Here is a 125,237-nt window from a genome sequence, read left to right as displayed (position 1 = left end):
TAACAAGTTAGACTATTGACTAATTTTTCATAGCTTTTTGGAATCATTTCATACAGGGACGTAATATTTTCCAAAAAATACCTATGTATGTCAAGAAAAAATGGATAGAAATTTAAAAAATTTACATTTCCCAAAACGTGCAAGTATAGATAGTGCTAACACAAGGCAATTTCGCAAATTTCTGAAATTTCTAATGCTATTTCACAAATTTCTGAGCTAAGTAGCTTTTAAATTGCTTACTTCTTAGAATTCTTTTAAATTTTACTTCCTATTAATAAAAGCTTCATATTAAACTCATACGTGTCTAGAAACATTTATAGGAAATTTTAAAATGAATAAAAAAAAAATATTTAGTTTAAGAAGTCATTTACAGTGCAGACAGAAGGATTCGCAAATTGAGAATTTTTCTTAATTCTTTGCTTAGCGTGATCCATTTTAAATTAGTTTCATATTAAAATAATGATAATTTATGAAAATACTTACGTAGTATGTTTTCAAATAGTATAAAGCATTTTAAGTTCAGAGTATTTATTGCGCTTACTTGAAGCGCAAACTTAATAAATTTTTTATTGGTTTTTTTGTTGTTGCTGTTTTGCTGAATTAATTTCAAATTATTTTTGTCTTTTTACACTCTAAAAATTTTTAGTGATCTTGACTCTAAAAATAATCGCAACTACTTAACAATAAATTAGGTGTTAAACAACCAAAAAAAATTGTAATGAAACAATACAACGAGTACAACGCTCAAATACACTGTGAAAACTGGTGTAATAAATATCCGAAGGGTCCCGTTCATTTCGGTGACAATCACTTCATCTATGGGCCTTATCATCGACGACACTTCACCGTCAAATCATTTCCTCTACAGCAGTGTTTCCCAACGTGGGGCCCACGCCCCACCGGGGGGCAATTTGATAGTAAAGGGGGGCAATTCAAAAATGGACTCGACATGAGTTTAAACCTTTTGCTCTGGGCCATTTAAATGCAATGCGAGATTTCGGTGACAAAATCGAAAGAAAAAAGCGAATTCCTAAATAATTGCGGTCAATAAATATTATGTGACTTAGGGATTTTTTAAGCGACAAACCTGAAATGAAGTATCTGTTTACAGTCGATGGTAAAGCATTTGTGAGTTATTTAGCCAATATCTTTGAAAAACTGAATATATTAAATAAGAAACTTCAAGAAACAAATAAAATTCTTGTTGATGCAAAAGCGAAGATATTTGGCTTCATTACCCTTGTTGAGTTAGGTCTGAAATATATTAACAACAAAAACTTTGAACAGTTTCATTGGCTCCAAAAATGTGAAGTAAATGACACCGCTTTACTTGTTATTGTCTATCATCTGAAAATTCTATCGGCTGATTTAAAAGAAAGAATTTATTTTCCAACATGGATGTTGCAGTCCATGTTAGTGGATTTGTCTGATGTATCAAATATATCAAGAAAAACTTGCAGAAATGCAAAATGATGGGTCAGTTAAAATTTTATTTAATATGAAAGGAGTGATGGCATGGCTTCGTGAGGAAACAGAAAACAAATACCCAAATTCAATCAAATGTGCAAGAAAACTATTGTTACCGATTCCATCTTCATATTTAGATGAATGTGGATTTAGTGCTGTAAATGATTTTATTGGTTAAAAAAAAAGAAATCGTCTGGATATAACACGATGGGGAGACTGAAGCTAACCAAATTGGAACCTAAGATAAAATCTACGGGCAGCAAGGTCAAGAATCTCACTAAATTAAAATATTTATTTATTATAGAAAAATCTTTATAAAGACTTAATCTGTATAAAGAATCCTAAAATTATTTCGAATTTGAAATTTAGTTTTTCATTATATGTTCTGAAAATTTACTTACTTTGTTTCGTTAACAACTTCCTAAGTTTCTTAAGTAAACAATTCGATTTTTTAATATTAAAAATTATGTATATGTTACATAGGGGGGCATAAGAATTTTAGAAAGGCTTAGGTGGGGCATGGTACAAAAAAGGTTGGGAAACACTGCTCTACAGAGTTAGTCCTTTGACTGACTCAATTCTCAGTTTGCGACAGACTGTACTTTAAGAGCCAGTTTCTTCCATGGATTGCATGGATATTTACAGGAAAAGAGGGCAATTAATGTATAGTCTAGCGAATGAAGCAGCATGGGTCCTTACATGTACAGCAGAACATTTTTCATATTGTTGCTATCCGTTTCAGCAAAAAGAACCCCTCATCAGCAGCAGCCGACTTAACCTAATTGGGGCCCCCTCTACTTTATTACTTCAGTAATGAATGAGGAACTTTATGGAGGTATTATATAACAAGAAATTTGACTCTAAAATAGCTTTAAAGTCCCCCTCCAATGGTCCGGTGAAATATCGTTCTGTCCATTTTACTGATATTCTGACAATTCCAGGATTTTCGGACAATTCTGTCCATTTTACTGATATTCTGTCTTCGGATCATCCTCATCCTCACGGATGTTTCCCAGACAGTAGACAGTCGCCAATAGCCCATTGTGCAGCTCTAGTGCGACGTAAATGAACAACAACAACTGACAATTCTATGTTCATCACGCTGAATGCAGTTTTTTGATTGTTAACTTTGTCATCTAGCTGCGAAAAATTCATTGCTGTCATTAGAGCGGAATTTTTGCAATTATGGGGGCTGAATTAAGCCAATCAGAAGCCTGTATTTTTGTAAACATATCACATTTTGCGATATGTAAAAATACAGGCTTTTGATTGGCCAAATTTATTCATCGTAATTGCGAAAATTTAGCTGAATTCCGCACTAGAAAGTCATGGATTTACGAAATATGCATTTTTTGTGTTCATACGATAGATTACTGAAGAAGCTAACATAAAACTGACGGATTTTACACTGTACTGATATTTTGTTTAAAAAAGTTCATTAAGGAAGGGAACCTAAAGAAAACTTTCTATAAAATAATCTGCCCCGAATGCCATTTAAGGCCTGTTTAGACGATCCAATTTCTTGGACAGAGATTGATTGATATTGGTGGAAACTTCTTTTGCTTTGATCGTGTAGTGTAGACAAACATCCTAGAACTTCGTCCTACTTCTTGGACGATTGGCGATCGAAATGGGCTGCAGGTGGCGTAGAGCAGAACTCTTTTCCTATGGCAACACTTCACATGCTTTCCCCATTAGCGTGTGGAAAGTCATAGAGGAAGGAAGTACGTTAGTTTCTCTCTTGATTTTCATATAGATTAAAATCTTTTAACTTGAAAAACTATATGGAACTGAAAATTACATTAAACATAGTTCTGAAGAAAAGTATCACGGAAATTCTTAAAAATATTTTGATTAAGGCCTCACATACCTTTTAATAGGTAAAAAATGAGAGAAAACGAGCAATTTTCAATCATCTGCCAATTTTATAATAATTATTCTAAAAATACCAAATTTTGAAATATGACACTATACGCAGTCTACATTTTGAAAACAATGCAAATTTTTTTTTCAAAAATTAAGAAATTTCTTAATTAATTGAAATTTTAATTCAATAAAATTTTTCTGTTTTTATTTGCGCGCAAGCTTCTGGAAAAAGTTTACATAATATTTGCTTGATTTTTTTTGTGAGTATAGAAATATATGGTAAAACTAAAATGACGAAGAATGAACAAATAATTTTACTTTTTTCCCTATGCAAAAATTTTTTTAAAATTTATTAAAAAATTTTAACAAAAAAAATTGCTATTTCATTTTTTTAAATGTCAATACATTAATCCCACCTTCAAATGGCTTCGTTAATTTATAGAAACAGGTATTTGAGACCTGCTGTAAAAATTTTGTGCAATTCTAATCAAAAGTTTTCGAGATATTGTGCGCGCAAGGTGTAAAAATAGCATTTTGAGATAAATGAGTTTAAACACAAAACAGGACATATTTTATTAAAGAAAATGTATGACTTATTTTTTCGATAACTTTTGATCTAATGCGAATTTTTTTATGCTTTTTTTTTTCCAAATTTTCAGAAAGATCCATAGAATAGAATAAAATATTATTAAAAAAAATTGATTTTTTGAAGCATTAAAAGGTATGTGAGGCCTTAAGTAAAAAGGAAAAATATTAAAAAAAGGGAAAATATCGTAGTACATTCCTATATAACTGAAAAGAGGAGGAGAGGGAAGGGAGAAGGGCTAAAGGCATGAAACCGGTCTCTCCCCAGATGGCGTATTCGAGTGTTGCGATCGCGAATAGTAGAGCATGTTCTACTTTCCATCCAAGTTTTTTCTCCCTTAACCAATCAGCGTCTTAGGTTTTGTGACGTCAACAATCAGACAGCAAATTATGTCATCTTCTTGTCTGTTTTCATATATTTTAGTCCAAATAAATTGATCTGATGCGGTTTATTTATGTTATTATGATTTTATTTGAATTTATTTAGTAATTTTAAACTTATGTAAGTATTATTTTATAATGCTGAATATGAACAATGCGCATGCGCAAGGTTTTCTTTCAACGAATCAGCGACATTCAAGAACTTGGATAGTGTCAACGAATCATCCAATTTCTTGGACAGAGAAATCCGTCCAATTTCTTGGATTCAAGAACTTGAACCGTGTAAACAGGCCTTTAGTCGGGCCCTGTTTATCAGCGCGCTTTAGATGCTGAATTCCCAGGACAATGGATTGGTGGACCCACACCTTGGCTAACACGCTTTTTAGTGTGGAGCCAATCGAATGGAAGTCCTACGCTTACGTCACCAACTGTCCAATAGTAAGAAGAAAGCGAAGTTTAACATGGCGTTTCCTATCGAAACTGAAGTGACATATGTTGTTTGTTGAATTTTAATAACAAAATAGTTTGTTTAAATATAATAAAGGGTCTGACTTGGATAGAAAATAATCGGTTAGTTTAAAAACACCATTGATTTTTAGTGCAAGGCTTGTTATAAATTGTAAAAAAGGAGATATTAATTATGAGTTTCACTTCGTTTTGTGTTCGGTTACGAAATATGGTTACGTGTCTTAATGCATTCTTTGACATCTTATGAAACTGAAACTTCTCACTCGCTTTTCGTCAAATGTATTATTGCCTCGTCAAATGTCAAATTGTTAATGAGCCAAATTGTTAAATTTAGTAAAATGTATATCTCTCATATTTCGTTAAAAATATCCTATTTCGTCGAAATTCGTTCGAAAATCTCATATTTCATCAAGGGTGGCGCCAGACTCTGCCCGACAAGGGGTCAAGTCTCCCCCGACAGAGGGGCTCAAGCAAATTAATTCAAAATATTTAAATTAAGACGAATTTTGTACTTTACATTTTTTCTCACATCATTTTTTTCAAGTGTGAAGAATTTAAAATCACGAATATTGATACCATAATGTGCAGATTCCTTTTAATGTAAATTTAAATATAATTTTTTTTTCGTTATTGATGTATTTTGTACTGTATGGTGCAATTTACCATACATTGTAAGCGTCAAAATTACTTCTGTAATTAAGGAAAATAATTGTAGCAGTAACCGCTATTTCAAAATATTTCTACGCTTCTAACTCTCATAACGCAAAATTTATTCGTTAATAAAAATTTGAAATTTCATGCACATTTAACAAAACATTTAAAGAACATTTTGATATGAAATGTTATTTTTACATGAATCGATTGGCTTTTGAATCATCTAAATGTTTTGCAAATGAAGTTTCAAGTACATTTTTTGCGCCCACGTATTCCATTTAAAGATATCATGCCCCGTTTTGAACGAACTTCGAAATGGTTATGGCCATAAAATTGTAAAATTCGAATTTTTTTTAAATGTTACATGCTATAATTTTACGGACAAAAAAGGGGCTATTTTAATCAGGGGACTCGATGGTAATATATATTGTAAATAAATACGAAGAGACTTTTAAAATTTCTCCTCGCGATTCCTTTTTCTTTTCAAAGAAGCTTTTAAAGTGAACATCTATGTCCTGTAAAATTTGAGAAAAAGAGTAAGTTCATAAAGAGTAAAATCACCATTTGAGAAAAAGAGTAAGTCCATCGACTTGAAATATAAGATTTCAAGCAATATAGCTTAAATTTGTAATTATTTTTCAATTTAAAAATTTTAAATTTGCGTCCGAAAAGCGAATATTAACTAACTTACATTTAAAAAAAAAAAATTCCTCACATGATTGCTGTTTATCTGCCTATGTTTTCGTTTCTCTGCAAAGCTGAAAGCACACTTTCTACCAAGATTTCTGTTACACTCTGATGAAGCTTTTTACATATTGACATACGCCTGCAACGAATAACCTTTCATACAGTTAATTAATTATTGTTTACCACATACCAACGCGAAACATTCTTTAATCTACGATTTAAATTTGCGTTTGCTTTCATAGTTACGAATTGCAAGTCGCAAAAAATGGACACTAAAAATTAAGAAGTTAGGGGACCAAATTTCGAAAAATACAAGTTTTTATTTCTCAGGACTTATTTGACCGATTTTGCTTAAATTTTGTATTTTGAAATTTAAAATTGCAATTGATGAAAAAATTGTATACCTTACATTTCTTAAGTTTCTCGACTTCCCTTAAATAAAATAATAATAAATGTTTACTAAAAACTTTATTTTGCATGAAATTATCTTTAGAAAAGCGAATAGGAATTGATTGATCTGATTGGAATTGTATGCAAAACTTTTTCAATTCGCTTAAAAAAAAATGGATATAGTGAAATGCACAAACTAAAGTTAACATTAAAGGGTCCTAACTTTCAAGCGCGCTCCTGAAAAAACTGCTAAAACAATATTTCTAGATTGAAACTACTATATTTTGGGGATCACAAATCCGACGAAAAAAGGTATGTTTAATCGGAGTACGTTTTTATGCCTAATTTCCTAACTTAAAATATCGTTTGGACTAATTAATTAGTGCATAGTAATAGCTTCGAAATAATAACTCAATCATAATATCTCAATCTCGTCATATCTCAAGAACGTTTTGCGCTTTGATTGAATCGAATTTTTTTTTCATACAATAGTAAAAATTCGTTTTTCCAAAGGTAATACCATGCAAAAGATATAGTTTTAAATAGTTATAAAATGTTTAATATTTTTATTAATAATATGCGTTGGAAAAATTCTGAATCCCGATTTTTGAAATCCCCGTTTAGTAAATGGCGACTGGTGCACGTTAAATCTGTCGATTCGCAAAGTCCTCCATGTTCCGATAGTAAATCAATACCTCTGGGGGGTACTTATCCAGGAGTTTCCTTGTCTTCTGGATTGGTTAAAATTACAAGGCTACTGACGGAGTTGAACATTAGTAGTCGTAAACCCGAAAATTGGGTCGGTTATTCAACGACGAATAAAATGAAATAAAATAAAATAGCAAGATATAAAATTTTTTATATAATTTTACGGAAGGTAATTTTAAATTGTAAAATACAAAATTTGAATGAAATCGGTTGAATAATTCGAGATAAATAAAATTTTAAGCAAACTGACTTTTTTAAAATTTGATTACTTAAGAACTAATTGATCGATTACTCTGAAAGTTTGTATTTTGAAATTAAAAGGATGTAAAAATATGTAGAACATACAATTCAATATATTTTACTATTATTTAATAAACTAATAAAAAATAACAAGTTATTATTTAAAATTATTTTTGCTTAAAAATTTGTGTATAAAATGTTTTTTGTAATTTTATGCAAACATTTTTCAATACACTCAAAAAGTTCTCGAGATAATGGGCTATAATCGAAGAGTGAAGTTAAAATTAAAGGACCCAAACTTTCCAACTCCCTCTTGGTCATAATTTCAGACCATATCTTCCAGATTGCGGCTGTTTCCGCATTTTGAAAATTAAAAACCTAAAACTATAGATTGTATGTTCATCCTGCACAGAATGCGCTCTTCTGTTCATTTTCGTAACTTAAAATATGATATAGACTCTTTAAACGTGAAGATATGATTAAATCAAAAGTTAATCAAAGTGCTCCCTTTTTCCATTTCATACACTGTACATAAAATAAGTCAATGAGAATCTGTTATGTTGATTAATATATATTTTAAGATATTGAATACGAACAGTTTGTTTTTCTGGATCAATGAACAATCTTTTTACTACTAAGAAAATGATGAAAAAAATAATAAATTAAAAATATTTTGTTACTGTTTGTTTTGCTTTTTTTTCCGACTGAATATTTATTGCATTCATTAAAATATAAGCCTTGAATCCGAATAAGTAAATGATTTTCCTCATTTAAAAATATTTAAAAAAAAAATAGGATGAAAAAATTAAAAAATTTTTATTTTATTCTTTTACTTTCATTTTGCTTGAAAATTTCAAAAAGCAATTATGTGATCCCATAAACCATTGATAAACACATTACATAAAAAAGATTTTGTAAAGAAGAGGACCTGCGTCTCCCAGCGAAGAGGCGTGATTACATTATCCCCTCCTCAGTTCTCCAGAAGAAGGAATAGCAGTTTCAAAGATGTGTTTCCAAGAAAATGAAGATGTGTTTGCGGGAAAGGATTTCTATGGAACTTCGAAAAGTCGGCAATTTCTACCATGTATAATTGCATCCGGTCTCTAGTTTAACAATGTATGGGCAAAGTTACAAGTAGTGCAAAGAGACCACGATTACATAGAATTTACAATATATTTTACAAATTTTTATTATTAATTCTTAAAAATAAATAAATAAAAAATCAACTACAAAAATTATTATTTTATTTAATTTTTATTTTATAGTAAATGAATTTTTGACATTATTTAGAAAAAAAATTGATCAGACTATTTTCCCGACGAGACTCTAAATTTTTCCCGATGGGGGGGGGGCTGGCCATGCCCGACGGGGGTGCAATTGCCCCCCCCTGACCCCTTACTGCCGCCGCCCTTGTATTTCATCAAATTGTTAATGAACCAAAATTAATTAGATGAGATAGAAAGGCTTTTGAAGCTATTTATGTGGGTTTGTAGCACAGAAAATAATTAAAAATGCAAATACAAAATAATAGTGAAGGAGATTTTTCTTTGAAAAAAAAAGTTCTTTAACAAGTAAAGACCGTTATTTTTGCGCTCCTTTTTTGTAGTATATTTTTTTTACTAATATAATATAAATTTTTCAAAATTTAAAAAAAAAAGAAGTGGAAAAATATCAGAGGTTGCAAGCTAAAATAAATATGAACTCATTATAGAGAATACAAAAACACGCTCGATTTAGCTCTCAATTTAAAATAAAAACATTATCAGTAAAAATAACAGAGAGTCTTATGCGATAGAAAGTTGGAGGAATAGTTTCGAGAATTTATAAAAGATATTCATTATTATAGTAACGATTAGATGTTTTTAAAAATTTTCTATTCATGTAATATCTTGAGAGTCTATTATTGCTAATTTAGCTTTATTCTTATTATTACAGTTTAGTGAATTGTTGCAACAAAGTGAACTTTATATAAATATTAAGTATAATAGAACACTCTGTTTATGTTTGAAAATTGATTATTTAGTAACGCCCAATATATTTGGGACAAATACAATGGACTGTATGTATTACTGGGAATTCATAATAGCCCTAGATGAATTCTAACGAAGTATCCAATCATTTATATAAACAAAAAAAATCTCATATATTGTACATTTGAACTTCTATTTAACGGGGCTAATTTTGGGGCATTTTTTGCATTTTCTAAGGTTTTGGGGTATTATTTTTCGTAATTCCCGGAAATCTCTAATATATTAACAGGTGAAGCAAAACTTTTCACACTGCGGAAAAATTATTGGTAAGCGAGACACCCTTTTTCAAGTATGCACCAATCATATCAGTAGACTTAGCAAGAAGCTTTCTCTAGGTTTAAAAATTTACTTTCAGACAAGAGACATTTTAAAAGATGGAAAAACATTTATTAATTTAATGTAATTCTGATGTCCAATAATTTTGGAAGTTTTTATGTTCATTAAAGTTTGTGGATGAAAAGAGAATGTTCAGGAGTCAATATATATATATATATATATATATATATATATATATATATATATATATATATATATATATATATATATATATATATATATATATATATATAATAAATAAATAAATAAATACAAGTAAACACTAAGAAAGTTAAAAAAAGTATATACGTGTTTCACCGTAACATATATATATGTATATATATACATGTTACGGTGAAACACCGGAATCAGGAGAATGTCGACATTCACGTAGTCGCTTGGTGTATATCAGAAATATTTGCTAAATACCCTTATTTCTGACTCTCACGTGAATGTCAACAATCACATAGTCGCTTTGGTGAATATCCGAAATATTTGTTATATCCAATTTTATATTAATTTTATATTAATTTATTCGTTAATTGATATATTTATATTTATTCTATATTTTAATACTTGCTGACGATAGATTGGAAGAAACAGCAGTGTTTGGAGTATCGGGCAAATATATACCGGGCAATGGCACTTGACCTTAAAAAAACATCAGTGTAGGGTATACCGGGCAAATGTATACCGGGCAGTGGCACTTGACCTTAAAAAAACATCAGTGTAGGGTATACCGGGCAAATGTATACCGGGCAGTGGCACTTAACCTTAAAAAAACATCAGTGTAGTGCTAAAATATCGAATAAATGTAATTATATCCACGAATAAATTCATATCAAATCGAATGTAATAAATATTTCGGACATTCACCAAAGCATATCTGTGATTGTCGACATACACCGGTGAGGGTCCGAATGTACAAGAATGTAATGAAATATTCGATCTTTCACCGACGTATTTGGTGTTTGTCGACATTCACCGGTGAAAGTCAACAACCACCGATTTCGGTCTTTCGCCGTTATATATATAGGGTGTCCCAAAAGGTCGTTTACAAACTTAACATGCTGGTCTGTCATATGATGATGAACAAGATTTACATAGGAACTTGTGTCCGAAAATTAAAACTGCGACCGCTAGAGGGCGATAATTGCACGAAAACGGGAGAGTGGGAAAAACAATCATTTCAGGCGTGGACGTTGAAGGAGAAGGATGAATGAGTTTAGTAACGCAGAAATGGCCGACATGCATTACGTATACGGCGCCGCTGATGGAAATGGACGAGCCGCGGCACTGACGTACCTTGAGCGCTTCCCAAACAGACGTCAGCCAAGTCATGTTTTGTTTGGACGATTGCACCGCAGATTATGAGAATCAGGTGCTTTCGTAGCACGTAGCCAAATCGGTCGAGAACGTGCTACACGCACACCTGTCGTAGAGGAAACCGTGCTACAGGAGTATGCCATCAACCCGCAAAGAAGTCTCCGAGAAGGCGAACGTGTCTTGTGTGTAGCTCGTTCCACCATAATGCGCATACTGCACGATGACATGCAACACCCTTACCACTTCCAAAAAGTACAGGCATTGTGCGCTGACGATTATCCCAAACGCATTGCATTCTCACGCTGGTATTTGCAACAGCGGGTCGCACAGCCAGATTTTCCATCATGGATTTTGTTTTCTGATGAATCCTGCTTTACACGGGATGGTCGTGAACCTGCACAACATGCACGTATGGGCGCACGAAAACCAAAGATGTACACGTGCCCATGCACATCAACAACGTTTCAGCGTAAACGTTTGGGCTGGTATTATCGGTGACATGTTGATTGGCCCTTGCCTTCTACCTGAACGCCTCGACGGAAATACCCATCGCATTTTTTTAGAAAGAGTTTTGCCGGATCTGATGGGTGACGTTTCACCCGCTACACGCCGAAACATCTGGTTTCAGCATGATGGAGCGCCAGCCCACTTTAGCTACGCTGTTCGAGAATACCTCGATAGGATTTATCCTAATTGCTGGATCGGTAGTGGCGGACCAGTCCCATGGCCGCCGCGATCCCCCGACCTGACTCCCCTGGATTTCTACCTGTGGGGACACATGAAGTCCATAGTGTACGAGACACCTGTAACATCGGACATGGATCTTATCGCCAGGCTCGCGGAAGCGGCAGCACGTGTCCGTGACACTCCTGGACAATTTGAACAGGTTCGTGAATCCATGCGCTGACGCTGTGAAACGTGCATTGTGGCGAATGGAAGGAATTTTGAGCATTTGCTGTGATGGAATGATGTTTTATAATAAAAATCATATTAACACAGCTATCGATATCATTTTTTTCTCCTCATCCAAACCTGCACTTATCGCCCTCTAGCGGTCTCAGTTTTAATTTTCGGACACAAGTTCCTATGTAAATCTTGTTCATCATGATATGACAGACCAGCATGTTAAGTTTGTAAACGACCTTTTGGGACACCCTGTATATATATATATATATATATATATATATATATATATATATATATATATATATATATATATATATATATATATATATATATATATGTAGTCGGGCCTCTATTTAACTAAGTTGCTAAATCTCGATAATAAGTTCCTTATATGGAAAATTCGATAAATAGAAAATCTTTTTTTGAAATACTTAAATAATACAAAACAGGTTTTAAATTCATAAGCACTAGACATAATTAAAATAGCAATGGATGTACCCTTATCTTGTAAATTAGTATCTACTATTTATTTTGTAAATCTTAATCATTAAAGAAATCTGCGTGGAAAGCAAGGATAGAGCGAAACATAATCAAATGTTACACTACTGTCATGCTGCATGCATAATCAACTAAAAGAAGCTGAATTTATGTATAAAATTATAGCTGCATTTGTTACAAAAATAATTTTAAACATAAATTTAAACATGCGTTTTTAAGTTTAATTGCTACTGATAAAATCCGTTCATTTTGTCAGTGTTTTGTTTGAAATGCAAACAAAAAGGGATTTTTCTTCTCTCTGTAAAAGTTAAGTGACTTCGAAAATCAATTCAAGGTTATTTCCCCCATAAAATGGGTTAACAAGTTTGAAACATTCTGAAATATTTTGAGAAATAAGGAAAGTGAATCTCAAATAAAAGTTCGTTAAATAGAAAATTCACTTCGCTATTTGAAAGTCATTTCACGAAGAAATTTCCAAAATGCTCTTGGCACCTCGAAAAAAAATTGCAATATAGAAAAATTCGCAAAATGGAAGTTCGTTAAATAGAAGTCTGACATTAGACTCTTTTTAATTAATTAAGAGTTCTTTTTGTTTCCGCTTTACATATTATATATAAAACTTCTTTTTTACATATTAACCACAGTCAGACCGGTAAAATGTCTAGTTATAGCTTATTAAAATAACCAACATTTTGCAAAAATATATGTCTTTTTTTTTATTGTCTTCAGGTCATACGAAAATATCATGCAGTTTCATTTTGAGAATGTTTCAAAATTAGAATTTCAGAGAAGAAAAGATAATATGTTATGTTTTTTTAAACAAAAAATTTATTTTTCAAGGAACCCTTAAATAGGCATTATCGTAACGTTTCATAAAATTTTCCATGAGAAAAAAAAGAAGATTAATATCGTATTTTTTAAATATAAAATAATTATAATTAGTAAATATAATAATAAAACAAACAAATATATTACAATAAAAGTAATTAAAATTGTTTATTTTTAACTTTGGAAGTAATAAAGCTTTTAGTGAAAAACATTATTAATGTTTTATAAACGGTCGTTTAAAATAAGCTCGACGCATACATACATTTTCATTTTATTTTATTGTACCGACCAAATTTTTGGGTTTACGACTACAAATGTTCAACTACGTGACCTTGTAATTTTGAACCCAATCCAGAAGACAAGGGAAATTCTGGATCAACTACTAGGAGAAATTTGCCTACGTGGAGGACTTTTGGAGGAACTAACCCACATTTGCGTTACAAGGAGAGAGGAAAACCACGAAAACATTCCATGGTTAGCCTGGCGGCAAAGGGACTCTAACCCATGATCCGTCTATCATTGAGGATATTTTACGTCAGCACTGTGGTCGAGCCGGGTGCGAAGTTCAAATCGATTAACTATCACTGGGATCATCCCATTGGGAGGCAAGGGCTCTAGAAACAATACAAGTTTTATTTCAAGTGCGTTGAAATTGCAGTATTAGATACGGGCTCTAAAGCTTCACATTTTAATTTTTGCATTAAAAATTTTTTTTTATTTCAGATAGGTAAAAAATTTCTCCATAGTTAAATCAATTACGAAATAAACAAATAAAATATATATTTTAATTTATAAAAGTATTAAGAAGATATGCTAAGGTTTCGCCAATATCTTCTAATCGAATATTATTGATCGAATTATAATTTATAGAAAAATCTTACTTGTGTAAAAAGTCAATTTTCCGAACCAGCTCTTAACTTTTTTTTCTGACTTTCCTTAGACTAAAAATGAATGATGCTATTACATTAAAGCGATTATTTTCTATCTCAAACTAACACCTCAATATAATTAAATAGCCTATTAAGTTCGAAAAATTTGAAAAGCTTAATTGAATGGGCCGTATTCAGTTCAAAACCCTGTTTAGAACGTGGTCGACGTCATGACTTTTTAATAGTACCAGAAATGCCGACTGTGTGTGAAAGCAGTTTCTCTAATTTTGTATCTGTTCCATGCGACAGTAGCATGCATTGTACGGTTTTCTTGTTTAGATGTCCATGAGTTTACAAACCCCCGTGTATATCTAGAATTATTTATACACAATTTTAAAAAAAATAATCCGATTTAGTCCAAGTGTAAATTGCATTAACCTAAAAAATGACAATTTGCAAATTTCTTATATGCCTGGAAATATTTATAGAAAATGCTTAAAAAATGTCGTATTTAGTACAAAATACGCTAAGTCAAAAGTTTGATTAACGTAAAGTTAGGTAAATTTTGATTCTTTTAAAATTTTTGAGCCGCGTGATTCATTTTAAAACAAGCGTTTTTAAAAATAAAAAACCCATATATATGAAGAAATTGTTGTAGAAATTCTTTTAAAAATATTTATTTTGTCCTTAACATGTTGAGTTTAAAATATGCATCTTAATGTTTTGGGAATTCTTTTATAATTTTTTTTTGTCTGTAAATAATTCATTTCCGTAACAGCCTTATTTTCTGAGAACACCCATATTTGCTCGGAAAATTTTAAAACAAAAATATTATAAAGATTAAAATAAAGAAAAAAATTATAATAAAATTCAAAACAAATGTATATGGGTATTTTAAAAATGTATGACTCAAATATTTTAACATTAAACCAGTTTCAAATCAATCCCGAAATGTAAGAAATTATTAATAAAAAATTTTCGAATTGTCCATACCGATGTTAAAGTTACTTGAAATTTTATTTAATCCAAAAAATGTAAAAATCGGAGCTAATATATAAAGATTAACCATTGGTGAACTTTTTTTATGATTCTTTTCTACTTTTTTACATTCGTGTATCAATTGGTTAAAATAGTAATACAATATGTCAAAAATAAGTACAAATGGGAAGTAATAAAAAATCTTCTCTATAAAAAGCCATTAGATTTACGTTTAAATATAAGAATTATGCTCGTTCAAAACATGCAATTATTAAAACACTAGAGAGAGTGTAATAATTTGGTCTAATTATTATAATGTACTAATATAATAACTGATATAATTACTATTCTATATAGTCTATATTATATATCTATTCTATAGTATATATCGTCTCATTTCGCTAATTGATACACGAACATAAACAAGTACAAATTGGTATCAGTCGCGTAAAAAAAAATCTGTATAGTATGACCTGATAATTAAGATTTTACATAGAATCTTAGAGTGCGTCGAATAATTTGGTGCCAGGTACTGTATATATATAACAACAACATAAAAGAAGAGAGTGGAATGATAACCATAGCCAATCACAGAAGACTTCTGGTTAGTAACGCACAAAACAGCCAATCAAAATTGAGAACGCATGTATGTGAAAAGGTAATAATTTTTGTTAATGCTCTCAAAAAATACAAAATACAAAATTACCTCAAATAAAACTCAGAAGACTTCGAATCAAATAATTAAGTAAACTCTACCATTACGTTTATAAAAAGGAAGATTTATTAACTCAACAACAAAATTATAACACCGCCATTCCAAAAAAAAAAAAAAAAAAAAATCTCACACTTGTTACGTAAAGCTATAAAAAGATCGAACGATTATTTATGCAAAAGATTATAGATGATTATTATGAACAAAACTTTATGCAAACGATTGTTTATGAGGTCATTAGATAAAAGTGTCATTAACTCAATATTATTCAGTGTTTATTAATAATTTTGAGTGGCAATGTAAAAAGATAGTTGTTCTAAAGTTTTATGATAAAATGTTTGTTTTGATAGAACGCAGTTATATATTTTAGAATTCCAATATATTTTAATAGCTTTGATAAATCGGGTAGAGTTATTGGAAGCACGAATCAACTCTCTCTCAAAAAACTATTTACATTCCAAATTATCAAAATATATTGAACAAAGTTTACTTTAAAATACTTATATCTTCTATAAAAAATGGATCGCCGTGAATATCTTAGTCGATTTCAACAGCGGCATAGAGCTGAACATGATTTAGCTGCACAAAATTAACTGGAAAATAATCGTAGTTCTATCATTACGCGACGGCGGAATGCGCGGCGAAGAAACGTTGAAAAGTCAAGACGTTAAAATGAAAACGAATACCTTGGCGTAGTTACGAATACTTCTGATTGAAACTAAAATATTTTGTCAGTTGACAGAATTGAAGTTAATTGAACAATTGCTTGCAGTGGTATTTGCTTTTGAAATATTACTTAGAATCAACTTATTAATTTTAAATGTTTTAATTTGTATGTAATTTTTGTAAAGTTTTTTTTCATCAGATTTTAATTGTTTTTAGCTTAAAATTTAAATTACTGGGTGGGGGAGATAAAGCACCATATAGGGAGCGTCCGGAATCTTAGAGGAGTAAAAGTCCTCTAAGTCCGGCATCTTATAAGATCAACAATGATTTGAGTTAGGCTCTACCACGCGTGCTTCGGATACGGAGATTAATCTCCGGCTAATGCCCTATAGTAATGTGTTAAATAATGTTGCTTCCTCGTTTTATATAAGTTTATAATATTGTTTGTATTGAAATTGCTTTATATAAGTTTATAATGTTGATAATAAGTTCCTCTGACATTTTGCAATCCTATCATATTCTCTCTATGTGATGTTGGTGTAGAAAAATTGCCAGCTAATCTCCAGGAAAACGACTTTAAGTTTGTTCGCGAAGCGAACGAAAATGTAATTGCGCAGCAATTATCGGGGGTTGGCGAGCGGCAGTGAGCAGGGGGCGGAGCCCTCTCGTAATAATATAATATTATTATGATTGATAATGTATTGCTCTATCCTTGCTTTCCATGCAGATTGCTTTTAGGGCTAAGATTTATAAAATAAATAGTAGATACTAGTTTACAAGGTGTACCAATTGCTATTTTAATTACGTCTAGCGTTTATGAAATTAAAACCTGTTTTGTGTTGTTTAAGTATTTCCAAAATTGAGTTTTTACTTAGCGCATCTTCCAGATAACGAACTTATTATCGGATTTAGCGACTTCGTTTGATAGAGGTCCAGCACTCTAACTTGAATTTACAGGATTGATAGGTGGAGCAACATGTAATTTCTTTTTTGATAATATAGCTATTTAATTTTTTTAGTATCTGTTTGAAATTAGATACGACCTATTTCAATTTATTGCTTAATATTTTTTTTATGTGCTATTGTTAAATTTATTTCGTTAATGTTTCCTTTTTTTAAAGCGTGGGGAGTTTCTAATTGCCCGTTTTTTTGTATTGGATTGGAACTGTAATTTTAATCGATGTAGTTGTTTTAATGTTTCTTCTTCCAGGAAATTGCAATTCTTATAATAAAATTTCAAAATAAAATTTATTTTGGAACATTCTGGGGAGAGTCACAATGTCAACCTTCATCTATCTAAAGGTACCTCGAGATTGAATCGAGTTAACGCGTCTCATATACTAGTGAATTGGAATATTATACCCCCCCCACCAAAACTATATCCGTGATAGAATTCGATGAACGAATACCACTGGTTGATTCTCTGTTGTTTTGTGAGAAGTCGGGAGAGCCGTATTAAGATCATCGTACTTTTTAAATGCTGATCGTGAGAGCTCTATTAGGCTCACGGTGGCTCCTGTGTTACCATTGGCAGTTTAGTGCATACAGGCCGACGTTGTATGTGACCGAGACTGAGTAGCAACAGCATGAGGAGGTGTATAATGTCGCAGTTACAAGTATCAAGTCAACTATTCATTGGCGACAATCCATGGTAAGTAGGCGTGTTCAAATCGAAGTGAGAGTTTCTTTCAAGGTAGGCGGGGGTTCACATCACGCCCGAAGGTCGCAAATGTGTTATGGACAATGTCAACCTTCATCTATCTAAAAGTACCTCAAGATACAATCGAGTTAACACGTCTTATATACTAGTGAATTGGAATTGTACTTTTGTAGAGGTAGATACACTACAGCTTCAACCAAACTAATTTCCCCATGTTTTAATACTTAAAAAGAAAGTTTTATGTATTTAGACATGGGGAAAGTTTATTTATCGATTCCATTAAGATGCAGTCATGAAAAACAGAACACATAAAAGCTACACTCTGTTGCACGTAACGTTCTCTTTAGCCTTTCAAGCAGACAGGATACTGATGCTCATATTTTTATATTATATATATTTTTTTGACCCTCTAATTACAAGCAAAAATATATTTTCTAATTGTAAAAAAGTATCTAAAAAATCTGTTCGGTTATCGGAATTCTAGTTGTACTAAAATATGAAATCCCCCCCAAAAAAAATAGTATGAAAAAATTTATTAGTAATTGGTTTCGTAAATTAACGGCATTTCAATGACGAATAACAATTTTTCTTCGATCTAAATAACTATAAGTGCAAATTTTGAAAAATTATTGTTTGGAAATGAGCCATGTTTGGAAGATTTCACCTTTAATGCAGAAAAAGACATTGGGGAAGAGATCAGGCTGTATTTCATAACCATAAATTATGAAAACGCTAAATATAATATTTTTTACTGTTAATAACTATTACTCTTAGAATAACCGTTTCTCTTAGATCTAAATAATCGCAAATAAGTGTAAATTTTGAAAAAATATTGCTTGGAGATGAGCCGTGCTTAAGAAATATTTCCCTTAACGCAGAAAAAGACATTGGTGTTTCATGCTGTATTTCATAATCATAAATTATTAAAACGCTAATTATAATATTTTTTAATAGTTTGACCTAAATTAATACAAAAAAAATATGAAAATTGCGTTTATTAAAAATTCTGCATCAAAGGGTGATCATTTTATCATTTTATTGGCTTATAATTATACTTCCACATTTAATGCCACAAATGCTATAAGCAACTGTTTTGGGTTATAAATGATTTACTCATTAACTTAATCATTAATACTTAATAATTTGAAGGTGGAATGATTTAAAGAATAGGTGGTACAAATTAAACAACTGGTTTCCTAAATCGTAACACTTAATGACCTTTCACAATTTATAGTACTTATTGCGTAAATATTGTAACAAAAATATTATATAAGTAACTAAATAGCTGTATATTTTTAAATTAAAATCTTTCAAAATGTAATTGTTAGAGCCGTGGTGGCTCAGGGGATTGAGCACTCACCTCCCAATGAGGTGACCCGGGGTCGATCCCAGCGATAGCTGGTCGACTCGAATTCCTCACTCGGTTCGCAACGACCACAGTGCTGACGTAATATATCCTCAGTGGTAGACGGATCAGGGGTTAGAGTTCCCTTGCCATCAGGCTAACCGTGGGAGGTTCTCGTGGTTTCAATCACCATGTAACGCAAATGCGGGTTAGTTCCATTAAGAAGTCCTCCACGAAGGCAGATTTCTCCCAATACTTGATCCAGGAGTTCCCTTGTTTTCTGGATTGGGTTCAAAATTACATGGCTACGGAGTTGAACATTGGTAGTCGTAAACCCAAAATTAAATCGGCTGTTCAACGACGGTTATAAAATGTTATTGTTAGTAATCTGTAAATGATAAAAATTGAAATGTGAAAAGTAGTACAATTTGGGTAACTTTCGTCGATTAATTGAAAAATAGGGATTGCAAAAAAGATGTTGAAAAGATTGTAGAAGATTCTAAAATTTTAATTGTTTCTAAATGAGCTGATTATAGTGTCTGATAATTGAACTTTGGCTTAATAATTCGTTATTACAATCACATTCATTTTGAGATATAAATAATTTTCTCCCCTTTTTTATAAGTCTCCTGTGCTTAATATCAGATATTGAAACTAACTGATACTAAATGTTCTTATAATTTATCGACTAAAATTTACAATTGAATGTTTATCACAAATATCAATAATATGAATCTTTTGATATCGCAGAAAAATCTGAATCTTTTACGCGTTTGGAGTATATCTAATAGAAAAGAGATATTTCTGTGTGGTGTCACAAAATATATTTGATCACGCAAAAAATTCTTTTTGCTATTTTCTAAAGAATTTTGAAGTGACTTTTTGAATTCTTGAAAACTTTTCTTCAGCAATTTTATGAATCATTTATTGAAAACTTAATATGAAGAGATTGCCATGTCCGAAAATAAATTGTCAGAGTTAATTATTCCTTTCCAAAGAAGAAGGAATGTTAAATATGAGCATAAATAAGAATATCTTCTCATAAAATTGAAAAAAAAAAAAAAACTGAGAATTTAATGAAACAAAAAAGAACTTTATGGAAGTAGCTATTGCGGAGATTAATATTTCAATATGTACCGACCGAACTGTGTAAGGGTCAAGGAACTGATCTTGCATCGGAAAGGTTCTGGGTTCGAATCTCGGGCAAGGCATGGAAGTTCTTTCATTCTTTATACTAACTGTCCTTGCTGTAACGTTGGCCCACCTAATATGGTGCCCTTGAAAGAGATAGGTCAGCACTTTATTTACGCCGTACTAGAGCTGCACAATAAGCTATTGGCGACGGTCTGGGAAACATCCTTGAGGATGCTCCGAAGACACGCCCTCGCGATTTTTGATCCTTTGTAGAGAGGATGGCTCCCCTGCTTTGGTAGCCCGACGATCTGCACGCGAAGTCGAGCACTTAACGGTAGAACAGTTTAATGAGGACCGATACCACGCACCCTCGGTTCCTACTCAGGCTGATCAAAATGGTCACCAAGACGTTTACTGACCACAGCCAGTGAGGTTTGACTTTGGCGTTCTACTGGGAAGCGTGTAAATGCCTGAATTGATTGGGTATTGGAATAAAATGTTGGAAAGAATCAGAAATATTAGTCACCAAGAAAGTTATGACGGTGATCGTTTATAATTAATGAGTGGATTTGTGCAGCAGACTTTTTGGCCGATATAGCTTAATTTGGATGTAATAAATTGTCTCAGAGAAATCATCTAAGAAAAATTGATGTATTAATTATTGAAAATGGCCATAATTCAAAAATATAAACATAATGAAGAAAAGAAACCCCTTAAAGAGACATTCTTTTACATCGAGAATTTTAGTTAGCATTTTGTATTCAACGGATGGGACTGGGAGTGTCCTCGCCAAAAATTGGAGGTGAATGAATGTTTCCCAACGGACAGATAGGAGCATGAGAAGAGATCCAAGGCTGTAAAAATAAAGCCTCCATAATCAATATTAGGTTTGAAAATACATTGGCAATCGCGAATCGCCAACAAGACTGTGAGAATGAGTGGAACCATGTAACAGAAACATATTTTCGGTAAGAAATTAAGAATAAAAAATTATAAATAGATTTTTGCTGTCGATTTGGCGCGACAGTGAATTAATGAATCTAGATTAGTATTGAATTAAAAAGTTAGCCGTTGCATTGATCGATGAGAAAAGAATAAATTTTTTATGTTCGCTTTATATGAATTTTAATAAAAATTAACTAATTTATTTAATTTAATTATAATGCAATTAATAATGAGTGAAAAAATAAGTTTAAGAAATTAAAGAAATTTGAAAAGCTGGAAAATAAGTAATGCCTATTCACAGCTATATGAAAAGTGTCATGTGTATATATTTGATATATAACTTAAATTTTTCTTCAAGAAATGGAAAGCGATATTTCAAAGTTTTAATTCCTACGTTTTGAAAAAAAAATTTAAAAAGGAAAATATGAAATTTTAATTTAAAAAATTCATAAAAACCAATTACAAATTATGCTGGAAATAAGTTTAAGAGTGAAAAAATTTTTAAAAATAAAAAAAGTATTTTTTTTAAGGCATAATAATTTCAATTATAATAAGAATGGGAAATATAATCCAACACATATATATTCTTTTTCTTTTTTTACTCCAAATTTTACAGTAAACAATTTCAAAGAAGATGACATTTTTGCGGCGGCATTATTTCATAAAGTCAGAAAACACTTGGTGTTTAGGGTTAGGAATCCTTATCTATATAAAGTAATGTTATCCTTTCATCTCGCAAGAATTTATTCCTTGAAAACCTCCTCATTTCCCAAAAGTCTTTTCTAACAACACAGCTCACCATTTTTTATAGCATATTCTATTTCGAAGCTTTTCCTCAATGTTTGTCCTTCAATTCTTATACGAAATTTTCCTTCTCTAAAGAACATTTTCGTTAATATTTTAAACTTAATTTATTTTACGCATTTTGAAATTTTTTTAAAGCATTCGATATTACATATTTTAATTTTATTTCGAAACAAGGTTTTTATTATTATTCAATAATTATTTTTAAAAAAATATTGTTATAAGTGTGATATCGTCAAAGGTTATGCCAAAAAAACTCTGGACACTTTAAATAATCTAATTACATTTACCGACAAATATATATTGTGGGAATTACACGGGGTGAACAAAATAATGGAAACACTTATATACTAACACGTTTTTTCACATTTTTTATGAAATGAAGGAATCATTTTATAATATTTAAAAATCATTTATAATTTCATATTTTATGTCATAACAGAAGTGCTTATATTATGCTATTTTTACTATTTATTAATCAAATTTAAAGCTTATAGAGGCTTGAGTTGCCGACAACAAATTACAAAAGGAAAATAGTCCAGTTGAACCCCGGTTTAACGAACCCCTATTTACCGAATGTCGTTAGCAAATTTTATGAAGTAGATTTATGAATAGCGATGATAATGAATTTTATGTGCACGGTTTGGATGCAGTGAAAATTTATACCTAATGCAGTAAATGAAGAGTATTTTCTTCTCTTCATGACCTCGAAAAACTTTTAAACAAACCAAATGCTTTCAAAATTATCAGCGCGTAATCATTCGCAGTATTCCTGAATAAAAAGTGTAAAATTTCTATATATTTTGTGTATTTGCTTATTAAAGATATTCCAATATTTCATAAGGTTAGTCAATTTTTTTCAATTTTGCTCCCGTATTACGAATTATCCCCGATTTAGCAAATAATATTTTCAGTCCCTATGAATTCGTTAAATCGGGGTCCAACTGTACACCCTACACCAAAAAATGTAGCAAAAAATTTGTAACTTGTAAGAATTTTTTGGTTATTATATACAATAGTTGCACAAAATTACGTAAGCTCAGCTTAAATATTTATGGACATATGCAGGGGTCTGTCCTGACATTTTGTAAAAGGTCCTGTTTTTGTAAAATTGTGAAAAAACTACTCATAATTTGTGAATATAAAATAAGCGTTATGTCACATTCTTTCAACTAGGGTCCTGCTTTTGTGAATTTATGCAAATAGGGTCCAGTTATTACAAAAAATGCTAAAAACTTTTTAAAGAAGTTTTTAAATTGTAAATAGATACAAGATTCTGCTCAACAATTGCTGCTACTAAATTTGAGATGCAAGATACAAATATTTGGTATTTAGCCTACACTGATCAACGCAGAATATTCATTTCAGACGAATAACGGAAACAAAATCACTCACATTTTTAATAATTTCAATTGACATATTTTAAATAACACAACTTAGTTATGTATCACTTTTAATGTGTTACGCATAAAGTAAATTTAAATAATTCTTAAATTTATAAAATTTTATTTAAAAAATTGCCAGAAATTAATTTTTATTTACATAATATTCTATTAATTTTATGAATAAATATATATTGATCAATTATTTATTAAGTATTATCATTTAATATCAATAAGAATGTGCACACGATGTTTGTAAAAGTCGAAATATTTTCTTAGAATACTACATTTGGAATTTAAACTAAGGGAAACTTTGAAAACTTAGTTAGTTTCGAACCGTCTTTCTTTTTTTCACCCCCCCCCGAGAAGGGTTTATTCGATTAATAAAACAATAATGAAGATAAACAAATCTGTGAAGGGTCCGATTAAAAGATAAATTATTTTGTGAAGGGTCTGCTTTTATGAAAAGATACTTTGTGAAGGGTCTGCTTTTATGAAAAGATATTTTGCGAAGGGTCCGTTAACGAACCTAAATTTCTTCTAAACAGACCCCTGATATGGATATTTTTTTTAAAAAAAAACTAAATTTTTTGTCTGTTTTTTTGCTGCTATGGCTTTAAAAATATTCCATAAAACTAAAAAAAATTTCTAGACCAATTTTAAATTAATTACAAAATTTTTGCTTCAAAATTTGATGAAAATTCGTGGAAAACTGCGCAATATATAAGTAAATAAAGCAGTTTTTTTAATACTGCGTGGAAAAAAGTCCCTTTTTTTCTTCTTAATGTTGTAGTGAATCGTATTTAGCAATTAATGAAAAAAGTCCGTGTTGAATGTTTTAAACATTTCAAAAGTTTCAAGCAATTTTCAAAGTAGTTTTTTCCATTTTAAAAGAAACTCAAAATGATATGGAGTATTCTGCAAATATTATTTTGCATCATAAGACAAAATTTAATAGAAAATGATAATACCTTACAATAAACGTTCGTACACTGAAATATGATTGTATAAGGTAAGAAAACATGTGAAAGAAAAGATACTTTTATAGGGGATGATTCCAAACAATGCCGGTGTCCTTTTTAATAAATCTTGTTTAATAGTAAAAAAATACATTTTGTGGAAAACCCCTTATCATTTTGAACTTTCTTTTAAAAAATACGAAAATTACCTACGAAATTGCTTGAAACTTTCAAAAGTTTAAAAATATTTCAATAGGACTTTTTTTTATTAGTTGTCAAATACGATTCACTAAAAATGCAAGAAAAACAAATTTATATTTTTCCCGCCCATGCGCAGTATTAAAGAACTACTTCAATTGCTCATTTGCGCAGTTTGAAACAAATTTTCTCAAATTTTAAAGAAATAATTTTCTTATTAATTTTAATATGATCCAAAAAATTCGTTTAATTTTATTGAATAATGTAAGAGTTTAATGAAAAATTTATAATTAATGGTGCGAATTAGATAAGTTATTTATGTATTATTATTAAAATGGATGGGTTGTATAATTGGATGTATCTCTGGATATAGTCATGATTAAAAATAGTTAAATGATTGAAATGTCATGATAAATAAATTAAAGGCCAAAACATATAAAAGGTAATTAGATTAAGGGGGATGTAATCGTTAAGGATAGTGGTAGTACAATATTAATGCGAGATAACAATAACAATACAATAACAATAACAAATTGGATAATTTGGTATCACCAAATTTGGAAAAAGGGCGAAACTAAAATAAATTTAAGATTAAAGATAAAAACGATAAATGACATGCTATATCCAGATACAGACTTAACATTTAATACAGTAAGATGATGTTTCCAATGAGAAAATTGCATATTCCCTTAACAAATAAAAAGGTACTCACCACATACAGGAGGAAAAGGGGGTAACAACAATGAGAACATATAGACTAAAGAAAATCACACCAATTTTTCCATTCAGCTGAACATTTATTTTCGTTAAGCATTTTGAAAGGCATTATTATTGTAAAACACCTTATTTCGTTATTTCGTAAAAACAAACAATATGTTCCAACAAATTTCTGTGTCTCAAGAAATCTTTTTCTAAAAAAAAAGGAAATGGGTGACAAGAGAATTAAAACAAAAAAAGGCGTCATGCATAAAAAAAGGAAAGCTAAAAAAAAAACTTAACTATTGAAAACACATTTATAGAAAGAAAGCTTAATTTAAGAGAGTCTTTAATGCTTAAAAAAAAGATATAATATGTAGATGTATGGTTTACTGAATTTGACTAAAATTAAGGATTTAAACTTTTAAAGAAAAATAATGTTAGGAAAAAGAATGTAAAAAAATTGTCCCCTCGATACGGACAGAAGTCCGCATGGCGGAGAATAAAAAAAAGGAACTTGCAAGAAAGAAGCACAAAAAGAGAATGTATTAAAAGTGATTAAAAAAATTCCTTAACTGTGGTAGGATCAGAAAAGTTACGGTCAATTAAATTTAAAGAGGTGGAGAGTTTGAAATTTAAAGGAAAGAGATTGGTTAATTAGCCCCCCTAAAATTAAAGGAAGAAAAAGAAAGGCGTGAATAGAGGGGTTGGTTGACTTCCCCACTGGAAGTGTGATGACCGCAATGACCATGAGAAAGGTCAACAAGAAAGTTAAAAATAAAATTGCTAAATTGAAAAAAAGGAATAACGTTTAAAGAAAAATTAAAGGCTTAGGTAAAATTAGAAATTAAATTGTCACATTACATTTAGTGTACATGTGACAAATAATTTTAAAGAATATTGAATAATCAACAAAACGTAGGACACTGTTATAAAATTGTCCATATATTCATAAATATTTAAGTTGGCTTGCGAAATCTTGCACAATTATTGCATGTAACAAGCAAAATTCTTGCTATTAGTTACAAATTTATTGTTACATTTTTTGTCATAGGGTGTTCAAAAACACTATTTTCCGTTTGTAGTTTATTGTTGATCTCTCAAACCTCTAAAAGCTTTAAACTTTATTGACAAGTATAAGAAATCGCATAACCTAAACATTTATAAAAAGATTCTTTAAGTATTTTTTGAGAAATATCAAAAAATGTTTTTGTATAAAACTGTTTTATTTTGTTCAAATCCTGTATATTCAAGCAAGAAAGAGTTGTTTCTGACGTATTAATATGTCTAGTATTTTATTATTATGAAGCTCACATACAATTGTATCATATTATATTAGTCCGATATTAGTATATACAATATCAGTATCTCAGTAGTATTACTCTTTTTATAATGGATACCACAATGATAAAAAAAAACATTTTTGACCAAAAAAGTTAACTTATGGTTGAAAATAATACAATGGGTTGAATTTAATACGCTGCTAATGAAAGGAAATAAATTTATGCAGTTACTTATCTTCTCTCTCTTTTTTTTTTCTTTTTTTTTTTTTGCTTTTATCTATCAGTATAACATTAATTTTTAGTGCAATAATTGCATATAAAACTTTGAAGAAAAATAAAACTGCGTTCCTATATTTAGATAAAAAAATCCGATCTTTAAGTTCAAAAATATGGCTTGACAGTTACGAGCACTGACGGAGAAATTGTTTTTCCACTTTTGAATATAACATTTTGAAGTTTATATTTTTAACAACAAAAGTTATAAGTGTTTTAGAGTTAAATAATTTTATTTTTTTAAAAAATTACTTTAAATGAAGTTATTGGCGAGTACATTCAAAGAGATTTCTCCAAAATTGGCCGCTAATTTATACACCCAGCTCCCTTCTTTGACAAAAAAGTCCAGTGTCCGTATTCTAACGAACTTCGCTAAAATTAATAGACTTGAACTAATAATTTGTACTGCTCTGATGCAAAACTTCCTAACTTAATTTGGGGACTTTTCCGCGGTGGTTACATTATCAGACTTTGTATACAAAGGTCAAGGGTTCGAACTGCCCCCAAACACCTCTCTTTCATTTTGTCTATATTAGTAACAGGGCCTGATTAGTAACAGGGTCTATATTAGTAACCTAGGCCTAATAGGCATGGGCCTAGGGCCCACAATTTCTGAAGGACCTCAAAAATTAGTAAAAAATCTAATGAAAGGTTGACTAGCTATGTGTTGGTTTAAGTACTAAATAAAAAATAATTCCAGCTTGCAATAAAAAATAATTCCAACTAATCAGCGACTTTCAGCAAAAATCACTGATTTAAATTGTTTGTGGTCACCAAACTATTTTTATTTTGACATAACATTGTTTTGTTGCTTTATATTTTGCTTTAATTTATAGATACGTAAACTTTATCTTAGAAAAATAATCCTCAATTGTCTGCTTTCAATATTTCTTAGAATGTTTCTTTTGAAACATGCAGTTCAATGGATTATTTTTCATTACTAGGACTACTCTTTAATAATTTAATTTCAAAATATTTTGTAAGGGGCCCAGAAAATTTGTTGGGCCTGAATGTGTCTTGATCGGTCCCTGATTAGTAACCTCGGAAAACGCCTTACTCTTCGACAAATGGTAGCTATTTCACCAGGTTCAACGATATTCTTCTTAATTCACAAAATAATAGCCAGAGTTTCAACGTCAAGGCTCGAATTGACAATAACTTTTACGACGTTATAATTACGGTCACTGGTATAAAATGTTACCCTTTCTGTAGTACCAATTACACTTATTATTTTGTAATTTTTAAAGTTTTAAAATATATCGAGTAAAGATAAAAATCGAATGAAAATGAAAGCAGTTCTAAATCAATAAACAAAATATTATCAACATTTTTCTTGAACAAAACTTTGTATTTTAAGTATTGTAACCCTGGTGTCAGAAACCTTCAAGAACGGCATCCGCAGATTATTTCAGATTTACTAATGAGAAAAACAGCTGTTGTTGTCATAGGTCATTAATGCAAGGGAGCGATTGCTGTTTTCCAGTGGCGCCATCTATGGCCAAGAATTCAACTTCTGTCACACCTGTTTATAGGGCGACCCATTCATACATCCATTCATCCACAGATCGTAATTTTGACCTGAACCAGAGAATGATCAGTCACCCATTCAGTACCCCTAGAGGTATAATTTGCAATGGGAATATCGGGGACTTTGTGATCCGACAGATTTAGCGTGCACCAGTCACTATTCACTACTTACTAGTCTTCGGCCGGAAGAATTCGAACTCCCGTTCTCACGAAGGTTAGTCCAGCTCCATGCCAACCAGGCTATCCTCGGTCCCAGAATAACAGTTAAAAAATTGAAGAAGGTGAGTAAGAAAAAAATAAAGAGCAAAGAAAAAAAATTCTACTCTCTTTGACAGTTTTCTCCTTTTCAAATATAACACAGAATCTAAATTGCCGTAAGAGCTGTAAATTGGGATCATTTCCTTTCTATATAAAAAGATTTCCTGAGCTGTCTAAAAATTTTCATTATCTGAAACTAAAAAAGTACCGTGCGTATATTTAGCTAATTAATCATACTGATTATAATTAATTATAATAATTAATACTTATAATAATTGATAGTTATAATAATTAATACTTATAATAATCAATTAAATAGCTTTTAAATAATTTAACTAAAACCTACAGAGCTAGCACGAATTTGAACAAAAATTTACATTCTTAACAAGATTTAAGTTTTATAACAAAAAAAAAAGAAAAACATACTCTATTTAAATATGTTAGTTAATATACTAAGAGCATAAAACAAAAAACGGTGAGTTTTTATGATTTATAATTTACAACTTACGTATTAAATACTTTTGATATATGTTCCAAATAACTAAGTATAAATTAGTAAAATCATTAGTTAATTATAGCATTGAATTCAACCGTTGCGTCCACTCTATGAATTGGAGTAAATTTATCACAAGCAATATTTATAATTACTTAAAAGGAAGACAATTACTAACATTCACCATTCATATTGAACTGTAATTTTTCTTTACTGAATTTCCAGGGGGAGCCCTCTTCCGTTCCTTTTAAACAACACAAAACTCTACAAAATTGCTTCAGAAAATATCACCTTGTAAAAACATAGTACTCTGTTAAAGTGATTTGTAAACTTAAAAAATATCAAATCTTAACCAAAAATGAAATTTATGATAAATGTGATGCAGTTATTGAATAATGTATTGAATTATTAACAATTCTTGAATCATTTTTCAGCAAGATAATTAATCGAAAATAGAAGATCACAGACATGTTACTACAAACTTCTGTAATTTTGATAAATATGCCGTTTGATTCAGCTATCGAACAATGTATTGAAATTATAAATAATTTTTGAATCATTTTTCAGTAAGATAATTAATCGAAAAATAGAAGATCACAGACATGTTACTACAAACTTCTGTAATTTTGATAAATATGCAGTTTGATTCAGTTATTGAACAATGTATTGAATTATAAACAATTTTTGAATCATTTTTCAGCAAGATAATTAATTGAAAAATAGAAGATCACAGACATGTTACTACAAACTTCTATAAGTTTGATAAATATGCAGTTTGATTCAGTTATTGAGCAATGTATTGAATTATAAACAATTTTTGAATCATTTTTCAGCAAGATAATTAATCGAAAAATAGAAGATCACAGGCGTGTTACTACAAACTTCTATAAGTTTGATAAATATGCAGTTTGATTCAGTTATTGAGCAATGTATTAAATTATAAACAATTTCTGAATCATTTTTCAGCAAGATAATTAATCGAAAAATAGACCACAGACGCGTGACTACAAAATTCTGTAAGTTGGATAAATTAGTTGATGTATTTTATGAAATTAAATTCCAGATTGCGCATATTTAAATGTAATTTATTAGTTCCGAAAATCTAGTTTTTGGTGAGAGTGAAGTTTCTATTTTGAAAAGTAATTATGATGTAGGATGAAATGCAGATATTCAGTGTGAGAAATTTTTTTATGAAAAAGAACGTTATTTATAAAATATAAACATCACCAAAAATAATCTGAAGGCGACCTGATGGCATAATGCCATAAAATGAGGGCGGTATTAAATAAATCTCAACATTTCATTAGTTTTAAATTCAGGGCATATTCAGCGTCAAAGGAAATTACTAAGCGGATGATAAAAAAGCTCGAAAATATAGAATTGAATGAAGTTAATTTAAAGCATAAACACATTTATAACTCTCCCAAAAGAGCTTTTTTGTGATTAAAATCGAAATATGCTGTACGTACTGAATGATTTTGATAGTGAAGTCAGTTTGAATGCTGCATTTATTTTGATCCCTTCAGAGAACCCGTTTTCATAGGATGAAAATAAAATTATGCTCCATATATTTTATCACTGTCGTTGAACAGCTGACCCAATTTTTGGGTTTACGAATACTAATGCTCAACTCCGCAGCCTTGTAACTTTGAACCCAATCCGGAAGACAAGGGAACTCCTGTATCAAGTACGGGGAGAAATTTGCCTTCGTGGAGGACTTTTTTGATGGAACTAATCCTCATTTGCGTTACACGGGGAGGAAACCGTTAGCCTGACTGCAAGGGGACTCTAACCCATAATCCGTCTACCACTGAGGATATTTGCGTTAGCACTGTGGTCGGTGCAAGCTGGATGCGGAATTCGTATCGACCAGTCATCGCTGGGATTCAAACCCGGTTTACCTCATTGGAAGGCGAACGCTCTATTACGTCTCATTAGTTAAATTGATTAGTTCCTTTTTTAATTTTTTAAAAATTTTAATATTAAAACCCCATTGTTGATTGAATTTATGCAAAACAAATGTCTCTAATATTAAGTCAAATATCCTTTTTTATCAACGGTTCTAAAACACTTAATTAGCTTCATTTTTTGACAATAATTTGGAGATAATTTATTTTAAATTTTATTAAAATTAGAACTTATTCGACTAATACCTCTCGACCACTCTCTGTTCCACTGTTAAAAGGAGGTTCTTAGGGGTGACCTTTTTTGTCTTCAAAGGATTTTTTTTTCACTCATTTTCTTGATGCGAAAGAGGCCTCTTGAAATCTGGATTGATAAATAAAACATCAATAAAAATGTCCCCTTATTATGCGGAAAAACAAATTTACCAATTACTATTTTAAATTAATAAACAATTATGTTTTTTGTTTGTATTCAATTTTATATCAGAAAAATTAGCCTTAAAAAGAGAGAAAAAGTTTGCCTGCTTAAGATGCGTAGTTTTTTTTTTTCTTCTAATTTAACTTTTACTTTTAAAATTAAATCATTGATAGCATCGTCTTTCAATTTAGTGTCAATAAAAATGACCCCTTTTGATGTAATTGCGTAAATGATAGAACTATTTTAAATGAATAAACAATTATGTTTTTTGTATAAGTTTGCATTTAGTTTTATAACATTTACTGTAAAAAATGAGAGGTTTGTTTAAAATGCTTTTTTCTAAAAAGACTTATTTTTCTAATTTAAGTTCAAGTTTACTTTCACTTTCTAATTTAAGTTCAAATACAAATGGGAAGTATATAAAAAATCTCCTCTATAAAAACTCATTACGTTTATGTTTCAATATAAAAGTATTGCGTATAAACTCGTGCAAAACATGCAATTATTAAAACACTGCAGTGCGTCTAATAATTTTATCTAATTATTATAATATACTAATATGATACCCGATATAATAAATATTCTATATTTATATAATATATCGTCTAACTTATCCAATTGTCGAATTTATATCATATATTGTCTCATTTCACCAATTTATACACGAACGTAAACAAGTACAAACCGGTTTCAACCGCGTAAAAACAATAAAGCTGTATAGTATCACCTGATAATTAAGATTTTAAATAGAATTTTATACTGCGTCTAATAATTTGACCAGGGATTGTACTTTCTGGTTATTAAGTGATTATAAAAATAAAGTTACAATATTTTTTTACGGTGAAAATTTAATACTAAAATAAAATAAACTTTTAATAAATTCTCATAAAAGAATAAATACGTCAAAACTTTTATCGAATCATGGCAGAAAAAGAGCTACTGTATAATAAATTTCCTTACTTCATATGTACGATAAAAATACACGTTTATGTCGTACGTAATTTAAGTAACATAAAATAAAGATATTCATTGTTGAAGAAAGACGCATTTAATGTTTATCACATTTTGACAAAGATAGCTGTCACTATTTTGACAACACTATTTTTAAAATAAATGACTTGTCACTTCATTTAATATTTGGTGCATCTTCTAGTTTCAAGCGCAAGAAATGAGTTTCTTTCGAGTGGTTCTGTGAGAGGTTTTTGTGTCTGAGTTGAAACTGAATTCGTTCATAAATAATAGAGTCTGTTTTCACTTTTTTTTTCCTAATCCGCTTTAATTCTCGGTTATCACGTTTGTCATTTTCTTTGATTTTTTTCTTTTTCATATTGAAGTTTTTGTGTAACCTTCAGTTAAATATGCTTTATATATCTTTATGACGCTTCTGTTTGACATTATAAGTTGATTTGACACGTCAAATACGTTCATGACATTCGTAATCTTCAGTCTTTTAAACTCAGTATAATAGATTTTGTTGGCGATATCATAGAAAAAAATTTTGCTGAGTTCAAACAATATTAAATTTGAATAATTGAGTCGTTTACTTTAAAATAAACTCTTTGAAAGATATTATTTTCCATAATTGCAATTTTAGAAAAACAGAAGTGGTAGGTTAAGTACATACTACACTAATTTAAAACTTATAAATAGTTATAGACAGAACAATAAAATTGTTTTTAAGTAAATATTTTATAATTAGGTAGTTCATAACAAATTTATCTATCAAAAACTAATTTTCTTAAAAATGTGTTTCTAAATTTTTTCCTAAAACTGTATTTCTTCTCACAAAAATGTTCATTAAAAATGGTTCTTTCAAAAATGCTAAACGACAATACAAATATAATCTGTGATACGGGAATGGTTTAAAAAGTGTTGCATCTTTTTAATAGGTTCTCTCAAATGAATGCTAGGGGTTCAGTAACGATCACAATAAATATAGATCCAGACAAATATAATATGTTGTGGTGAGAGTTATCGACAATGTCAACCTTCGTCTATGTAAAGGTATCTCGCCATAGAATCGAGTTAACAAGTCTTATATACTAGTGAATTGGAATTTTACCTTTGTAGTGGTAGATACATTACGGTATTCCACCACCAGAATTTTATCAGTGATAGAATTTGATGAACGAATACCACTGATTGATTCGTTGCCGTTTCTTTGTGAGAAGCCTGGAGAGCTGTATTAAGATCACCGTACTTTTGAGTGCTGATCGTGAGAGCTGTATTAAGTTCATGGTTGTGGTCGCTCCTTTACCAGCCTATACGTTGTGTGTGTAAAGGTACCTCGCCATAGAATCGAGTTAACATGTCTTATATACAAGTGAATTGGAATTATATTTTTGTAGTGGTAGATACACTACAATGTGATTCTAGAATGGTTAAAGAAGATACGTTATGACTTATGAGAGTATTTCATTCTTTTTTTTTGTCAAATGAATACAGGAAGTTTAATAACGATCACCCTAAATATATGTTAAAATCCATTTAAAAATGAAATAGAAGAGATACACATGAAGGGCCGCAAATTAATATTTAAGTCAAGAAAAAATAAAACATTTTGATAGTGAATCAAACTAATCACTACCAAAGAAAGTGAGACTATGTAATTAGCGGAATAAAATAAATGAAGACAAAAGAGATTATAAGAAACGCATTCAAGTAACATCAAGCAATCAACTGGCTTTGATGTTTTTTATTTCGTCCTCCTCTCTACATTGTAACAAATTCTTGATAAAATTACAGTAAACAGTACCCACACTCAGGATGAAGTACTTTTTATTATAAACTTTTATGAAACAAAAAATTTGTTATACCGCAATTTTTACAGTAATATTTACTGTAAAAATTATGACATGAAATTTCACTGTCAAAATGGATTTTATGTTGAAATGGATCTTACAATCAAATGGATTGTACGATAAAATGGATTTTACGGATAATGAAAAAAGGGTACCATTGCTTTTTACTGTAATTTTGTCAAAATTTTTTATAGTGTAGTCATTTAACAGGTTTTGATAGACTTTTTCCTCTCTAACTTAATTAACTACCTTAATATATACATTTTTTTATTACTTTTCTTGTAACAAAGGCCACATGCTTCGAGTAAGTAACAGTTTGTAATATTTTTATATGTTATATTATTCGAGTTATTCATTTTTCATAGCAGTTGGGATTTTTTTTATTTTGCCAGGAGCTATCTACGAGTTTTACTCAATTTTTATTAGAATAATTGTAATTGCTCATGTAGGAAATGCAGACCAAATGTATACTCGGCAATGACAATTTAACTTAGTAACAGTGTAGGATATACTGAGTAAGCTCTACCGCCTTCTACCACAAAAAAAAAAAGAAAACAAGAATGTTGGAATTGTTAGAATAGAAAAGGTCACCCCTTTTGGGAGTAATTGAAGCTACAAGACGCTAAGACGTTAGTTTGACGCTTAGACATTAGTTTTTGTTGCCAATGAACATTACAAGAGTCTCTCCTACGAGCAAGAACCAAGTGTAGGAGACCTCAGGCATGACTTATAAAAATTTCAGAGGTTCCCGATATCTTTAATAGTGCAGACCACGAATTTTGTAACAAAAAAAAAAAACTATCTGGGACCCATTAATTACTAAATATATCAGTAAAAATTATGACGAGTAATACAGGGTGCTTAGCCAGATTTTTTTTTAACAAAAAAAGCACCTTTTAAATACTTTTTAAGTATTAAAAAAATATTTTTAATTACTTTTCAAAAAAAATCATAATTAGGATCTGTGCTGTAATAAAAATTATTTTTTTTCTATCGCTAAGCTCTTAAATTATCAGTAAAAATCAATAAAATTCAAAAGATTTTCAAAAACTTTACCTAGTCATGATAAAATAACTAGTTTCTGATAAATATTGCAGATTGTTGTTGTTGTTCATTTACGTCGCACTAAAGCTGCACAATGGGCTATTGGCGACGGTCTGGGAAACATCCCTGAGGATGATCCGAAGACATGCCATCACAATTTTGATCCTCTGCAGAGGGGATGGCACCCCCGCTTCGGAAGCCCGACGACCTGCACGCGAAGTCGAGCACTTTACGGTAGAACAGTTTAACGAGGACCAATACCGCACACCCTCGGTCCCTACGCAGACTGATCCAAGTGGTCACCCACCCGCAAACTGACCGCAGACAGTGATGCTTGACTTTGGTGATCTGCTGGGAACCGTGATAAATATTGCAGAGAAAATTGTGAAAATTATAAATTTTTTTTTGTAATTTAGAACAACAATCCACACGGCAAAGAAAAATTCTCTTTTTAAAAAATAGAAATTAAGCACTTTTTACAAACCCCGAATAAAAAAAAGCAACTTTAAGAGCTTTTAAAAAACCTCAATCAAAAATAAGTATCTTTAAGTACTTTTGAAAAACGCTATGCACCCTGCAATAAACACCTATTTAATCGCTCCAAAAAACAGGTATTTGATCACGGCTTACATTCTCGATCAGTTTCCGGTACTACGCTATCCTCGAGGCCCATGGATTGCGAGTGGCTGGTCGAGATTTTACCTGAGGTGAGATTTTTTTTTTCTTTTCACAATTTTTTCTCTTTTCGGATTTTTTTGAAGGAATTTAGACTGCTGATCTTAATCTAAGTTAAATATACTATTTAGGTAGGTACTTAATTTACGTCTCACTAGTCTACTAATCTAAGCTAAATATAATATTTTAGTAAGTATGCTGGTACTTTATTTACGTCTCACTAGTCTACTAATCTAAGTTAAATATAATAGAGAGTGTTTCATATTGAATGGGACAAAAAAAATAGCGCAGTGTGACTGCCATATAGGATTTATTCAGCCGAAACAAATTTATTCTGCAACTACAATTATACAAGTTTTATTTGGCAACAGGGAAAAATCCTCGAATGACGAACTCGCAGCTAGAGGCGCTGTCAAACAAAATGTCGTCCGTGCAGGAGAAAGCGTACTGTGTTTTCGAATCTGCCTCGGTAACTGTTGCGCAAAGACATTTTTGCACAAAATTTCGTAAAGAACAATCGCATCGGCATAACATGAGTAGGTGGGTCAAGCAGTTCCAGGATACCGGCTGAACGAACCGCCTGAACGTTATTATACCGGCTGAACGTTATTATTCTTGAACGAACATCTACCCCATTGCTGGATTGGCCGTGCTGGGCCACAGGATTTGACATGTCTTCTTTGGCCTCCGAGATCACCAGTTCTAACGCCCTGTGATTTTTTTCTCTGGGGTTTCGTTAAAGACAAGGTGTTTGTGCCTCCACTTCCTCAGGACTTAGAGGAACTAAAGCAGCGTTGAACTCCATCACAAGGGATATGCTATCACGAGTGTGGCAGGAGCTTGATTACCGTGTAGACATTTGTCGTGTCACCGGAGGGGCACATATTGAACACCTGTAGAAACTTGAATAAATGTAGTTTTGAGGTAAATTTGAATTTTCTAAATACATTAATTATAACGTTTACAATCATGTTTTCTTTTTGTCCCATTCAATATGAAACACCCTGTATTTGGTAGGCAGGTTGGTACTTTATTTACGTCTCACTAGTCTACTAATCTAAGTTAAATATAATATTTTGGTAGGTAGGTTGGTACTTTATTTACGTCTCACTAGTCTACTAATCTAAGTTAAATATAATATTTTGGTAGGTAGGTTGGTACTTTATTTACGTCTCACTAGTCTACTAATCTAAGTTAAATATAATATTTTGGTAGGTAGGTTGGTACTTTATTTACGTCTCACTAGTCTACTAATCTAAGTTAAATATAATATTTTGGTAGGTAGGTTGGTACTTTATTTACGTCTCACTAGTCTGCTAATCTAAGTTAAATATAATATTTTGGTAGGTAGGTACTATATTTAAGTTTCACTAGAATTACATAATGGTCTACCGGCGACGGTCTGGTAAACGGTCTGGCCTGAGGATGATCCGAAGACATGCCATCGCAATTTTGATCCTCTGCAGAGGGGATGACTCCCCTGCCTAGGTAGCACTTAACGATAGAACAGTTTAACGAGGATCGATACTTCTCACTGATCAAAGTGGTCACCCACCCGCATGCTGACAGCAACCAGTGATGCTTGACTTCGATGTTCTACTCGATCAGTCCACTGCGGTACAGACTAATTTGGAGATTAGTTACAATAACATTGAAAATGTCTCCTTCGGTTAATGAGTTCCTTTTCAATGGTTATTATTTAAGCAAGTTGTCAACAATTAGAAAGTACTTCTTTGAGGAATATTTTTCAGATAAAAAATAATAATTTTTTAATGAAAAAAAGGGAAAATACTTTTATTTTTACACTTAAAAAAGAAAATCGATTTAGCTGTTCATATTTAAAAAACTATAATTCAACTAAAGGACGAATTTTAAATTGCATACTATTATTCATGAAAAGGATCTAAAAACCAGAACTTTACAAACTTATTTTTATTACTTACAAAATAACAAACATTAAATTGCCTGAAATGGAATAATTTTTTTAATTTCATCCTTCATCTCGTTTACCTCGAAATTTTTTTAAAATATAATACTAAACAGTTTTTAAAAAAATGGCTTTTTAACTTTTTTTAAGTCAAGGACAGATCTCGTATAGATTTTAGATTTGGTGAAATTTTTGTGAAATGATAAAGTTTCAAATGATATAAAAATATGTATACCTTAAAATTCAAAATTGTTTCGAACATTATTAAATAAAGTAATAAACATTTATTCAAAACCATTTTTTAACTTTTTGGATAAAAAATTTTAGAATTGTGTGCAAAAAAGTTATGATTTGCATGAAAAGTTTCCGAAATATGGGGAAATACGCAAAAAGTGATTCTGATTGAAAACATATTATTGTGGCTATCATCCACGCTTCAAGAATCCACCATTCACGAAAAGTATATAGTCGGACTTTTATTTAACGAACTTCGAATTTTGGAATTTTTTTCGAAGAACGTTTTGGAAATATCTTCGTAGAATAACATCCAAATAGTGAAGTGAATTTCCTATTTAACGAACTTTTCATTGAAATTCCCTTTCCTTATTTTCCAAAATATTTCAGAACATTTCAAACTTTTTAACGCATTTTATGGGGGAAATTACCTTGAATTAATTTATGTAATGTTTCACTACTTTCTCTAAAAGTTATTTTAGAGCAAGCAGTAAAATCAGTAACAATTAAACTTAAGAACGCACGTGGCAGTGTATGTTTAAAATTACAGTGAAACTTCTCCTAAAGGCCACCTCTACTTAAGGGCCACCTCTATTAAGGGCCAATATTTTGAGGAACGAAAATTTTCCCCATAGACATAATGTTAATTTTCCTCCCATTAGAGGGCCACATTTTCCTGACTGCCTCCAATAAAGGCCATTTTTCCCCCGTCCCATGAGTCCCCCGCGCCATATTTATCAAACCAAGAAACACTAATAGAAGTAAATAAACTGATATCCCAATCCAAGGCATTAATAAATGACGCGAATTTGACTAATTTGTTTTATAGAGTTAAGGAATCATTAGAAACTAAAATTGTTTGCGAAAAAATTTTAAAAAGTAAACAAACTTAAATTGAAAATTTTTTTAAACATGTATAAAAACTTAAAATGTTAATAAACAGTTTTTTTCTACATAAATTTTGATTTCCTCATTTTATTTTTTGGTCACCCCCATTTAAGGGCCACCCCCCATGAGGGCCACTTTTCAATGGAACGACAGGTGGCCCTTACCGAGAGGTTTCACTGTACTTTTATAATAAATGCAGGCATAATTTAATACATAAATTTAGCTTTTTTTGTTGAAAATGTATGTAGTATGATAGTGTAACACTGGTTAATGTTTTGCTCTATTCTTGCTTTCCATGCAGATTTCTTTTAAGGTAAAGATTTATAAAATAAAAAGTTGATAATAGTTTACAAGATAAAGGTGCATCAATCGCTATTTTAATTATGCCTAGTGTTTATGAATTTAAAACCTGTTTTGTGTTGCTTAAGTATTTTAAAAGGTGATTTTCTATTTAACGAATTTTCCATATAACGAACTTATTATCGGGATCTAGCGACTTCGTTAAATTGAGGTCCGACTGCACATGTTTTCGCGTCATATGCATGCGTGAAAGTATATATATTGCGTAAAATATTGTCTGCATTAACACCTAAGTACGTAAAAATCCGATCATTAGAACAAAAGTTATTAAAAAGTTAATTTCAATTCTTTCAGGGGATAACTTTTTTTTCCACTATTTTGTTAGACGTATATAAACATGTATGAAAGAAACACTCTCACAACTTTCATTTTATTAACAAAAGTTTTGTTAACATTTTTGAAATACAAGTCTACGGTATCAACCATCATAATGCTTGCATTTAATATAGTTAAACTGAATTTTACTTTGATACAAATATCTCTATTTTGATTTCTTTCAAAATCTAGTTCACATTCAATAATTTTATTAACAAAAGTTTTGATAACATTTCTGAAATGTAAGTCTACAGGATGAACCGTCATACCCTCTACTGCTTTCGTGTAATATAATTTAAAAAATTTTACTTTGATACAAATATCTCCATTTTGATTTCTTTCAAAATCTAGTTCACATTAAACAATTTTATTAGCAGAAGTTTTGATAACATTTCTGAAATGTAAGTCTACAGGATGAACCGTCATACCCTCTACTGCTTTCGTGTAATATAATTTAAAAAATTTTACTTTGATACAAATATCTCCATTTTGATTTCTTTCAAAATCTAGTTCACATTAAACAATTTTATTAGCAGAAGTTTTGATAACATTTCTGAAATGTAAGTCTACAGGATGAACCGTCATACCCTCTACTGCTTTCGTGTAATATAATTTAAAAAAAATTTACTTTGATACAAATATCTCCATTTTGATTTCTTTCAAAATCTAGTTCACATTAAACAATTTTATTAACAAAAGTTTTGATAACATTTCTGTAATGTAAATCTACAGGATGAACCGTCATACCCTCTACTGCTTTCGTGTAATATAGTTAAAGCAAATTTTACTTTGACACAAATATCACTATTTTGATTTCCTTCAAAATCTAGTTTACATTCAATAATTTTATTAACAAAATTTGTTAACAAGTTTTGATAACATTTCTGAAATGTAAGTCTACAGGATGAACCGTACTGCTTTTATGTAAAATATTTAAAACAAATTTTACTTTGAAACAAATATTTCCATTTTGATTTCTTTCAAAATCAAGTTTACATCTAAAATTGTTAGATGTTATGTTTGGTTTTTTTATAAAATACAGTAATGAATGAAAAATGAATTTGTTTTTATATCTACTAACTTTTACAATTACAGCCAATAATAAAATTATAAAATTAGCCGCTTTTTAAAATCAAAGAACGGAATCGTTGCAATATCACAACAATGATAAATCAAAGTTTGTTTAAAATAATTGTTTCTTTTGTTTTTTGTTTGAATAATTAGAATTTTCTATTTTCTTAAGGTTTGAAGCAATATAAAAAACGAACAAAAAGTGCAAAGTTATAGCGTTTATGAGAAATTGAAGGGTGAGAAAAAAAATAATAAAATGAGAAGTAAAGAGGAATTCAAATGAAAACAGTTTAAGAATTAATAAAATTTATAGAATGCTTATTATCATTCCATGTCAATGATTATCACGCATTCAATAAGGCAAATCTATCTTCAATAGATGTCAGAAAAGCGTAGAATACTTTAAAATAAACAATTTTATAACAAAGAAATATTTTAAGTTGCAAAATCTTTTACAAGTATTCATTTCAAACTATGTTGAATTCTTAATTTTAAATTTTGTTAATCAAACAAATATGATAATATCTTCAAATCTTTCAGTAAATTAAAAAAAAAAAATTGGCAAATGTTTAGCAAAAATATCATATGTAGATTCAGCAAAAATAAAATGAATATATAGTTATCAATTTAGCTTAAAGTGCATTTGTAAATTTTAACTTTTTTCCTAAAAACAAGCATTCTGGTTTCAGCTACTTTATAAAATGAAATGCTCTCAGAACGTGATTTTAATTATATTTACTAATTAAGTAATAGATGCCAGAAAAGCGCATAATATTTTGAAATAAAATTTATAACTAAGAAAAAAGAATTAATACAAGTTACAAAAACTTTTATAAATATTCATTTTTAACTACTGTCCTTGCCTAAATTATTAGACGCACTATAAGATTCTTTGCAAAATCTTAATTATCAGGTAATACTATACAGCTTAATTATTTTTACGGGACTGAACCGGTTTGCACTTGTTTACGTTCGTGTATCAGTTGATTAAATTAGGCGATATATAATATAAATCCGACGAATGGATAAACTAGACGACATATTATCTAAATATAGAATATTCATTACATCAGATATTATATTATTATATTGTAATAATTAGATCAAATTATGAGACTCACTGAAGTTTTTTAATAATTACATGTTTTCCACGAGTTTATAAGCAATACTTTTATATTTAAGCATATATGTATTCGGGAGATTTTTATATACTTCCTATTTGTATTTATTTTGAACGAATTGTATTACAATGTTAACCAACTGATACACGAATAAGTGCAAACTGGCAATGTCAAAAGAATAAAGCTGTATAGTATCACCTGGTAATTAAGATTTTACATAGAATCTTATGTTTCGCCTACTAATTTGGCCTGGAAATGTATGTTGAATTTTTAGTTTTAAATTTTGCTAATCAAACAAATGTGATAATATGTTAAAAACTTATCGGCTAATGTTGAAAAATGAAATGAAAATGTAGTTTTTCCGAAATGCAAACACTTTATAAAATGATTTTAATAGAGAAAAAAGATTTGAAAGTGATGATAAATTTAAAAGAGCAGTCACTTCCTTTCTTGGGAGTCAGTGAAATGAAATAAATAAAAGGGGTGGTTAAATATAACTTCTCTTTCCTCCTCAACGGTCAGTCTTTCTAGAGACTTCAACTGCTGGGTCAAAGTTTTCCCTTCCTTCTTACACGGTATGTACCTTCATATTTATTTAATCATTTCAATGCCTATTTCTTAAAAATGTTTATTTAAATGTTTGCTTCTTTTGTTAAAGCAAAGTCTTGTTAAAATTTCAAAGCAGTAATCTGAAATTAAAATTTGCTAAGATTACAAAAAAAGTGGCTCGCTTATTTTTCAAAAAACTTTTTTTTTTATTGTGTTTCCAAGTAATAAGATCAAATAAAAGGAAAACGATACTAAACATTTGGGTATGTTGAACATTTTGCTTAAAAATCCCAGAGGATATTAGACTACATCCGTGATTAAATATCATTTTTTGAAGATCTTGTATTTTCCATCTTTAATATTCTTTATTTTTCAAGCATTTTTTTACTGCACAGAATGTTTAACACTAGATTGCCCAAGGAAGTAATTTTGACTGCTTTTTCATTTACAAAAAATGTACAAACAATAATGCATAAATTATTTTTTTCCAAGTGAAGTAATTTTTTTTATTATTAATATTTACTTATAACTTGCTACATAACTGTAAAAAATATAAAAAATAATAAAAACTAATTAAGCAAATTTCTTTATACATTAGTTATTCTTTCACAATGCAGTCATTTTGACTGCTTTTGGGAAATATAGGTATATACTAAGTTAGTCTAGTGTTAATAATTTCTGTTCGCTTTTATTCTCCGTATCTTTTACTAATTATGCACAATTTTCTTATATAGAGTTCTATACAAATTCCAATTAAAACAGTTTTTCCATCCCTAAAAAATAATTGAGGCAAAATTTTACAGTAGCTGTACACTACTAGTTCTTTAAATAACACGGAGAAAATTGGAGTTTTGGTGCAGGGACTAATATTTTAAGGGTTAAATTATTTTTTTCTCGTATCTAATCTACCAGAGTATGAGCCGAAGCACGACATGCATATCGGGACACAAAACAAGAATTTTGCTTTGACATATTAGGTGGCAAATATTTGTAAAACAGAAAAAAAAGATAATTTACACACACGCCTATTTACTTAAGGTAAGAGAAGGTTGCACGAAATAGTGACTCCATTTAATTAAATTATAATAGGACAAAAGTTGGGAGCCTAACACCGACTAACATCAAACCGAGTGTACTTTTTCATTTCATAACGTTTGAGCTAATTTTTGTAAAAATTGTAATCTGCATCATAGTTCATGCATAATCACAAAACTATTACAGATATTCCAAGAATATAAGCATTAGTGTTTCTGATATAAAACATGACATATAAGTTAAGTTAGAGATAAAAAGAATTTTTTTTCTATAATATACAGTATTTCTGAAAATATTTATGATATGCGCAATAATAATAATCTAATAAAAATCAAATCGTAATTTTTTTACTATAATAAATATTAAAAAGATGACCGTTGCACAGTAGTCATAAAAATAAATGCTTCACCCATTTTCGGCCAAACGTCCGTAAATGCACCACTTAAATAAATATTTTTTATTAACACTGCGACGCATATTTTTCACTAATTTTATTTTTCTGCTACTGTTAAGGGTTCTGAAGAGATCTTTAAAATATTAGTAATTCAATTATAGTAAGCACTTTCTGTTGACAAATTTTTTAACAACGCTAGTGTCTTAATTTGAGACGATTATTGACAAATTTGACTTTTTGAAAATGTATAATTTATCCATTTGAGATTAATCATATGTTTTTATGACGGATAAAAGTTGAATAAAATAAAAAACAAACTTTATATGTATAAAAAACTAATGTTAAACTAAATGGTTTGTCCATTCATTTGAACAATGGTGCTACCATTTTATTTCTTAAATAAAATATTATTTACGTAACTTTTTTTTGTGTTTTAATGAATGCATTTCAATGAAAATTATTCGATAATTTCTATGCTTGGCCTAAAATGCGCTAAAATGTCAATGTTTACAAAAAGAAATTTCTTATCTTTCATTTACCTTTCTTTTTCAAAATAGATTTAATGTCAATGTTCAAAATATTTCTTGTACATAACCAATGTATTTCAAAATTAAAATCCATTCGAGATAGAGTGATGTTTCGAAAAGTGTAAAAGAAGAGGAAACGAGAAAGAATATTTCTTAAAATCTCTACTTGACCCTTCAAGTCTTGCACCATCCTCACACGCAGCTGTGGGGGTTATCCAAAACTGATCGAGAATGTCACGAGGATAATGGATAATCTCATCCTGATAAACTCTGACTATAATTAAGTTAAAATTTAATACACTGTGAAAATTTTGAAGTAAATTTTGTTTACAAATTATTTTTTTCCAAACAAAAGGGCACATTTTGGTTGTTCATGATCTTGACACAGCCAAAACAATTGTGTTTACAAGTAAAAAGAAATTTTTAAATTGGACGGTTGCTTTATAAAATATGGCAGTAATATATATAAATTATATATATGTATTATATTTTTCGAAGAAGCAATTTAGTTTTTGGATGCATGCTTAAAAAAGTAACTTACGAAACCTCGTTAGCAAAAAATAGAGTAAAGTTTTGTTTTTTTTATCCTTAAAATAATTTTTTTTCACGTATTTAAGAATTTTTTGATATTTTTATGAAATATAACTGCAACTTAAAGCCTTTTTCTTGAACGTGAACTATAGGATTATTTTACGCAAAGTTTGAAACGCTTCACAAAAAATTTATTATTTAGGACAATCTTAAAAATGAATGAAAAATGTTTTTCTAGTGTTAATTTTAAATAGAAAAGTGTATTGCATAAGAAGTGAGTGCAACTATCAAAAGAATTAAGCGTCTGTTATTTTGAGAGGTGATTAAAGTGTTACACGTTTGTTGGCAAACACATGTATGATGCAATACTGGTGACTGTAATATGAACACCCAAATAACTATACATTGCAGCATAGTTTTTTGAATGGAATGGTAAAAAACATTTCAAAAATACCTTTTGTCGTAATAACCAACCTAAGATTGAAGAAATATAAAAAATAAGTGAAGTCCTCTAAGTTAGTCTTTACATAGTTAGTCATTTGTTTGTATATAAGCTTTTTATGCAAGTTGAAAGAAAGGAAAAAAACGGACTATTTTAAATGAAAAGAATGTTCACTTAATGGTTCCAAATAAGATATGCTAATTAATTAGTGTGGGTACAAAAACGCACTTTCTCTCAACGGACTCCAAAGATATAGTTGTAGCGCTCTTTAATCTAAAATTTACTTTTTTCCTTAGATCTCATATAAATGAATTTTTGCATAAGATTTAAAGATGATTCTATGCAAAAAAAAAATTTCAAGTAAATATTTATTACTTTTATTATTATAGTCATTAATTAGAATAAATTATGAACTGTAAGATATAAAGTTCTTCGCGTCATTTTAAAGAATGCAATTTTACACGGAATACACAATTTGAGTGACTTCGATCGAATAGTTCCTGAGAAAATCACTTTTAATCAATTCAATCAATCGATTACCTACCACGAATGGTAGGTATTACATATGTTGAAAATGATATATGAGTAAAAGGACGCAGTGATCAAAACCAAAGTTATTGGACAAATGTTTTAAAAAAGTTGTTTCGACTGTTGAAACAAAAATGAAATAATTTCCTTCGTGCGTTTGGTGTACAGTGGGGCATGAAGTGTGTGCACAAAAAGGTTAGTTCCCATTTCCTAATAAGAAGCATTGCAAAAGTTTTATTTTGGGTCATGAAGTTTGCCAACTTGAATTTATTGAGAAGTATAAATCTTTCAACACAACAGATTTAGGAAATTATCACAGCACCTGAAGATTCCTTTTAGATTTAAAAAATAAATCTAAAATATTATTCAGAGGAGAAACAGAAAAATCATTTCTAAACTTACTGAACTATCAATCTATGGATAAATAAAGAAAAGAAAATTCATGACTTTCAAAAATTTAAAATAATATTCCTTAACTAACTGAAATTTTGAAAAATAAGTAATTTGAAAAGCAGGAATTCTGAATTTCTGAAAACTTGCTTATCTATTGTCACATTTCACTTAAAAGGACAATTTTAGTTCAAATAAGAACAAAATCTACCTTAATTGTATACATATTAGTCTCTGGCCAAATTATTAGACGCACTATAAGATTCTCTTAATTATCAGGTCATACTACACAGCTTTATTGTGTTTGCACTTGTTTACATTCGTGTATTAATTGGTTAAATTAGACGATATATTATATAAATATAGAATATTATATTATATTAGTATATTATAATAATTAGACCAAATTATTAGACTCGCTGTAGTGTTTTAATAATGACATGTTTTGCACGAGCATGTATGCAATAATTTTATATATAAACATATATGTAATGGGTTTTTTATATACTTCCCATTTGTATTAATTTTTAACGTCTTGCATTACAATGTTAACCGGACGTAATTAAATGCAAATGCCACTTAAAAACAATAAAGCTGTTTAGATAACTAAGATTTTACACATCTAATAATTTGACTGTTGATTAAGCCGCATTTTTAGAGAATGCAAATTATAAAGACTCTGCTGCATTCTTTTTCATGCTGAAAAAATTGGCACAGAAGAGAACACATCTCTTTTTACACTATAATCAAGATGACGTCAATAGAAGCTTTTAATATACTCTGGCATATTGACAAGCAAAGTATTCATTCCTATGTATTACGTTAAATTGTATGAGATCAATTGAATAGAGTTTGAAGAGGTCTTTAAAAACATTTTGTACACCGTTTGTCAGCCATTGTTTCTTACTTATTTATTTAAGTTAAAATCGCTAGAATCGAAAATTAACAATAGAACTAATAGCTGTGAAAGTTAAAAAGTATCATTGAAAATTATATTTCTTAGTCGTGAAACTCTTCTAAACAATTGGACCTGATTTCATTTGATTCAACGTAAAAATTACGTTGGATCTTATACTTGTATAGCATTGTAAATAAGTTCAGATAAGTTATAAGTTATAAAATACATAGGCTTGTATACTTCGCTCACTTGTATAGCATTGTAAAAGGTAAGAAGTACAATAGTGAACTTTTTAGGCATAAAACTTTAATAACTTTTGAACAAATAGTCTTGTATACATCGATTTCATTCAAATAAAGATAAAAATTACACAGAAAATCATTTGTCTAGATAGCTATTTCAGGCAAGGAAATAATCAAAAATTGTATAGTTCAAATATCCCTTTTAATTTTTGAGCAATTAGATTTTGGAGTCATTAGATTGAACAGAAAAGGGGAACTTGTTTATTTTTTTTAAATGGCGGGGACTTGGGGTTTGTCCCATTGGCCACAGAAATGCCAGAACTGCTACTCTCTTCTCGTTACCCAATGGGCACCTGTGGCGAAACCACGGTGGTGGAGCAGCGTCGCCCACGCCACACAACCACAAACCCGTTTATAGCTCGGGTCACATTCACACAAAGAGGAAAGGACATAGAACACCGAGAGAGAAAGAAACATTCATGCTCTGAGCAGGATTCGAACTCAGGGCCAATGCCTCCGCAGTCAAACACGCTAACCACTCGGCCACCTGGTCGGCGAAAAAAGGAACTAAATAGCAATAATTTTGACCCCCTCAATAAATGCTAGGGTTAACTTCCAAGGAAAAGGCAAACTTCAGAAATCACAAATGTTAATACAGCTTCTCCCCTAGTATTTCCACATTCTTATGTAAGAAATAAAGAAAATTTGCAGACTCGGTCGATTATCTCTACAACTATGAGACTGATTTTAATGAAATTTGATACAATACAAAACAAATAACGTACATTGATACAATACAAAACAAATAATCATTCAACAATTGTAATACACACGCATGTTCGTGCATAGTACTTATTGGATTTGGAAGGTATGAAATTGCCACAAGACTATTCTGCCACAGGAAATGATGTATTTCAAGTATGGTATCACGCTACAAGGTCTGTAAGAGGGGACCCTATTAACCCATTTTTGTTGTTGTTTATTGTGCAACTGCTGTTTCTTACCTTCCGACTCCAACCAATGTTACGCACTCTTCTGTATAACAGTTGCTGAATAATTACTTGTTTTGTATTTTATCAATGTATGCACAGATCAAATGTTTTTAAAATCGGTTCTAGAGATTTCTTACTCCAGTGTACTTTGGATTTGACCTATAGTTGTCAGAGGAAGTAATTCAAACTACATAGTCGGAATTTCTGATGAAATCAATGTTCTTGCTTTACGGATCTTATATTAGCTAATTAACGCGGGATGTATTTCCTCATTTTCAACGAATTTCTGGCTTCTTTTAGTCGCTATCTGCCAAATCATTAAAATAAATAATTTTTTGTATTTATTTATAAAATACTTATTTATTTAAAAACATTTATGAAAATGATGACTGATAATTTATTATTGTTTAATTATTTAACTAAAAAGAGCCTGAAATTTTTTGGAATATTTAACGTCTAAAATTACAATGACTAATTCGAAAATTCTAGCCAAATTGGTTACGGAGATTTTGAAACATAAAAGTTTTTTTTGAATAAAACTAAGAATGAAGCAGGTACAAAGGAACTTTGAAAATATGTAGATAATGTATATTTTGTATCGTAACTATCGCCTGCATTTATTGATTAGCAAATTTTAGGTGGCCTCATTAAATCATTAAATGCCTTCAATTTCGATTCATTGAAAAAATCTGTTTTATACATTTAACTGTCCTTTGAATTGATCAGTATTTTAGAAATAATGTTTCATTTAGTAAATTAAGTAAATTAAGTCTCACGCGAATATTTCAAATAAATTCGAATTGGAAAAAGTACTTATACTGGTAAATATTTCGAATAGTCGTGCATAACTGGTTTTCACGGTGTTTTCATTAACTGCGAGTTTCTTAGTGAATTATTTGCAGTGTATCATATTTAGGGACTCTATAGGTATAAGCCTAAGTTTTTAAACCAAATTGCTCCTTAGTATTGTTTCCACGTAAGTAGTTTTCATGTCACTACTTCTAGATAACAGCACACAGATGCAATCGTTGTCACCAGAAACACTCTCCTGAACAATTTTATAATGGGGCCTAAGATTTTATGTACAAGTTTTTACCTCTACTTTTAACGTTAATTAAGTTTTTAAAAAAAACGTTTCTACGCAAAAAAAATGTTCGAATCAGATTGGTACAAATCCTTCTCGGGCCCGTTAACGTACACAATGAGAATGTTTCTGTGGCCGAGCGTTAAGATCTAAGTCTGATGCTCAGAAAAATCGGTGCTTTAAAGAGCAAATTCGTAAAAAGTGCTTTAGAATAAAAAACAATTTCATGTAAACATGAATTAAAACTTTTTCAATATCACCTACTATTTAACCAAGCCAATTTTTAATTGAAAATCATTTTGAACATTGATGAAGTTCTTCCGTTAAGTTTGTCTTCTAAAAGTGGCGAAGTAGTGACTACATTTCAAAAGTAGTTTGCAGTCGTATATTTAAAAAAAAGACAATTGTAATAAAGAAGCTGTAGTTAACTACAAAGAAAATGTAATATTCCTCCAGAATTTGAATAATGATACGCAAAAGGTGTGTGAAAACAAATATCAAGAAATGAATGCTGCCACCATTTAGGACAAACACTTGAAACCGAGCAGACAAATTCTATTCCAGAATCTAGCACTGCCACGATAACTTAATTTGTACACATTGTATAAACTTTATTTTATTGGTAGTAAAAAAATAATTGATAAACGCTTGAAATAATATACAGTTTATATTCGTGTTCATAAATGTTATATTTTTGGAAAAATATGTCACTATTATTTATTAGTTGGAAACATAATCAATTGAGTCATTAATCAAATCTATTTTTTACAGGACAGGAATATGGCTGACGACGAAGATCATGACGTTAAGTAAGCGTTTGTTACTTGAAATTCATTAACTAAAATTATAATATAATTTACTATCTTGATATGTATCGTATATTTTAAATGTATACCATTATCACCAGAAATATTTAAATTCATGAAAAAAATTATTAATATTAGCAAGTTCAAGCTTAAGTGTAAGAATGATTCAGACAATACAAAGAGCCCTATCAGCAAAATAACGTGGGCCCTAATTGGACCAATAGTCATGAATCTTTGCTCAGTAAAGACTCAAAGGGCCTTTGCAATATTGGCCCTATATAGAATTTTTCGAATCACCCGATATTTTACAGCCATTTTACAGCCAATATTAGTCCTATATAGAATTTTCAAATTCTACCGATATTTCGTATACATAATGTAGGTTCAATTTTGGCCAATGTAGGCCCTATATAGGTCAATCTGAAACCAATATTAAAAAATCAAGGTATCCCAATATTGGTCCCTCGGTGCGTATTCTTATTGGACCCATATTGAGCCCATTTTGAGCCCGACTGAGATAAATTTATTGCTAGAGAGAGTATTAGGAGAATTGAAAATTACTTAATAGTAAATTAACTTTTATTTCAAGTCATGACCTTAATCGATAGATTACAGCAATATCAAAAGAAAGAAAAAAAATCATTTTAAAAACAATATTTTTATTTTATAATATGAATTCATAAAACTATAGAACAGAACTGAATCTGTTATAAGATGACTGGTATCTCATTTAAATAGTCCACAATTTTAATTTTAGATTGCAACTGTATACATATCCATAAAGAATACTTCGAGGCACAGTTTTATAAATCTTCCTCAGTGTCTAAACACTGAATGACCATGCAATTAAACCAATTGAGACAGAGGTGGAGCGAGATAAAAAAAAAGATATAAGAAGGGAATATGGCGGCAACCTCACGCTGCAACATACTTCCAAATTTTACAAAACGGTTGGATACTAGAAAGTTTATTAACTAAATAATTAGAATTTTGCAAAATATCGAATGACTCTCAGAAATTAAGTTTGGCAGATAAAGAGAAGTCTAATTATGAATAGAATCTAATTAGAATTATTCTAATTATGAATAGAATCTAATTAGAATTATTTTAATTATGAATAGAATCAAATTAGAATTATTCTAATTATGAATAGAATTCTAATTATGTAGAGCTTTGAATGATCGATTTATGTCTGACATATCTTTTATGTCGAAATTTAAAGGTACCTTTAGTTTATCCACCCAGGTCAAAATTTTTGATGGTTTCCCATTGATGAACCAACATAATTTTGATGGTAACAATCAATAATTCTATCATGAATCATTATATTTTTTGATGGTAGCCAACATAAATAATCATCACCTCAATGTAGGAATTCGGACTGATTTATGATGGTCCAAGATAAAAATAGCAACTTGTTTAGATGATTTGTTCATGCTGAGCCATCGCAAATTTCCACGATAGTATCTTAGAAATCAAATGTTTGAATGATCATGAATAACCACCATCCCAATGCAGGAATTCAGACTGATTTATGATGTTCAAACATAAAAAACCCAAATTGTTCAGATGGTATATTCCTGAGAACTAACAACAAACCATCACGGAAATGTATAGTTGGAACCATCATGAACCATCACGGATCCTCACGGATTGTTGGTTCATGAGAGTCAAACTTCTCTTGATACTTAAATATCATAGCATTAAAGTAGCATTTTCCATCATGGAATGATAGAAGTTTGTTGGCATATGAAAAACCATGATCACGTAATGGAAAATGTTGGATGATAGTGACCATCAAATGATGTTGAACCATGAGGAAATGCACTGAAACCAAGGTAAACCATCAAAATTGTCTGATGGGACAATCAAGAATTTTGACTTGGGCAATATACGCAAAATCATATTAACACAAAATTTGATTTAAAAAAACCCAGCAATATAGCTGCAAGGAAATATATTCTAATTTGTTTTTAAAATATAGGAAATGTTATATTTTAGTTTAATATACTATTTTATTAATTATTTTAATATATATTTTATGAATTTGAAATCAGTGAACTTGTTCTACACACTAATAAATTTCTGTAAAACTACTGTAAATTTTTACGACCAGCTTCCTTCTTTGCAAAACAAAGTTCAGTTCCCGAAATTGCAATGACCTTATCAAAATGAAGAGAGTTTATTTTTAATAGATGCCTTTATTCAGTAGAATTTATCACCTCAAATCAGGTGTGTACACCCGTTTCTATAGTGACTTCATAATCAGGCTTCGAACACAGAAGTCCTGGCTACGATCCTAGTAGAGGCCGAAGGACGTCTCTCTTCCTCGACATTCTCACACATGGCAACATTGCCTTACTTCGCCTTATTCCACGGTTCATCCAGATTAGATAAACAAATTTACTACGTCTCAAACAATATCAAGCTTCGATCTGAAGATAAATTTAACAAGTAAAATGTTAATTTGCAGTCAATGGCCTCATATTTTTCGAGAAAAAAATTACGGGCACACCTATATTTTTATGGTTATGATAGCTTTACTGGCATGAATATATTTTTAAGGTTAGTGATTGGTACACTTTTTGCCATTCACTAATAGTAATCTAGCTTTGAAAGTTTTTAGAGTAATTGTGGAACATGAATTAACATTTAACTTACATGCATGCACTTCGGTAAACTTTCTTTTCTTCTAAAACAATTAACTTCTTTGTTACATAACCGAATAATATTCTTTAATTTAAATAATTTTTAATAAGGATTCTAATTTATTAAAATATTTAAATTTTTGTTCTCCTTCTTCCGCTCCTAATATCTATAATATCATATTTGGAACATGATATAATGGTTTAAAAAAGTTCTCAAGTTTCGAGAAAAATTTTAGAGTATATTTATAATTCTTATTATAATTTTTTGCTATTATAATTTTTTATTATTATAATTTTAGAATACATTTATAATAACAGCATTTCTTAGAGTACATTTGTAATAACTCATGATATAAATTAATATAAATTATTGCGAAAGATTTTTATAAATACTTAGAAAACTATTTTTTTCACCTCAAAAGGGTCAATTTTGGACTTTCATTCTGTTAACAGAGTCAATGTAATACACACATATATTCCTTTGAAATAGTTTCTAGATATTTATAAATAAAACTAATAATATAAATTTTAATACTAGCTTGCCCAAGAATGTCATTTTGAATGCTTTTTAAATTTAATTAGAAAAACAATGATGCATATAATGACACAATTTCCTTGAATTTTGTGACTCTTTGTACAATATATAATTTTTTTAATTGTTAATGTTTACTAATAACTTGTTATACAACTGTAAATAATGTAAAAAATTTTAAAAATTAATTTTCAACAAATTTTATTGCACAGTAGTTATTCTTTCACAATGCAGTCATTTTGACTGTTTTTGGGCAATATAGGTATATACTAAGTCTCAGTCTTTCTAGTGTTAAATAGGATGGTTATTGAATATCATCCTTAAGAAATGACTGAAATAGATAAGTTATATTATTGTTTAAAAGATTTTTAGAAAAAGCAATTTAGGGTTTTGATACATGTTCATAAATGCAACGCTAATATTTTAACAAAAAATAAAATAAAGTGAGTACTTTAAAGTTATATAACCATTAGTAACATAGTTTTTCAAGTATTTAAGTACTTTCTTATGTTATTATAAAATATTTCTAATGCAAAATGCCATTTTCTTTCAAGTGAAATATAGGATTGTCCAAAAATGTAACACGTGCAACACTGATCGTTTTTGTTCATAAATTTATTTTTAAAGATAATCTAGTGTTCAATAATTCAATAGAAAAAATTATTCCAGGGTTAATTTTATTAAGATAGAAACGAATGTTGGATAAAGCAATGATTATTTTGTGCATCTAACATAAATATCGATAGAATTTAGAATTTGCTGTGCTACTCACGTTGTTGTTTATACCTTTTGAGACGTTTCTTACGTTTTAAAGCCAGATAATTGTTTCATAAAATAATTGAAAAATTCTTTAATATATATTTGCAAAGAATCTACAGATAATATTCGCAAATGATGTCACACCGACGTCAAAATAAACAGAAAAGCATTTTAAAAACTTGCGGATGTTTATGTATGTGACGTAACTCAAACCATAAAACAGATACAAGTTCTAGTTTGAAATAGATTTTCTTGTTTACTTTTTTCTCACCTTCTATGGTTCTATTTTAGAAAACATTATATTCGACTCAAAACAATAAATGAGTTTAATCTGAAGATAGAGCCATTGGATTCTTTCCAATTTATATTTTAAATCAAAATTAGTACTTTCTCCAAAAGTTGCAAGCGCCAGGTTTTTCTTCCTTTCCTGCTTCTTCTTTTCTTTGCAATTTTATCCTTAACGACTTTTGGCAGAGATTTTAAATAATTTTTATTTTCTTACAGGCCTCCGTGAAAATTCGTTTCATTTTTTATAATTACTTATTCATATCTACCTCACGTATCTAAGTATAGCTTTTCATTAAAAGAAGCATATTCCTTTTCATCTAAATATTGACGAAAATTCGTTTCATGAAATTAAAAAAAAAAAAATTAAAAAATGCTTGGAGAAAAAAACACAAGATCAAGATATCGGGGCAAACTCGTCTTCGCATCTTTCAAACGAGGAAACTGTCTTTTAAATATAGAAATTATCAAAATACAGTCGGATCTCTATTTAACGAAGTCGCTAAATCCCGATAATAAGTTCGTTATGTGAAAAATTCGTTAAATAGAAAATCACCGTTTAAAACACTTAAACAACACAAAACAGATTTTAAATTCATAAACTCTAGGTATAATTAAAATAGTAATTGATGCACCTTTATCTTGTGAACTAGTATCTACTATTTATTTAATAAATCTTAACCACAAAAGAAATTTGCATGGAAGGCAAGAAGAGAGCAAAACACTATCCAGTGTTATACTATCATGCTACATACACTTTCAACTGAAAAAAAATGCTAAATTTATGTATAAAATTATAGCTGCATTTATTATAAAAGTAATTTTAAACATACAATACCAAATGCGTTTATAAGTTTAATTACTACTGATGAAATCTGTTAATTTGTACTGAGTTTTTCGTTTGAAATTCCAAACAAGAAGGGAAAGGGATTTTACTGCTTTCTCTAAAATAACTGTTAGAGAAAGCAGTAAATCATTACGTAAAGCAGTGACTTCAAAAATTAATTCAAGGCCATTTCCCCCATAAAATGCGTTAACAAGTTTGAAATGTTCTGAAATATTTTGGAAAATAGGGAAAGTGAATCTCAATGAAAAGTTCGTTAAATCGGAAATTCACTTCGATATTTGGAAGTTATTTTACGAAGAAATTTCCAAAATGTTCTTTGTTCCTCGAAAAAATTCGCAAAATAGATAAATTTGCAAAATATAGAAATTCGTAAAATGGAAGTTCGTTAAATAAAAGTCAGACTGTATTTCTGTTGACGATCACATGAAACCAAGCTTCAAATGAAAGTTCTAGACTAAAACTAGTAAAAAATGGCTAGTCAACTTTTAAAAAAAACGTATTTTCATATGTATCATTACGTAAACAATTTATTTTATACATAAAGAAATTATAAATATGTCTTATTATTTATTAACCCAGATGTAGAATTGCAATAGATGGGGAAAAATCCGGTTTATTTCCGAGATCAACCCTAGTGTAAGTTTTGAAAATGATGGGTCTCCAAGTTGGCATTTAAATCAATGCAAAAATAGCAGAGAATTATAGTTATTAAGTTTATATTTTTTGTAGATTTTTTTCACTTTTTGTAGATTTTATCAATGCGAAAATGGCAGAGAATTATAGTTAATAATTTTTTTATGGATTTCTTCACTTTTTGTTTAAATTTTTATAGTTTATTTTTAAAAATATCATTTAAAGCTTCAGGTAATTTTTTTAATATTTCAAGCTAACAATTTATAAAACTACGAAATTCTCTTCTTTTTATTCTAATAAATTATATTTTTAAGTGAAATTTTTTCAAATGTTTCATTTTAAAGTGTGTTTAAAGTTAAAAATAATAAATATAAAAAGAACTTGTAAAATTATTTAAGCGAATAATAATAAGTTAAATAAGCATGTGACAACTCTCAAGCTCTTTGACTGGATAATATTACTCAGAATTAACCTTAAGTTCTAAATAAATGTGTTACGCAGTCTAACCATGATAAATTGACTAAAGTTAACTAAAAATTGATTAAAGTAAGTACTTTAAACTATTTATCCAATGCAAATATTCAAGTATTTTCTCATTTTTTTTATGCCCTACACATGAAATACATTGGATTGTCCAAATTATGCAACGTAGGAGACGGTGAATTTTTTCACATAAATTTATTGTTTGGAATAAATTGATGTCCAAAAATTTGAAAATTATTAAGCGTTAATATTTTTAAACAGAAAAGTATAGTGATTAATTAGCTCATATATCATAAATATGAATTCAAAATTATCCGTTGTTCCCACCTTTTTAGAAGTTTTTGATATAATGCTGTCACGCACTATGTTGCATTCGTAATGGTTCGTTTGCTAATTAATTAGTACAAAAGATATTTTTAATTACGAAATCAGACACAATAATTTACTTTCTCTAAATAAGCGAATTTGAATTCAATCCCATGCAGCATGAAAAAGGCAAATAAACGTTAAAAATATGTTAGTTCGTTTTGAGGTTTGGGATTTAACGTTAAAATTACGTCCATTTTAAGTCATGATTTTCACCCTTGGTTCATTCGTTAAAATGTTTGCGTTAAAATAACGGTATTTTAACTTTATCAATTTTTCCTTTAAATATTTCGTTAAAAAAACGTATTAAAAATACGATATTTTAAGGTGCACTTTTTACCTTTCGGCAGTTTTTTAAAGTCGATTTACTAACTGAAAATTGGTGTTTTGTTGCATAGTTAAATTTTTTAGGATTATAAACGTAAATTTAATGGTAAAAATGCTTCAAACAAAAAGGCAGAACCTGTGAGAGACCAATAAAGTTTCTTTTACTTCTCTCTTAAATTAGAATAAACTGAACATTGTGGATTTTTACTTTAATTTATATTTTATTTTTAAATTCTTATAATTATTTTTTTAAATTTAATCTGGATATAAATATTTCTGTGTGGATGAATCTGCTCTTTGTCAGTAACTGACAAGGGAACTATAAGTTTATAATTCTTAATAAACTAAATTAGGATGAAATTAAAGAACTTCCAAAATACTGAATGAAGTTAAAATGGCCTTAAGGCACTCAAATGATAGGCAACGCGATCTGGAATCCCGACAGTTTAAGCAGGTTGAAAGCCCCTTAATATTAATAACAATGTTTGGAACAATTAAGGAGAATAGATAGAATTTACAAGCAATAATTAAACTAACAATAAGGAGACTTTTGACCACTCTCCTGCCTAACCTAAATGGAGGACCCACACCCATATTTTAAGGATTCCAAATATATAAAAGAAATCTGTACGGAAAGCAAGAACATTATCATGCTACATACATTTTCAACTAAAAAAAGCTCAATTTATGTAAAGTTGCATTTATTACAAAAGTAATTTTAAACGTATATTACCACATGCGTTTTTAGGTTTAGTTCAGGCTACTCATAAAATCCGTTTATCTTATCTCAGTTTTTCGTTTGAAATGCCAACAAAAAGGGATTTTACTGCTTTCTCTAAAATTTAAGTGGCTTCGAAAATCAATTCAAGGTCATTTCTTCCACAAGATACGTTAACAAGTTTGAAATGTTATGAAAGATTTTGGGAAATAGGGAAAGTGGTTTTCAAAGAAAAGTTCGCTGGATAGAAAACTCACTTCGCTATTTGAAAGTTATTTTACGAAGAAATTTCCAAAACGTTCTTGGTTCCTGGAAAAAAATCGTAATATAGAGAAATTCAGAAAATGGAAGTTAGTTAAATGGAAGTCCAAGTGTATATATAGTTTAACCTCACCAATTCATTAAGATTATACTTTCGTTCCTGAGAATTCAACAATCATTAATCACATTTAAAGATATTCCTTAAAATGTCGATTTTGCACACTCTTATACTAAATAGAAAAACTCTAGAACGTGATAGTATCAAATGAAACATATTTTAATTCAAATATATTTCACTTTAATTATTGATTAAGTAATTTTAACTATAATATAAAATAATTTAATTAAAGAATTGCAAAAAAAAAATATCTTACAAAATTTGGCGTAAATATTTGAGTCAAAATAAATGAATTTCTTACAATAAGAAATCTAAATTTTTGAAAGAGGCGAGTTGATTGCGTTTAAATGAGATGAAAGAAAAAGTTGATGTGAAAACAAAGCGTATGATCATCATTCCTCATATTTACATGGAAATATACAACAATTTAATACCCATTTTCGGCCAAAGGTGAGCACCATTTCAATAAATATTTTTTTATTAACACTATTTTTGGCTAATTTTATTTTTCTGCTTTCGTCAAGGGTTCTGAAGACATCGATAAATTATTAGGAATTGGGTATAATATGAAAAAAACACAACTACTTCGATTTAGTAGGAACAACATATGACGCAATGCTAAACGAATGGAATTTAGTTGTTGTTTATTTAGTTATTGTTATTAGTAGTTGTTGTTATTTGTTTTAGTTGTTGTTGTTTATTTAGTTGTATTTAGTTTCAATAACTTTTCTTTATAATGCAATATAATCTGGCGAGCAGCTATTTAAACGATCGAACACTTCGTTTGTTTATTTGTGGCTTGAAGTTAGGCTCGCAGAAAATGCCGTTCATGGGTTAAATTTAGTAGGAACAACACAACCTGTGACGTAGGCTATATTATACCCAATTCAATTGACACTTTTTGTTGAGAACTTCAAATCGTTATTGACAAATTATTCCTTTATCACACGTTCTTATGATGTCAGTAAATAAAAAAATAATAAAACATATTTTATAAACTAAATGGTTTGTTCATTGATTTGGTGAATGGCGCCTATACGCTTCATTTCATTTCTTACATAAAATATAATTTTTCATACATGAATTTTTTTTGTGTCTTTATGAATTGTAAGTGTATTTCAATGAAAATAAAACCACATTTTTAAAAATTTCTATGCTTGGCCTAAAATGGGTTCATAAAGCTATGTTTTCATTTGGAACATATTCCAGTTAATTTGAGCTTTGTCACAGAGGCAAAGTAGATGAGTTTTTCCAACGCTTCATGTTTTTTAATATATTTAGAGCATTGCATTAACGAGGATTGATATCGTCAGTTAAGAAGTCAGGGAAAAAAAATACTTGGCATACAAAGATCTTAATTTTTTTCTTCTTATCACTCACAAAAGTGTTTCTACTCAAAGCAGCCAATTTCATTTGAGGAAAACATTTTTTTTAATGTTTAAAAGATTTTAACGGTATGTGCGCAATGCGAAAAATAAACTTAATTCAATTGATAAGGAGGACTTCAGTGGCATATCAGATCAAAATCTTCAAATTATTTGAAATACGTATATATATATATATATATATATATATATATATATATATATATATATATATATATATATATATATATATATATATTATTATTATTATTATTAAATTTATTCTGATTAATTTGACACCAAAATTTTGTCAATACCCCGAAAACTTCCGGGATTATTATTGTTTTTTACCAATCTGCAAACCTTAAATTCTCGAAATCAAAATTTGAAGCTTCTGCGCAAGGTATATTCAGTCCTATTGCAGCTAAAGCTTTAAAATTTGGTATGTATTTAAAGATAGGTTAATTTAATTGAAGTAAAAATTTTAGGAATCGAATTACATTTTGATTGTAATTTGTTTTAAAAAAATTAGTTTATAAAAATGAAGACAATTTTTTGAAGTGTAAAAAGTAAAAAAAAAAATATTTATTTTCAATATGTATCTATGAGTTTAGTTTAATCATAAGAATATACGTTTGCGCTGTTATAGCAAGTAGTTTAAAACATTTTTAATTATTTTTCTGCAATTAACTGCGGAAAAACTGGGGTTAATTTTTGAAAAAAAGTATATGTTTTCAAATTTTTTAACTTCTACAAAATAATTAATTCCGATAGATTTAAAAAAATTATGAATAGGTTTGAAAACCTTCTAGACATTAAAACATATTTAAAAAAGCTGTAATTCTATTTTTAAACTAACTGCGTCCTTTCCGAGAATGCTTAACTATTTTGCTGTTACGTAAACCTTTAAGTAATGCATTTTTTCTTGGTTATACTAAATTAACAGTAAAAAGGTCTAGTCATATAACGTAAAAATTGTTTTAAGGAATATATTTGTGTGTTTAGAAGAAGGACATTTCTGTAATCATTCTGAATAACCTAATTTTGTATTACAAATATTAAGAATCAAATTTGTGGTGTTTTTGTCAGCGTCTTGCGAGATATGTTTGTAAATAAATAAACAAAAATGCGTAGCCTCTTCAGAAAAAGAAAATTAAAAATTTATGAAAATAATTTTCAATTTTATTTTTAAAAAATACATTGTTTAGCAAAGTATCAAAAGATTTCAACCAGGATTAAGGAAAATTAATAAGGTAAAAGAAATTAATTACTTTGATGAGAGCAAAATAATTATGATATTTTTATCATTTTATTTTTAACACTGACTGTGAATCATTTTTAATTTTTTTGCATGGATTTAAGTATCTTATTAATACCTACTTTTTCTTAGTTATTTTTTTTTATAACCGTCATTGAACCGCCGACCCAATTTTGGGTTTACGACTACTAATGTTCAACTACGTAGCCTTATAATTTTGAACCCAATTCAGAAGACAAGGGAGCTCCTGGATCAAATGTTGGGAGAAATTTGCCTACGTGGAGGACTTTTTGATGGAACTAATCCGAGAACCTCCCGCTGTTAGCCAGCCTAACGGCAAAAAGGACTCTAACCCATGATCAGTCTACCACTGAGGATATTTCACGTAGGCACTGTGGTCGTTGCGAGCCGGAATTCGTACTGATCAGCCATTGCTAGGATTCGAACCCGGCTCACCTCACTGGAAGGCGAACGCTCTATCCTAAGAGTCATCGCGGCTTATTGAAAAAAATATCTATAAAGTGAATGATCTTTCTTAAATGCTTTTACATAGAAAAGTAATAAAAATATAATTTTATCTCCAGGAAAGACCACCTCTATATAGCGACATCCTCTGTATAGCAACCACCTCTTTTTACGTCCACTTTTGGGAGGAAGAAAACCTTTAGAAAGGTTTCAAGCAAACCTCCGCACCAAATGCAGAAAAGGTTAAATAAGTTAACTCGAAAAGTATCAAAATGAAAAATACTAACAAAACAAATATGAACAAAACCAATAGGTAAATTATAATGTGTTCACAATATTTTTGAGTGGCTTTTATTTAGCGAGCTCTATTTGACGATTTCTGCAAGTTACTTCCAGTTACAGTCTAACGATTCTATCAATGATTTAGTTTTAGAGATGAAAGTTAAATTAGGAAGAATAAAAGTTATTTTAGAAAAAACTACGCTTCTCAAACCAAATCTCCCATTTTTTAAAGCAAATCAATTTTTATGATATAAAACTAAATGCAAATTTATACAAAAAGCAAAATTGCTAATTTATCTAAAATAGTTCTATCATTTACACAATTATATCAGTCGGGGTCATTTTTATTGACGTTCAATTTTATTTATCGATCCTGTTTGCTTGAGGCCAACGCAAGTGGTATTTCCGCACCAATAAAATGAGACTGAAGAAAATCATATACCTTCGATATCATTTTGAAGTCAATGGAGATAACCCCTAAGAACTCCATGAACGAACATTTTATTGTGGAACAGAGAGGGCTTTTACTCTATAAAACGTTAGTAAAATGATGGTCGCATGATATATACTACTTTTAATACACATTTTATTTATTTATTTATTTTAAAAAAGGAATTTTTTATAAAAGCAAAAACGAAGATGTAACACGTAAATACACATTGAAGAAGAAATAAATATATGAATGCACAGAAAAATGTATTTTTTGCACATATTAGGAGATAAAATTGAAAAGTTCTTTTCTTAAATTATGTAAACTTTACATTAGGCTTTCTAAATTAAAAAATTTCTAAATTAAGAATGTATCTATGTAAAGCTGATGTAACAAAATTGTTGACACTAAACAAATATGTATTAATATTATCTTAAAAAATAAATAGATTTTGTAATATTTAAATCCATTGTTGCAACATAACGTGTTTAATTGAAAAAAAAAACTTACGTGTATTTGGTTATCCTGTTAATTCTTAGAAATGAGGTAATGGTTGAAAGTTAAGTTTTCGGAATAAATATATTAGAAATAAAAAAAAGAATACAGTCAGATCTCGATTTAACGAAGTCTGTAAACCTGGATAAAAAGTTCCGTATTTGGAAAATTCGTTAAATAAAAAATCACCATTTGAAATACTTAAACAACACAAAACTGGTTTTAAATTCATAAACACTAGACATAATTAAATTAGCAATTGATACACCTTTATCTTGTAAATTATTATCTACTATCGAATTGTTTCAAATAATTTTAACATTTCATTATAAGAAAGTTTGATGATTTCTTCTTCAGTTTATGTTTCTGTGGTTGCAGCTTCAGAATCAATAGAAAGAAAATCATTAATCTGTACAACATCGTTAATTTCGTGGTTCTCTCTTAGCTGTACCCACATTTTTTTCAGTTATTCTAATGGAGTATCATCCTCCGCACTTTCCAAATTCTTCGCACTGAGAAAGAATCCATCTTTAACCAAACTGTTTTGCAAACAGTACGATCTGTGACATCATAGTCTCTTACATTAGAAATTCCTGTTATGCTTTCTCGTAAATTGATTTTTGGCATGGAAAAAATCGTTAAATAGAAAATTCACTTCGCTATTTGGAACTTATTTTACTAAGAATTTTCCAAAATGTTCTGTGTTCCTGAAAAAAAATCGCAAAATGGAAGTTCTTTAAATAGAAGTCCGACTGTACCATAATCAGTGTGTCAGAAAATTGGAGTGAATTGAGCATGTTCTGAATAGTTTCAACTTTTCAAATGAACACATTTATTCGACTTTTAATTTACTATTTTTGATTATGACTTAAGAATTATTAAGAAATAACTGTGTAGGAAAAACAAGTAATGACTCAGTTTTGCAAAGAATCATCAATTTCAGAAATTTAGGGTAATCCCCACTCAATCTGGTTTGACCTAACATTTATATTTGCAATGCATATTTTAATTTTCATTTGAATGAAACGTTGTTTGTTCATTGCTAAATATCCTTCTTAATTTTAAGTAAAAACATATAATATTTTATTTAATGCTAAGTTGTTTGTTTACAAAAGAGAAAAAAAAGGAGTTAATGGAATTTAATACGAACGGCGGTAATTTTAACTTTTCCAAACGTGCTCTAATTAGATTTTACGTTTAAGGAACATCTATTTACTGATACTTATCATCTGTACCAAAGATGACAAATAGAATAAAATTCAACTGTCATCTTACTTCGTGAAAATTCAATTTAATTCTTAAAAATATAATGGATAAAAACAATTGTTGTGATTTTGAAATATAGTAATGCATGTATGCTTATCAAACTAAATTAATAAAGAAATACGTAATAAAAAATTTTAAGATGTAAATAATATACATTTAATTTTAAAGAAATTATAATGTGTTTCCTAACTATTAAAAAATCTCACTTTTTATTTTTCTTTACTTTTAACTAGACGTTTCTAATCCATATTTTGCAAGAAATCTTAGTTTAACAATAATTTTATTCATAAAGTTAATAAGATTACCGCATCTTGTTTTTCTCACTTATGCTAATCAACTCTATCAAAAAAAGTGTGAGCATGTTGCACAAATAAATCAGAAAACTGAGAACCAAATTTAATACATTTTTTATTTCAAAATGGTTTGTTTTCTTCTAAGAAAAACATTTTTTGTTATATTATGTTAATATGAAATAACATCTCAATTAAAACAGCATTTATATGCTGTTATCAAAATATCTAAGCAATACAACAAGATGAGCAGCAAGAAAAAACAATTGGAGAATTGGAGAACTATTTTTTGAAACATTTGTTCCAAAAGTTTCTCAGTCATAGAGTTAGCATTAGTATCATTTTTTAATTGTTATATAACTATAATAAACTATATTCTTTAACTTTTCTAGTCGTTAATTAAATTTTTTTGCTCCTCTTAATATCCTTAAAGTTGTTTAATGAATTCTTGTAAATACCCTTATTTTTAGTTTTTCTAGAGAAAAGTATATTCATGAATTATTTTTAATTATTTTAATGATATAAATGAATTTTCATAAAACAATAAAAAATACTTTTAATTTACTTATTATTAAAGAATGTGTTGCCTTAAGCAACGAAAGAATTATTTACGTCCTTTGAGAACGAAATAAGCATCAGTAATGTCACATTATGCACTAGTATGAAACTGCATGAATAATGAGTATTTAGTAATAAATAAAATTTGTGCATAAAACTTGCTTATTATAAATTATCATTCGATATAAAATGAAAGATTAAGTACAAAATATTATCTTTTACCATTTAGTGAAGAAGAAGAGACAAAACCGGAAGTAGAAGAAAAGTAAGTACAATATTTTTATTTAGATGAAATAGCCTGATAACTTTCGTTGGGATAGTTCTTGTTTTTTAAATTGTGACAAATATAAGCCCACCGGACAAAAACTTAGTCACCCTTAGAGAAATCATGAAAAACATCATTTAATAACGTGTAACGTCACCTCTGGATTTGATAACCGCCTGGATTCGGTTAGGAAGTGAGTCCACAAGGTTTTGCAAATACGTCGAATCTAGTTTAAGCCACTCGTTGTAGATTTAATCGAGCAAAATCACCAAATTGCGAGGATGCTGATTTCGACATTTTACCTGTTGTTCCAACATGTACCACAAATTTTCAATGCGGTTAAAGTCAGGTGATTTTGCAAGCCAGCCGAGAGGAAATTGAGTGTCTGAGTGTTCATAAAACCAGTCACATATTCTTCCAGCCCCAAGAACTTTGCTGTTGTCATCTTGAAAATTAGGGGCATCGACAACACCCTCTTCATGAAGATGTTGTCTGGAAGGCAACATCTAATTATTCAGAACGTTCAAATAAATATTTTACATAATGTTAGTGACCACCTCAATGAGGGAGCCCAATCCATAATAAGAAAAACGCCCCCCAAAACATGACAGACCCACCTCCGGCTTGAACCTGAGTTTGCACACATCAGGATGAAATGCTTCATCTGCTCCTCGTTGCACTCGATGACGCGCGTCTTTTGAATAAAGGCAAAAACATGATTCGTCAGACCATATTACATTCCGCCAGTCAGCAACTGCCCACGTTTGGTGACTTCTTGCTCGCTGAAGTCGCTCAGCTTTAAGTGCCCATGTGAGCAATGGCCTCTAACGAGATGTTCGACTCCAAATGTTCATTGCATGCAGCTCCCTTCGCAATATTTTCTCACTCAGGTAGGGATGGATATTCATTTACTAACTGAAGCAATTCCTGTCTAGTTTGGAAGCGATTTTGATTGATAAGTCGTGAAACACGCGTCTGGTCACTTTCATGCAGGATCTTTTTACGACCACAATTCTAACAGCGTCTTTCGCGACCACGTGTATTACACCACTGCTTGTAGACACGTTGAACAGTCCGCTTTGAAACGCTGACAAATTTAGCAACTTCAGTCACCATATGACCATTGGCACGGCCAAACACAATTGTCCCTTTTTGACACTCCGTCACATCTTTACTCTTACCCATATTTACACACAATTTCCTCTCCAAACAAAATTATCTCCCTGATAGCTACTTGTCCTTGATCACATTGAAGCAGAGTGCCGGTAGTTGAGCACGTCACTTGACCACTGGGTCATCTAACAAAACCTAACGATTCATCGGTGCTTGTGCACTAGGGTGACTAATTTTTTGTCCGGTGAGCTTACATAATTTTATATTTCGAATGAAAAGATAAAAGTTTTGGTTTGATTGTCCTCCAAAAGTTTTCATATTTTATATACAAGCAGTCCTCAAAAGATGAGAAGAATGTGATTCTATTGATATTTATGCTATATATATTACGGTGATTGTGATTAATCTGGTGATTATACATAATTATGCATAGTCACCACTAAACTTGGTAAATAGGACAAATTTTTGAAAATTTATCAAATTAACCGGTTTGTTTACATAATTCCCAAATCGTAATGTTAAATGTGATCCTAACAATGTGATAAGCAAGAAAGACTTTCACAGTTGTATACCAGAAATCAATTCACAATTTGTAAAGAAAAATTTATTTTGCTTAACGATTTAGCAATATCAATTCGAGAATGAGTTCTTTCTGGAGGTCAGGTATATCAACGATGTGGGACAATGCGAGAAGTGCAAATGTAAAAATTTTGGCAAACTTAGTAATTCTAAATGTCATAACAGTCTAATATGCTTAAATAAGCAAACTTAAAATATTTAGTAATTTGTAGTTACAGCGTTTAACGTTATTTGAAGAAAAAAATATCTCTAGAGTATGGGCATAGTTTGTTTTTAATATGTAACTGTAGTATGTTTTTTTTATGTGTAACTGTTTTATACAAGTTCATGTAGATAACATTTTTTTTTCATTTCAAGACACCAGTCAGTCTCTTATTCAAATTTTGTTCAGGCTAAATAATTGTATGCGAATTAAAATAACCATTTATTGACTTTTTAATTGTAAAATATAAAGTATTGTAATTCGTGGTTGCCGTAGTGACCAACGAAAAAATATTTTTCTGAGTAGTAACTACTCCAAAGAAAAAGTACTCTATTACTACTGTCTCAATCAGTCATGATATTTATCACATTTACCATTACGAGTTGGAAATTATGCAAACAAACCGGTTAATTTGATACATTTTCAAAAATTTATCATATTTATCAAATTTAGTGGTGATTATGCATAATTACCGGTTATTATATATAATCATCAGTTTATTACCGTAACATATACAATAAATATTTATTACCGTTAAAAGGCACTTCGCTATTAAAATAAAATTAATAACTTTTTTAAGGAAATTTTGGACATAAGATTACTTTAGACAATGAATATATGACAAAATCTATCGGCGTTATTTACGTTTGATTTTTTCGACAATCCTATGCTTCATACGTAAAAGAATGGCCTTATGTTACTCTAACCAATGATCCTGCAAATGCTTTTGCAAAGTCAAGACTATTCACCCCTTTAAAAATCAAAGCCCATGATCAAATAACTAATCTTGTCATCGATAGGAAGACAGCCACTACTCTCATCAGACTAAGAACAAGACATCATAAAAACATGAAAATTTCTACAGATGGGACTAGAAAATATCAAAACTGTGGCAACTGTCTTAATGTGGAACTGACACCATATCATGCTTTTAGCTGCCCTGCAGTAGCTGCAGGCCTTCACCTCTTAAACTACCCCACAGAAGAGGATTTGTATTCATTTAATGACATAGAAATAACAAAAACTACTCAAGCACACCATGAAATATGATTCAATAGAGGATACGACACCAACCAACCAATGATCCAACTACCACTGAGGATGTTTTACGTTAGCACTGTGGTCAGTGTGAGCCGGATGCGGAATTCGTATCGACCAGACATCGTTGAGATTCGAACCCGGTTCACCTTCATCGAAGGCGAGCACTCTATCCTCTGAGCCATCGCCGCTCTTACATTATTATATAATTACAAATGATAAATTAAAAAAAGATTTTCAGAACTAGTAATTTAATGGATGAAAGTTCACAGAAGTAACGTACAAAATCGTACTATAATTTTTACAGAAATAGATTAAAGTATGTACTCTAAACTAAAAACAAATAACTTTTCAAGTATTTAAGTATTTATCTAATGTTTTTATGAAATATTTCCCATCAAGAAGTCCTCCACGAAGGTTAATTTCTCCCAATACTTGATCTAGGAGTTCCCTTGTCTTCTGGTTTGGGTTCAAAATTACAACGCTGCGTAGTTGAACATTAGTAGCTCAACATTAGACCCATAAAATTGGATCGGTTGTTCAACGACAGTTATAAAACATAATATCTAGTGATACTAATATAAATTATCTATTGATGCCATTTGTTAAGGATATTCTATCATCGAACAATTGTCCAACTTAAATTTTATGCCTGTATTTTTTATTTGTAAACATTTAGAAACTATTTGAATTTTTTTAATTTTATTTATTTTATTTTATTTGTTTATTTATTTATTTTTCAATTGTATTGTCTTAGTTATCATGAAAACCCAAAGTGGGCCTTTATATTTGGAAAAAATATTTTTTAAGATATTTATCGAAAACTTTTGCAATAATTTATGCTAATTCTATTCTCTACATTTATTATTCAGAATTTTACTTTTTTCTGTGAATTAAATTTAAACTTCAATATTATCAGAGTTTAAAGTTTAGATCTGTGTTATGCTCTGACCTTTTGAGAACTTCCCATACATAATTTAATGCAATCTTTCCGCTTTGACGCTAAGACCAACAAGGAAAGCAAAATTTAATTGAAAATGATAACAAGTTTATTAAAAAGAGAAAAAGTTTAGAATAAGTTTTAAAAAAATGTCCGCCACACTTCCGACAATGCACTAGACAGTAATTTAAAATGACTCAAATTTTCCAATTTTAATTTAATTCTCCTAATATTTTGAAAACTCCTACAAATATTTTTTTAAAATTAATTCTATTCAATTTTCTATTGCTTGCAGTAGGTCATCCACATAAATAATAAGATGACGTTCTAAGTAAACTATCAGGTCTGATATAAATTTAATCTATTTTTCGACCTGGAATCACTCATACATCATTTTCTACATACAATAGAAAATACAGCTTTCACAGATTTTGTATTAAAAAAAACAATAGGTCATTTGGTTATTAAAAATTAGTCATTATAATTTTTCTGATGTTTGGAGAGCTCGGGTTATTGGAAGAAAGATGGGGATATGTAAAACATTTTTTCTTTTTTGAAAAAAATAAAATAAAAACGAGTGAACCTGCCTAACTATGTAATTTAACTTATAAACAAAACGAACTGAGTTATACACTTAAATACTGATTTTTATCTTCAAGCAAATAGGGCTAATTTCTTATTATTATAATACTATACTCAATAGTGCTGCTCTGTTAAAAATTCCGAGCCAAGTGGCACCAAAAATCGGTATTCATTGGCTGGCTACATAAAATGGAGCTCAATTTTACCATATTTAGGTATTTTCACTAGCTTCTAATATCAGTGGATGGTTGCCCCAAAAGTGGGTGTTTTGAAGAAACAAAACGCCGATTTTTATTCTCTCTTATTTTTTTCTTTTATAAAAACAAAGGAAAGTTTCACCATTATTAGGTATTTTTAAAGCGCTCAAAAGCAAGTCCAGGTTGCTAATTACCGTAAAAAAGCTATTTACCGGATTTACCAAATTTATCAACTATTTACCAAATTTAAAAATTCAGCATAAAAGAAATGAATTCTAATTAATGCAAATAAAGTATTTACTTTCCTAAATGAGTTGATACTTGAAACAACATGAATGAGTCGTCCCGAAACACAGAGACCGAGTTGTAAAGAAAATATGGCGTCGTAAACAAATATCAATCAGTTTACAGTCACGGCCAAAGTTTTATGTCTTTTACCAAATTTTGGTGCAGTCAGTTGCACTATGGAATTGTGTCACGATCATAGTTCACAATTTATGGAGTTCAGACTTTGTGGCGGGGGGAGTTCTTACCGTAGAGAAACTATACTCAATCGGTGTGTTGCTGCTGATGAATTCACGGCATTTGTGTAGTTTATTTTGTTTTGCTACGTCAACTCTCTTATGTTCTTTCGCTTATAAACTATCCTTATTTATGGCCCATTACAGTTATAAACATTATTTTTAGCCCAGCTTATTATACCTTTACTAACGGTTTACGTACCCTATCAAACAATGAGGATTTAGTCCTACAGTAGTACTATTTTGTTTCATTTCGATAACCTCTGTTCTCGGTGTAAGATCGACTACCACTCGGTCTTGCCCACCCTCCCCCTTGATGTGTGTCAATGCTTAAAACAAGTAAGTTGTAAAAGAAGTTATCATACTTAAATGAATAATATTACTAAATTGTCACATAAAATAAATATGTCTGCTTTTTTACACTAATATTCTCGTATTTCTAAATTCATAATAGTTAACATATTCTCTCGGTCTTAAGACCGGGTGATTTGATGTTTTCCAAAAAGCAATAATTGATTAAAGAAAGCAGAAAATCTATGAATTTTCAGGGACGATATATTGTATAGAACTAAACAATGAATATCTTGAATAAATCTGACAGTGTCTAGATCGAGCAGTTTAACTTAAACAGTCCTTCGAATTTCAGCTAGGTGATCTTACCTCACTATTTTAAACAATGAATATCTTGATTAAATCGGACAGTGTCTAGATCGAGCAGTTTAACTTAAACAGTTTTTCGAATTTTAGCTAGGTGATCTTACCTCACTATTTTAAACAATGAATATCTTGATTAAATCTGACAGTGTCTAGATCGAGCAGTTTAACTTAAACAGTTTTTCGAATTTTAGCTAGGTGATCTTACCTCACTATTTTAAACAATGAATATCTTGATTAAATCTGACAGTGTCTAGATAGAGCAGTTTAACTTAAACAGTCTTTCGAATTTTATCTAGGTGATCTTACCTCACTATTTTAAACAATGAATATCTTGATTAAATCTGACAGTTTTTAGATAGAGCAATTTAGCTTCAACAGTCTTTCAAATTTTAGATAGGTGATCTTACCTCACTTTTCTTATGAAAGAAAAAAATATCATTTAAGAATTAATCTGTTACAAATTAATCATTAATCAGTTGTGAGAGCGGCGATGGCTCAAGGGAGATAGAACGTTTGCCTTCCAATGACGTGAACCGGATTCAAATCCCAGTCATAGCTGGTTGATACGGATTCCGCATCCGGCTTGCACCGACCACAGTGCAAACGTGAAATTTCCTCAGTGGCAGACGGATCATGGGTTAGAGTCCCCTTACCGCCAGGCTGACCGTGGGAAGTTCTCGTGGTCTTCCTCTTCCTACAATGCATATACAGGTTAGTTCCCTTGTCATCTGAATTGGGGTCAAAATTTCAAGGCTACGTTGTTGAACATTAGTAGTCGTAAACCCAAAAATTGGTTCGGCTGTTCAGTCACTGTTATAAAATAAAATAAAATCAGTCGTCGGGTATCATTCAAAAAGTAAAATATTTATCTTGTTTTATTTTTCCCCATAAAATACATATTTACAAAGAAATTATACTTTAACTTTAAAATATTCACAATTTCATATCAACGTCACGGAGAAAAGTTTTATTTAATTTTATTCTGGTCCTTGAATACGCAAGAAAGTTATTGAACCGATATGCAAAGCTTCGTAATAGCACAAGTAAATTCTTAAATAAAGTAACATTTAATTACAGATATTTTTATCTCACTCTTTATTAGAAAATGCAAAAATAGACGGAAAAATATTACATAGAATAAAACGCTTAACGACTTTTGATTTCTTTTTTTGGTTCATTTTAATTCAAATCTATGTTCAACCCGATAGCGGAATTAACGGAGTGAATCTGAAACACTATCTTCGTAAATCTAAATTTGTCTGCGACCTCAAAACAGTGACGGCGAAGATTAGAGTAAAAAATTCAGTTTAATCTAACATACATGCAGCAACATTTCTATAAAAACTTTGTTTAAATTTACGTTGAATTTAATACAATGATACAAAAAAAGAAAAAAAATGGAATAAATCCCTAAATGGATAAGCCTGTAATCAGGTTACAGAAAAAAAATCCTTGCGGCGTTCTTTCAACTTTTTAACAAGAACAATAATTTATTAGAAACAAATATAGAGATGTTTTTAAAAAGAATCTCGGTAATCCCCCCCCCCCCAATTTGTTTGTTTGCTTTAAAAAAAGAAGAAAAAAAAATATTGAACGAAAACTTAGATAAAAAAGTGTGAGCAAATTCCGGCGGTTGGAAGCGAGCAGGAGGTGAAATAAAAAAAAGGTTGGAAAAGGAAATTACTGAGAAACATGGCAGTGCATTTTATTGTTTCGTTTTTTGTAACACATTACTCACGCATATGGCTCATAGTGTTTTCCATTATTTTGTACTTTCTTTTGCAGTTTCTTTTTCAGTAGTGTACTATTTAGTTGCTAGTTAGATTATTTCTGATTTCTTGTTATTGATGCTAGTTGGATTTATGTACAAAATTGCAAATGAATCAAGAATTTAGTACCCTCTTGAATGGTGGAGCATTCACGTTCTGCAGTTTCTGTAAAAATCCCGCTAAATCAACTAAATGTTGTCCTGCATATGTGTGTACGGAGACAAATTTGATGATTTAATCGAGCAGACGCAGACCAGGAAAGGGTGGTTAAGTGACCGTCTTGTTGAAAATTCGGTCCTGGGAGCTCTGTCATGAGTGACAGCACATGTGGCTTAAGAATGTCACAAACGAACCACTGGGCTGTCACGGCACTATTATTCAATATTAGAAGCAGAGCCGCGATTGCTCAGTGGATAGAGCGTTCGCCTTTCATCGAGGTGAACAGGGTTCGACTCCCGGCAATGGCTGGTTGATACGAATTCCGCATCCAGCTTACACCGACCACAGTGCTGACGTGAAATATCCTAAGTGGTAGACAGATCCTGGGTTAGAATCCACTTGCCGTCAGGCTAACCGTGGGAGATTCTCGTGGTCTTTCTCTCCATGTAACGCAAAAGCGAGTTAGTTCCATCAGAAAGTCCTCCACGAAAGCAAATTTCTCCCAATACTTGATCAGGGAGTTCCCTTGTCTTCTGGATTGGGTTCAAAATTTCAAGTCTACGTAATTGAACATTAGTAGTCGTAAACCCAAAAATTGGGTCGGCTGTTCAATGACGGTTATAATATAAAATAAAATAATAGGAGTAACGTCCCAACTGTACGTTGGCGAAATCTTTTAGTCACATTTGCAACCACTCATGGTAGGGGTCCTATAATCAAATTTTCAAAAAGAAAATGCTCGGCCGCACTCAGTATGGATGCCAAAGGAGTGCTTTTTCTGTCCTGCTCGATCACCAGATTTGTCTCAGAATAGCATCATAAGAGAAGCATTTGTCTAATTTGAAGCATATTTGAGTCAGCAAGTAGAACAGTTTTCAAGTTTAGTTGATTTAGCGTTGTCTTTACAGCAACTGTGGAACAAGATACAGCAGGATATATTACGGAACTTGTACTATCGCATCGCATCCTGTATTCACACTAGAAGTAGTTCAAGATGATACTAAACTCTTCGTTCATTTGTATTTTCTTCAGCAATACATGAGGACTAGAAATATAAAACGATATAAGTACCAAAAAAAAAAATCTTTTTTTTTTACGGAGAACGTGTCATCAACGCTCAGTAAAAAGAGTATTTTGTTGACGTATGACAAAAATATCACGATAAATTTGCCATAAAATTAACAATAACGTTAAAAAAGTATTTAAAAAGTAAAGGTGAGAAAGTTAGGTTAATATGTAAAGTGTTGTTGGCTACGAACCCAAGGGAGTAGAACAAGAAGTGTTTTTCATTTTTCGGATTATTTTTTCTGTCGTTTTCCATTCCTCAAATGATCATTTTGCTTTGATTTTTAATTACTTACTTATATCAGCGTTTTACTTGCGTATGTAGAATTTTGTTCAAAATGAAGAGAAAACATGGAAAAAATTACAGAATAATGAAAAAAGGAGAAGGAAAAAAATAATTAAAAGTAAAAATTTAAAAAAATTAATAAAAATCCAAAAAACAATATTAATAAAAATTTTCAAAAAAAAAGATATAATCTTTTCATCAGCTCACACGATTATATACGCAAAAATACTATTCAATATTAAACAATTTAAAAAGAAATGTATTGTCATTAACAGTGTTTGCCATTAAAATAAAAATAATTCAAAATTTTTTAAAGCACAAAAACAAAATTTCTTGACCTAATTTTTTTTCTCATTTTGCTAAATGTCAAATTTTCTTATATATAAAAAAATCAAGAGTATGGTTTTTGTTGTGATCGGTAACCTTAGTTACATCACTGTAAAAAATCGTGAACTACTTTGGCGAAAAACCTCTCTTTTTTTTTACTGACCAAAACAAAAAGGCGCATTTTTGATTTTACTTTCTGAAAATGTAACATATAACATTGTGTGAAATTTATTTTTGTGCTATAAAAAAAACTTATTATTTTGGTTATGAAATATTTTTTTAATGAGAAAGAAAAATCCTATTGATTTCTTCTCTTGTTTAAAAATATATACCTAACAATATGCGATAAAAATTGTCATTTACCTCGAAAAAATTATTGAAATTCGCACGAAAGCCAAATAATTATCGATGCGATGGGACAGGGATTTTAAACTGTAATTGTGCAGAACTGGATTTCAATCCAGGGCTCGAAAAAAAACTTAGGGGCCGCCCGTCCTCGGCGGTCAAAAACTCCCTGCGGACAACAAATTTCTCAAACCCGACATCCGCGCGGACGGCCATTTTCTCGTTAAGGTTCGTGATACATTTTCAATTTTTGTTATCTTACATGAGTCTAGCGCCTCACTTCTAAAATGACCCTTTAATCTAGAAATACAGCAACATACTGCGCATGCTGGAATTGATGTTTTCTCTGTCTGGGAGTAATGCAGCGGTTGAAAGAGGCTTTTCAGCAATAAACTTACAAAAAAAAATAATAATTAAATAAATAAATAAATAAACTTATTGCGTACTGGTCTTAAACAAGAAGCGTTCAACGCAATTATGAACATCTACCTAAATGGAAAACCCTTTTCAGATTTCTGTGCAGAAACCTCTGTAAATCATTGGCTTGATTGTGGAACTGGCAAACGTTATATTTGATTGAAAACGCAGTACTCTCGGATAAATTGACATTCCAGATAACTTGACCTTAATAATTTGAATTATTTCATAAAATAAATAAATTATTTCATAAAAGAAATACTATGTTTTACTATTAGTAACCTAGTATTTCTTTTATTACTGTTTAATGTAATTCTAGTATTTGTAATCCTGGTAACTACTAATTCATTGTGCAATTTATATAAATGTTAGTAATAAATAAGAGAAAATTATATTTTTATTTATTTAGAAGCTACGGGTTAGTTTCAAAGGAGGACGGGTACATTGTTGGACAAGCCGTCCCCGGGGACGGGTAAAATTTCTGAGTTTTTTCGAGCCCTGTTTCACATCCCTAGTAGTGGTTTGAAACTCACTATACTGCAGGTACCAGCTTGTGCGGGAAGTAAATGCGGCTGGTGCGAAAGGCATTGTTGCCGTTGATTACAAAATTCTGAGCCTTAACCACCATGGCTTACAACGTGTAGCTACAGATTACTTTTTTATTGTTTTAAATATCAAATATAGGAGAAAATAAAGTGTTTTACTTTAAATAATATTTTTTAATAAATGTCTTCATTAATTCTTTATTTGTATTGTTATGGTTGGGTAATCAATCGAAAAATTATAAATTTAGGAAAAGAGCATCATTTCTATTTATTGTCTCATTTATATTCAAGCTTATGTTATTCTTCGTTTGTATTGTTATTGTTGGGTAATCAATCGAAAAACGATGTATTTAGGAAAAGAACATCATCTCTATTTATTATCTCATTTATATTCAAACTTATGTTATTCTTCATTTGTGTAGTTATTGTTGGGCAATCAACCAAAAAATTATGTATTTAGGAAAAGAGCATCATTTCTATTTATTGTCTCATTTATATTCAAACTAATGTTAATGGAATGTTTTATTCTTGTTTCAGGAAGAAGTAAGAGATTTTTACTATAGAAGCATGTAAAGTAAGGTTTTTTTGCTTTTTAAAATGACTAATTTTAATTTCTTAATTGCAGGACCCCATTTTTTAACAGGTAATTATTTTACACATTTATTTCAATGTGTCCCGTCCAACAAATGTTTTAATTATTCAATAAAATTTGGCAGAATAAAATGTTAACATTAATAAAAAGTCGAAAAGTAAGCTCCGTTTAAGATCAGTCAAGCTTTTGTAAAAGCATGTAATTTTCTATCTATAAGTAATAGCCAATTCAACAGGCAGTTTTTCTTGAATAATGAAGAAGCAATAAGTGAAAAAATTTTTGTCTCATCTTAAATGACACCTGGAATAGAATATTGAGATCCTTTTATGTATTTTGCAAGACGCAAACTTTATTATAAATAATCAGTAACAAAATCAAAAGGTGTTGTAAACTAAATCTGGCTCAAAGCAAAGAAAATATTAAGAAAAAAGGTACCTTAGGTTAAAATATCTATTCTATCTGAAGAGAAAAAAAATCCACACAATTTGAAATTTCTCAGAAAAAATGGTTAAATGGCAATTTACTTAATTGTTATTTGGCCATATCCAAACAAAACAGTCAAATAACCGTAAATAAGATGGTATTCAAACTGTTAAATGTAAGAAAGACGCAATTTTAATTGCTTTCATTTAACCGGCATTTAATGCAATCTAATGAAGCCACTTAATTCTTTGACACTTATTATAGCTCTGTCAATCTCATGACAGACAGAATAGGATGCGAGTCCCACAGTTGACAGCACAATATTTCTCCCATTTCCTTTAACACATGAAGAGTTTCCCAATGTCCTACACGCGATTTTCCCTAATGTCGACTCCCGGGCACCTACACTCGCCGCTGTTTTATTTGACAACTGTTTCATCGCCTTATCTAGTAACCCTACTGAGAGGCAACCCTATGCTCGCCTCAATACAGCACTCACAAAATTCGTAAACGAATCTTCGCGCTCATGGATATTTTTAAAAGTTGCTTGTTTAAAAGTTGCTTGTTGAATTAAGTGAAGATTTTATCCTCGTTTAAGACTAGAAAAATTCAAATAACGAAAAAAAATACTTCGTCCTTCTATAAAGAAAGAGGAAGAAAAATTTACATACTCACAATTATTTCAGTTAATTACATAAATATTTCGGTTAAAATAAATTTTCAAATCGAAACTATTCCTGTAAATTAAATAAAAAATTTGGAGCAATAAAATATTTATATCTTCAGAATAATCAATTTCTTTTGGATACCATAATTAATAAACTAAGTTTAAAAAAAATAATCCCCTATGTAAATCAGCACATTATTAAGTGTTCATATTTTTAAAGAAAAAAGGATCACAAATTTTTTTACGCAGTTTGAAAAATAATGTTCCTTCATTTTTACCAGGTTTTTTCAATTATTTCTATTTTAGAAAAAATATGTATTCTTCAAAATGCTTACAATATCTTGAAGAAAAAAAATGCATATATTTTATGCTGAGCAACTTTTGATGGACAATATTTTCTCCATAAGAGAGTCTTTAGAAAAATTTGAAAATATTTTCATTAAATTTGTTCAAATATTTGCTGTAAAATGCGTGCTATTATGAAGACAAAGGGAAAAAATATTTTTAGTAAAGCCATGACATAAAGAAACAAATCTATCACTACTATTTTCGTATAGTTAATTTATTTTTTATAACATCAAATCATATTTATTAAAACTTAAAATTGTAGCTGCTTAACTTTCTTTAATGTTTCTTAAATTTTCTCAGTTAAAATTCCGATATTTTCTATTATTCTTGCTTCTATAACTATTATTTGTGTATATCTGAAATTACTCACCTGCTTTTTAATTGTTTCCTAATTAATTTTATGATATAATTTGCTAATATATATTTATCCTTTCATTCTATGCTTCATTAATTTCATAACTTATCCATCTTGTAACTTTTTATTCATATTTTATTACAACTTGAGCTTAGATTTTGTAACTCAACAATTGGTCTATATATTTTATAATTTTCTTATTAAATTTTTGGGCTTCTAAATAAGATATGGAAAAAATGCTATGAAAATTATTACATTTATTGTCACTCTAAATTGAGGCCTTTTTTTCCTCCTAAGTACGAAAACACATTTACTAACGTAACGTAATTTAACACGATTCATCTATTTTAATAAGAACGATTCAGAGAAAAGCAGGATAAGAAAAAGTGAGATGAGTATTTTAATTTATATTCTGCTTCAGAAATGAGACAAATGAGACAAATTGAGATTAAAATTTCAAAAGAATTTTTTAGTTGCTCGAATCATATAATAGTCTCATTTGTTACAACTTGTTTTTTAATTTTTTTATGCAACAGCTTTTATTTTTTGAAATTTTCTTTAAAAGTTCAAACATTTATTCTTAGATTGTCTTGCATTCTGTGTGTCTGAAAACTGTATGACCTATTTTATTTTATCTGTCCCTTGCAGAATGGTAATAATTGTTTCTTATTTGGTAATAAAAATCTTACTTTTGCTGAGATCGCAAGAGTTTTGTTTTATTATCATAACATCGATTAATTGTTTTAGAGAAAAGTGTAAGTCCTCAGCCTTTCAACCAAATTGCTTTAAAACTACTTTCTTTATTTAAAGTAAATTGTTAAATTCAAAAATTGTTAAGATTCTCTTATTTGACTCAATATCTTGTCTATAATGAATCAGAAATAAATAAATGGATTGTCCTTAAATTGTTACACAGTTATGATATGAGAATGTCAAAGTTGATGCTTACTGTTTACATTATATTTTTATTTTACAAATCATAAAAAGTTTTCTTTAATCAAAATTGTGTTCACCTCCTATATATACTTTAACTGCTACAAATTTTTAAGTCTTGGCGACCAAAGCTATGGATTTGGCTAATACGTATAAAGGAATTTATCGTTCAGGACGTAACATTTACAAAAAAGTGTCGAATCTAAGTACAATTGTTTGGACACAAATATTATTGGCACAAATACTGCAAATGAGAATCATTACATCAAATTTAATCATAGTTATCAGTGTCAGAAAAGTAAAAAATAATGAATTCATATATAAAGCTGACAGCAAGAATCTCCTCTTCATTACACACATATATAAAAAGAAAATGCTTAAAACTCATAAATTGTGTAGTTACTTAAAGTAAAGGTTATAAAAACTAAACAATAAGGTACAAAATCCTGCTGCATTATTGAATATTGCGTCCACATACTTGTTAAGACGCCATAAATTATTTGAAATAAATTTATAAATATAATTAAAAAGCTATATCCTACTCATATATCCTACACCCACGACAAAGCTTTATCCTAAAAAGGAAACAAAAAACTAAGAAATAGAAAGAGACTGATAATATACAAAAACTTTTAAAGCAGCTAAATTTATTCACACCTCATGTTCACTCATGCGTTTTTTAAATCGTATGTTGCAAGTGAAACATGCGCGAATTAGTATTCGAAGATTTTTGCGACCCGACTTGGCGAATGTAACATTGGCGAATTTCAAAATACGGGGCCAAAGAAGTGCCCGGGAGTCGACAATGTTTAAAGTCGAGTCCTGCACTCCCCAATTTGTTAATTTGAGACCCTAGATTATTAGAATATTATACTTTCATTCACTCATAGATGACACCATCACAAAGCTGTCTAACATAAAGTATTTTCCATCTCTTACGATAAGTGAAGCAACCAGATAAACTAATTAAACCACATTCCACGGTCCATTTGATAAAACACAACTCAACCACAACCTAATTCCATTGTCCGACACCTAACGAGAACTCCAATGTCAATTTAAAATATTCTTTACTGTAAATTTTACGATTAAATTGATGGACAGAATGCTGCCAGTTATTTTACCTAATTTTAAAATGAACATTCTAACAGGGCAGAGAACATTAAAAATATAAATTTGTATGCAAAATAAAAATAAAAAGAATTACATTTTCTAAACAATTTAAATATGAACAAAATTCCTCCAAAAATTTAATATTGAATAAAGTCACCTTAACAGTTTATAAAAAACATAATATTTTTAATGAGTCTGAAATTTCAAACCACATAATTTGTCCTGTGTCTCTTTGTTCTGTGTGAAAATCGAAATCAATGACTATTTTTTTTATTTTTTATTCTATAGGCGTCCACTGATTTATTCGTAAGTATGATACTTAACATTTGTTTCATTTATTTGAGTAACTTATTTTTACTAGCTCACTTAAAGAATTTCTGAACGATATCGGCATATGCATCTTACTCAATATTTACATATCTGAAACATTGTTGTAAATAATTTGTGCTTTCACACATTTTTTTTTGAACCAAAAATAATTAAAACAATTTGATTATTATTGAAGGAAAAAACTAGAAGATATGAATTTTTTCTTGCAGAGCCGCGATGGCTCAGGGGATAAAGCGCGCTTTCCAATGGCCGATCCCAGCGAACCGCCTTTGATCCCAGCGAGAGCTGGTCGATAAGAATTCCGCATCCGGTTTGCACCAACCACAGTGATGACATAAAATATCCTCAGTGGTACAAGAATCATGGGTCAGAGTTCCCTTGCTGTCAGGCTAAGAATGGGAGGATCTCGTGGTCTTCCTCTCCATGTAACGCAAATGGAGGTTAGTTCCATCAAAAAAGTCCTCCACGAAGGCAAATTTCTCCCCGTACTTGATACAGGAGTTCCCTTGTCTTCTGGATTGGGTTCAATGTTACAAGGCTGCGGAGTTGAGCTCTGGCAAGTAACAATAAGGATGATCGTAAACATCTCAATTTTGATCCTCTGGATGGCTCTCCTGCTAGCCCTGCGAGCGAGATCGGGCACCGATAATTTGTAGAGTTTCACCCTCGGTCCTTACGCAGGCTGATCAAAGTGTTTAACCACTTTCTTACTGACCGCAACCAGTGATGGTTGACTTCGGTGTCTTTACGATCAGTCAACTGCAAGACATTGTTAAAATTCAAAATATTTCATACGTTTTCATTATTTTTTAAAAAAAGCTAAAAATAGTATAATGACCTTACTTTCGACAGTTAAACAACAAAATATGCCGTTTTGTGTATATCTCTCAATTCAAGAGAGATTTCTAATATATAATTTAGTTCAATTATTCTTTCCTGATTAATAAAAATTCTAATTAGGGATTTTATTTAAAATATCGAATGATTAGTAGATTCTGTTGGTATTCTAATAGTGGGTTGAATTTCTAAATAACTTGTCGGTCAATTTTTTATCCTGGACAAATGTTTGTTTAAGAATATGGACACAGCTCGAAATATGTGCTTAAAAAAATGGACACAACTGGAAGTACGTGTTTAAGAGAATGAATACATCTCGAAAAACGGTTTAAAAAATGAACACAACAAAAAATGCACCTTTTACATGTTCAACACAAGTTCAATAATTTAATGAGGAATTTCGTACCTACTTTTCCTAATTTAAAATTTAAAAAAAAGAAAACTCTAAGCATTATTATTTGGGGCAAAGTTTCGGACTTTGAGAGTCCGTTTAGCTGGGTATATTGCAGATGTAACTTTTCAAGCATCTTTTCGCATTCAGTAAACTAAAAGATAAATTGGTTTTAAAAAATCTACATTCGTATAACACCAATTTAATACCATTATTATAAATTTATAGAACCCGTGACAAGTTTCTAAAAAGAGACTTTTAATATCTTTACGAAAAATACCATTTTAAAAATGAAATGTACTGAGAGATTTGAGCGAATTCCACTTAGACTTTGAGGTTGGGCAGCTGTAAAGTGCAGGGTAAAGCCTAAATCATGATTAACAAGAAAGGCAGTTCAAGCTAAGTTGCTCTAAATGAACAGAATAGACCTTTACAAAGAGGATAGTTTAAGGAGCTCTTTTTGCCGCACACTTTGGACAGTCTCTGACCATCCGCGCCATTCATCATGCATACAACTTGAATAGTTATTTCTTTGAACAATTAAAAATAAAAGAAGACTATGGCAATTTTGAGTCCAGAATTATGAGATTCATTAATATGATGTGAATTTAATATTATACATGAATGTGAAGAATACTTTGTGAATCTTCCAACCCTTCCCTTCTATTAATTTACATGAAAGCAGATTCGATGAAATGTTCATACACCTTTTTTTAATAAAAATCCTAAATTATTTTTTAACCACCGATTATATCCAAGTTTCAGCATGATATTCTATTGCGTATGTAAAGTTTTTTAAAAATAATTTTATTAATAAACAATAATAATGGGACATCAATACTTTTGAAAGGATATCGCATATTTATATTGATTATTTTGTTTTAAGTCTAGATTATTTTGAAGAGAAATATAATTTTTTTTAAAACTTACCTAATGCGTGAACGGAACCAGAGTACTGCATAATATTTAGTATCTATTATTAATCAAAAACTTGACATATCCCTAGCAGCAAAATAACCCTGCCAATATTCATGAATCTTGGCTATATAAAATTGTCGTCCCACTCACTCAATATTTTACTGCCACTTTACAACCACAACGTAGAATTGTCAGTCATTTAGCCAATATATTGGTCCCCTATATAGGCCATTCTAGAACCAACATCAAAAAATATATGCATGTTCTTATAGGATCCCTATTGAGCTACTATTGAACCTGGCGAGAGTAAAATTGTTGCTATAGTAATGTGTTTTATTTAATATAAATTAATTTCTTTTGCTTCCGCTAGCAACCAGACTATTCAATTCAAAGAAAGTGAGATAATATCTTTCCTAGTTTGAGATAGAATTGTGGAATAAAATACAGAAGGGAGTTTTCAATTAAAATTTACTCCAATATGTATTAAAGCATAAAATGTTGGGATGCTGCTCAAACATATGCCCCGTTAAAGATAATCAGTCTTAAGAGCGTCTACAAGTTAAAATTATTTATTAAGTAACAAAATTAAGGATGCAAAAATAGAAATCCTCAAAAACAGGCATCAATTCTCGCTATCAAGGGAAAAACTGCTATTCGAAGCATTTCCAAGCGAAGTGGTGGTTCAAAACTCACGTCTGGAAACCTATATGAGCTTGTTTCACTCTGCTATGCTTCTTTTGTTAATGAATTCAAAAGAACTGCATTAGATGATGTTTCATTTAAGTTAGAATTATCAGTTTTAAAAATATGGCTGTTTAGCAATAAGGAAGATAATAAAAATATCTTATTTCATGATATAGAGGAACAAATTTTTAATTCTAAGCACACGGGACACAGCTAACCATAACTCCTTAAACTCAAACATTTTTTCGTATTTTTATTAGGTCTCTTTTTACTTGTAAATTTTAAACTAATACCGTTGATTATGAATAACACAATAAAAAAATTCTATTTTTCCAAAAGATTTTCCTTGTGTATATATACATTCCCTGGCCATGTTATTAGACACACTACAGGAATTTATGTAAAATCTTAATTATCAAGTGATACTATATGGCACTCATATTTTTGCGCTGCTGAAACCGGTTGTACTTGTTTATGTTCGTCTATCAATTGGTTAACATTGTAACACAATATGCTAAAAAATTATATTTTAATGATCATAATCAATTAGTATATAAAAAATCTTCTGAATAAAAACCCATTACATATGTGTTTATTGTGTATAACAGCGTGCAAACCATGTAGTTATTAGAACACTAGACTGAGTCTAATAATTTGGTCTAATTATTATAATATACTAATATAATATCTGATATAATAATTATTCAATATTTATATCGTCTAATTTAACCAATTGTCTTCAATTTAATTCACTGAAAAAAGACTCAAGAAAAGAATCCTGAAAGAAAACAGTCTTCTAACATAGCTTTTTTAAACTACTGGACTTTTTTTTTTATTTTTATTTTTTTTAACAAAAGTTGCATGATTACAGCATTTATTAGGACCCTACAAATTATACGAACAGGTGATCTAGATAAAGGCAGAAAAAAATCTCAATTTGAAAAAAATAAATAATTTTAATTTTTTTTATTATTTTAATTTTAAATTTTCACTTATTGCGTTATAGATTTTAGCTGAGTCACTTTCATTCATTATTAAAGCTTTTAAATGAAAAATGAAGTTTGTCCAAAACTGAACAAATTCTAGTTCGTAATATTTGGTTGTTAAAGGATGCAACTCTAAAAGTATTCTTGGATTTGAAGAAAAATCCAAAATTGCATGAAAAAAAAACAGTAAAGAAAAGTTTATCTTTTAAATGAAGACATCCAAAAATGCAGTTAATCGTTGAATATGTGGACAATTGCAAAACATATATTTTTCCGCATATTTGTAAAATTTTTAGGGCCTTAATAATTATTTATAAATTTATTTTTAATTTATTTTCTCAATATAATTTGCTTTTAAACAATCATTGTTTTAAGTCGTTAGAAAGAGTAAAATGCTTTAGAATGTAAAAATTATTTTATATTGAAATAATGAATTATACGTTATTCAAATACATCAAAAATACATCAACAAATACATCAAAATGATTTCTACTATTCTCAATCTTTAGTTTTGATTTCTATTCTAATTCAAATTAGTATGTTTCAATCTTACCTATGTTTCAATCATTCTCAATCTTTACTTTCGTGCATGATTTTGAACTTTTTAGTAAAAAATATTTTAATTAAGAAAAGTTTTTAGCTTTTTTTTGTTTTTGTGATTTACTTTTGGTTTGAAATAATGAATTATGCCTTGTTCAATGCAAACAGCAAATATATCAAAATGACTTCTACTATTTTCAGTCTTTACTTTTGATTTCTGCTTTAATTAAAATTAGTATGTATTTTACTTGTGTGCTTGATTTTGAACTTTTAGCAACAAATATTTTAATAAAAAAAGGTTTTTATATTTTTGTTGTTTTTGTGATTTACTTTTTGTTTGAAGTCTTTCAGGTTTCAGGAGCATGTAAGTTCTTTTATTATACTAAAATTATTTTATTAAAGATGTTTCTCATGTTACTAAATTAGTACAATTTAAATAAATGATATTGTTTTTAAACCGCTCTTTTATGCAAAAGAGTTTCTTTGTTTTCATATCATTTTACTCATGTCTTTGATTACAAAATGTTCGAATGCTTTATAACACTAATTTGTTTTGGAATTATTTATTGTTATTTTCTCTCAATTTCAGGCAATCTAATTTGAGGTAATTTTTTCTCATTATTATTTCTTATATTTACATGATATGTATAGATATTTAGTCATATTTTGCATAAATTGTCCGAAATTAGAACAAGCGAAAAAGTGAACTTATCAATTATTTAAATTATTAATAAGAAAGATTTATTCGATAGATAAGCATTGCTGTAATTTTTTGGGTACTCACATTAAAATAATAAAATCAGAGGGTTAATTTTAAGTATGCCAGAAATGTTGCTCGAAAAAGGATACTTTTAAAAATCAGGTTCAATGCGTGAATTATTTAATAAAAAATAACTTAAACAGTTTTTTTAAATCTCTTTTCGAGGATATTCTATTGACTATGAAAAGTATTCTACGAGGGGAAAAATAAGATATTTTAAGGATAAAGGTGGGATCAATTCAGTCGTTAATTCTGAATTCAATTGATATTTATGTTAGATACACTCTGTCAAAAATTCCGGATCAAATCACGGTAAAAAGTACCGCCACTCAGGGTGACGGTACTTTTTACCGTAAGATCCTTTTTTGCCGTAAAATTTCCCTGTGAACACTTCGACATTGGCCCTATTCAACTTCTAATTGAAGGAATATGAATTGGTTACAAATGCAACGTATTTTACGTTATTCATTTTCTAAATTAGACTAATTTAATCGAATGATATATCTTTAGAAATGGTGTTTTTAATCTCGAGTAAAGCTTTATAATTCTTCACTTTTTATAGGCTCTGTTAAGAAAATTTGAAGGAGACAAGCTTGTTAAAAAATATAATTCAATATAAATAAATTAAAGAGGAAAACAAAGTTTTAAATATTTTTACTTTTTCAAATATTTACCTAATACAGAAGAACGACATTGCGCTAATCAATTAAATAAAAAAGCAATATCATGCGATGATAGAGTGGAAGTTTTTTATAGATATTGTGATGTTCAATTCATAAGAAATAAGATTCAGGGGAAAAATACATTTCTCAAATCTCACAAAAAGACGTTCAACACCAATAACTGGTAGAAATTACCAGGGCTACAGCTTAGTACACACGAGTTAAATTTTCTAATAAAATAAAAAACAATTCGCAAAAAATTTTCAAATGAATCAAATTGAATGATGGTTTTCAAATGTATTGATTTACGTTCAAAATATCTTTCTTAATATAGAGAGAGTACAAATTATTAATTTTAATTAAAATATGCCAATATTTATTCTCCAAAAAGGCTTAGATTAAAATTAATTTCATTTTTTCCTCAGATATACCTTTGTGACTCATAATAAATGACTATTTAATAATTTATTAAGTTTCTCCACGTTAACCACATTGCTTGTCCACGTTAGCCCCTAGTAAAGGGGCAAAAAACCCCTTCCTTTTTTTAAAAAAACTATTATGCAAAAATTACACAACTTTGTACGCTGGTGTAAGAAATTCAGAGAATTTGCGGACGATTATCTCTAGAACTACAGGACCGATTTCAATGATATTTGATATGTACAAGCATTGATACAATACAAAACAAATAACCATTCAACAATTGTAATACACACGCATGATCATGTGTAACACTCGTTGGAGTCGGAAGGTATGAAACAGTGGTTGTAGAATAAACAAAACAAAAAATGGGTTAATAAGGAGTATGGTCCCCTCTTACAGATATACAGGCCTTGCAGCGTGATTCCATACTTGAAATAAAGCAGTTAATAATTTCCAATGTCAATTTTCCTGAATTGTCCTGTGGTATACCTTCCGACTCCAACGAGTGTTACGCATGATCATGCAAGTGTGTATTACAATTGTTGTATATTTATTTCTTTTATATTGTATCAATGTAAGTACTCATCAAATTTCTTTAAAATCTGTCGAGTAGTTCCAGAGATAATCGATTAAGTTTGCAATTCTCTTAATTTCCTACACCAGTGTAGTTCTTGCTATAAATCAAAATGCAAGTAAACGATCAAATTATTGTTAAAGAAATTTACTCAATCAGTTAAAAATTATATTAAATATGGTTTTTTGATAAATTAGTAAAAAATGTCTACACCTGCCCTATCGCCCTTACTAAAATATCAATAGGTATCTGTAAGTAATAATGGAGGTTCCAATTATTGCAATCTTTCCCTACATTTTTTTGCGGCGTTACTCTAATTAAAGGCTATAATTTTAAATAACTGTTATTTTATGCTGCTGTTAAAAGATTGCATTTTTTATAACACATTATTTACTATCTATAAATCAATAAGAGTTTTATTTTAAAGAAAATGAAAAGTTAGATATTTACACAAAATTTTTATAATTTTTTTTTTTTTTTGGCAGTAAACATCTTTGTTCTAATGAAAAGCAATGTTTTCAAATGTTTGTTATTTTAAGCTGATGTTGAGAGGAACATTTTATCAAATTTTTATTACATGTTTATCAATAAAAGTCTTTTTTTTTCATTATAGGCGACCAAAAAAGAGGTAATATTTTTTTAACTTATAAAATGTGGCACGTTTTGTCCTTGTCGTGGCTGAAAGTGTATTCTTCGTTTTACACAAAAATAATTATATGTTGAGTGATAAATTCTTACTTTAAATTTTTACTTAATTATTTATAATTTTTGAGTTTATCATGAGATTAATACGGGCATTCTGTTTATAATTTTAATAGAAATATCATATTGTATATCATTATAAGACATGCTAGCTTATAAAATTATAAAATGTGGCACGTTTTGTCCTTGTCGTGGCTGAAAGTGTATTCTTCGTTTTACACAAAAATAATTATATGTTGAGTGATAAATTCTTACTTTAAATTTTTACTTAATTATTTATAATTTTTGAGTTTATCATGAGATTAATACGGGCATTCTGTTTATAATTTTAATAGAAATATCATATTGTATATCATTATAAGACATGCTAGCTTATAAAATTATAAAATGTGGCTCGTTTTGTCCTTGTCGTGGCTGAAAGTGTATTCTTCGTTTTACACAAAAATAATTATATGTTGAGTGATAAATTATTACTTTAAATTTTTACTTAATTATTTATAATTTTTGAGTTTATCATGAGATTAATACGGGCATTCTGTTTATAATTTTAATAGAAATATCATATTGTATATCATTATAAGACATGCTAGCTTATAAAATTATAAAATGTGGCTCGTTTTGTCCTTGTCGTGGCTGAAAGTGTATTCTTCGTTTTACACAAAAATAATTATATGTTGAGTGATAAATTATTACTTTAAATTTTTACTTAATTATTTATAATTTTTGAGTTTATCATGAGATTAATACGGGCATTCTGTTTATAATTTTAATAAAAATATCATATTGTATATCATTATAAGACATGCTAGCTTATAAAATTATAAAATGTGGCTCGTTTTGTCCTTGTCGTGGCTGAAAGTGTATTTTTCGTTTTACCTATAAATAATTAAATGTACAGTGATAGATTTTTACTTAATTGTTCATCGTTTATCATGACATTAATACCTGTTTTCTGTTTATAATTCAACTAAAAACTTTATATTGTATATCATAATAAGACACGAGAGTGTATAACATTTTTTTAACAAACATATCTTAATTAAAAATTTGCTTGCTTACATAAATTAGTTGGGTTTAACATAATCCAATATCCAAAATTTTTAATAATTACTCTAATAAGGCATAAGTTTTACAGTAACTTGAGAAATACTTTTTTTAATTCTTGAGATCTCTAAGAGATACAAAAGTTTACATGTTTATACGCTCCAAAATAGTAAAAAAAACTTTACTTAATTCATCTACGTTATATTAATTTGTAAAGAGTTAATACTACACATAATTCGTCCAATATGTTTATTTGTTAGGAATTTACTATACTTAATTCGCCGATACGTTATGTTTATTTGTTAACAGTTAAGATAATGGGGTAGAAACTTTTTATGGCACTTCGGTACATTGGTTTTATGGCACATTGGTCATTTCCAAAAAGATAAACTGTATTCATGCAAACCCAAAATAAAAGTTAAAATGTTTTCAAAATTAAAACAAGTTATAGCAGAAGCTCCATTTTGCAGCTTGACCTAATTTTATATTTTGAAACTTAATGTTCGTTCTAGGTTTACCTGTAGTCCTTTTTTTTATCTACTTCAAATTTTAAATTACCAATAGAGAATTTTTATAAAAAGGATTCTCCTGAGGTTTATTATGTTATTGTATAAAGCAATTGTATTTGCTGAATAATAATTAATTAATGAAAAATTAAAACATTTCTTTCGACCTAAAACTACATTATTAACCATATGCTTGATTTCTCATTAAAATAATAATATGATTTATAAAAGAATAAAATGGTGCAGACATGAATCAAAACAATTCCTTAAATAAAATAAAAATACTGTTGCGTTAAATAAGTATTCAAAATCGCAAATTAATATTTAAACTAGAAAAAGTCAAAAATGCTATCGAAAATTAAAAAAATCGCAAATGAGAAAAAAAAGCTCAAACTAGCAATATCTAAAAGCGAAGATTTCGAAAAAGATAATTCGATACACGAACCTCCTATTGCAAGCAAACAAGTTTTCTGTGTTTTTCATACTGTCTCTAAAACACTAGAAACTCGGCAGAGTTTCGTCCTCAATTAAATATTATTTTGCCACTTTTACTTACTTTTTAATTCAAAAATTATTTATAAAGGATTATGGAATAATCTGAATTATCAAAGAATATAAAAATAATTAGAAATTAGTTTCATAATAGCAATATCTTATATATGCTCCCTGTTGGAACCTTATTTTATATTTATTTAAGATTTATACAAAATTTCTTTGCCATTTTAGAGAGGACCCACCGAAGCCAGAAATTTCTGAAGCTGAATTGGCTATGGAGGTTTTTATTTAATTTTTATTATTAATTTAATTTTTATTATAGCTCGTTCACCAGGAGTTGGCTCCGTCTTCACGTGGTATGCGAGGATACTATTTCGCTATTTTTGGGAGAAGGCTGTGAGCAATCCTGAGTAAGATTGCTATTTGGCCAGAATATTTTTTTCACAAACTTTATCTTCAACATTAAATACTTCATAAATTTGATGATATTTCTCTCTTTTGAGTGAATAGTTTGTCATTTTTTAGATATTTTGCTGGGAAAAAAGCAGTTTTTAAACTTAGAATATATTTAATTAGCTAGACGAAAGGTATAACAGCAGATAATAAAGCGAAATTAGTGACTGAAAAAGAAGTCACTGTTTGTGTTTGGCACACATTAAGGGTTGTCTCAATTTCAAGCTCAGAGATGTTTCTCTTCTTACTCCCACACTGAAGTGAACTCTGCGTTCGAGGGGGGGAGCCAAGTGCCTACTCCTGGTGAGTGAACTATACTACAGTGATGCCTGTTAAACGGACAATATCTGTAAGTCCTGTCTAAACTGATCTAATTGATCAAATATAATTTGTCTACTGTAAGAACTCCCCCCGCCACTAAGTCTGAAGCAGTCTGCTGCTATGGAAACAAGAATAGCTCATTTCAGGAGAAGGGTAGCTTCTCTTCATTCCAGGGCTAACACAGTAGACCGAAGAAAAGGATTCCCTTTCTCTATCCGAACCATGCCAAAACCTGTTCCAAACGATAACCCCTACTTGAAATAGTTATACCTCGTTACCATAGTCACCGATCCAGACGAATGGCTAGGGGAGTTACTACTTTAGACAAACGATACCAAACTGACAAAAGCAATTATATTTCCATTTTTAAGTTTACTACTGTCAAAGTGGACAATATAATTGTTGTCCTAAACACAGGTTTCACTGTACTATTTTTTTAAGGAAGTTTGATATACACAAATTTACACACATTATATGAATTTTTGAATCAGTCAGCCTGTTTTTCAGTTTATTAACTTGAAGAATCTAGTATTTAATATATATATTAAATAATATTAAATTTTAATAGGAAAATATTTTATGTATATATATTAAAACTTAATAAAAAAATAAGCACACTTAATAAAAAAAAATTGCTCAAATTTACACACATTATATGAATTTTTAAATCAGTCAGCCTGTTTTTCAGTTTATTAACTTGAAGAACTTAATATTTAATATTATGAACAATCATTGTAAATGTTTAATCAGGGGTCTGTCCAGACATTTTGTGAAAGGTCCGTTTTTGTAAAATTGTGAAAAAATTGCTCGTAATTTGTGAATATAAAGTAAGCGTTAAATCACACTCTTTCAACCAGGGTACTGCTTTTATGAATTTGTGCCAATAGGGTCCTTATTGCAAAAAGTTTTTCAAGGCGTTTTTAAATTGTAAATAGCTGTAAGATTATGCTCAACACTGTGAAACTATAATTTAAAAAAAATTTCAAAAATAAAAAGCAATTGCTGTTTCTAAATTAGAGGTGCAACATACAAATAAATATTTGGTATTCAGCCTATACTATTGAATGCACAATATTCATTTCGGACGAAAATAGGAAGAAGCGTCTGCCGAAGACAAAACTTAATTCGTTTACATCTATCCTTATTTTTTTCCCCTTGGGGAGGGTTTAGTCGATTAACAAAACAATAACGAAGATAAACAAATTTCTGAAGGGTCCGATTAAAAAAAAATCATTTTGCGAAGGGTCCGTTTTTAAGTTAAAATATTTTGTGAATCCAAATTTCTTCTAAACAGACCCCTGTTAATACACAATATTTTCCAATGTATATAGATTGGAAAATATTTTATGTATATATATTAGAACTTAATAGAAAATATATGGAAACAATGTATTTTTGGTCCGGTATTTTGTATTAAATTACATTTTCTTCACAATTTAATTTTAAAAAATTTAATTAAAATTGTTTTTAATAAATTGCATGAAACTAAAATTGCATAAAAAGACTTTTACAATTGCATTTTTAATTTTCTATATCATATTTTCTTATTATATTTTTAAAATTTACATGTCTTTTTATATTTTTATAGGCCTTTTTCGAAAGGGTAATATTTTTTGAATATTTAATATGTGTCATATGCTTCGTAGCATGGCTATAAAATTGCCTTGTTCTTAAATTCGTGATATTGTGAATTAAGTTGTTTCGTTGTGAATTCGTGATGCTTTATTTTGCTTCTTTTTTTTTTAACAAAATGCATTGCTTTTTTATTATTTATATAAAAATGTGTGTTTAACTATAAATTTTAACTTGAAACACGACATATCCCTTCATACGAGCAGTCATTAGAGGATAGTTTTCTGTTAACATTTGTAGGCATTAGAAATAGTGTCATCTGTATTCATGCTAAATTTTTAGAAATTACTATAAAATTTTACATATGAAAGCAACCAGAATGTCAATCCTCAGTTGCGCTGATAATTTTTTTAGGTTCTGAAATCAAATATAAATTTATTTCGTCTATTTCGAAGTAATTATTAAGTTATGAAAAAAACTACAATTTTTGAATACGTCGCCAAGTCCAATTCAATCCGCAGATGAAGAGCACTATTGGCTGTACTTTAATTAAAAACTTTTCTCCTCTTATATTTACGCTTTAAAAGGCTTGATTTAAAAGATTAAATTATATAATTAGGATTAAAATTCTTTCAGTTTTTGTATAATTCTGCACTTTTTTTAATAACAATATTTTAGCTAAGTTAGAACTATAGAGAAAAATCGTTTGTGATTAATATTTCTGAAGGATCATAAACGTGATTTTTCCAACGGTATTGTTCATCGCAAATTTGGAGGGATTCCATCTATTCTTTAGAATTTTTTTGTTCATTTTTAATAATTTAAATTTCCCCAACTTGCGAAATAGGCAAAATATTTTATATACATTGTTTCACAACCAAAAAAATAATTTTATTAAAGTAAAAAATTTCATCTTGATGTGCTTCGATTACATTAATATTCAACACTGAATTTCTAAAGCTCTTTATTTCGCTAAATGTAAACTTAGTATGATAAGCTTAATATCAGCGAATTAATTTGCAATTAATGGATACTTTTATTGTTCCTTATTAGTAAGGTGTAAATCCTACATTAATAATGAGTGATTTAATTCTACTCTTCCAAAACTTTTGAACAGTTTCAACGAGTAAGTGAGATACCCTCTTAAATAGATTTTGTTCAAATTTTTACTTACTAAGTAAAAATCTTCGAAGAATTGATTACAGATATGCTAATTAATTCTCGTTTTAGAAACAGAAATTTTGACATAAAAACGTTTTTGTGTTTTTCACATTATCTTTTCAACTAGTTATAAACCTTTTGGCTTCAGTTATAGAACTCGTTAAGCAGAAATAGTTCGGTGTAAAGAATAGTTTTTATCTATTATCTTTTATTATTCAGATTAATAAGCGTAGAAAAGTGTTTGTGTTGTTTTGTATAATTATTTTTACATGGTTTAAAATGATACAAATGATTTACATGATTCGAAATGTGATTAAAATCTGTTGAATAGACAATAATAAAATTAAATCGATTGAATAATAAAATAAATATTTAAAAATATGAATTTTTGATATTTTTTCCTCTCAAATTCTTTGACCAATTCCGCTCAAATTTATTATATAAAATTAAATAATTTGAATTTATGTTAATACACTGGTGAAAACAATTGAAGGGGAAAATGTTTTTTTCCCTTTGCAATAAAAAAAACTAGCAAAGTAAATAAAACTAATCCAAAATATAATCCAATAAAAGACTAATATATTCCTTTTTACTAAAATTTCACTTAGCGTTCTTTTTCATTAACAGAACATCCATTGGACAAGGAAAATATCTTCTCATAAAAAAAGGAGACAAAATCGATGTTAATATCTAGGTGTAATTAATGTAAAAGAATGGCCTAAAAAGTTTCAACATCTTTTCAAACATTAATTATAAAAAGTGTAATATTATGAGCTCTTTTTTTTAATATGACCGCTTCGTTCTCTAACTCATAATTAATTTTGAAACAGAAAATGCGTAAGAAGAAAGAAGAAGAAGAAGCCATGTGGGCAGAATATATAGAACAAAGAAAAATTCAAAAACAAAAAGAAGAAGAAGAACTAAAGAAATTAAAAGAAAGACAAGTATGTTTTTTTCACAATCTACAAATAATTAAATTTTCATGAGAATTATACTTTGAGTAAAAAAAAGTATTATTCTTTTTGGAATTCATGCGAAGTTATTATAATTTCGCAAAGAGGGTTAATCATTATATATTTATTTATATAATTTTTGACTGCACAAGTTTGTATACTTTTGGTTTTAATGTTTGCTGCACGGAGAAACAAAATTCTGCTGTATATATATGCTGTCACTATATGCTGTTGACATTCCCGGTAAAAAAAATATATAAAAAAAAAAAAAAAAAAATATATATATATATATATATATATATATATATATATATATATATATATATATATATATATATATATATATAATAAATAAATAAAAACAAGAAAACACGAAGAAAGTTAAGAAAAACAATGTTAAAAACGTGCTAAAATTATCTATTAAAATTTTTTTTCTTTGATAATTTAAATAATTTTTCTATGTGCTAATTCATATCGTGCAAATCCGCGGCTAAAATTATTTGCAAAACAGGTAATTTATGTTTCTCTTTTCTATTTTATATGTTTTCTTAAATGAGCATCTATCTTCTAAAACTATTTATGATCAATTTCCAAAATTATCCAGTATAATATTACCTTGATCACATCCATTTCGGGCCCATCCTTGGTAACTAACAAATCAAAGCTCAGAACAACAAATCACTTCAGCAGTGCAGTAAGAACGACACTTTAAAACCCTCTTGTTACACTCAATATGCGCTTTTGTTTTCATCATTTGTTTCCATATTTTGTCAATCTTTCTGCGAAAACATTTTTAAATCATTCTTGAAAAATTTTCTGTCCATGTAAGTTGATCTGATTTTGATACTCGCTTTATAGTCCCTTTTTAATGTTTTTTCTTTTTCTTTTATTTTATTTTCTGTTTTTACATGTTATTTTTACTTATTTTTAATTTCTGTGATCTATTTTATTTGTTGTTATTCTTATAAAAAAAAATTTTGAGTGCTCCTCACACTATTGTATTAATATATTTCGCTTTGGCTTTATTGATACAATATCAGATAGCACTCTGTTTTGCGGATATAATCGTGTGGGCTGAAGAAAAGATTATATCTTTTTTTTCCGGTTTTTTAAATAAAATTTCATCCTTTTTTTTTTTTTTTAAACTGTTGTTTGTTATTTTTTACTTATTTTTCCCCCTTTTTTTTCATATGTCTATTATTCTTCTTTGTTTTATTCTTCATTTTGAACTTAGGTTTTCAAAATTATAGTTATTATTTCCACACATTGACGCCCGGTGGCAGAGTTGGTAGCGCTTTTCGCTTAGTTCGGGCCGGGCAAGCTTGACTTTCGGTCGATAAATTGAGTAGCAAGCATGCTTGTGGGCAGCACTCAACCGGAATATCTGCTCCAGATCAAGAGATGAAGTAAACTGAGATGAGTTGTCTCGCCACTCAGTTATTTCAATACATTTAGAAAAAAAATACAAAACTGAAAAATAAATTAAACCAAATAAATGGTTTTTACGTTATACTCTAAAGTATCAGAATAAAATTACAAAATTTCACCAAATTTTATCGCACATTATAGAACTATATTTTATTGCTAACTTTACCAAAGCACTTCAGTAAAAATTAGCGAGCTTTTTAGGGCTTGTTTTTTTTTAAATTTATTTTTTTAATATATATATATATATATATATATATATATATAAATATATATATATATATATATATATATATATATATATATATATATATATATATATATATATATATATAAATATATATATATATATATATATATATATATATATATATATATATATATATATATATATATATATATATATATATATATATATATATATATATATATATATATATATATATATATATATATATATATATATATACATTTTTAAAAAAATACATTTAAAAAAAAAAAAAAGCACTAAAAAGCTCGCTAATTTTTACAGAAGTGCTTTGGTAAAGTTAGCAATAAAATATTAAAAAAATAAAGCTATTAAGATAAAACAATTAAATAAAGCAATTAATTAGCGACTAAAAATAAAGCAATTAAAAAAATTAATTTAAAAATGAAGATAAGAATGGGAATTTTTGTTCTTTTCAAAATTTGAAGAAGATGTTATTGCAAAATTTGTTGTTTAATATGTTTTGTCATCAAGTGAGTGTTATAAACATTGAAATGCAATGAAGCAAATTTTTTATTTAAAAAAAGATGTATAAATAATTCTTTTTAAGGTGAAGAGGAAAGAAAGAAGGAAAGAAGAGGAAAAGAAATTGCTAGCTTTAAAGAAGCAGCAAGAAGCTCAACGAATAAAAGAAATGGTATATCTCACATTTATTATAAGTAGTTTAAATGGAGAAATTTTCCTCCGCACAACTTAGTTATTTAAAAGCTTAGGTGAGTTTTAAAAAAATAATTCATAATAATTACAAAAAAAGTATCGGCAAGTATGTAGCTAAATATCATGTACAAAAAAAGTCTAAATAACTTCTCATCTACTATATTGATTTTCGAGATTAATAACGAACACGTGTCTAACTATTATGCTAGTTTATGACCCTGGTTTATGAGACACGTGCCTAACTATTATTCTAGATGAGTCAAACTATTATACTAGTTTAACGATTACACGTGAATTAAGTTATTAAAGCATAATAAAAACGTATTTTTGATTAAAAAAAAAAAGCCAAAGTACCTTTTTTAAATGAATTACGAATTTGGGATCTTAAAATGTTTTTGAAAATCTATAAATATGATCTCAATCACACAAAAATCTAGCCAAAAGCTTAAACCAGGTTCAATTAGTTTTACATTTATTCACTCATTACATTACTTGTTATTTATTTAAGTCATTTTTTTTTTTCGTTTATTCTCAATCAAATCACATTAATCACGAGCTTTTTGCACTCATTTATAACATAAAATTTTATAGTTTTCGAAACAGTCGCATTTTTGAATTTTTAAGTTACTCAATCTATTTAATATTTTGTACATTGTATTTTAAAATTACGTTCGCTAAAATAATGCAAAAACGTTTATTTTTCCGATCAAAAATATTCAAATGTATAAATTTTTTTGAATGAGTGAAAAAAAAAATAATTGCAAAAATAATAATTTCTGAATCTTCACAAAAAAAAGGATACTATGGAAGGCAATTTTCTTCATTCCTATGACTTACTTAGGCAAAAATGACAAAAAATCTAAAAAGTTATCTAAAATCTGATTTCCGAATGAAACGTAAAGGCATTTATCTTCGGCAATCAAACAGGTTTTGTTGCCTCCTTATAAATTAGCCTCCTCATATGATGTCTCCTTCATAATTAATGATTCATCAAGGCAAATGAACATTTAGAAAGTATTCACATACTATGTTTCAACTCTTGAATATTATTTTAGCTTTTCGATTATGTGTTATGTTTTTACTTCATTTTTGGCAAGAATTCTAAAAATATATCGACTTCAGGCGGTAATATCGATAAAAAAAATTCAAGATAAAAAAAAATTTCATTTTTTCTTATCATTTTGTTTTTGTCTACAACTTAATAAGTATAGTTTATTCACCAAGAGTTGACCCTTGGCTCCACCTCCTCGGACGAAGAGTAAGAGGAGGAACGTCTCCTTGCTTGAAATTGAGACAACCCTTAATGCGCGCCAAACACAAACAGTGTATTCTTTTTCAGTCACTTACTTCGTTTTATCATCTGCTATTGTAACTCTAGCTAATTAAATATATTTTAAATTTAAAAACTGCTTTTCCAAGCAATATGTCTCAAAAAGAACAAACTATTCACTCACAAGAGAGAGAGAGATCAATGAATTATCTAATGTTAAAAAATTGCTCATAAAGATTGAGAAATAAATATTTTTGTCTTACGATCACCAAATATCAACCTTGTTCAGGATTGTTCACATCCTTCTACCAAAAATAGCGAAGTAGTATAGTCGGATACCACGTGATAAAGGCTCCTGGTGAACGAACTATACCGTCAATTGAAATCAAATTCTTTCTGACTGGATAAATGGCATCTCTATGAATATACTGTAAAGACTATCACTATGGAGTATCCATAGTGTAGAGATTCAATGATTAGATTCAATGTCTTACAGCATGGAACTATTGAATACTTTAAGTGATGGTGATAATCGCCCAATTTTGACTAATTTAATTGTTCAAAAAACAATGAAATAAATCTTTATAAAAAAATTCATGTAACCATTTCCTCTCAAAAATAATGGTTTGCATCCCCTGGTAAAATCCTACAGTGTAAAAAATTCTGGATAAAATTACGTTAAAAAGTACTGGCCTCTTTAGTGCAACATTCGTAAAATCCATTTTACCGTAAAATTTAATAACATATTTTTTACAATAATATTTATTTAATTACAGTAATTCAGTAATTTTACAATACTAGTAATTTTACAATAATTTTACTATAAAAATTACAGTATATCAGACTTTCTTTTCCATAAAATTTTACGGTAGGTACCAGCCCTCAGAGTACTTTTTACGATACATAAATAAAAGTGATTTTTCGTTCTGGATGTCTAACTAGTTTCTTGAAGGAAGTGTTTTTTTTTTTTTCTTTTTTTCTTTTTAACATTTTGTCTGCAAAGACATGAATTATTTTAATTGTAAGTTAGGGCAAAAAAAAATAGGTTGCTGAACACGCAATAAATAATACAGTTCACAGATGAATTTTAAATAATTTCCTGTTAGAGCTCAGCTTACAAATCGGAAAATGCAGAAATTTTTGAATTTATACCTCAAAGAAATAGAATTTTTAACGAAGGGCAAAGACTTGTTGCTCTTGTTGTCGTATGCCATTAAGGCAAAGAAAGTGTGCTTGTTTTCCACTGGCGCCATCTAAGGCCAAGAATTCTGTCACGCACATACGTCACAGCCCGTTTATAGGACAGATGCATTCATTCATCCCCAGATCGTAATTTTGACCTGAATCAGAAAAAGATCAATCTCTAATTCCCTCAGAAGTAGGATTTGTTATAGGAGCATGGAGGACTTCGTAACCCGACAAATTTTTGCTTCCACCAATCACCATTTATCACCATTTACCACACTTCGACCGACAGAACTCACGACCTCTCGGACATCGGCCCAATGCCCTACCAACCAGGCTATCTTAGCCCCGAAGAAAGTCTTTTTATAGCCAACAGTGATCTTTGAAATGAATTAAATTTGGCGACGTGTTCAAGGTAAAAATCGTAGTTTTTGATAATTTATAACTTAGTACTTGACAAATAGACAAAATTAATTTTATACTCAATTTCAGAACAATTATTTCTAGAAAAAAAGGTAAATGACGCTTTCTGTTAACCATAGTATCCACCCATTAACAACATTGTTATTACCTGGGTCAGGATGTTTATGGTCTGAAAGAAGAAAAAATACTCTGAAAACTATCAAAAATAATCTTCAAAGAAAAAACTTTAAAATTTTTCAAAAATAAGAACAATATTAGTCTTTTTTAAAAAAAAAAAAAGCATATATTATAGTTTGTATTCATACATTTAATAAAATATTATATTTCAAACAAATGTATAATTTATGAATAAAATAAAATTTAAAATAAACACCTGACAGAGATTAATAAGAATTTATTAATTTTTAGTTAGAGCGTCCTGATTCTTGAACAATTTCGAATGCATGTAAAATAATTTTCAATTTTCTATTTCCTATTGAACGTCTTTACATACAGTCATCCCCACTTAATTGCATATCGGATAACCCACTAATAGGAATAAAATTTAATAAAGGAAATCATGCTAAATTTGCTCGTTTAAAAGGACGAAGGAAAAGATTATTTTTTAGATTTATTTGAAAAAGAATTTTCAATTACTTTAACCGCATTAGCCCGAGTTAACCTATAGATTGCAAATATTTATCACTCCGAGAAAGCACAATTTGTCAGTACATTTTGTTTGATTACGTTTTTACTCGGTCAGAAGCAAAAAACCTGTTGTGATTGCAAATTTGCCAAGTTGATTGCAAATTTGCAAATTTGCCAAGGACTGTTTGTGCGATTGTATATACGCTGAATTTACATAGCAATAAGAGTAAATAAAATGACGTTTAAAAAGTATCACTTAGTCCCTTGTTTTAAGAAAGACTAATATTTAACTTTTTTCATTTGTCTGAAATAACTATAGGATTATATTACTATATAGATTACTATAGGAAATACTACCGGGAATTGATTTTAAATTAAAGTTTTCTTACACCTTTCAACTTTTTGTTTTAGTTCCTTAATAAAATTTAAAAAAATCCAAAATAATTGGGAAGTGGTTAGTAAGAATAGGTCCACTCATGTAAAAAAGTAGAATAATTATGATGTTAACACAATTTAATTGTTTATTGATCATAAAGTCGAGTGTAATTATCTTAGGAAGAGAAAAAATCAAAAGAAGCAGAAGCCAAGAAGAAACGTTTGGAAGAAGCAGAGAAAAAAAGACAAGCAATGCAAGCAGCCCTTCAGAAAAATAAATTACCTGAGAATGTTACTCCAAACTTTGTTATAACAAAAAGAAATGAAGATGGATCTCCCTCCTTTGATAAGGTATTTTCTTTCCAATATTTTAGTCATTCAATTTTAAAGCATTTTTACTCTTAAGGCAAACAATTATTTGGATATAAAGACTTAGAATATTTGGACTAGATATAATATTATATTTGAACTTAGTAAAAATAGTTTAGAGAAAAAATAGTAGGTTTAAAAATAGTTTGGACTAAGTAGAAATATTTGGACTTAGATATAAAGAAATTAGAATATAAAGAATTATTTGGACTTAGTGCCATGCGACATTTTTTCGAAATTCGATTTCACAGAAGCTATTTAACTGATATCACTCAAATTTTGCATTTTGCTATGTAAAATTGCATTCTTTAAAATGATGTAAAAATTGTATACCTTAAGATTCAAAATTACTATTAAATAAAGTAATTAAAAATGATAAATATTTAGTAAACGTTGTTTTTTGCCCTGATTTTTCCAGTTTTATTTTTTACTTCTCTCTTGTGTACTACGGTTTTTTCAGTTTTATTTTTCATTTTTCGCTGGCAGCTTAACATTTTCTGTTCCAAATCATTTTTGTCTTTTTCATTCACGACTGGCGAGTCTGGAAAATGGGCCAATGAAGCCGATGAAATTTTTATCATCAAGTACTGTGTTACTGTTGGGTCATTATTTTGATTAGATTCTCATATAAGCAAACATTTGTATATTTTTAACAGGTTTCATGTGGTCCTTAAAGCATTAAGAAAACCATGGTATCTATATTATAATTATTAAGTTATTTTTAACTATAAAATTTCTAAACTTAAGATTTTGTAGCTAGATATTTGAAAATAATTGGAATTAATTCTTGAATGTTGAGGTGAGTATAAACATAATAAAATGCATTTATCTTCATAGTTTTTCTACCCCCAATACAGTTTCTGAAGGACCTTATGAACTCAGTTTAAAAGGAAACTATCGTATCATATAAGTGTATTTAGTGATGGTAAGAATGGTAAATTAAATTTGTAATAAAAGGAATTAAGAAAAGAAATTATAGTAGCGATATTTGGTGATAAATGTAGCTGATCTTAATTGAAGAATATGTTGCGCGACATTTTAATGACGAATTTACAAAAGTAGGTTTCCGAATGAATCGAATCATTTATTTGAAAATTATCTTTATCCAAAGACACTCACATATTTAGCAGAATGTAACAATTTATTTAAAAATTTAACCGTTCTTAAGCATAAAATTTCAATGTTTTTTAAAATTGCACTTCGCTAATTTCTTCAACAATAGAATAAAGAAATTATGCAACACATTGTCGTTTCCAGGCAGTCTACATTTTTTTCGAGACTTTTTCATAATTTGCCGCACAACTCTATATATGGTATGTTTAAGAAAGTCAAAAACAGCATAAAAAACACGAATAATGTCATATAAAAAATTCTTTGACATTTTTACTTGCGTACCCAATTTTATGGAAACCAAATATGTAACAAGGAATATAGGTATTTATTCAGAGAAAGTACGTTTCTGATTTTGTAATTAATAACTAGAACTTATTAATAAGCATATTTGAAGTCATCCCTCATTAAGATTAACTCCGATCATTAGAACGAAAGTTATTCAGGGTGATATCTTTTTTTTTGCTCACTGTACGTATGTACAATGCGGAAAAAGAAAAAAACTTACCATCCTTAAAAACAATTGATTTTCGCGTACTCAAAATAGACAGTTCACGGGGATGACCTCAGATATGCTGATTAATTTGTGAGTCGATATACGAAATCAAACACAAAAACGTACTTTCTCTGAATAAACATACCCAACGGATTCTCACCCTCAAAATATCGGGGATAGCCGCAGTGTGGTCAGGAAAGCGGTCCAAAATTTAGACCCTTATTATTAATTTTTGCGTATTTTTGATATATTTTGGGAAATTTTTGCTTCAATTGAATAAATTTTTAATTGCACACAATTATAAATTTCGTTTATCCACAGGTAATTCCAGGAAAAAATAATTATTCATTATTTTTATTATTTAATCAATAGTAGTCGAAAATATTTTGAATTGCAAGGCATACAATTTTTTTATATTATTTTAAGGAATTTAATTTTATGTGGAAAAATACAAAACGTGAGTAAAATTGGTTGAATAGTTCCTGAGAATTCGAATTTTAAATACATGACTTATTTATAATTCGATGTATTACTTGTAATTACCTGTGATCGCGATTACATGTAAGAGATTACATAGGGGTTTACATGGGAACGTTACTTTTAGAAAGTAACGAGCAAAAATCAAAAAGTACAAGTACTTTAAGAAAAAGTAACGAATAAAAAATTTTGATTTTAAAAGGTAACAAGTAAAACGAAAAAGTACAAAACGAAAAAAAGTAACGGTCTTAAAGTACATTTAAAGGATATCAAAATTTCTAAATAACCTTAAATTTCATTGAAAAGAAATAACGAGTAAAAAGTAAAAGCACGAGTACTTTAAGAAAAAGTAACGAGTAAAAAGTAAAAAGTGTTGATTTCAAAAGGTAACAAGTGAAAAGTACAAGTACAAAACAAAACAAAAAAGTAACAATTTTAAAGAACATTTCGAGGATATCGTAATTTCTAAGTAACCTTAAATTTCATTGAAAAAAAATTTCAGAAAAAAATATAATTTTAATTTAAAATGTTTTTAATTTCAATTAAAATGTATAAAATTTTAAAATGAAAATGTTACAAAACTTATTGAAATAGTGTCTGTTCAAAATACCCAGAAATAAAGCAGTGTTTGCATATAAAAAGGAGTTGTATTAATTTTAAAACTACCAAATCTTCAGAAATTTGTTTTTATTACCGGATTTTGTAGTAATAAATTAATTTGCTGGTCGAATTTGATTTCATTTTTTTTAAGTAATAAGTAAAAAAATATATTCATTAATATGCAAGTAATCCCCTGAAATCCATTAAATTATATTTCAAATAATTATGTAAGATGAAATATTCGATATTGAATCCACTCATAAACAAAAATTGCACACAAATTTTTATTTTTTCTCTTATGATGAACTAAATTTTTATGTGGTGAAATTCAAAAAAGACAAAAATATTTTCAATCAAAATCAATTAAATAATAAAACTTTTGAATTTTGTTTACTGCTTAAGTATATTTTCATTAAATGAAGCAAAACTTTTATATTTTAAGAATTAAGCGCCGAAAAATTTAAATTATGTGTAGAAACATTTGTGATTCAGTAACATCAAATAAATATTTGAAATTATTTAGAAAGACATACATATGGTTGCTAAAAATAATGCTCGTTAAAATAAAATAAATGGTTTAAGGCATTTCGAAAACAATTAGATTTTGTACCTCTTCTTATAAAGAGTAAGTCTGCCTCCCCTTTCTTCGTCTCAAACTAAATTATATTAGATGAACCTCAACCAATGCTTATTAGTATATTTAAAAATTTATTCCTGCATTTAAAAAAACACGTATCATAAGACAAATTACACCAATAAGACAAAGATATATCAAATTATTTGTTTAAAGCAAACTATTTAAGGGACGTGTGGCCCTACCAATTAAAAAGTGATACTACTACCGATTCATAAGACCATTCCTCTACCTTTCATAGTTTACCGACGACTACTACTAAGAAATATCTCCAGGAAGAACAGAAGCTTACGTTGCAAGTAACGAAAGTCATGTATGCACTTATAATCAGTTATATAATCGATTGCTGTAATCGACTCTGACGCAACGTCGGAACCTTAAAAAAACTGCCTAAATCCAGAACATATTTTCAAGATCTAGTATAATATCTCAGCTTGATTTTTTTGAATTAAAATTATGTGCTTTACTTAAAACTACGTTCTTCCTTTTAGGATAATATTAAAATGGTTGTGTTACAGTAAAGGCAAAAATGCGCGACATCACGGCATGCTAGTTTCTAAAAAACAATTCTCACTAAATTTTTCGTTCATTTAATCTAATCACTCCGTAAAATCCTTCTTTGAAACTCTTTTAGTTCATTTTCTAAAAGAAGACTGTGCATGAAACTCAGACTTCAAGACCAAAGAATGTCCTTAATTTAAAAAAAGGTGATCCACTTTTTTGAGTCGACCGAACTCACATGCAGAAAGATGGAGAGGGCTGAAGAAAATTCTAAATTTTCTTCTCCTTATTTACCACTCACAAATAAACTGTTTGTGAATATTTACTATTTCGAGAAATGTAAAATACAAGGCCATCACCCAATAACAATTTACTCTTTAAAACAAACAAAAAAAACATGTGAAATTACGGACAAGAGCTGGTAGCAGAGACTCCACACAAAATGTGTAACAAAACTATTAAAACCTTAAATTACGGATCACCCATAATTTTACATTGTAGTAAATACAACTTTAAGGAATCTAATAACCGAAAAATGTGCAGTTTTAAATGACTTAATCAAAACGAAATATCATATAACTTTTTTGAGGAAAAATTCACAGAAGTTCTGGAAACTATCAAGTGCTCCTAATTTAATAAAACGATCCCTTTATTTTTCATAATTTTTCAAAAGGCTTTCAAATAATACTACACCATCAAAAATTTATTAGGTACAAAAAAAAAACTTTCAAGAAAACGCAAATCAAATATTTTACCTAAAATTCAATATGGCGTGGGTAGAGGCCTCTACCAATCCTTAGATTTCAAATAAAAAGATTCCAATCAATCTAGATTCCAATCTCTAGATTGGAATGGACGCATACAGAACTAAAAATGCATTGCATTGACAAATTTAGTGTAAGAAAATTAACATTTAACATTAAAACGATATCAATTTTGCATTTTTTAAAAAAAAATAGATCTTACTTTTGAGATGATAGTCGTATTTTATTTAGAAATTGTAATAACCATTGTTGGATTTTTTAAAAAATAGCATCACTTTATGCCATAGCAGTTTTATGCCAAAATGATTTTATGTTATTTCAGTTTTAAGAAATAGAAATACCTTAAAAATTTCATGTCAATCGTTTTAAATTGTAATAACCATAGTTATATTTTTACGACATAGTATCACTTTATGCCATAGTAGTTTTATGTAAAAATGATTTTATATTATTTCAGTTTTAAGAAATAGAAATGCCTTAAAATTTTCATGTCAATGATTTTTTCAGCTGCCTACATCTTTATACATGAAAGCTGAAATGGCGAAAACTAAAGAGCAATTACAAGAGGATAAGAAAATAGCCTTAGGCGTTCGAGTAAAACCTTTAAATATTGAAGGCTTGAATCCACAAGAGCTTAAATCAAAAGCACAAGAACTATGGGAAGCTATAGTTAGACTTGAAAGTGAAAAATATGATTTAGAAGAACGAAGAAAACGTCAAGAATACGATGTAAGAAAAGTTTTGAAATTTAATTGTTCAACATTTTCAATCAATTTTTCAGATGTTACTTTTCTCATTCTACAAAAAAAAGTGAAAATTCTCCTCACTTCATTATAGAGTTTAATAAAATAAGGTTTTAAGTAGTATTTTTTAAAGAAAATATTTAACATACTTTTAACTCCACTAACGGCCTTTTTCCTTTCTAAATTAAGCTTAAAAGATTTAAGCTAATTGCTTGAAGAAATGTATGAAGGGGTAATCTAAAAAAAAAAGTTATCATTTATTAAAAAATTTATCAATTTATTCCACTAATTACTTTTTTCCTTTCTAAATAAAACTTAAGCAAATTGCTTGAAGAAATGTGTAAGCATTGAACGGTAATTCACAGCATCTGCCCTTTTATTATCCACTTTAAAGATATTTCTATAAGTTCATTACTATATCAAATTATGATTTTCTTTCAGATTCTTTTAACGGCATGATTATTTTTCTTTAAAAAATGTTGCAGATTGAGTCCCTTTAAACTAAAGAGTTCATGACTATCTAGCATTGCACTTTTACGCAACTAATAACATCCCTTCAACCCTCCTTGAGGGTACACAATCCAGAAATAATGCACGATGATAGGGCGTTCACCTCCCAATGAGGTGTACCGGCTTCGAATTCCAGAGATGGCTGGTCGATACAGATTATTGGTTAGAGACCATTTGCCTTCTGGCTAACCATGCAAGGTTTTCGTGCTTTTTCCCTCTTCATGTAACGCAAATGAGGGTTAGTTCCATCAAAAAGTCCTCCACGAAGATAAATTTTTCCCAATACTTGATCCAGGAGTTCCCCTGTCTTCTAGATTGGGATCAAAATTACAAGGTTACGGAGTTGAACATTAGAAGCCGTAAACCCCAAATTTGGTCAGCTGTTCAATGACGGTTATAAAACATATTTACCGTATACTCTGTTTTTTGGAGCTATGCTTAAATATAAAATTGCGAATTTAAAATTTACAATTGTTCTTATTATCCCAGTAAAGTGTTTGTCCTAATAGTGAAAAAAATGAGTGAAAAAATGCATGCTGTGGATCAATCAAGATTTCCAAGATAGAATAATGGCGCCATTGTTCACAAACTTTGATACAGCATAACACTGTAACAATTTCTCATAGAAACAAGCGTTACTTTTATATAACTAGACATTAGTGTGCTAATAGCATACTATAATCAAACATTGGAATAATATTGCTTTCCTTAGATTATTAAAACATATTGGTTCCACTATTTCTATCGAAACGTGCTACTGAACAAAAAATCTGATATACCGTAATTTTTACGAAAATAATTACCGTGAAATCACTGAATCACTCAAATTCAATTGATATTTCTGTAAAAATTATGGTATAATATTTAGCTGTAAAAATGGATTTTACAGGTGATGCGCCCAAAGTGCCAGAACTTTATGCCGTAATTTGATCCAGAATTGCCACTGTGCCTAAGTGCTTCTCTTTCGCCCTAAACACAATTTATCTTATATAATAAAAGATAGCAAAACCTATTCTTCTTGTATGTTGACCACTGTCACATTTGTCTAGGAATGTTATTTTAACCAAGAAGAAAAAGAACTTTCTTGTCCTATGAAATTATGTAATGTATTAGAATTTTATTGAATTGGTAAAAATAGAATAAAGAGCCCCTATGCGAGTTGACCGTGAGAGAAAGCTCTTAACATACAGTGAGCCAAAAAAAAAAAAAAAAAAAAAAAAAAAAAAAAAAAAAAAAAAAAACGGAACACCCTGAAAAATTTTTTATTTAGTGATCAGATGTTCACGCTCTAGGACTCAATCTTAATAGTTCGAGGGGTGACTTCAAATATGCTAAATATTTAGTGCAGACGATATTTTAAGTGCGAAATCTGGCACAAAAACGTACTTTCTTTCAATAAACATACTTTTTTTCGACAGATTTCTGCCTCCCAAAATATAGGTCGCAATCAGGGAAATATTGTCTTAATAATATGAGAGTGGTTCAAAGTTTTGACCCTTTAATGTTAATTTTACGTATTTCGCCATATCTTGAGAATATTTGAAGCGCACCCAAATATAAAATTGGTTGATTAAAGAGAGTGACTTAAACACCAGGCTCTGAATATATGTTTGGATAAGTTAGGTAAGATAAGGTGAGATCGGTTTTTGTAATAACACTGTCGCATGCTTTTTAATAAGAATGAGTAAAAAAGGAATTATGCAACGAAATCTTTTAAAAACAAAAGAGAAAACAAGGATCAGAGCTCTTTCAGCTTCAGGTGATTGCATTTTATAAGCAAATTTACAAATAGTTTATTAACACTGTCACTTTAGTACACCAGCATAGAATAAAATAGAGATTCAACTAAAGAAATACAGAATTAATATTTGGTTGTTATTCTTTAGCGTCATTTCCAAGCTCAAAAAAAGGTTTTTAATTCACTCTCGTAATACTATACACACATAATTTTTTCTAACCATATTCAAAATAATTTATTGCAAAAATAATAATTATTTAGTAAAGAGAGAGAATTCCGTTTAATAACTTCATAAAGCAATTTTTTTTTCTACAATGGTGAGCGTATTTTTATAAGAAAAATTACAAATTTCAAGACTCTTTATTTATTTATTCATTTGCTCATTTATTTAAAATTTCTTTAAAACACTCTCATTTGATTAGACGTTTTTTTATATCTGTCAATTTGTTATAAATCCAAATCAGTATCAGGCCCCTCTATGCTACCATAAATGAACGAAATCAAGAAAATGTCACATAGTCTCAAATATTTGTCAGATCCCATTTGATATTTATTCCTTGATTTATTTATTCGATATCTACTGAGAAACATCAGTGGCATTTAACCTTAAAAAACATTGATGTAGGGCATACTGGGTGAATGTATACCGGTCACTTAACTAGATCTAGTATATATTTCGGACATTTACCAAAGCGATTGTCAACATTCACCGGCTGAAGTCAACAATTTCGGTTATTCACAGTAACATAGATAATCCTCAATTTTTTAATCAATGTTGAAAAATACATAACAGCAGGGTTACATTACACAAATATTAAATAAGCAGAATTAATATTTGTAAGAACACATTTTCCTTTTTATATTTAGCTGAAAGAATTGAGTGAGAGACAGAGACAAATTAACAGAAGCAAAGCATTAAAAAAGGGATTAGATCCAGAGTAAGCACTGAAAGATTTATATTTTAATAATTTCTTTTTTCAACTTTCTTAATTTCATTTTTATTTCTTTCAGTGCTCTTAGCGGAAAACACCCGGTAAGAACAAATATTTTTAATCTTTTCAAAGTATTTTGTATAATGCATATATATATATATATATATATATATATATATATATATATATATATATATATATATATATATATATATATATATATATATATATATATATATATATATATATATATATATATATATATATATATATATATATATATATATATATATATATATATATATATATATATATATATATATATATATATATATATATATATATATATATATATATATATATATATATATATATATATATATATATATATATATATATATATATATATATATATATATATATATATATATATATATATTCAACCGGGAAACGCTTGTAGGGCTATCCATAAATGATACCACACTACCCTCTATCTCTGAAGTCAAAACATTTTGATGGTTTATGTTGGTGCGATTCATGATGGTCCAACATCATTTGATGGTCACCATCATCCAACATTCATGGTTTTTGATAGGCCTCCATCATTCTATGTTTGAAAATGCTAACCATCGTGAGATTCTCATGGACCAACAATCCATGATGGTTCCAACTTCTATACATACGTTTAATGGGAATTCTTGCTGCTTCTCAGAAATATACCATCAAAACAATTTGTTTGTTTTTTTTATGTTGGACCCAGTACCGTCTTTACGCATGGGCACACCCGGGCAGGCACTCAGGGGGCCCTTGACAATCTCACTTTTTATAAATTATATTTAGAAAAACTAAAAATAAACAAAATTGCCTTATATTTTTTTCGTGCCTTATATTCCATTGCAAACAAAATTGCCTTATATTCCATTGCATAAAGTGTGCATTTTGATATTTTTTCTACACATAGTGATCGATTATCATGCAAACAACAATAATTTAAATAGTTTATCACCGGGAAACTTAAAAAGTCAACCGAAATCTATTTTTCTACGTTCTAATGAAGTTTTTATGTGGATTCAATCTTTTGGGGAAATCAAAATGTATTTAAATTTGTTTAAATTATTGCATGTGTTAAAAATGCTTTATTTTATGCATGTGAAGTTATTTTAGTTCGGTTTTAAACAGTATCCAATGTTATAAGGACCCAAACAATTTCTTCTCCCGAGGGACCTGCATGCTATTAAGACGGCCCTGGTTGGACCATTATAAATTCGTCCGAATTCCTACATTATGATGATGGTTTCTCATGATCGTTCCAACATTTGATTTCTAAGAAACTACGATGAAAATTTCTGATGATTCAATCTGAACAAACCATCAAAACAAGTTGCGATTCTTATGGCCAAATTTCTATTGATGGACCAACATAATCTTGATGGTAATCATCAATAATTCCATCATAAATCTGTCCAAACTCCTACTCTAGGGGGATGGTTACTTATGTTGGTTACTATCAAAAATATAATGGTTGGTGATGAAATTATTGATGATTACCATCAAGATGATGTTGGTCCATCAATAGAAATTTTGGCCCCCTTCAACACTACATTACAGTATTATACCCCCTTTCAGTTCTATACCTTACCCGCACTACATTACTCTCACTTAAGAAACTACTTTATAAATTATTTTTCAATTTTTTTTACACAACAATGTGTGCTTTTTTATTAAGTATTATAAAAATAATTAATAAAAAAAGCATTTAAACTGCTGATTTTAAATGTCATTTGTTTAACCATATTGTGCATTGTCACTCTTCTTGTTACCTCCTTGTCACAGCAAACTGTCGAAATTTCATGAGCTCCTCTTTCCCTCCCCTTCAAACGCGACATCATTTATGGATGGCCCCTTCTCCCATTTTCTAAAAAAATGTTCGTGTGGCAAAGAGCAGTTACACATAAACTTTTCAGTTAATCAAGCAATATATATATATATATATATATATATATATATATATATATATATATATGCAGTCCCTGGCCAAATTATTAGGCTCACTATAAGATTCTATGTAAAATCTTAATTATCAGGTGATACTGTACAGCCTTGTTGTTTTGACGCGACTGAAACCGGTTTGCACTTGTTTACGTTCGTGTATCAATTGGTTAAATTAAATGATATTTAATATAAATTCAACGAATGAATAAATTAGACGATATATTGTATAAATATAGAATATTTATTATATCAGGTATTACATTAGTATATTATAACAATTAGACCAAATTATTAGACGCACTGCAATTTTTTAATAATTGCATATTTTGCGCTAGTTTATATGTAATACTTTAATACTTAAACATGCATGTAATGAGTTTATATACAGGAGATTATTTTTTATATACTTCCTATTTGTATTTATTTTTAACGTATTGCATTACAATATTAACCAATTGATAGACAAAGGTAAACAAGTGAACTTTAATAGATTGCACTGGTCTATTACAATTGTCCATGAGATCAAGAATCCCTTAAAGATCCCTAACATAAAAGGTGATATAACAAAGTAAAGAGTCCCATCTGGCAACTCTTTTAAAGTGATTCACTTTTTATGTTAGGCATTTCCCTATGAAAACTGTGTGTTACAAGGGATAATCTGTTCCCAATATTTTTCCCCTAGGGAAAAAATTCTGAGAATTACTATTATTAGAAGAGTTACTAATTATGTGAAAGGCTTTCTTTCTAAAGAAAGAGAATTTAATTAAAAAAATAATATAAAAATACTTGTTAAAGCTACTTGTAAAGCTATACTAAATAATTAAGTTGGGTGACTAGCTGTTCTGTCCTATGAATTAGTATAATAGTTAGTATTACTGTCAATTATTTAGTATTGTTATGTAGTATTACTGTTAAATATGATAATTATTAATTAAATTGCAATCAATTTCATTTCAATAATTATAATATTTTGTCATTAAATTGATTGACAATTAATCAATTATTTCGTAATTAAATGTGCTAATAATTACAAAATATCGATATGAAACTTCTTTTAGTTCTTTTATTTATCTTTTTCGATATGATCGAAAGTTTTTCTTCTTTTAATTCTTTTATTTATCTTTTAAAGCACACATGCTCAAAATTTGAGACTTCTATCTAAATAAAAACGAGCTAATAAGCATCATTTAAGCTAGTTACCCCGATTATTGTAAAATATTCTGATAATACTTTTTTACTTTTATTTGATGCATGGGCAGAATTAAAGATAGTAAAAACATAGGCTTTATTGACAATTAGACTCGATAAAGCGAGCTTTTTTCAACTATCGAAAAGAAGATCCGTCAAAACATGGTACTTGAAGGGAAGAGGATGGAGGAAAATCCTTTCTAAAAGGAAGAGGCATACCTAGAGTAAGTCATGCTTCAAAATATTAAAAGAGAATTTTAAAATTTCTTTTCAATATTTAAAGGCTTACTCTAGGTTTGTCTCAATTCTTGAAATTAGTAATGAAGAGAACTTTTCTTCTTCGGTATTCTTTTAATATTTACATTTAGATAAAATTGCGCTTACAAAGAAACAGATAGATAAATCAATATCAAGATGATCAGATTGAGTTTAGAATTAAACTGGAAGATGATTGATAGTTTCATTAAATTGAAGTCACGCAGTGGTCGGAACACGGAAAAAGGTGACCATTGCCTAAAAATTATCGATTTATGAGTTTTGATTAAAAATCTTATATTAGAGTTTCATTATTCATAATGGCGGCGTTTAAATGCATCTAATTAATCATAAATATGTACTACTTCAAAAGATTTATATTACTATTGTCATTATGTAAACTTACGTTAATATGTAACTACTATGTATAGATTATCCAAAATTTTCTATGACATTATTATAAGAGTAACAAAATATAAATAATTTTACAGCAAGTGATTATTTTTATAAATTGTCATATTTTACATGATTATTAGACAACAAAATATACCACCTTGTAAAGACAATTAGAATAGTGTGTTTGACTAAGAAAACATTATTGATTATGAACTATTTATGTATATATTTTTTTGTCTCCGACCGACGTAATTTATTTTGAGTGAGTACCTACCTATATTGTAAATAATGACCTTTTCAGCCAATGATAAACGTAGCAAGTAAATATGAAAGGCGACTTGACAGACGAAATTTTACTGACAAGAAATCTCTTTTTGAAGGAGTAAGTACCTTCTTTTATTTTATCATAATTGAGTATATATTTTTATCAAAACAAACTTTTTTTTGAAACAAAATTATGACTTGCTATGACATGATTGTAGGAAATTATCTTCTCATTTGCAACGAGATCATTAATAAAATTTCATTACATTACTTACTTATTTTTTGCTTTTTTATTCATTATTACACACACATACTATAATAAAAATTAAAAAAAAAAGATGAATAAGAGATAAATAAAAATCAAAAATTACATATCACATGTGTTTATTTGAAGAAACACATACTCCAATTAGCTATTAAATTGAAGATTAAAAAGATTTTTACGGGAAACATTACTTTTCAGTTATTTTCAAAATAAGAATATTTAAAAAAAATAATCGAAATAAAAGTTATTTAAAAGATATTTTCTTAAAAAAAATTTCTTTAAGCCGTTATTTTTTTTTTTTAAAAAAAAAGCATTTAATCTTTAATTGAAACATTCTTACTTTTTTTTTCATTTTTTAGCAATTTTAAATATAGATTATCAATAATGATACTATTTTTACATTCTATATATTTATATCTGAACATTTAAAGCAAAGTATAATTTGTCTAAAATAAGAACTACCCCAGACATTCATCTGGACCGGTGACTATGGTAACGAGGTTTGACTTTTTCAAGTAGGGCAGTACGCAGAAATATTTGCCCACACGTTAAGATATTATAGATTATAGTCTTCAAATGTAGCCATAGCGTTAGGAAAAAACATTTCAAATATAGGCACAAGAATTTATTTTTAAAATCTCCTTTATTCTATTTTTTTTTTTTAAAAGTTGATATTAAAAGGTTGCCTCTTGATTTCAGTAACATTTTTATTTTACAATAATAAATTCATTGAAAAAACTTAATGAACAAAATAAAATTTGAAAACTATTTATTGAAATTTTATTATGAATTAAATAGTGAATCGGAAGTATAATAATTATGGAAATATTCATCAAATCCTACATTTTTTAAAGTAATATACCCATTATATCATTACTTTTATAATACCTACTCGATAGAAATGGCAGCATTTTAAAACACATTTACAAAATCAAATAAAAAACATTTAATCTAATAATATATATTTATTAAACCTTTAGAACAAAACTATTTATTACCACAAAGCTCGTTAAAAATGCCTTCTAAAAATGCTTTTTAACTCAAACGAAAGTAATAACTAAAATTGCAGTCAATATATAAACACTATTATTTATACTGAAACCAAAATGCATTAAATTCCAAACCATGTAAAAATATGAACCGTTTGAATAAAGTATACAAAAAAGAAATAAAGTTTAAATTCGAAAAAATTTGTCAGATTTTAAGGGAGTTATAAGGCTAATGTTGCTTAAATGAAAGACTAAACATGCATTTCAGCCCTTATTAAATGCTTTGATACAGAAAACAATCTAGACTAAAATTATTCTTCTTGAAGATTTGATAAAATGATTGGTCAACATTTTGAGTACTTCAGGTTCAATTAACTGTTTCGTTATTTCTTGCTTCCCAAGTCAAAATTCTTGGTATTCCCATCTAGCCATTTTGATGGTCTATGTTGATTTCAGTGTGATTCATGATGGTCCAAAATCATTCTATGGTCACCATCATCCAACATTTTCCGTTCATGGTTTTTGAAATGCCAGCAAACTTCCATCATTCCATGATGAAAAATGTTTCTTTAATACTGACCATCAAGAGAAGTTTGATTCTCCTGGACCAACAATCCATGATGATCCGTGATTATACCACGATATTTCCAACTATACATTTCTGTGATGGTTTAATGGAAATTCTTGTTGGTTTTTAGGAATATACCATCAAAACAATTTTTTTTATGTTGGCCATACATAAATCTGTCCGAATTCCTACAATGGGATGATGGTTGTTCATGATCGTTCCAACATTTGATTTCTAAGAAACTATGGTGGAAATTTCTGATGGTTTAACATGAACAAACCATCAAAACAAGTTGCTATTCTTATGTTGGACCATCATAAATCAGTACGAATTCCTACTGATTGGGTGATGGTTACTTATATTGGTTGCTATCAAAAATATAATGGTTCATAATGGAATTATGGATGGGAGATTCTCGTTGGAGATTCGTGGGAGATTCTAACCGTGGGAGATTCTCGTTTTCTTCCTCTCCGTGTAACGCAAATGCGGATTGGTTTCATCAAAAAGTCCTCCACGAAGGCAAATTTCTCCCAATACTTGAGCCAGGAGTTCCCTTGCCTTCTGGACAAGGCTACGGAGTTGAACATTAGTAGTCGTAACCCCCAAAACTGGGTCGGCTGTTCAACGACGGTTATAAAATAAAAATAAGCATTACTAGAGAAAACTTTGTTTAATGAATGGATAATTAAATTCAGTAATATTTAGGTCTTAAATATCCTCTCTCCTTCCAAGGATTTCTTCAAAATTTGAGGGGAGATTAATCACCATTTTTTCGATTACCTGCCTGGCCGGGCATATAACAGTATTTCCCTTTTAAATTTACGCTTTCATGTATAGGGTGTGCACAACATAAATAAATATAAATTTTAAAAGATTAAAAAAATTACCAAACGACGAAAAAAAATCTCGAATAAGCCTAATCAATAAAAAAAGAAATCCGAAAGTGAATTACGAGGAACACTTCTTTATTTTAATTCAAACATTTGTCTAGATAGGCGTCGGTTTAGATTGAATTATGAATATTCATAGTACCCTTTCATTTCTCCCTTAAGTCTAAATGATTGTATGATAATGAGTTTCCTTCATAGAAGCTTTTAAAGAGTTTAATATAAATAAATTACGACAATATTTGTTTTATTGAAAGGACAGGATTTTATTTCTTCTCTACCATCTACAGAGTCATTCTTTCTGCAATTATTATTAATGCCTTGTTTCGTTTTGATTTAACATCTGAATTCAAAACATCTACTAACTAATGAGTTATCCAGATAAAATTATTTAGCATACTCGTAAAAATGACTAGCTAAAAAAAATTAACTATAAATTTGTAAAATAAAATTATGTTTTATTACTAGACCTTAATGTTAATAATACGATTTAAATAGATAATTTTTCTGTAATCTTAAATTTAAAATACTTCACTTGCCTTAAAAGAAATGCAATTTTAAATGCAAATGGAAAAAAGAGCGAATATTTCAAAGCACTTTTCATTACGAATGTTATAATTTAAATGAAACAAACGATCTTGTTTTGAAACACCAAACTTACGGACGAGTACATTTCAGAAAATGGGTGCATTACAGAAGTCTCAATTAGTCAACCTCTTTTATGCTTTTATAAAAATAGACCGATTTTCACTTCACCTGCTTTTTTAAACTACCAACACCCACGAGTTAATAGATGAAGCAAAAATACCCTAATAGCTTGTTAAAGCAGACGATTATTAAGTCAATAATTTAAAATTTCTTTTCCTTTTTAAAAGTTTTTTTTTTTAATTATGCAATCAACAGCGAAAATTGTGCATTTTGGCAAAACATTACTTGCACATGCCCTCACCCCGACTCTACGCCTATGTCTTCAAAAATTTTAAAAATAAATAATAACCTCCAAATAGTGAAGTGAATTTTCTATTTTACTAACTTATCTTGGAGATTTATTTTCCCTATTTCCCAAAATATTTCAGAATATTTAAAACTTTAACACATTTTACGGGGGAAATGAGCTGAATTGATTTTTGCAGCCATTTATCTCTTAGAGATTTAACTCTTAGAGAAAGCAATAAAATCCCATTTTGTTTGCATTTCAAACGAAAAACTCAGACAAAAAGGATTTTATCAATAGCAATTACGCTTAAGAACGCATGTGTAATGTATGTTTAAAATTACTTTTATAATAAATGAAGCTATAATTTTATACATAAATTTAGCTTTGTTTAGATGAAAATGTATGTAGTATGATAGTGCTACAAAATGCAAATTCTTGTTTTCCATGCAGATTTCTTTTATGGCTAAGATTTATTAAATAAATAGTTGATACTAGTTTAAAAGATAAAGGTGTATCAATTGCCATTTTAATTATGTCAAGCATTTATGAATTTAAAACCTGTTTTGTGCTGTTTAAGTATTTCAAAAGGTGATTTTCTATTGAACGAATTTTCCATATAACGAACTTATTATCGGGATTTAGCGACTTCGTTAAGTAGAGGTTCGACTGTAGTTCTAGAATAAAGGCTTCATTCAATTACGAGACTTTTGTTTTATTCAGGTAATCATATTTCTAAGATCTGACATATAAAATAAAATTCAAAAAAATGATTAAAAATGAAAATAATAAACGTGTGATAAAAGGCATTTAAAATTAAAAAAAAGAGAGAGACCATAAGTCCCCTCAGTCAGCGGAATCATAACATAATTCATTTCAGCGCTTTAAAAAAAAATAATATACCCTCTCTTAAATATGACAAAAAGGATATCTTCAAATTATTAAAAGAGTGATCGTCATGATCTCGCATGAAATTTCCCTACAGAGTTTCTCTCTTGAGATACCTAAAAGTTTTTCATAATATCGATTGTTGGTTTAATTAAAATTTTTGTAACAGGGATACATATCACATTTGGAAGCTCATTTTGAATCAGAATGGGAGAACAAGACTAAGAGTTTTAAAGATCGGGGTCCATCAAAGCTCATAAAATGGGATCCAAATGCTGCAAGAAATAAGGAGAAGCAAGAAATCACTGAATCTATTGAAGAAGAAGACGATCTAGGAGAAAACCCTTACTTAACTGATCCTGATAATGTAAGTTTTTACAGCCATTTTTTTTCTATACATAATTCGATTTACATTTGAGATCATATACTGCGGGTTTTTACAACCATTTTTTCATACATAATTCAACTTACTAAACTAAACTCAGCGTCGCGACAGCCCGTAGAGGGCCAAGGCCTACTGTGCCCATCTCAGTTTTCTTAACCATGGGCTCTGGGGTGCAGGAACTGATGTTCCGGTCAGGTGGTCAGCCTAACGCGGAACCCCCAGTGTTTAGTTCCCAAGCATGCTTGGTACTCATTTATCGACCCACTGAAGGGATGAAAGGCTGAGTCAACCTTGCCCGGCACGAGGATCGAACCAGGGACCTGTGGCACGACAGCGCGAAGCGCTACCGCTCAGCCACCGGGCGTCAATTCAACTTACATTGAGGTCATATAATGTAAGTTTTCACAACCATTTTTTTTTTCTATACATAATTTGATTTACATTTGTGGTCATATAATGTAAGTTTTCACAAGCATTTTTTTCATACATAATTCGATTTACATTTGAGGTCATATAATGCAACCATTATACACATTACAACCAACAACAGTTTTTACAACCATTTTTTTTTTATGCAAAATTCGATTTACATTTGAGAACATGGTCATAAGGTGAAATTCACACAAATTCTTGCGCGATTAGGGAAGTTACTTATACTAGCAGAGCCGATAATTTTCACTACATTTTACTGAATTTTTAATAATAATAGCTTTGTTTAGATTTATTTTCCTCTGTACAATGCATAAAATATTTTTAAAAAAAACTCTCATAACATTTTATTTAATAATCGGATTTTTATGTACTTTGACGCTATCTTAATGGTTCGAAAGCATTACTTTTTTTCGAATAAAGAAATGCATTTTGATCCTCAAAAATTGGGACCTTTCCTATTCATTTTAGTAAAAATATTATAGGGGATTTTCATGGTAAAAACTGCATTTTTCACTCATTTTGATGCACTATAATATTGAAAAGCAACTCATGGAAATAATTGCACGTCAGTCAGTAGTATATGTGGACTCGTGAAATATGGTCACCCCGTCGCCATTGGCGATCAACAAATTTTGAGTGGAGATTATATTTTTAGTTTTTCAATTATGATCTGAATGAATTTTTTTTTAATATTTATATAAAAAAATCAGTTTTGCAAATTAAGCTCGGACAAATCTCCCCCGTTTTCAACCTTATTTTCAACATTCATCGAAAAAAAACTTCGCTCTCTCGCGTGTTCCTCAAATTTCTGAATCCGCTTTTTGTAATAATATAGTTTAAAAAAAAATAAGAATTTAAAAAATTATGTTAAAAGATATAAGTACTGATTACTGAACTGCAATTGAAAACCGCATGTATTTACTATGAAATCAGTACGAAATTGAACTAACAAAAATCGAAAGGTTTTTCCTTAGTGTGATTCCAGATTCAGTAATAGTTCCGTTTTACTCATATTTCTACATAAAATTATTTAGAAATAAATAAGTATAATTGCTAAAAAAATTATCAAAAAGAAAAAAAAACATGTGGGTTTATGAAGAAATCGGAGCAAATCAAACGCTTTCGTCAAAAAGTTATTACTCAAAAGCGTAATTCGTAATTAACCCGCATAATAATATTCTATTATATTGGATTTAAGGTGAAATCGGTGAAAAATCAAACGAATATGGTCGAAAATCAATTTGCGTTGGTTACTCATATACGCTAATGGAGATTCGTTTGTCGCAATAGTTTAGTTTTAAAAATATGGGAAGTCCGTAGTGGTTCGAAAAATAATCTAAATTCAAGATGAAATTGGCGTTAATCGACCGTGTGAGTTAATAAAATGTTATTATTCACTTGCGGATTCAAAATTCATTCACCGCAATAATATCCTATTAAAAATATCAGGATTTCATTATATGATGTAGAAATGTATAAAAATAATTGTTGAAAAGCAGCATTGATTTACGATGAAATCGGCACTAAATCGAGCTCATCGAAATTTAACACGTAACTATTAATTTCGTGTTTAAAAAATGGAAGAAAAAAAATTTCCATTCATATTAATTTCAGCAAAATAATAATAGGAAGAAATATTTGCCTTTATCCACACCAATAGCGTAATTCTTGTGCAATCCTGCTTCCAGAATCTTTCTTCGTAATTTGAAATCCTCCAGCATTTGGCGAGCAAATCAAGGAATAAGTTGCTTTGATAATGTCATTTCCGGAAAATGTACTTGGGGACAGATGTCCACCTGAGTACACAATGCTTATGAGGACATCTATTAAACATTTCATTAAAAAGAAAAAAAATCCTCCATACTCAAACTTTCCTACAGAACTGTACTCGGGTCCAGGACAAGTTAGTTAGTTAGTTAGTTTATTAGGAATAATATAAAGTGGTTCCCTACAATGAGAACATCCTTTAATAAAAGATGTTTATGGGTTATTTGAGTGTAACTTCCTGCTTTCGACTAATGTTTATAAGATTCTATAGAAGGTTGTGCAATTTTGCCAGTGAAAATACTGTGATTTTTGATATCTGTGTAGGGTTGTTTGTAGACCACCTTATCTGCTCTTTCATTACCCGAACAGAAAATTATTTCATATTCTTTTAGGAGTAAATTTCTATTTAAAATCTTTAAGGCAACAACGTAATTTTTTGAATATATTTTTTTGGAAATAAATTGCGGGGCATTCAGATGTAAATACGGAGCATTTCAAATGTCAGATATTGTGGAGATAGGGGTGGCGCCCCCAACATGGATCCAGGACTAAAAAATACAGCTATCACACGAAGCAAACGTTGCCCGATTCTTAATATGCAAAATATTTTTACTAGAAAAACAATGAATTCAAGCACTGTTTCTAACTTTTCAGAAACAAGAAACAGATGAAGTAGCAGAAGAAGAGGAAAGAGAGGAAGAAGAAGAAGAAGGAGAAGAAGAATAAAAATGTATTTTGAGTAGCAAATCTTAGTAAGTAGATTTATAATTTACTTTTAAAAAGCAATTTTATTTCAAACATCCCGCAGTGGACTCATCATTAAGACAAGGCTCCCAGCAGATCACCGAAGTCAAGCATCACTGGCTGCGGTCAGTGTGCGGGTAGGTGACCACTTGGATCAGTCTGCGTAGGGACCGAGGGTATGCGGAATGGGTCCTCGTTAAACTGTTCTACCGTAAAGTACCCGACTTCGCGTGCAGGTCGTCGGGCTACCGAAGCGGGGGTGCCATCCCCTCTGCAGAGGATCAAAATTGTGATCTATTGGGACCGTGTCTTCACGATCAGTCCACACCGGTTTTAAAGATCTGTTTAAACGATCCAAGTTCTTGGACTGATTGCGATTGATTGTTTTGCTTTGAGCCTGGATTGTGTTATCCAAGTTAATTGGATGAGCATGTTTTCATCCTCCTTCAACCAATCAGTTTCTTAAGACGTCAGCAAGTGACATTTTGTTGCCCGTTTTCACATATTCTAAACCATTGATCTGTTTGCATTATGATTTTATTTGAATTTATTTAGTAATTGATGCAAGTATGATTTTATAGTGTTGAATATAAACAATATGACATTCAAGAACTACAATTTATTGCATTCCTCCTAGAAACCCTCAGCACAAATCGACACATAAAATGGATGATTGACTGAGTGATGGTTTCGACTACTAAAGGATCAAATTTCTTGGTAACCTTTTTAGGAGGTTAAAGTTGGACGTTACATAACCTGGCTTCGAATAACTGCAAGACAAATATTTACAAAGAAAAGATTCCAGTCGTCAACCCTTATTTTAACCGTATCATAATTTGACCATTCATCGTCCATGGATGATATAAATTTCCTTCTGAATGTTACCGTGAGATTGTCTACCGATCAGCTTTGGTGAATGTCCGAAATATTTGATAGATCCCAATTTATTCGTTGATATTATCATATTTATTCGTTTTTTTAATATCTACGCAGTAGACTGATAGTTGAGACACGGTTCCCAGTAGAACACCGAAGACAAGCATCCCTGGCTGTGGTCAGTGTGCGGGTGGGTGACCACTTGGATCAGTCTACGAAGAGGCCGAGGGTGTGCGGTATTGGTCCTCGATAAACTGTTCTATCGTAAAGTGTCCGACATCGTGTGTAGGGCTACCAAATCGGGGGTGCCATCCCCTCTGCAGAGTATCAAAATTGCGATGGTATGTCTTCGAATCATCCTCAGGGATGCTTCCCAGACCGTCTCCATTGTGTAACTCTAGTGCGACGTAAATAAATTACTCATCATCATCATCATATCTGGCTAGACAGCCCAGGGTGGGCCAGTGCCTTCCTTTGAATTCGAATCCTCTTCTCTCTACTTTTGACACTTGTTCGCCAGTTTTTCTCCTTTAGAGTAAGGAAATCAGTCTCAACTAAATCCAGCCATCTCAGCCTGGGTCTACCTCTTTTCCTGTTCGTTAGGGGTTTGTGTAACAGGATTTTTTTAAAATTTGAGTCATCATTCCTTCTGAAAATGTGAGCTGCCCAGTTCATTCGATGTATTTTAATGAATTTCACAATATCTGGCTCTCTGTAGATTTTATACAGTTCAGTATTATATTCTGAATTCAGAAGTTATTTATTTTTATCCCACCAAGGATGGCCCTCAAAACTTTTCTCTCAAAAATGGCAATTTTATTTTCACTAGCTTGAGTTAGGTTCCAGGTCTCAGAGCCATAGGTAAGTATTGGCCTAATTAATGTTTTATAGAGTAAAAGTTTCGTATTTTTTGATAAAAGAGAGGATTTGAAAAAACGTTTTAAACCATAAAAAGCTTTATTTGAACAAATTAGACGACTCCGAATCTCATTGTCTATGTTATTGTAGGCAGTAACTATTGAACCAAGGTAAGTAAAATTCTGAACAGTCTGAAACCTGTGGGAACCAATCTCCAGATAGGATTCAATAGGATTTAATTTAGCAAGTACAGGCATGTATTTGGTCTTATCGGTATTGATGATTAGTCCCATATCCCTAGCAGCAACAATACGACAACAATACTTACTACAACAATAATATCTGCTGAGGATAATATCAGTGTTCGGAGTAACGATTAAATGCGGCATTTGACCTTAAAAAACATTGATGTAGGACATACCGGGCACTTAACTAGACCTAGTGTATATTTCGGACCAATGTTAATATCCACCGAGAGAAGTTAACAACCACCAATTTTGGTCATTCACAGTAGCTGCATTTTTTCTAAGTACATAGGCGAGGTGAGTTTATTTAAATTCATGAAAGGAACTTTTGCATCTTAAACTATTTGATATCATAAGCAATTTAATTTTGGATGAAAAAATGTCTTCATAAATCAATGTATATTTAATATATTAAGAGAATAACATTAAAAGCTTAGAACTTATTAAATTTTTATGAATAACGTATTCTTCTTTTTCAGTGCCTAATGAAGCTTTTGTTACGCAATGTTTCTTGGAACTTTTCAACAGCTTCAATGTTTCAAAAATTGTGCATTTCAATATTACTTATTGTGTATGTTTTTTTTAATGTTTGAATGATTATAATTTATACGCAACAACAAATTGAAAGTTTTATATGTAAACTTATTAATGCAAAATATATGAATAGCTCTGCAACTGGTTTTGTTATTCATTTCATTTAAATACAACGGCTTCTTTTTAAACTTCTATATTTGCTGCTGATTTAACGGACAACAAAACGTTCGCATAAAATTCGGCAAGACTTGATATAAACATCTCATATTTTTACCTAGCAGAAATGATATATAAATAAATTAAAAATAATGCAAGAAATTAAAAAGGTATATTTTCAATACATGTCTGATGTTTAATGTAGTTTGATTGTACTATTTTTTATTTTATTTCTAATGGCAAGGCAAAAATAAAAATAAATGAAAAGAAGTAACAATAAATTGAGCGAAGTTCTCTGGCCTTCCAATAAAGCCGCGCAGTCTCGGAGTCGCCCCTAAGGACTGCACAGTGGTGTCTATCCATAGGGATGTTACAGTAAGGACTTGAGAAGATGTCATGTCCGGTTAGTAGACAGAATTGGGCCACACGTGGAACCCTCAAGAGATCTTTCCAGCACTCAGATTTTACTCTCTCATTTATTTGTTCACTCAATTGCCCTATTAAAGTTTGTTTTAAAGAAAGAAAGAAAGTGGAGAGGAGCTCCATTGAAGAAGCCCTTTTTAGCCCGAGCATCTGCTTGCTCGTTTCCAAAGACAGCCACTGGAGAATCACACGTTTCTGTTTTTGACACAGTTCTTGTAGATGTTGCCGACACTGGGTGATTTCAT

General features: G+C 29.5%; 1 protein-coding gene across 4 annotated transcripts; it reads left to right on the top strand.

Annotated features, from left to right (window-relative positions):
* The first annotated feature begins 42,744 nt into the window (after positions 1-42,744).
* On the top strand, positions 42,745-124,554 carry LOC107436183 (troponin T). Of its 4 annotated transcripts, XM_071187413.2 has the most exons (14): positions 42,745-42,864; positions 50,673-50,710; positions 65,322-65,361; positions 90,614-90,662; positions 94,720-94,833; positions 97,086-97,172; positions 101,253-101,423; positions 106,531-106,752; positions 109,882-109,952; positions 110,026-110,047; positions 114,079-114,159; positions 118,742-118,939; positions 121,811-121,908; positions 124,359-124,554. In XM_071187413.2, the coding sequence occupies exons 4-13, from the start codon at positions 90,657-90,659 to the stop codon at positions 121,880-121,882; spliced, it is 1,044 nt and encodes a 347-aa protein (XP_071043514.1). In that variant the 5' UTR covers positions 42,745-42,864; positions 50,673-50,710; positions 65,322-65,361; positions 90,614-90,656; the 3' UTR covers positions 121,883-121,908; positions 124,359-124,554. The 4 variants fall into 4 exon arrangements, with proteins under 4 accessions (XP_071043514.1, XP_087011599.1, XP_042900419.3 ...); XM_087155473.1 differs by lacking the exon at positions 65,322-65,361 and having other exon boundaries at positions 42,761-42,864; XM_043044485.3 differs by lacking the exons at positions 42,745-42,864; positions 50,673-50,710; positions 65,322-65,361 and adding an exon at positions 85,732-85,820.
* Positions 124,555-125,237: the final 683 nt, after the last annotated feature.

The sequence above is a fragment of the Parasteatoda tepidariorum genome, chromosome 11 (assembly GCF_982258835.1).
Source record: "Parasteatoda tepidariorum strain Cologne lab strain chromosome 11, Ptep-v5.0, whole genome shotgun sequence".
Classification (NCBI taxonomy): Eukaryota; Metazoa; Arthropoda; class Arachnida; order Araneae; family Theridiidae; genus Parasteatoda; species Parasteatoda tepidariorum.
The sequence above is the reverse complement of the archived record's forward strand: the minus strand, read 5'-3'. Positions and strand labels throughout refer to the sequence as shown.

Excerpts from the sequence above, each read along its gene's own strand:
- LOC107436183 (XM_071187412.2), top strand. The coding sequence starts at position 88,178 with ATGTTGAGAGGAACATTTTATCAAATTTTTATTACATGTTTATCAATA. Across the intron at positions 88,264-90,613 it reads TATAGGCGACCAAAAAAGAG|AGAGGACCCACCGAAGCCAG; the intron begins GTAATATTTTTT and ends TTGCCATTTTAG. Across the intron at positions 109,953-110,025 it reads AAAAAGGGATTAGATCCAGA|TGCTCTTAGCGGAAAACACC; the intron begins GTAAGCACTGAA and ends TATTTCTTTCAG.